The sequence below is a fragment of the Mesocricetus auratus genome, unplaced genomic scaffold (assembly GCF_017639785.1).
Source record: "Mesocricetus auratus isolate SY011 unplaced genomic scaffold, BCM_Maur_2.0 Super-Scaffold_100023, whole genome shotgun sequence".
Taxonomy (NCBI): Eukaryota; Metazoa; Chordata; class Mammalia; order Rodentia; family Cricetidae; genus Mesocricetus; species Mesocricetus auratus.
In genome coordinates this window covers 13,098,050-13,242,228 of record NW_024429204.1, presented here as the reverse complement: position 1 = coordinate 13,242,228, position 144,179 = coordinate 13,098,050, and the positions used below count along the sequence as shown (strand labels likewise).

Here is a 144,179-nt window from a genome sequence, read left to right as displayed (position 1 = left end):
ACCCTTGCTTGATGTCTGAGGAAGCCTTCGCTCTTCATTGTGTGACTGCTTTGCTATATTTATGACGCAAAAACCTGATCTCAGAGATGGTCCATGAGAGCAAAGTAGAATTCCTAACGTGCTCCGTAACCTACCTTTGGAATTTGCCCACAGTAATGTCTTCTAGATAATGTGGATTGTATAGGTCAGCAGTATGTCATGCATAAGGGAACGTCGCAAATACACGAGTCTCAGGGGAAGGCTCCTTCTGGAAACCATCACAAAAACTCTCACAGAAACAAAGCTGAAAAGTCCCTGCTGAGGCACAAAATAGTTTCTTATGAATAAGCTGCCTTTGGGAATGCCTCACCAGACACAGGCTTCCTCTTCTGTAGACAACAAATAGGAATAGATTAAGGGAATGTTTTTCGGTTTTGTTTCTTCATGGCGAAAACAATTGAGTACCAATTGGCTATGGTTTGTATTTCGAATATTCTTCAACGTTCCAGATCTTAAGGGTTGGTTTCAAGCTTAGTGTGGCTACATGATTTTATGGGGGAACTTTATGGGGGAACCTAAGGGAACCTTTTAGATCCCTGGGATCTGACCACAAGAGAGATAATGTGTCTTGATTCTTAGTGCTTTGGTTCATTCACGTCCTGTCCGTTACACAATTAGCTTTCTTATACTCTGCCCTGTGGCCCTGCTCAGCTGTTGTTAGCTGATATACTTGATACTGACAAAAAATAATATATATTATTATTTTTCCCATGTGTTTTTATGCCGTGGTCCCCAGTATGTAGAACGTTCATCTAGCTTCAGAAAAGATGAAAATCATACTGTCAACTGAAGAAGGGAAGAAACCCAGAATGCATTTTGAATGTCACTTGTACAGGAAAAGTGTGAGTTCCTTTCCATTGAACAACAGGAAACTCTCACTCCCACGTCAGTTCTCCATCGGTGATGCTTGAGTTTGGCCTGGACATTTGGCATTTTAGTCTAACTTATAGCAAACACACCGACAGCGTAATAGTCTCGTGGTACAGAGAAATCACATATGTAAATTGTGGTTTTAAACCTTACTGTAATAGGTCAATATTGAAAGTTATTAGGTTTGATTTGTTTGGGGCAATAATTACAAGGCTTTGCTTCCATCACATTGTGTATCTGTTTCATGATTTGTATACATTTAGGAAGACAAAAATATTTCTTCATCTGGTCCATTTTGTAAAAAAATATGAGAAGGAATACAAGAGAATTTCTTAACATTTACTTTATATAAAGTTTGTTCTTGCAATGAATATAACAGTGGAATACAAATTTCACTGAATGACCACAAAGTAATTTTTCCATCTTTTTCATTTAAATTTGCTTTTTATAGTCATGGTTCCTTGTGGTGAAACCATTTTTTTTTGCATTTTCAGAAACCAGATAACAACATTAACTGCATCTGGATGTTTTCATTTTTCCATATGTGACATATAGAACTGTTGTTTCTTCACTGAACAAACACAGTCACGGTCAATTTACTTCATATATTTATAAGTGTTTATAAAAGTTCCCAAATCAATGGACCTGCATTCAACCACAATTACTTACCGTATGATGTTCCTTTAAAAATCCTGTAATTATGAAATATAATTTAGCCAGGATTGTAAATTTTCTTGGCAAAGAGAAGTCACAGAGTGAAACTCCTTCCTTTAATACATTTTTTTCTGAATATAAAAATCTAGGAAAAATACTGATTTGTTTCATTGTTCAGCCCAAGTCAGCTTTTACTACTGTGTAAAGGTTAATCATTTTCATGTACAACTTTCTCATTATAATATTTTATTTTAACACAGAAACACTTTTACTTAGAAACTGTGGCATCTGTGAAATATATACTTCCCATTACCAGTGTAGTAAAGATGTAAGAAAATGTATTGTGGTGGATAAGGGTTATTTTCCAATACATAAATATGTTTTTTGGAGCTTAAATAGGTAAGAAAAATTAAACATTCATAATTAATGATATTATTAATATGATTTGAAATAGGCAAATATTATTCTGGCTTCTAAAAGTTTTACAATAATTTGATATTAATTTATGAATTGTTGAAGCATAGAACTGAAAACAATCCAGAAAGAAGTACTTCATTTGTTATCTACAATTTAAAAAATTCTCATGTTTGAAAATGATGAAAACTATGGAACCATATGAGTTTGGAACAAGTTTAAAGAACGTCTGAAATCTTTAACACAATGTTTGGAAAGCAAGTGAAGCAAGTGTAAGTCAGGGATACAGAAGAAAATACCTTTAGTCTTTGAAACATGTAGGCAACTTCCGGATGTATGCTCACACAGAGACAGGCTATAAATGGATTGCTGTCACTCCCCTGAGTAGTTTCATTTTCAGATAAATTTAGAAAAATCCTGTATCTCTTCCCAAGTGAGCGTCAGTGAAGTTGGGACTCTTTCCAAAGGATCATAGAGGATTTACCTAGCATTTGCATTTCTGTTGTTCTAGGAAAGTCGGAGAAGTGCTTTGATGGGAGACATTACTTCAGGTTTTCTGTTTGTTTTCTGTAAATTCTGCATGCATGAGTTATGTGTGAAACTTTATGACATCAGAGTTCCTGATTCTAATAAGCAGTATGAAAAATATGGCTTTGCTAGGCCTTCTACGGTTTAAAGAACCCAACTGCTGTTTTCTGTATCAACAAACAGGATGGAAAAACTGACCATTGTGTAAAGTGTAGAATGTACATTTAAGTAAATAAATAAAGCAAAGCAAAACAAACCAACAGGAGGAAAAGAGCCCCAGGAACAGGAAAAAGAGTCAGAGACACACCACCCACTTCCAGTTAGGAATCCCACAAAAAACACCAAACAGCCACAACATACACATGGAGGACCTGGAGCTTGCAGCTTCAGATTCTGTGAGTCCGTATGCAACTTAATTAATTGATTCAGTGGGTCATGCTCTCCTGGTGCCCTCCACACCCTCTGATTCCTGCACTCCACCTTGCCCTTCCTCTGAATTCCTCGAACTCAGAGGTAAGAGACTCTATGGAGGCCTCCAATTTAGATTCTCACTCCCTGTAATGTCTGATTGTGGGTTTCTGCTGCTGGGTAACTGAACAAGACACCAATCTCTTAATATAGCAGAATATCATTAGGAATCATTTCATTGATACATCTTTTTTTATCAGTTATGATTGGTCCCATCCTATGTATCTGGGCTATTCAGTCTTCAGTTCCTAGCCATTCAAGCAATGTTGGGCATGGGTTCCATTTGGTGGAGTTGACCTCAAGTTAAAGAAGACATTGGTTAACCATGCCTACAAGTATGATATCACCATGGCCCCAACATGTCTTTCAGGTAGGGTAGATTGTTGGTCACAAGTTTTACAGCTCTGCTGGGGTTCCGTTTTCTCTTTTGGTAGCCTGTGTAGTACCTTCCCACATCAGAGTCTAGCACGTAGGGGTGGAGGTTACACGTAGGCACCAGCTCTAGTGCTCCCTGTTCAATGAACTCTGAGGATGCCAATGGGTCACCACAGTCAGTTTGTAGAGAGCAACCCTTTGTCCTAGCATCAGCCTTGAGTGTTTGTAAATCTCCATGTTACCCCCTTTGACCAAAACTCAGCCAAATGCAACACAGTCAAGCACAGGAAGCCTTATCTGGCTGTGAAAGAAGATGGACCTTGAGACACATTGCCTTTACTAGGAGTCCTCAATGTGATTACCCTCATATAATCCAGGAAGTTTCTACTGCAGTAGGTTTCCACAGTTCCCTGGCTCAAGTTCCAGCCATTTCTCCCAAAACTCTCTCTTTCCATCCACACCTCAACATAAATCTAGCCATACTGAACATCTGAGAAGATAAAGTGGGAGGTACCCCTGAATAAATTGGTACAGGAGACACCTTCCTGAACATAACACCAGTAACCCAGACACTGAGATCAAAAATAAATAAATGGGACCTCCTGAAACTTAGAAGCTTCTGTAAGACAAAGGACACAATCAACAAGATGAAACAGCAGCCCACAGAACTGGAAAAGATCTTCACATCTGACAGAGGGCTGATTTCCAAAATATACATATACAAAGAACTCATGAAGTTAGTCACCAAGACACCAAACAATCCAATTAAAAAGTGGTGTACACAACTAAACAAAGAATTCTCAATAGAAGAATCCCAAAGGGCTGAAAGACACTTAAGAAAGTGTTCAACATCCCTAGCCATCAGGGAAATGCAAATCAAAACAACTCTGAGATACCATCTTGCTCCTGTCAGAATGGCTAAAATCAAAAACATCAGTTACAGTTTATGCTGGAGAGGATGTGGAGAAAAGGGAACACTCCTCCATTGCTGGTGGGAGTGGAAACTTGTACAGCCACTTTGGAAGTGGCTGTATGGAAGTTCCTAAGGATATTGGGAATCAGTCTATCTCAAGATCCAGCAATTCCACTCTTAGGCATATACCCAAAAGATGCACATTCAAACAACAAGGACATCTGTTCAACTATGTTCATAGCAGCATTATCTATTTAGATTTTTATCCCATTTTATAATTGTATTATTTGTTTAGGGGTATCTAATTTCTTGAGTTCTTTGTATATTTTGGATATTTGTCCTCTATCAGATGTGCAGTTGGTAGAACTTTTTACATTCTCTAGGCTGCTGCCTTGTCCAATTGACAGTATCCATTGCCTTATAGAAACTTTTCAGTTTCATGTGGTTCTATTTATTAATTGTTGGTATTAGTGCCTTTACTACTGTTTTTCTATTCAGTAAATCATTTCCTGTGCCAGTATTTTCAAAGTTACTCCATACTTTTTCTTCCATCAGACCCTCTGCTTCTGGTTTCATGTTGAGGTCTTTGATCCATTTTTACTTGAGTTTTATGTGGGGTGGTAAATGTGGATATGTTTACATTCTTCTACATACAAGCATCCAGTTTAACCAACACTGTTTGTTGAAGATGTTTTCTTTTTTTCACTGTGTATTTCTGACTTCTTTATAAAAAATCAGTTGTCTGCAAGTGTGCAGAATTATGCCTGTGTTTTCAATTTGATTCCATTTATAAACATGTCTGATTTTTATGCCAATACCATGTTTTTTTAACTTTTATTCTACTTGCTTTATCATTTTCCTGCTGTCCCTTTGTTTTTTATTTTTTTGTTTTTTATTTAAGTTAGAAACAAGCTTGTTTCACATGTCAATCCCAGCTGCCTCTCTCTCCACTCCTCCCCTGCCCTCCCCACCAGAACCCCCGATCCCCCACCCAGTCTCACTCTGATCCCTAGGGAGGGTAAGGCCCTCCATGGTGGATCTCCAGAGTCTGTCATTTCATCCATGGCAGGGCCTAGAAGTTGAGAATTGTCCTTTCAAGTTCTGTAAAGAATGGTGTTGGAATTTTCATGGGAATTGCTTTGAATGTGTAGATTGTTTTTGGTAAGGTGGCCATTTTAGTATGTTAATACTACTGATCTGTGAACATAGGAGATCTTTCAATCTTCTGATATCTTCTTCAAAGACTTGACGTTTTTATTATAGAAGTCTTTCACTTGCTTGGTTAGAGTTTCCCTGAGACATTTTATATTATTTGAGCCTATTTGTGAAAACTGTTGTTCCTTTGATTTCTTTCCCAGTTCCTTTGTTATTCATGTATTAGAGGGCTAATGGGCTTTAAAAAAGTTATTCTTGTGTCTAGCCACATCATCGAAATTGCTTTTCGACTGTAAATGTTCTCTAGTGGAATTTTTCAGGTTGCTTATGTGTATTATTATCTTATCTGTGAATATTCTTCAAGTGATATTTTTCAGTTGTCTTATTGCTCTAACTAGAACTTTGAAAACTACATTGAATAGATACTGAGAGAGAGGACCACTTGGTCTTGTTCCTGATTTTAGTGGAATTTCTTTGAGTTTCTTTCCATTAATTTGATTTGGCTATGGGCTTGCTGTAAATTACCTTTATTATACTAAAGTGTGTGCCTAGTATTTCCAATCTCTCCATAACTTTTATCATGAAGGGGTGTTGGAATTTTTCAAACATCTTTTCTGCATTTAATGATATCATCATTTTTCCCAGTTTCTTCATATGGTGGATTACATTTACTGATTTTCAAATATTGAATCATTCCTGTATCTCTGGGATGAACCCTATTTGAAAATGGTGGATGATCTTTTTGATGTTTTCTTGGATTTTGTTTGCTAGTAATCTATTGAGTATATTTGCATATATATTCTTAAGAAAATATATCTGTTTTTCTTCTTTTTTGCATCTATGTGGTTTGTGTATCAGGGTACTTGTGGGGTCATAAAATAAATTGGTCAATGTTCCTTCTGTTACTTTTTGTACAATAATTTCAGGAGCGTTGGTTTTAATTCTAATCTTGTTTTAGCTTTGACACACATTACCTATGGAGAAAATTATCCATTTCTTTTAGATTTTTCTATTTTGTGGTGTACCAGTTTTTAAGTATGTCTTCATTATTCTCTGGATTTCCTTGGTATCTGTTGCTATGTCCCTCTTTTCATTTCTGATACCTTTAATATGAATATTCTCTCTATGCTTTTTACTTTGTTTGGGTAAGCGTTTGTCTATCTTGTTGATTTTCTCAAAGAACTAACCCCTTGTTTCATTGATTCTTTGTCTTGTTCTTTGTTTCTATATTATTGATTTCAGCTCTCAGTTTGGTTATTTCTCAGTGTTTGTTCTCCTTGGGTATATTTATTTATTTATTTTTGTCCTAGAGCTTTTAGGTGTGCTTTAAAATTGCTAGTGTGAGATCTCTCCATTTTTTTATGTAGGCACTTAATATCATGAACTTTCCTCTCTGCGCCATTGCTTTCATTATGTCCCATATGTTTGGTATGTTGTGTATTTGTTTTCATTGAATTCTAGGAAGTCTCTAATTTGTTTATTTCTGTCTTGAAGCATTTTCTATCAGTGGAGAATTGTTTAGTTTCAATTGTTTTTTATATACAATTATATTCATAGCGTTCTGATAGGATGTAGGAAGGTACTTCAATTTTCTAATATCTATTGAGACTTGTTTCAGAGTATTGGTCAGTTTTGGAGAAAGATCCTTGAGGTTCTGAGAAAAATGTATATTTTCTTGTGTTTAGGTGGAATGTTTTGTAAATAACTTTTACGTTCATTTGGTTTATAACATAAGTTAGCTTGAGCATATCCTTGTTCAGATTTTTGTCTGGATGACTTGTCCATTGGTGAAAGTGAGGTATTGAAGTCTCCAGTATCACTGTGTAAGGACTGATACGTGATTGAAGCTGTAAAATTGTGTGAAGCATAGATGTTAAGAATTGAAATGTTATCGTAGTGGATTTTCTATTTGATGAGTATGTAGTTTCCTTTCCCATCTATTTTGATTAGTTTTGGTTTGCTATCTCTTTTTTGTAAATATTAAAATGGCTATACCACCTTGAATCGTACATCTATTTGTTTGGGATACACTTTTGCAACCTTTTACTATCCTGGATATTGATGTATACTTCTTAGATGCAGCATAAGTTTGGATCATCTTTTCATATCCATTCTCATAGTCTGTGTTTTGGGTAGGAGTGGAGAGAATTGAGGGCATTGATATTGAGAGATGTCAATGACCAGTGATTGTTAATTCCTCTTGTCTTGGTGGTGGGGGTGGTTATGGTGGTGGTGGTGGTGTGTGTGTGTGTGTGTGTGTGTGTATGTGTGTGTGTGTGTGTGTTTGTGTGTGTGCTCCTTCTTTTGGTTTTGCTGATGTGAAATTATTTCTTGTGTTTTCATAGGTGTAGTTAGCCTCCTAATATCTTCTGCAGGGTTGGATTTATAGTTAGATATTGTTTACATTTTAATTCATCATCTTACGTCTCCATCTATGATGATTGAAAGTTGGCATCTGTGGTGTCTTAGAATCCACATCCCATCTGTCTAGGTCATTCTAGATTTTAGTGTCTCCATTGAGAAATCAGGTATAATTCAAATAGGCCCATCTTTATATATTACTTGTGTTTTTCCCTGGTAGGTTTTAATATTCTTTTTTTTCTAAGTAGTATTTTGATTATTATTTAGTAAGAGGACTTTGTTTCATGGCCCAATCTATTGGTGTTTGGTATGTTTCTTGCGCTTTTATAGATATCTCCTTCTTTAGGTTAGGAATGTTTACTTCTATGATTTTGTTGAAAATATTTTCTAATCCTTTGTTCTGTATTCTTCCCTTTCCTCTATTCCTACTCTTCTAAGGCTTGGTATTTGGTCTTTGCATAGTGTCCCATATTTCCAGGATGGTGAGGGAACCTTTAGATTTTCTTTGACTAATGTGTCTGTTACTTGTGGTGTGCCTGAGATTTTCTCCTTTATCTCTCATATTCTGTTGGTGAAGCTTTCTTTTCAGCTCCTGTGCAAGTTCCTAAGTTTTCCATTTGCAGAATCTCCTTAAACTGTGTTTTCTTTATTTTTTCTATTTCTATTTTCAGATCCTGAACAGTTTTACTTGTTTCTTTCAACTGTTTCCCACCCACCTTGGTTTCTTTTAGGGATTTATTCATTTCCTCCAGTTGTTTTGCATTTTGCTTGATTTGTTTCTGGGGTGTATTCATATCCTCTTTAAGGACCTCTATCATCTTCATATAGTTGGTTTTAAAGTCTTTCTCTTGTTCCTCAGCTGTGATAGAATATTCATGACCTCTGTGGTATGATAATGTGGTATGGTAAAGACATATTGTCCTGCCAGTTATTGACTCTGTTCTTACATAAGCATCTAGGCATTTGGGTTTGGGGTGATAATACGTCTGGGTACTGATTTCTGGGTTTGTCTTTCTGGTTGAGTATTTTGTTCCTTGATTTCTGTTTTTTCTCTTGATTTTCAGAAACTGTGATGGTGGTGTGCTGCCTGTCTGTTCACGGGGAATGTCTGCCGATGTTAGAGGCTGAGATGTAGTGACAAGGAGAGGGTGGGCGATAAGGAGTGAGTTAACCATGGGATCCATGGACAGTGTGGGCAGGGAGGAGGGGAGCCTCTTGCTGGTGCTCTGTTGTAGCACTAGGGAAAAGCTTGAGGGATTGGGTCTGGGGGAACAGAAAGAGTAAAGGAGGTCTGTGGGCAGGGTACTTTGTCTTCTTTAAAGAAAACAGAAGCCTAGAAAGATTCCTTAGTGTTTTGAGGTACATACTGCTCTTCCAGAGGGCCGGTACTCACAAAGTGCAGCTCACAACATCCTGTATTGTAGCTCCTAGGCATCTAATAACTCTGGCCTTGGTGAGCATTCATGCTCACAGCACATACCCACCCACAGACATGCATGCACCGACACCCAGCTAAAAATAATAAATCTTTTTTAAAAAATGAAATATTTCTCAATTTAGATGAACTAAAAATGCTATATTTTAAAAAAGTACTTAAATATTTATATATGAAGTGAAAATGCCACATTTTAAAGAGTAAGCATTTATGTATGTAGTGTCTTGTTTCTCTGTGGTAAACTTAAAATATTAAAGAAAGCTTCCATCTTCATTCTCCTGTGATTAAATTTTTTTTTAAAATTCTAAGCATTATCCAAATCGATTAACGAGCTTTAGCATTTTGTCTGGTTTCGTCTGAATCAAACTGGATAGAAACAGTAATTTTCCATTCATTGGTTAAGTTCTCTGTGAATATTTCCTTTCATAATGAAACTATTTCAACTTAATGAAGTGTTAGTTACTGGAACAAAAATTATAGCCTCATATGAATGAATAGTTCCACCAAATTGTGCCTGTCTCACCACAAAGCTGTTGGTAGAGCAGGGGCTAGGGAAAATTTACACAGGCCAAAACTAAGGCTGGGGAAGGGGAGTAGAGCCTCAGAACTGTGGAAAATCATGGCAAATATAGAGTTTAAAATTGATGCATCAAAAAGCAAAATTTTTAAAATTAATTTTCATTTCAGAAGGCAAGAAAGCCAATTATTTTTATAAAACCAAAAAATTCCTCTCTAGGTGAATAAACTAACAGTAAAAGTTATAAAGGAATGGCTTATATTTACTTTTAACACCACAGAGTTTCAGATAAAAATATCTGCACTGAGACATGCACTGATGGTTAAGGCAAACACCCAAATCCTTAGTTCTATTTTACTTTCTATTATAATTGGTTTGAGATTGATTTTTTTTTCATTTTTGGTGAAGAAAGCAGTGTCTTCACCTATTGATCTGCTAAGTAAACTTGAACACACCTTTGTTTTCTACATCGGTGAAAAACATGAAAATCCTAGCTTCAATACTGAGAAACAATCTGTAGTTTTCTGCAGTAAATCCTGAAATTAGTGCTCAGAGAGAAGCGTTTATACTATATAACAATGGACACATAAGCTCCTCTAGCTTTTAACAATTAAACTGGAAGATACGAAGAAACTAAAGGGATTCATGAAATTGTTTTCCAAATTTAAATTTATTTCTTATAGAATGAAATACTTTCCTAGAGATAGATAAATAGAGGTGATACAAGCCAAGAAAATATAAGGTATTTTTTGGGGGATGATAGGGTGGGAATGGAGGGTATTTAGAAGACCCCCATTAAAGAACTTTAAATTTAAATACATATTTATTTTTCTCTTCTCTTTCCTCCCTCCTGACTCCCATATGTTCTCTTCCCTTTGTTCTTACCTTGCTCTCCCCCAAATCAAATTCATGATCTTTTTCTTAATTGTTATTATTTCTTACACACACACACACACACACACACACACACACACACTTGGCACTTGGCTCTGTCTGTTTAGTGTCTTGTGTTTGTGTGATTTTAGGGCATATGACTTCATATTGTATAACCAATAATTGGGTAGGGATTTCATCTCTGTGACAAACTGTTTCTTTTCTCAGCTTTTCTTTGTTACCTGGGATGGGGCCCAGCGAAATTTTCTCCTTCCATGTTAGCAAGTCTGTTGGAATTGTTTGTTTAGATCTATGGGCAGTTGTATTGTTGAAGTAGCATGGGTTTTAAGGAGTTCTTTTTTAATAGTTGAGACTTATTTAAAAGATGATGTAATCTGTGTAAGAGTTTTATATTAGTTACTTTTCTTGTCATGGCAACCAAATTCCCAACAAGATGTAACTTAAGGGAAGAATGGTTGGGTTAGGGTTGTGGTTCATCATGGCGGGGGAAGACATGACAGAGTCCGTGGAGCCAGAGGCTTGCATCTGAGACTCATTGCATCTCCACTGCTCAAGAAAACAGAGAAAGCTAATGTTGGAACACAACTGCCGTCTCCCCTTTTCCTTGCTGTGTAGTTGGGATGCCAGTTCACATTTATGGAGGTATCTTTTCCTCAGTTAACCTTCAGTTTAAACGACCACACCCCTCAAGACCATTTCCAGATCTCTTTCCTAGGTCATTCTAAAGGCAGTCAAATTGATAATAAAGATTTACCATCACTGGGATGCAGGTTAACTGGAGAGTACTGTCTATCATGTACTTATCCTTAGTGGCCCTTTTCCTTGCATAGGAGGCGGGAGGGTTGTAAGCTTATCTAGAGGATGGGTACAACTTTACCTAGACATGTGACAGTTAATATGACAATGACCTGTAACTGCTCAGATTCCATTCATGGAAGAAGTATTTTGGTCATAGTTTTGCCTAAAGTATCATGTGAATAACTGCTATTTTAAATGTTGGACTCATATTTTTTATTTCATCATATCAACCTGGATTAGAGTCATTTTAAGTTTATATCCATTTCATTATGCATTTTTTGTTCTAGAATAGAAAATTAAAATATGCCTCATTCCTGTTTTTCATTTGCCTTTCTCTTCAAGGATGCTGATTATACATTTAATTATCACAGTAATGCCTCTGCCTGCATTTTAGTGATTCTGACAGAAACGAAATCTTCTTATAACTTATCATTGCTTTCTTTCTTCTTTGTTTATGCTGTGAAGTTCTGCAAACATATTTTTATTAAAATTTCTCTGAAGTTGATTGTGTTTATACCTGAGTATATGAAGCTTACCTCTAAGTTTTTGTCATGAGCATTATATGATTCGATTGATCTGGGGATAGTCCTAGTTTATAATTGTTGCCTCAACAGTGTTGATAACAGTGTTCTTTCCTTCTTCTAAGAGCCCCATTTTAAACCCTGAATATAGTCCATCTAATGTTCCCATCCTAAAAGATTCAGGTTTTCCTAGACATAATTATCCATTAGTCCTTTTCTTTCCTCTGAAATTTTTTATCTTTACCAGTAGATGTTCCAGTTTTGCATAGCTTATTTGCATAATCTAAAAAATCACAATTTTCTTTTCAGTAAGTTACAGGACTATTTGGAACTTAGCTGGTTTCTAATTGGCTTAAGGCTTTTAAGGTTTTGAATCTTCTGATGTTTCGGGGGACTTGGTTAGAGGCCCATTTACTTTTGGTACTGATAACAAACCTTCAAAATGCCCAGAACACCCTTAGGAAGCTACTGTTTTACTTCCCCATTATTCCTTTCTATTGGTTTTGATTTTGGCAAGGTGTACCAACTTGCCAGTTTGAGGATGGGAATGAATAATACTTTTTTATTTAAAAATTTATTTTATTTTTTTTCGAGACAGAGTTTCTCTGTGGCTTTGGAGGCTGTTCTGGTCCTAGGTCTTGTAGATCAGGCTGGTCTTGAACTCACAGAGACCTGTCTCTGTCTCCCAAGTGCTGGGATTAAAGGAATACACCTCCATCACCTGGCTAAAAATTTGTTTTTTATTGTACATACCAATCCCAGCTCCCCCTGAATCCCCTTCTCCTGCCCCCCCGACTTCTCCCCTTTCTCACCCACCATCCACTCCTCAGAGGGCCTAATACTTTCTTTGGGGAGTCAACACATTGTGGCATACTAAGTTGAGGCAGGACCAAGCCCGTGCCCCTGTATCATGGCTGAGCAAGGTATCCCACTATAGAGAGTGGTCTCCAAAATCCAGTTCATGAACCTGAGATAGGTCCTGGTACCAGTGCCAAGGTCCCTAGAGCAGATCAGGCCACACGACTGTCGCTCACATTCAGAGAGTCTCATTTAATCCCATGCAGGTCCCCAGCTGTCAGTCCATAGTCAGTGAGCTCCCACTAGCTCAGGACAGTTGTCTGTGGTTTTCCCATCGTGTTTGCCATCCCCTTTGTTCATATGATCCCTCCTCCCTCTCTTCAACTGACCTCCAGGAGCTCTACCCAGTGCATCTGTTTCCATCAGTTACTGGATGTAGGGTCTATGATGACAATTAGGGTAGTCACTAATCTGATTAAAGGGGAAGGCCATTTCAGGCACCCTCTCCACTATTGCTATGAGTCTTAGCTGGGATCATCCTTGTGGATTCCTGGGAATTTCTCTAGCACCAGGTTTCTCCCTAACCCCATAATGGCTCACCTCTTTCATGTACATGGGTATCATGCTGGTGTGCATATTTGTACATCATGTGTCTGTGTAATTTCCATAGAGACCAAATGGGGGCACCAGATCCTCTGGAACTGGAGTTACAGATGGTTGGAAACACCATGTGGGTTCTGAGAATCCAATCCGAGTCCTCTGGAAGAGCAGCAAGTGCTCTTCGCTGTTGATCCATTTTCTAGCCCTGAATAATAATCTTCATGAGAAATGAACTATAATAATTTGTGTGGAATAAGAGTGAAATATGTGGTGATATATTGTTTATGATTTAATAAAGCCACTGGAGATCAGTTTGCAAAGCCAGCCACACTAGTTAGGTACAGAAGCAATGCAGTGGTTGGTGCACACCTTTAATCCCAGCACTCAGGAGAAAGGCACATGGATCTGAGTCCAAGAACACTCTGGACTACCAGAGAGTGCATCAGTTTATGCCCTTAATCCCAGGATTTGGTCTGAGCTGAGGTAAAGGTAACAGCTAGTGGCTTTGCTTTTCTGATCTTCAGCTTGGAGCATGAACCCCATTATCAGTCTTTGTGTCTTTTGTTTTTCATGCTTCAAGTTATTAAGAGGATGTCAAAAGTAATAATAAAATATAAAGAAAATAAAGGTTAAAATAGAAAAAATGTGCTCTGAACCAGGCATTGGGGGTGCACGCCTTTAATTCCAGTACTCAGGAGGCAGAAGCATGGAAATCTCTGTGAGTTCGAGGCCAGCCTGGTCTACAGAGTGAGTTTCAGGACAGGCTCCAAAACAATACAGAGAAACCCTGTCTCGAAAAACCAAAAATAAATAAATAAATAAATAAATAAAATAAAAATGAACCCTGGGTTTGTCCAAGACAAATTACTTGTGACTTCCCTCAAGTTTCATATGATTAAAGCAATACAACTCCAAGAAACTTTATATATATAGTAAGTTTTTATATGAGCATACACAAAGTACATATATTGTGCATGCAGTATTTAAAGGATGCTTTAACAAAATTATAAAATAAAGTTAGAAGTAACATAATTTATAGGTATAAAATGTGAAAATCATAAGTGAAGATTATCATTAGAATGAAAAGAATAACTGGGATTTATAGCCATCTACATTTTGCCCAAATTCTCAGACCAAAAGGGGAGACTAACTGAGCACTGGAAGCAAGTTATGAGTGTGATTGTGAAGTCCCAGGAAGATATAAGAAGGTGTAAATCACTTGTTCTTTAATGGGAACTATTGTAGCAAAAATCTCAGAGGAGCTTAACAGTCTATCATTTAGACATAGCAGGCCAAACACTGAAGACACACTTGGCAAAGCTAAAGCTTCATTTGGTAAAAATGAGAAAAAATAGCTTCATTCCTTTTTCAAAGCATTTTTCCAGCCCCTTGATGTTCCCCTGCCAAGAAGGAATCTAGCCTTGGGAGATTTCACCTTTTGTATTAAAACTTTGGCAAGGATTATTGACAAAAGGATTGAGTGGGTGTTCACTCAGAATTGAAATTACAACCGGGTGCTAGATCTAGGAGGTCAGCTTTCTTTCTACTGAAAATGTTTTAAAATGTTGAGTACCAAAAACCATGTAGTAGACAAGGGTAAGTGTTCAGTGGATGAGTGAGGAGAAAGCTTTGTGATCGGGAAAATGCCACTGCATATCCCTAGGTCATTTTATCATTCAGTGGGACATGGTTGATATGCATTAGGAGGGTAGACAACATTGTAGTCCAGCATTAACTACAGACTCGAGTTTATCCCTTGTAAAATAAATCTACCCACTAAAACACTGCCTAGACATCTTCTTCTCTAAGGAAAAAATTAATATATACCCTACCACTTTTTTGTCCAGTTTTCTTTCCAATAAAGTTGGAGACTTTTAATCCATTTTTCTATAACTTGGCTTCAATAAAAGAGAAGTAAAATAGACTGTATGCAAAAATTGAAGCAATAAAGTAAATATTTGCTCCAAGTTTGATGGCTCAGCAAAGAAAATCATTTGATGCCTAGCATAATGACCTAAATTAGGCTCCCCAAACCAACATGGCAGAAAGTGATATCCCACAGGCATTTCTCTCTCTGTCTCTCTCTCATCTCTCTGTCTGTCTCTGTCTCTGTCTCTGTCTCTCATGAATGTGTGCATGCACACACACACACACACATACTGATTCGATTGTACATGTGTATATGTGTTTAAGGCTAGGCATTTGGAATTGAATGTCAACAGCCATCGATTACACATCACTCTTCTTCTAGGGCAGGGCCATGGGAATGCCTTGTATTTTTCTTTTGTGTTCTTCCTTTTGTGTTTGTGTTGTTATCTGGTTTGGTTATTAAAGCAACACTGGTTTGTAGAAAGTGTTTGAAACTGACCCTTCTTCCTATTTGCTCTATAGATATAGAGAAAAGTGAAAACATGAAACGTAAGGATAACAGATGGAATTCAAAATATTATAGCAAGTGTGGCACAACCTCTCTTTTGTAATTGACATATTGCCATCTGACTGAGGAACAACCCATAATCAAGATTGACTTGCCCTCCTGGACTTGATTAGTTGTTGATATTGTACACATTCAAATATCCACATTTACACTGACTGTACTTTTCCAGGTATTATAATTAAGCTGTGTTTATGACTAAATTTATATACCTATTTTTGTAAACTCTCACTGTGTAATCCCCTCTATGTATGTTATCTTCTCTAAGTACTAAACTCAACTGAATAATTTGTTGATTATGTAAGCATGATATGAGAATAAGAAATACAAGTATATTTATCAAATGTTTGATGTTATAATGAACTTCAACTACTAATGAACACTATTTTGTGTTTGTCCCAAAATGGATGAAACTGGGGAGGATTCTGTTGTGTGAAATAAGCTACACTCAGACAAGTATTTCATGTATTGTCTCGTACATTAAGTCAAGATTTTATATAAAACATATACAAATGAGAAAGTAGAAGGTAGTTATTTAGAAAGAGGAAGTGATCAAGCAAGAGGAGGTAGAGATGGACAAGAGAGGTAATAAGAGATGAATATGGCCATAGAACGTAATACAACTGTATGAAAATGTTTTAAAGAAGGTTATCATTTTGTAGAGTAAATGTAAAATTTAAAATAAAGTTGGTACTTGAAAGAACTAGTGTAGTTCTCATTGTAATTGACGAAAACCTGTTGTCTTAGTTCCTTCCATCCCCAGGCTATTACTGCAGTATGTTTGCTCAGTTACTTAGGGACTAAGTGTAAACATTGCAGATGGTTTGAGGAAGGTCGGTCCATGCCCAAGAATAGAAAGAGAAAGGATCTGAGACTGGCAGACTAGACTGAATTAGTCACCATGTAGTACCATTGTGTAAATAAGCCTACTTGAGCTAGTATAGAGAAAAGAATGCAACACATAAAAGGCTACGAAGCAATATTTAAACTTCAATATATTTTCCCACGTATATAGAAAGTGTACAAAGTGGAAAATTGCAAGATAGTCAAAGGTGAAACACAGTCTATAGAGAATGACTGCTGGTATTGGGTAATAATTTCAGGGAAGTTGAAGGGATGATCTTCTCATGGTCTTCATCTCTACAAATATTACTAACTTAGGATGGGGAAATGCTAGTTGCATTCTTGGAAATAGATTGTAGCAAAGTGTGTTGGTTGTGTTAACATTTAACTTGACTGAATCTAGAATTATCTGGGAGATAGGGCCCTGGCCATGCCTGTTACATGCATTCTTCCCTACAGCTGCCTGGGTCCCACCACTGTCTCAGCCCCCAAATAACACACGAGTCACTGTATTAATTATGAAGCTGTTGGCCATTTTCTATGGCTTCTTGATGGCTAGCTCTGACTTAATTATTAACCCATAATTACTAATATATATTTTTATATTTTATATTTTGTGTTCTCTCCTTCTGGGATCACATGAAGACTCTCCACTCTTGACTACATTTCCCAGAATCCTCCTGGATTCCTAGTCCCACCTATCTTGCATTCCTATTGGCCAACAGTGTTTTATTCATCAACCAATAAGAGAGGCATATTTACAGAATGACATCTCCCATCATATGCCTTTAGGGGGTTGTCTTTTTTATCTTTAATTTAGAAACAATCTTGTTTTACATACCAGTCCCAGTTCCCTCTCCCTCACATCTTCCCATGCTCCCCTACCCTACCCCCATCCACTTCCCAGAGATGGTGAGGCCTTCCGTGAGGGATCATCTTGTGGAGAAAAGGGAACACCCCTCCGTGGCTGGTGGGAATGCAAACTTGTACAGCCTCTTTTGAAATCAGTATGGAAGTTTTTCAGGAAAATGGGAATGAGTCGACCTCAAGATCTAGTAATTCCACTCTTAGGCATATACCCCAAAGATGCACATTCATACTACAAGGCATCAATTCAGCTATGTTCATAGCAGCACTATTTATAATAGCCAGAATCTGAAAGCAACCTAGATGGCCCTCATCTGAAGAATGGATAAAGAAAATATGGCACATTTATACAATGGAGTACTACTCAGTAGGAGAAAAAACAATGAAATCTTAAAATTCACAGGCAAATGAATGGAACTAGAAGAAACCATCCTGACTGAGGTAACCCAGACACAGAAAGACAAACATGGTATATACTCACTCGTATACAGATATTAGAAATAGGGCAAAGATAAACAGCTTACAATCCACACCTCTAGGGGATTGTCTGATTTGGGCAAATTGTTGTGAGAAAACCCTACTATTGCAGGTGGTGTCTATTCCCTCATTGGGATCCTTGGGAAGGGCAATGAAGAAGAAAAATGCATTTCCCTTTTTTCTTCTTTCTATTGAAAATAAATTCCTTACATACATTATATTTAGATCCTGCTTTCCCCTCCCTTATTTCCTTCTAGATGCTCCCTAACTGGCAACTACTCTTTAGTATTTGACTCTGGAAACTTCAAGCTCCTGCTGCTTTGAATGCTCTGCTCTGCCATGATGGATGACTGGATCTTATCTATGAAAAATAATCCCTTTCTTCTTCAAGCTTCTTTTTCCATGGTATTTTGATATAACAACAGGAAAAGAAATAAAGGAAGAAAACATTAGCCACAGAGAAGTGAATTTTTTATGTGAAAGTAATAGTTTTTTGATATTAGGAGACAAGGCAAAGGTTAAATTTACAAATATTAATTGTTAATAAATATTTCTCTCTTTTCTGTCTCTCTACTTTCTGAAGTCTTGAAGAATATTAAGTGAAGGGAGAAATACTGCAAGGAAGGAAGTTAGAAACAGCAGTCAACTCAGTACTCAGTAGTAACATGTGTCCACTCTTGGGACCCTGCAATTAACATGCCTTGTGAAGCACACAGTTTCCTATGGTGATTCCCACTTTGAATCACTTCACAGCCACAGGATTACCACCAAAATTTTCCTTCATGCTTACTTTAATACAGTAATTATGCACAATAATCTTGTTAGTTGCTCCTCTCATTGCTGTGACCAGATACCTTACAAGAAGCAGCTTCTGGTTCCATTAATTTAACTGAGAATTTCAAGATTTCATTGTGATATATATATATATATATATTCAATTTAAATTTAAATTAGAAACAAGGTTGCTTCACATGTCAATTCCAGGTCCCTCTCCCTTACCCTCCCCTCCTCCCACGCCCTCCCACCAACCCCCCAAATATCACCTCATTTCCCCAGGGAGGGTGAGGCCCTCCATTGGGGTGTCCATAGTCTGTCATTTCATCCAAGGCAGGGCCTAGACCATCCCCCAAGAGTTCAGGGTGAGAGTGCATCTCTCATTGTTGGATGGGAGCCCAAAGTCCATTTGTATACCCAGGATAAATTCTGATCTACTACCCAAGGCTCAACAGATTACTTAGGCCTCCTCACTGACACCCACATTCAGGGGGTCTTGATCAGTCCCATGCTGGATTCCTAGGCATCAGTCTGGGATACAAGAGCTAACCCTTGTCAGGTCAGCTGTTTCTGGGGCTCAAACCAGCCCAGTCTTAATCCCTTTGGTCATCAGTCCTCCCTCTCTGTCACTGGATTTCTTGAGTTCAGGTCAGTGCTTAGCCGTGGGAGTCTGCCTCTTCTTCCATCAGCCACTGAATGAAGTTTCTGTTTCCCAGACTCTCTGGCCATGGGATTGTAGGCTGGCACTCCTCAGTTGTATGTCTAAAATCCACATATGAGAGAGTACATGCCATGTTTCTCTTTTTGTGATTGGGTTACTTCACTCAGGATGGTTTCTTCTAGTGCCATCCATTTGCCTGCAAATTTCAGGATTCCATTGTTTTTTTCTGCTGAGTAGTACTCCATTGTGTAAATATACCACATTTTCTCTATCCACTCTTCGGTTGAGGGGCATCTAAGTTGCTTCCAAGTTATTATAAGTAATGCTGCTATGAACATAGTGGAACAGACATGCTTGTTGTATCATGGGCATCTTTTGGATATACATCTAAGAGTGGAGTTGCTGGGTCTTGTGGTAGGTTTATTCCCATTTTACTGAGGAATCTCCATGCTGATTTCCAAAGTGGCTGTACAAGTTGGCACTCCCACCAGCAGTGGAGGAGTCTTACCCTTTCACCACAACCTCTCCTGCATAAATTGTCATTGGTGTTTTTGATTTTAGCCATTCTGATAGGAGTAACATGGTATCTCAGAGTTGTTTTGATTTGCATTTCCCTGATGGCTAAGGATGTTGAGCACTTTCTCAAGTGCTTCTCAGCCATTTTAGACTCCTCTTTTGGGAATTCTCTATTTAGTTCTGTAACCCCATTCATTAATTGCATTATTTGGTGTTTTGCAGACTAGATTCTTGAGTTCTTTGTAAATTTTGGAGATCAGCCTTCTGTCAGATGTGGGGTTAGTGAATATTTTTCCCATTCTGTGGGCTGCCTTTTAGTTTTGCTGACTGTGTCCTTTGCCTTACAGAAGCTTCTCAGTTTCAGGAGGTCCCATTTATTATTTGTTGATCTCACTGTCTGTACTACTGGTGTTATGTTCAGGAAGCTGTCTCCTGTACCAAATCGTTCAAGAGTACCACTCACTTTCTCTTCTAAGAGGTTCAGTGTGGGTGGATTTATGTTGAGATTCTTGATTCATTTGAACTTAAATTTTGTGCATGGTGATATACATGGGTCTATTCGCATTCTTCTACATGCCAGCATCCAGTTATGCCAGCACTATTTGTTAAAGATGCTTTCTTTTTTCCATTGTATATTTTTAGCTTCTTTGTTGAAGATAAGGGTGTTCAATTCGATTCCATTAGTTTACCTGTCTATTTTTGTGCCAATACCAAACTGTTTTTAGGACTACAGCTCTATAAAGGAGCTTGAGATCAGGAATGATAATGCCTCCAGATGTTGCTTTGTTGAGTAAGGTTGTTTTGCCTATCCTGGGCCTAATTTCCATACAAAATTGATTATTGTTCTTTCAAGGTCTGTGAAGAATTGTGCTGGTATTTTAATGGGTTGTGCATTGAATCAGTAGAAAGGTATGAGAGAGTGGTCAGCATTGTCTTCTTCCTGATTTTAGTGGAATTATGTTGAGTTTCTGTCCATTTAGTTTGATGTTGGCTGTTGGTTTGCTGTACATAGCTTTTATTATGTTTAGGTATGTTCTTGTTATCCCAGATCTCTCCAAGACCTTTATTATGAAGGGGTGTTGGATTTTGTCAAAGGCTTTTTCTGCATCTAGTGAGATGATAATGTGATTTTTGTTTCTCAGCTTGTTTACATGGTGGATTACATTGATGGAGTTTCATATGTTGAACCATCCCTGCATCCCTGGGATGAAACCTACGTGATCGTGGTGAATGATTGTTTTTATGTGTTCTTGGATCTGATTTGCTAGTATTTCATTGAGTATTTTTGCATCAATGTTCATGAGGTATATTGGTCTGAAGTGTGGCTTGGGGATCAAGGTTATTGAAGCCTCATAAAAAATTTAGCAAAGACTCTTCTACTTCTATTACGTGGAATACTTTGAGAAGAATTGGTATAAACTGTTCTTTGAATTTCTGGTAGAATTCTGCACTGAGGCCATTTGGACCTGGGCTTTTTTTGTTTGGAAAACTTGATGACTGCTTCTATTTCCATAGGGGTTATATTTATGGTTCTATTCAAATTGCTTATCTGTTCTTGATTTAATTTTGGCAAGTGATAGCTATCCAGGAAGTCGTCCATTTCCTTTAAATTTTCGAATTTTTGGAGTACAGGTTTTCAAAGTATGACCTGATGATTTTCTGAATTTCCTCAGAGTCCTTTGTTATGTCCCCCTTTTCATTTCTGATTTTGTTAATTTCCATGTTCACACTCTGCTCTTTGGTAAGTTTGGACAAAGTTTTGTCTATCTTGTTGATTTTCTCAAAGAACCAACTCTTCATTACATTGATTCTTTGTATTGTTTTCCTAGTTTCTACTTTATTGATTTCAGCCCTCAGTTTGATTATTTCCTGGCATCTTTTCTCCTGTGGGAGTTTGTTTCTTTGTGTTCTAGAGATTTCAGCTGTGCTGTTAATTCTCTAGTATAACTATTCTCCAGTTTCTTCATGTGGGCACTTAGTGCTATGAACTTCCCCCCGTAGCACTGCTTTCCAAGTGTCCCATAGGTTTGGGTATGTTGTGTCTTCATTCTCATTGAATTCTAAGAAGTCTTCAATTTCTGTTTTTATTTCTTCTTTGACCCATGAATGGTGCAGTTGTGCATTATTCAATTTCCATGAGTTCGTAGGGTTTCTGCAATTTGTGTTGTTGTTGAATTCTAATTTTAACGCATGGTGGTCTGATAAGATGCATGGAGTTATTCCATTTTTTTTTTGTAGCTGCTGAGGTTTGATATGTTGCCAAGTATGTGGCTGATTTTTGAGAAGGTTCCATGTGGTGGTGAGAAGCAGGTATATTCTTTTTTATGTGGATGGAATGTTCTATAGATATGTTAATCCCAATTGGGTCAAAACTTCTGTTAGAACCTTTGCTTCTTTGTTGAGTTTCTGTCTGGTATTCCTGTCTAGTGGTGAGAGTGGGGTGTTGAAGTCTCCCACTATAAGTGTGTGGGGCTTTATATGTGCTTTGAGTATTAGTTATGTTTCTTTTACGAATGTGGATGCCTTTGTATTTGGGGCATAGATGTTCAGAATTGAAACTTCATCTTTTTGCATTTCGCCTGTGATGAATATGTAATGACCTCCTTCATCTCTTTTGATTGATTATATTTTAAAGTCTAATTTGGTAGATATTAGGATTGCTACCCCTGCTTGTTGCTTGGATCCATTTGACTGGAACATCTTTTCCCAACCTTTAACTCTCAGTTAATATCTGTCTTTGAGGGTGAGGTGTGTTTCTTGTATGCAGCAGAACGATGGGCTCTGTCTTTGAATCCATTCTCTTAGCCTGTTTATTTTTATGGGTGAATTAAGGCCATTAATATTGAGGGACATTAATGACCATTGATTTCTCATTCTTCTTTGATTTGGAATGGTTGTTGGTGGTGGAATTATGTGTGGAATTCCACCCCTTTTTTCTTTTGGCTGTTGGTAAAGTGGGATTCTCTAATGCCTATGTTTTTCTGGTTGTAGTTAATTTCCTTGGTTTGGAGTTTTTCTTCCAGAACTTTCTGTATGGTTGGGTTAGTGGATATGCATTGCTTGAATCTAGTTTTGTCATGGAATATCTTGTTTTCTCCATCTATAGTTATTGAGAGCTTTGTTGGATATAGTAGTCTGGGCTGGCATCCCTGGTCTCTTAGTGTTGGTAGAATATCTATCCAGGGCCTTCTGGCTTTCAGAGTTTCCATGGAGAAGTCAGGTGTAATTCTGATAGGTTTGTCTTTATATGTTACTTGGCCTTTTTCCTTAGCTGCTCTTAATATTCTTTCCTTATTCTGTATATTTGGGATCTTGATTATTATGTGGCGATGGGACTTTTTTTTGTGATCCACTCTATTTGGTGTTCTGTAAGCTTCTTGTACCTTCATTGGCATGTCTTTCTTAAGGTTGGGAAAGTTTTCTTCTATGATTTTGTTGAATATGCTTTCTGCCCCTTTGAGGTAGTTTTCTTCACCTTCTTCTATACCTATTATTCTTAGGTTTGGTCTTTTCATGGTGTCCCATATTTCTTGGATGTTTTGCATTAAGGATGTGTTGGACTTAAGATTTTCTTTGGTTGATGAATCCATTTCTCCTAGTGTATCTTCAACACCTAAGATTCTCTCTTCCATCTCTTGTATTCTGTTGGTAATGCTTGTATCTGTAGTACCTGACCATTTGGCCAGCTTTTCTATTTCCAGGCTTCCTTCAGATTGTGTTTTTTTATTGTCTCTATTTCAGTTTTCAACCCTTGCACTGTTTGAATTGTTTCTTGCAATTTTTGGTTTATCTTTTCATCCATTTGCTGCATTTTATGAATTTTTCGGTTTGCTTTTTCTTCCATTTCTTGCATTTTTTGGTTTGTTTTTTCTTCCATTTCTTTGAGTGATTTTCCTATATCCTCTTTTAGTGCCTCTATCATTTTCATGAAGTTGTTTTTTAAGGTCATTGTCTTTTGCTTCATTTGCGTTGGAATGTTGGAATCTTGCTTGTGTGGAGTCTCTAGAATCTGGTGGCGTCATATTTGTTTTTCTGTTGCTGGGTGTATTTTTATATTGTCTTTTTTTTCCCATCTCTTCTTCTACTGGGTGCAGAAAGAGTCCCTTACTGGTCTAATGGTTAGGGGACCAGAGTTCCATTTTGGTGGGTGCAAGCAAGTCCAATACTCTGGTAGTTCTTCTATTCCTCATCCTAGTTCTGGTCCCGTGGATGGAGAAGAAGCCCAGGAATCTGGGGTGCACAGTCTCCCACCTGGTCCCCTGGTCCCTTTGGTGGAAGAGAAGACCTGGGATCTGAGTTGTGTGGCTCCTGCCTGGATTGGAGGCTCTGTGACAGTCCCCAGGCACTGGTCCCCTGGACCTGCTGGTCCCTCTGGTCCCCTGGATGTGCTGGTTCCCTGGTCTGGACCTGCTGGTTCCCTGGTCTCGTTGGTGGAAGAAAAGACCTGGGATCTGGGGTGCTTGACTCCTGCTGGAATGGGAGGCTCTGTGGGAGTCCCCAGGCACTGGAAGGCATGCAAAGATGCAGGGCCTTTTTTTTACCTGGACCCGCTGGTTTCCTCTGGTCTCTTTTGTGGAAGAAAAGACCTGGCATCTGGGGTGCTTGGCTCCCACTGGGATGGGAACTTCTGTGGGAGTCCCCAGGCACTGGAATGCAGGCCTGGGTTGTAGGGCCTGTTTTCCCTGGTCCGGCCCCACCAGACCCACTGGTCTCCTGGTCTTGTTAGTGGAAGAGAAGACCTGGGGCATTGTGTTGTTTTTCCCTGCTGAATAGTACTCCATTGTGTAAATGTACCACATTAGAGAAACAGCTGACCAGAGTAAGTGAAAACTCACAGACCCTATACTTATAGCTGGGGAATGTCCATAGGACTTAACTGGGCCCCCTGAAAGTGGGTGTCAGTTGGGAAGCCTAGGCAGTCTATGGGGCCTCTGGCAGTGGAACCAGTATTTATCCCTAGTGCATGAATTGAGGTTAGGAGCCCATTCCCTATGGACAGATATTCCCTCAGCCTAGATACATACATAGCTGGGGAACAAATATTCTAGTACGTTTATTTATGGAAGATATGTTAAACTAAAACCAAACATATTATTCAAAGCTTCCTATTTTTCCCAAAATATGTTGGGCAAGATCAAGTTCTTACTGAAGGAGGTATCTCCCCAACATACTATTTGATTCTGCAAAGACAGGCCTTAAATCATCCCCTTTACAGACACTACTACCATCAATACACCTTTTCTTGTTTGTTGACTTGGGGAAAATGTAACACACCATATTTTTTTATTATGTGAACTCATTAATCTTATGGGACCTTTATGTTTTTCTTTCTAAAAGGCAAAGTTGGCGGAAGGCATAAGCAGGAAGGTAAAAAGTACTAATTTGTATTTCCTTGTCTTTCTAATAGGCATAAAAAAGGAATACAGCTGAAATAAAAACACACCAGGAATTACAGGGTGCTGTAGCCTATGTTTCTGGTACCTTTTTAGAGTCATATTTCTTACATTAAGACACTTAATATGGTCATGGTTAAGTTTGTGACATGAGACAAAATAAGATTTGTGAGGGCATGAAGGAAGGTAAGACTTCTTACATGGTAATTTCCTCCCATGACTCCAAGACCCAGCTGTATATCTTTTGGAGGTAAGATAAACATCAATGTTTGAAATTCTCAGGCAATTTCAGAATGTGAGGTTATTCATTCTCATTTCTCTTTATTATTGTGCATTGTGCTGAATAGAATCAGACTTAATTTTGATCCACTATGGATTCCTAAGTTTTTGAGCCAGGGATAGTTTAGCATACATGTTCCCAACATGCTGCTACCATTGCTTATTCTTTCCAGACTAGCAACATAAATTATACTATGTAAATGATTGGACATTTGCATTTCTTTGAGAGGTTAATATAGAATGTAAATAATATTTGCAATGAAAGTTTCTTTTGTCTTAAATCTTTACTATTCTACTAGCTGAAGCCTGAAGAATAAACCTTAAAAATTCCCTCCTCTTTTTTCCAGTTTTTAATATACTTATTTATTTAAAGTAACAACTTTGTAAATAAATGTTAATGATACACACTTGATAGTGGCATATAAAATAATCCCATGTTTAAAAAACATATTAAAATAATCCGTTAAAAAATTGAACACTTATTCACTCAGTTCTAGATGTTCGTCTCATTTTAAGAGTGTAGACATAAAACCAAAAATAGGGGAAATGGAAATAGGTCTTTACTAATCAACCATGTCACTAAATCATAAAGATCAAATTAAGGCTCTTCTCTTCTCTGCAGAGACACTGTGAACAGATGTGATGTAGACCTCCAACGGAGTAAGAAGTCTAGCATTCCCGAACCTGGAAGCAACCTAGATGCCCCTCAACTGAAGAGTGGATAGGGAAAATGTGGTACATTTACACAATGGAGTACTACTCATCAGAAAAAAAATAGAATCTTGAAATTCACAGGCAAACGGATGGCACTAGAAGAAACTATCCTGAGTGAGGTAACCCAGTCACAAAAAGGCAAACATGAACCTTCATTCAGTGGCTGATGGAAGCAGAGGCAGACACCCACAGCTAAACCCTGAACGGAACTCTTGGAGCCCAGTTGCAGAGAGGGAGGAGTGATGAGGAAAGGGGTCAAGACAGTATGGATGAAACCCACAGAATCAGTGGTCCTGAACAAGGAGGAGATCATAGGCCCCAGACCGATGGCTGAGAGACCAGCATGGAACTAATCCAGACCCCCTAAATTTAGGTGTCAGCAAGGAGGCCTTGGAACTCTATGGGGCAATCTAATAGTATGTATCCTGCTAGGGATGATATGACAGATTTTGGAGATCCCCCATGGAAAACCTCACCCTCCCTGGGGAGAAGAGTAGGGTTTGGGTAGGGGGTTGTGGGCAGGTGCTGGTGCAGAGTGGGGAAGGAGGGGAGGGATAGGGAGTGGGGATTAGCATATGAAGCAAGCTTGTTTCTAAATCAAATAAAAAAATGTAAAAAGAAAATAAAGATCAAATCAAGGGTGCTGTATCTGAACCATTGTGCTTTTGGATAGTAAAGAGGCAAGCCTAGTGGGTAAGGGTAATTTTTTTCTGCTTCCACACAAAAAAATGAATGTGAATAAAATACTCTCTTTGCTCGTGGCTTCCCCAAATCTTCGCAGACAAGTAGCTTGCACTATTTCATATCTCGGTAGCTAATATTTCCTTTTCACTACCTTAAAATACAGATAATAAAATTATGAGCACCGCCCCCACAGACTCATTTTAAATAGGGTTGGCACTTAAGTGGTCTTTATTTCTGACCTATCTGTTGCTACATATTCTTTTACTCTGTGTCCCTTCCCCCTGTACTCTTTCTCCTTCCCCTCCTCTCTTACATCATTTTAAAACAGCAGCATGAAGAGTTTACTGACCTTTGTGTCATTTGCTTTATAAATGCTTGATTGTATGCTCTACAACTTCATTTAGTGTTTTCACCTACCATACATGACCTATCTAGAACCAGTGGCTCTCTGAAGTGCTTTGGACTTTGTCTACTTTGCTCATGGTGCATAGTTTGACTACATGATACACACTTATCACACTGTCATGTCAGTTTGTACCTAGGTGGACTTGATCAGTGTGCCAATAACATTTCACTGAATACCTGAAGATAAAGAAAAGAGGAGAAAATGAAATGACAATGACACTTCCCTTCTCTGGATCCCACCTCTTGTTCCCATAGGTGGTCTGCATATCCATGGCTGAAGCTCTCACTTAGCTGCTGCTGTGGTTTGGATGGCCCCACAACAGCGTACACTGTGAGAGCATCACAGAGTGTTGGACCTTTAAGAACTAATTGTCTAATAAGGGCTTTGCTCTTAAAAATGGGAGAAAATTCCACGTTTACTGGAGCGGTGAGCTGCAGCAGAAGTTGGTTCCTGACAAACAGATGTAGGCCTTCTGTGGTATTATACACATAGGAAGCACAGGAGCCGTTCATCTCCCAGGGTTCTAAATTCTCATAGATGATTCTGGTACCTTTGTCTTCCAATAATGGTGTAACTTCCTATTGTTGGTAATATTGGGATACTTCTGAATTCTTTGTTTACTTCATGATTCCCCTTTCCCACTTCAGTATACCTTGTACTAAATTCCTTCTGTTACTTTCAATATTTGTATTATAATAGTGTGTGTGTGTGTGTGCATGTGCATGTGCGTGTGCGCCTCTATGTGTGCTGTGTACACATGCCATGGCATGCATGTGGCAGTCAAAGAAAACTTTGTGGAGCCCGTCTTCTCTATTTTTATGTGGTTCTTCAACAGTGGGATCCCGTTGCATGATTTTCTAGTAAGCACTTTTACCCACGACAATCTTACCTACTCCATGTTGTTCTTTATAAGAACTCTAATTTACTGGTTATATTCTGATAAAGAAGTATGTATATGATGTGTTGTTGAGCTTCTTTACATACCTACTGTATCCTGTTAGCCTCTGAGTTACCCAAAAGAGTACTGAGCTCTGCCTGATACCTCGTTTGACTGATGAATCTTTTCCTCCTGTGTATTGAGTAGTCATGATTTGTTCTTATATTTCGACACACTTATTAGCTACATGTATGTGAACACTATGCACATTCTCACAGTGTAGTGAATTCCTTCAGGTCTGTCTGGTGTTGTAATTATTGCAAATTTTTATGCTTAACATCTTAACACATGTTCATAAACACAAATTTTACTGAGAGTCATAAATAAATGGAAAAGAAAAGAATAAAAAAAAACCCCAAAACCTCTGACTTTCAGTTTCTGTTGTCTATTTTTCCTTAGGAAATTCATTAGCTCGACTTAAACCTTGAGCCCTAATAATCCCTTCTTTTTCATGATTTCCTATTTCTAAAAATTCTTACATTAACTCACTTCTGTTTCTAAGGATTTCCAATAATGTATTTAACAAGAAGACACACTTAAACTATATTTTCACTTTGATTTGATTCATTTGTCTGTCAAAGACTTCCTTTAGTAGGAGGAATAACTAGAATGCATATTGGAATATATTAGTTGGCTGCCCACCATTAATCATACACAAGAGTACCAGAAGAGAGCAAAACATCTATCTGAGCGAGGATTTCTCTTGAAGGCTAAAACAATTAAAGTGGAAGAAAAACTTAGCCCTGGGAATAGTTGAACAAAAAATATTGAATTGGGGTACAATGTCTCCTGAGAACACAGAGCAAATCCAATTTAGAGAATTTTAACTAAACATCACCCTTCCTTCATTTGTTTTCTGTAACTAAAGACAACAACATATCTAAGCATTAACATGTAGGAACACAAAACTGAGCCACTTGTTTCTAATACTAAATTATATAGTATATTAAGTGTTGCAGAAGGCAAGTTGGAAGAGACTGACCAAGCCCTTGAGCTCATTATCTGCCCCCTTGAAAGAGAGGTTATCTATGAAAACTATATTTTAAGTTGTATATGCACACATAAGCACACACATGAGTACATGCACATGCAAACAATTCAAAGCAAAAATTAAGTTGATCTGAGGAACAGAACCTGTGTTCTTGGAGGAAGGATATGTAGGGGAACTCATCATGTATTCTACCACTTTCCTACTATAATTTTAAGTACAATAAAAAGAACCAAAATAAGTGCTTGGACTATAACAAGTATCCTGCAAGAAGCCTGATAAATGCTCATATAAATTTCCAAGACCCAGACTCTCTTTGTAATGGCATGTTCATTTCTCAGGATCAACTCTATTCTAGAAGAGGTGGTTTTCACAGGGATGAACGCTTGTCTTTACTCCCTGGGTTATGGCTATATACCTGTGCTTACCTAACCACAAACAAGTAAATCCTCTCTCTATTAAATCACACAAAACCTCAGAACTTTCATGAGGAAGGTAAACGAGGAATGAATTAATTCCATCCACAACCCAGAGGTGGTTACTGGGAATATTTGTAAATGGGAAAAGTAGTAAAATGTGTTGTTAGGGTGATACCCATCTACTACAGAACTGATTTAAACAGTACAGTAGCTTGATAATCTACTATGGGGTAGAGATATTGTTGCGACTACCCTCGACCAGCAAGAATGACGTGGCAACGAGGAGTCTTCTCACAGTTTATTCGGGAAACTTGCTTGCAGAGAGTGGCCCCGACCCCAGGAAGCCGGGGCTTTATATACTCAGCAATAGCTAATCAACTACACCCAGGTGGCATGCTAGGATAGGTTGTCACCAAGCAGATCTAGAAGGGTACTTGGCCTTACTCCTAATAAGGAGTTGTTTACTTATTGAGAGCACTCACCTTAGGGCTGGTGGAATGCGGAAACTGGCGCCATCTATAGGCACGGTACTCTGCAGCTCCCAACAAGATATGGCTCAGTGGTTGAAAAAACATTTCTGCTTTGACAGAAGACCCAGGTTTGGTCCCCAGCACCCACAACAGGGCTCATAACTATTGGTAACTCAAGTTCTAGTGGATCTGATACCCTCTTCTGACTTTTATTGTTATCCAACATACACAAACATACATTCAAGGAAATCCTTCATACATAACTAAAAATAAATAAATCCTATGAAAAGAATAGATGTGGAGCTAGCCATGACAGAATACCCCTATATTCCCAAAACTTGTGAGACCAGGGGAAAGACACGAAGAGTTTAAGGTCATTCTGGCCACCTAGTGCAGTTCTTTTGTAAAAACAAAGCATAACTAAATCAAGAATGTAGATTGTTGTGTAATAGCCTTGGGATCACAGTGTACTGATTATGGCTGCTGTCCAGCTTCAATCTTACTGTCATTGTGGTTTTATAATGTTGAAAATTTTAGAGTGGCAGCCATGCAATTTTAGGGTTTTCAGCTATCACAAGTGGGCAAGATAAACACAGTACACAGTTGTGGGGGATGTATACAGAAAGCAAACATATGTTAAGAAATAGTCCTCCAATTCAGCAGATTTGGAGTCTGGTATCAGAAAGAGTCAGATAATATGTTTTCATGAGGGTTCTGTAGAGGGGTGTGGCGGTTCTGAATCACTAAGTCTTGAAGACCAGTAGGCTCATAGATGGATCGAAAGTGGAGACTGCTTTTTGGTAGACAGAAGAATACATGGGTAAAATACATGTATTTTATTATAAACTACATGATTATACACCATCATTATAATTTGTGCAGATTATTATTTTAAAATACATGCACTCGTATTATCTTATATTTTACTGTATTCATAGCATATTATAATAAACACATGTAGTTATAACAAAATAAGATAAAATACATGGTATCATGGAAAAAATTAAAAATTGGTATAAGTTTAATAAGGACAGAACTTACAAATTTAGCCACTGATACATAAGAACTAATGAAGTCAGAAAAGTAGAGATATTCTTTTCTAGGTTTTTGTCCACTGCAAACTTTGGAGCCACTTTTTAGGTTTCATTATGGTATTTTAAATAACTGACAGTAATTGGGAAGTAGCAACACAGTAGAGGATGTACTTAGCATAATCCAGGCCCTGAGTTCAGGCCCCAGCACATCCAAAATAGTTTTGTGTTGATTGTTTTTCCTTCTTCATCTTAACCAATTTTGTAAACCCCCATTCACCATGCCTATGGCATCCTCTCCGCTTCCATGTCTCATGTAACTTCTTCCGGTCCCCCACTTCCTCTACACCTTCTTTTCCCTCTGATGGCCTTATTTTTTCACCACATACATACATAAATGAAAAAAAATATAAACTGGCATCTGCGTAGGAAAGAGAGAGTCTACAATATTTGAGAGAGCCTACTTAGTGTGTCTGAGTTACTTCACTCAATATAGTACTATCTAGTTCCATGTATTTTCCTGAGTTTGTTTTCCTTTACAGCTGAATATAATTTCAATATTTATATGCATCCAAACTGTTGATGGGCCAGGTGTTGTTGGTGCATTCTTTAATACCAGCACTCGGGAGGCAGAGGCAGGTGGATCTCTGCGAGTTCGAGACCAGCCTAGTCTATAGAGCGAGTTCCAGGACAGCCTCCAAAACAAATATAGAGAAACCCTGTCTCGAAAAACAAAACAAAAAAAAACCAAACTGTTGATGGACACCCAGGCTGACTCTGTTTCTTTGCTGCTGTGAATAATGCAGCAATAATTATGGTTGTACAAACATCTCCATTGTAGGATGTAGAGACGGCTGGATAGATCCATAGGAGACATTTAGGTGGGCCATGTGTAGTTCTATTCTGCATTTCTTGAAAGCCTCCATGCTGATTTCTGAAATGGCTGTCCTTCATTATCCTTGTGTCTTCTTCTTCCACATCCCCACCTAAGATTGTCATAACCTTTAAGGACAAAGGAATAACAGCCCAAGAACTGTCTTTGAACAACTTCAAGGCTGTCTAATGGCTGCTGATTGAGAGGGAACCAGACCATGAACACACTGAGGTTGCTTCAGGGGCTGTTGCAGAAGTGAAGCCTGGAACTTGTCCATGTCTGAGCTGGGTCAGCAACAGCGTCATAAAGAGGGGGTGACATCACACTTTGACACAAGCAGCACCTACCCTGCCATGCTCTTGCTCATGGCATTCATGCTTCACTGCATGTGTGTCAGACTGCGCAGAGTAGATTTCTTTAGGGAATTCGATTGTCTCTTTGGTGCAGACAATTCACATGTGTTTTCAGACCTGATGGTATGTGATAGGAAAGACAACTTCCATGTCAAGTTTTTCTTGGAACGACTTAATGAGATCAAATGACAAGACTGATAAGTTGTTCTATGGAAGTAATCAGAACTGATGTTAAATTTTGTGGCATGAAACCAGTGGTAGACATGGGATACAGATCTCTCGTGACTATATTGTGAGTTGACTCTGTTTGATGTACAGTGTTTCCTGAGAGATATAGCTTAAAAACAAAACAAAACCCAAGCGCTGACTCATGCCACCTACAGCATATATGGGATTACAGATATGATGACTGATATATCACTGATATATTGCAATAATCACTAAGATAAGATACTACCAATGGACTCCGGGACTCTATGTCTTTTTAAAGAAGGCATGCCTATTATGGAGTGTTGTCAATCTTTTTAAGACATTCTAATTATAGGTAAAATATCAGATGGAAGAAGTGATACATCTGAAACTTGAAAATCACCATTCTGGTTTTGGAATATCAATACTGAATTCAGAATAGTACATAGTTATTATGAAGAAGCTTCTTCTGGCAAAGCAGCTAGATGCTATATTTTGTAGCTGGGAAATTATGATCAAGTGGGGAATACAAATGTTTATTTCTGTTACTGGTCATGAATTGAAAAGGAATGGGAACACTTGAAGAGAACCCATTTTCAGCCACCATCTGCTTGTTATAACATAGCTACATGTTGTCATTTTTTCCTCTTTTTTATTACTGTTATTAACACACTATAAAAACTACATTTAAATAGCATTAGGCTTGTAGCACTAACCAACAAAATGGAATCACTGAGTGTTTCACGTGTTCTATGGAAATTGCCTTATCCCTTTTAGACATTCTTTGGAATCATGTAGCATCCTGATGTTCAGTTACAGTGAAAACAGGTGTCTGGGAGAGGCAATTGCCAACTGTAAGTTAGGGGTTTCATCTTATTTTGTCTTTTCTGTTAACTTATCTTCTAACTCCTAGTACTGTTAAATTTGTGTATGAAAGGATGTCTCATATTAAAATAACCATATTTAGGCTTTAAACATCAATAGGAGAAATGACAATGTGGTAATAAAATGAAATTAACTTATATGCTGAAAAATACTAATTTAATAAATATTTATTATGCTTATAATTGAGATAATTTACATTAATTTGAAGTATGACTGAATTGGCCCTGATACTACTTCCATGTTATGTCTGATTAATAAAATAAATCAAATTAATATGAAACAATAATATTTATATGCACAGAAATATTATAATGTTATTTTTGAAATAAAAATGGCTTTATCAAATGATGAAAGTGATAAGCTTTGAATAAAAAGTGAAAATAAGCCCATTATTACTGCTCACCATGAAGTAATGGTTTGTTAGTGTTCTGGACATCAGTGTGTCTACATGCATCTACCATCATAAATTAAAAGAATGATTCTGTGTGTGTGAAATTGCAATATACATACATGCAGAATCAGGTAAAATTCACATTCTTGTATAAAGGGATACTGTTAATGACTTCCAGCACTCTTGATAAGGAGTGAGAAGTTGGATTCACAGAAAGGCACAGAAACAAATTCATGGAAGAGAAACATAAAACACTGCATCTTGAAAAGAAAATTTAACATATGGCATTGGTAAACAAATACTGAAAGCGTTGAGGAAGTAAAGGGAAAGTGAGGCAATGTAGAGAGAATACCACTAGAGCAGGACACTAGAGCAGGGTATAAAAAGATCAGTGGTCGGAACTAAACTGAGATTGCAGAGAAATCCCTGTGGCAAAGCAGAGGCTCTGCTCTCTTCTAGAACTGTTCCAACACACACACACACACACACACACACACACACAAACACACACACACACACACACACACACACTAACACACCACATGTTCTAATTAGACCCTCTACTTGTGATAATTTGCCAGGTAACCACTCCACACATAAAAATAGAGACATAGGACATTTTCTACAATCTTAGTGCCAGCATCATAGGGTAAATATATACATATATATATAATAAACATCAGCACACACACACCTGACAGCAACAATGAGTAATCACTCCATACACAGAAACACAGAGTGATGTGTGTGACTTACACTCCTTATTAAAATAGTTTTTAATATTCCATGATAATATTTTAATAGTTTAATTTTCATGTTTGTTTTAATTAAAAAACTAATTTTCTTATTCTATTGAATTAGCCATCCTTTCTTCAAAGAAAACTTTAGTAAGTTGGATTATTTCTTTTAGTTAATAGGAATCAGATTTTCCTGTGCAAATGCAAAGAATTGAAGGTTAATTTATATAGTAAGATCCTGTCTCCTAAAAGAATACTAATGTTATTCTTTTAAAATACTTACGCGTGACTTTTATAACCAAGGCACAATGTACACTAGAAACATAATGTGTTACCAATGTTGCAAAAGATGACAATTCACACGAGAACATATACTTAGCTTGACTGATGAATGTAGACAGGACTAAAACATTAACTTCTGCTATTTCTCTATTTTCCATGCTATTTTAATTTCTAATTTGACCATCACAATGAAGGATATATAATTTTCCCTTGCCTATTTTTATTAGCTAGATTAAATATAACGTCAAAACCAGAAAACATAAAGCTAAAACATATATATGTATAAGGGAATAGATTTTTCATACTTCTTTTTAAAATTTACTTTGCAAATGATGCTCAAATACCACAAAATTGTATACATTAACAGAGATTCATGTAAAACGTTACACAGAGTTTATTTCACTTTTAATGGTTGCAGGCACTACAACAGAGGAGGTTGAAGCAGAGTATACTCCTCCAAGAAGAAGCCAGACTGATCTGACATCTGGAACAGATGAGGAATTGCAAACGCCCTGCTTGCTTGCACATTTGGGATTGGGCCAGCAGTCTGTACCCTCCAAAGCTACATGCCCATCGGGCTTCATAGGCAAAGTCCTTTAGAATATGACCAACTGCTGAGTGGTACAGCAGGGTATGATGGCACTGCCTTGGTAATGCCAGTGGAATGTAATAACCATTTACAGAAACCTGAAAACAACACAGACTTTACTTTTCAGTGTCTTAGAAACTTGGACAAAAGGTATTTGTCTTTTAAAGAAATTTCTCTCCTTGCTCTCTCTCTCTGATATACTCACAATTCCATGAGACTGGCCATGGGCAAAATGGTGGCCTCTGAATACTTTTAACCCAAACGGCATTTTAAGTCATTTGATTCATCAGTTACTGTCCAACTGGTTTCAATGTATTCATGAAGTGGGGATTTTCTATATCCAAACAGAATCCCACGGCACTGAATCAAGTGGATTTCTTGCCATTATTTTATGTTAGTCTTCTAGACAGGTAATTGACAAAATTAGAGCAAATGTTTGATTTATGATCGAGTCTGCAAGTGTATTCTTCATGAAAAATTATTTTACTACGTGATTAAAACTATAAAGAGAAATACGTTCTGTCCTTCAGAATGGAAATCATATAAACTGTTGAATATGATGCCCAGGTTGAAGAGAGAATCCCTGAGAATTTTGAACCATCAATGAGAATAAATTTGGCCAGCAGTATTAGAGAATAGTGAGTAATATTCTTAGACATAAATGGTAGATATGGACTAGGTCATTTGTCTTAACAGAACTAATGTACTTGGTCAGGAAACATTTTTGTTTTTTTTATTTCTGATCTTTTAAATCCCCACTGAAGTTTCACCTTCACCCTCTTTCCACCCCACCACCTCCTCTCCACACCACAATCCCATGTAGCCTCCTCCAATTCCATTCACAAAACGGGAAGTCTTCCCATGGATATCAACCAAATATGGTATGTCAAATTGCAGTAAGACTAATAGCCTCCTCTTGTATTAGGGCTGGGCAAGGCAACCCAGTATGAGGAACAGGGTCCCAAAAGGCAGCAAAAGAGTCAGAGACAACTCCTTCTCTCTCACTGTTCGGGGACCCACAAGAAGACCAAGCTACACAACTGTCACATGTATGCAGATGACCTAGGTCTGTCTTATGTAGGCTTCCAGGTTGTCAGTTCAATCTCTGTAAGCTCTAATGGGGCCAGGTTAGTTGATTCTGTGGGTTTTCTTATGCTGTCATTGACCCCTCAAGATCCTACAATCCTCCCTCCCTGTCTTCCACAGGATTCCCCAGCTATGTCTAATGTTTGGCTGTGGGTCTGCATCTGTTTCCATCAGTTGCTGGACCCCTTGCTCTACATCCTCTCTAGCATAAATTGTCATTTATGTTTTTGATCCTAGCCTTTTGGCATTTCCTCATTTTGATTTGCTATTTCCCTCATGACTAAGAATGTTGAACATTTCTTTAAATGTTTCTCAGTTTCTTCTGGTGATAATTCTCTGTTTGGATCTGTACCCCATTTTTAAATTGGATTGCTTGCTTTTTTGATGTCTAGTTTCTTAAGGATTTTATATATTTTGGAAATTACCACTATGTCAGATGTGGGGTTGGTGAATATCTTTTACCATCTGTATGCTGTCATTTTGTCCTATTTCTAGTGTCCTTTGTCTTACAGAAGATTTTCAGTTTTAGGAGGTCCTGTTTATTAATTCCTGTGCTGTTGATATTCTGTTCAGGAAGTTGTCTCCTGTACCAATGAGTTCAAAGTTATTTCCCACTTCCTCTTCCAAGAGGTTCTCTGTGTCTGGTTTTATGTTGAGGTCTTGGATTCACTTGGGCTTGAGTTTTGTGCAGGGTGAAATGTAGGGATATGTTTGAATTCTGTTACATGCTGACATCCATTTATACCAGCACCTTTTGTTGATTCCTTTTCTTTCCATTGCTTAATTTTCCTCATCAAAAGTCAGGTGTCCATAAGTGTGTGTATTTACTTCTGGGTCTTCTATTCAATTTCATGGATCCACTGGTCTGGTTTTTTATGCCAGTACCATGCGGTTTTTATTACTATATCTTTGTAGTACAGCTTGAAATAATGGATGCTGATATTTCCACAACCTTGTTTATTATATAAGATTGTTTTAGCTTTCCTGAGTTATTTGTGTTTCCATATGAAGTTATTGTTCTTTGAATAACTGTAAAGAATCCTGTTTGGATTTTAATGGGGATTTCTTTGAATCTGTAGATTGATTTTGTAATATTGTCACTTTTTCTATATTAATCCTACCTATCCATGGGCATGGGGAATCTTTCCATCTGGTATTTTCTCCAACTTTTTTCTTCAAAAACTAGAAGTTCTGGTCATACAGGTCTTTCACTTGTGTGGTAAGAGTTAAAACAAGATATTTTATATTATTTGTGTCTATTCTGAACAGTGTTGTTTCTCTTAATTCTCAGCATGTTTATTCTCTGGTTTTTGTTTATTTTTGTTGTTAATCTTGTATTCCACCATTTCACTGAAGGTGTTTAGTAACTGTAAGAGCTCCTGGTAGAAATTTTGGAATCACTTGCATATACTACTACATCATCTGCAAATAACACACTTTGGTTCCTTTCTTTACATTTTTTATCCCTTTGATCTCCTTCAGGTGTCTTATTGTTGTAGTACTATATTGAATACATATAGAGAGGTCTTATTCCTGATTTTAATGGAATTGCTTTTGAGTTTCTCTCCATTTAATTTGATATTGGTTATCAACTTGTTGTATATAGCCTTTATTGTGTTTAGGTGTGCCCCTTGTATCTCTGACATATCCAAGATTTTATCCAGAAGGAGTATCAAATTGTGTGTTTTGTGTGTGTGTGTGTGAGAGAGAGAGAGAGACAGAGAGACAGAGAGAGAGAGAGAGAGAGAGAGAGAGAGAGAGAGAGAGGTTTATTGGAAGAGGTTGGAGGCAGTGGGGACATGAGAACGGAGAACGGCAGGCTTACAGACAGACAGAGAGAACAGGGAAATGACTAGAGGAAGAAAAGGGGTAAGAATAGGAGGAGGGGAGGGAGAGGGAACTGGGATTGACATGTAAAACAAGCCATTTAAAATTAAAATAAAAAATGATAAAAAAACAAAACAAACAAACAAACAAAAGAATAGGAAGAGAAGTAAGAGAGAAGCAAGAGGCAAGAAGAGAGTGAGCTTTGCCTGACAGACACCTTTAAGGGGTCCATATGCTGCTTAGTCAACAGTGGACAGGCTCCTGGTGATAGCTGGTGATGGAACTGAACTGTTTTAGTGATAGTGGTAGGCTGCCGCCAAGGCAGCTTGTGTTTGTCAAAGACTTTTTCAGTATCTAATGGTATGTTGTGTTGTGTTTTGTATTGATTTTGTTTTTTCTCAATTTGCTTATATGGTGGATTACACGGATGCATTTTCACAAGCTGAACTATCCCTGCATATCTGGAAGGAAGCATACTTGATCATGGTGGATGAACTCTTTGATGAATTCTTGGATTCAGTTACCAAGTATTTTATTGAGTAATTTTGCATCAGTGTTCACAAAGAGTATTGGTCTGTAATTCTATTTCTTTTTTTTTGAGACTTCGTGTGGTTTGGGCATAAGGGTGACTGTGGTCTCATATAATGAATTTGGTAATGTTCCTTCTGTTTCTATTTTTTAGAATGATATTCTGACTCACCACAATGGAAGCAGCAGACAATGACCTGAAACCATGAGACCAAATAGTCTTTCTTTATAAGTTATTCATATTAGACCTATTTCTATCATATAACTGTGATAACAATACATTTTCTCTTATGTATTTCCTTCACTTGCTGACAGATAAGTCGATATAAACACCAGATGATTAGAGATTGATCACTATATAGTACTCTTAATTTGTAAAACAGAAAATTTAGAATTTAGAGAAAAATAATCAAAATAACTCCCTTATTGGGAGCATATGGTAAGAAAACACTATTCCATGTGCCTTAGTAAAATTGTTGTTGTTGCTGAGATTTTTATCTTTGAGATTTTTTTCCTATCTTTTTTATTTTTAAATCAATCTGGTTTAACACACCAAGCCCATTTCTCTCTCCCTCCGTCCAATCCTCCCAGTCTCTCTACGTTCTCCCCCCACAAAACAAAAAGCAAAGAACTATATTTAACAAGGACAGATTTAACTATATGTATGAATCTGTAATAGAGGGGAAAGTACAACATGAACCAAACTCAACTTCAGTTTCTACAAAGATAGCTGCAATAAAATAAAAATGTGGGATAGAAGATAGGAATGAGTGGGGAAAACTGAGTGCTATTAAGAAAGTGAGAAATTACAAGAGCTGGAAGGGGTGTTTGTTCTAGTAGTCATCTATCCTTGACAAGATGAGGTGATTTAAGATAGAGTCCCATTCTCTGACAAAACTGGAAGTTATGAGGGGCTTTCTTGAGATTTATCTGTCAGTCATGGTGTTTTCAACTATACATCTTACTATGGATAGGATCACATAGCCTTGAGTTATTGAAAGTCATGTTAGGATATGTTGAAATCTTTATAGACCATGATTATGGTTTCAATACGAGCGGAGTAAAATGAGCCTGGTTGGGATTTTGCCAAAGAAGGATATTTGTTATTAGTTAATTCTTAGATATAGCAGAGAAGTCACCTAAAAACATTTTAGTGCAAACTGGCCTGTCTAGATACTTACTTTCTCTATTGGTCTGTACAACTCATTGGGCTAGATATCTCTTTATTATCACTTCAGGACAAGGCAGAAATGAGGATGAGAACCAGTGATAGAGCCATGATACTGTTGACAATTCTACAGCATTGATTTTACTCTACCTTGTATTTCCTGAGACATTTCATTAAAGGCTAAGGTCAAAAGTCGCCTAGACCTTGCCATTTTAATCTTGCTGGACAATATGTCTTTCCCATGAAACATCTGTGAAATGTGTATCACCTCTGTGTGAGCTATGAGTACAGTATATGTTTTTCCTTCCATTGTCATTCTCATTGGTTGCTGGATTGCTCCTCTTTCTCTGTATACAAACCAACATTTATTTTTCATCAGTGTTTTGTGCTTTCTGAGATATATTACCCCTAAAAAACTTAGGATGGCTTCAAACTGGAGATCCCTAGCCTTTTGCATCAAAGGGATTGCAAGTGACCTTTCCAGGTTCCAGGCCACCATTAAGAATTTTAGAATGTGAAGGACTCCTTATTTTACTCCTCTTTGGGGAGTCTGGCTTGATTGTTCTATTTGAACTGTTTTAATCCTATCTGAAGCTGTCTTTTTTGTTTGTTTGTTTGTTTGTTTGTTTGTTTACTAATGCCTGGGTTGCAGCAAATTATGTTTTTTTTTTAATTTAAATTAGAAACATTCTGGGCAGTGGTAGTGCACGCCTTTAATCCCAGCACTCAGGAGGCAGACACAGGCAGTTCTCTGTGAGTTTGAGACCAGACTGGTCTACAAGAGCTAGTTCCAGGACAGCCTCCAAACCCACAGAGACTAAATAAATAAATAAATACATACATAAATAAGAAACAAGCTTGTTTTACATGTCAATCCCAGTTCCCTTTCCCTTCCCTCCTCCACTGCCACCTACTAACCAACCACCTATCTCATCTCCTTTCTGCCCCCCAGAGAGGGTGAGGCCTTCCATGGGGGATTTTCAAGTCTGTCATATCATTCGGAGCAGGGCCTAGACCCCTCACCCCGTGTGTCTAGGCTGAGAGAGAGTATCTCTCCAAAGTCCATTCCTATACTAGGGATAAATATTGATTCACTGCTTGGCAGCTTCTTCACAGCTATGATCCTTGGTGCTGCTGGATCATTGCAAATATGACTTGTCAGACTACATAACTCTCCATAGTTTTGTTGTTTTTGCCACAAACCCTGAAACTAGACCCCCAACACTAGAAATTTGATTCTCATTACTCTTACATCTTCACCTTCTATGCTGCCTGGCATGAAGATTAGTTTTCTATCATTCCAAGATGATTATCTCAGATTGTCAACCCCTTTCCACATATACAATTCATAACTGAGGTTGTACTGTTATTCCTAGGCTAGTGTCTTTCATCTATTACAGGAATGTCTACTAAGTACTCTAGTCACTTAACCTGCTCCTTGGGTGTCACCTCTCCTGTAAGTTTCCCAAGACTGAGTCACAAGGTTTGGGTTTTGTATAGTCATACATTTATTTATTATATACCTTGTTCTTCCAAGGCCTGTTTAACAATTTGAATGTATAGTTTTTGCCTTACTAGTCTTTGTATTCTGAGGCTGGCTCACAGGTAATTAACAGCATTTAAATAAGTCTGCAACATCTTCCAAACAAATTTGCTTTCAAATTTATTATCAATTGTTTTCTGTTGGGGGGGTGAGATAACTACTAATAATAAAAGAGACAAACTGAGGTAAAATTAGTAGACTGATGCTGTTGTTCTTAGCAATGTAGCAATCTCATGCTGGCTTTCTTCAGTCATATCTCATGCTCATCAATGACTGAAGTATATGAAGGGAAAGCAAAAGTCCCTCCATGAAAGTTTAAACATGTAACAATAATTGTGTTTCAAAGCAGTAAATAGTTGCAATTGAAAAATGCTATATTTGAAGCATCCTACTTATATGTTTAATTTCTATGTTTAATGAAAGAAAATATGTGTTATAATCATTTATATACATACACAGGTAGAGACACAGAGAGATATGCTACTATACCTGTATTTCTGTTGTGTTGCAGATCAAATTTGGAATTTTCCACCTGCTAGGCAAGCAAACTAGAATTGAGATACATCCCTAGTTCTTTAAAACTATTTTGGGCATCTATCACCAATACTAGATTTTTCTTTTCTTTTCTTTTTCTAGCTTTCTTTCTCTGATGTAGTTGGGCTATGCTCCTTTCATAAAGTTTCTCATTTAACTATCATTTTAAGAGAAAGCAAGTAGATTGGAGTCTACAAGAAACTACATTGTACAAGAGACTATAATGTAACAATGCTGAGGAAACTTGCTGAGGGATACACAGCAAATAGAGAACAGGACTAGAATTTTAATGGAAGTTTTTATCCAAAGTCTGTGATTGTAACCACTGCAGGAGTCTGCCAGGAGAAGGGTTTCTGGTAAAACGACACTTAACAACGACTAAACAAAAACCACAAAAATCATAGTACACCCGGATATCTTCCTTTAATCCTTTCCCCTACTTGCGTTCAATGGAAAGATAGTATTGATTTTACCCGATCATGGATTCTGTGGGGAAGCTTTTGTTTCTCAATAAACTATTTGCAGTCCTAGATCCAGGCCTGCAGAAATAAAAATGAATGAAAGAGGGTTTTGAGAGACAGTGGAAATTCCCGTGGCAAAGATGAGTCATCCCTAGGGGAACATTGGGAGGGGGCTATAAAACACAGAACACTTCCATCTGGCCGAGTTCGTTCCTCAGGACAATAGGTAGAAAGCTCGCCAGACAAAGCCTCCTTGGCTGCAAACCACAGAAGTTCTGGTTCGAATCTTTGTGCTAAGAACGTAAGGGAAGCATAAACAAGGAGTTCAGCTACCAGATGGGGACCCTCCTAATTAGTTAAGTCTGCTCTAATTTTTGGGCACCAGTTGGCAGATGCAGCAGATGCCAAGAGAGTAAACAGAATATATTGGCAGTTTTGAATGTTAAACCAGTATATCACAAATAGATTCAATTTAGAAATATTTTCCCCTGGTTGGTTAAACTCTGTAACTTAATTTTGTCAAATGCCAAGAAGTTAGAGGTGGATTATGAGACATTTCTTTTGAGACATTTTCTGTATTTTTGTCTGTAAATTGATGAGAATATATGATGTGTGTTTGAGCACATTACCTCAGCATTTAGGACATCGCAGCGCTCTCATAAGAGTCTTATTTTATAAAATGCACATGTTAATGTGATATTTGTGATTCAGAAACTCTGGAAGTTGTAAAAACTTTGGAGGCGGGGTAGGAGAGTGTGAATACATCTTTAAATGACTAAAGCTGTTGAGAAATTAAGAGATATAGTAACCATCCTTCCACTCTGTAGTCTGTATACAATGGTGGCAGTTCACGTGTTATAGACTCACTTTGTTATGCAAGACACAGGCTCTAGTGATTTATCACACACAGAGACACAAACCATAATGATTGCAACAAAATGTGGCACTTACTGCATTGAAGGCAGGAAGGAACATAACGCCAAATGAGTAATTCTGGCTTATTTGATGGGATAAGTGTTACAATGATCTTCCTTTTAAATGTTTGTCTATTGATTTATTTAGTATGTGTTCCTTATTAGGATGTGCATGTGTGTTATGGCATGCATACAGAGTTCAGAGGACAGCAATGTGGGAGCAGTGCTTTCCTGAAGCTGTTATCTGTATTCCAGGAATCAAACTCAGATTTCCAGACTTTTGTGGTAAATGTCATTTGCTGATTCACCTCCCCATGTCATACCTGGCTTTTATATAGGTACTGGGGATCTGAACTCATTTCTCTTTGGTTACCTGGCAAGCATTTCACCTGCTGAATCATCTCTTAAGCTTATATATACAATCTTTCTAACAGTTATAATATTTAACCAGATTTTCCATAAAGCAGGTGTATATCAGCAAAATACACACCACATGAGCATGAATAAAGCACAGTGAATGGTGTCTTGACAAGAACCATGTTGTTCAGGTGAGTGTGTGGTACAAAAAATACTTGTCCGTGAACATACTTCACAGGTATTTTAGTTAAAAAATCAGTGTATTATGCTTCCTTTTATCAAAGTAAAAATGCGAGGGGCCTATTGGACTTGAGGGACTTAAGAGGTCTAATTGCTTTATATAAAATTGATACTAATATTGTTATCAAGATCATTACATATTGTACTGATTATGATGGTGATGACAACGGAACATTTCTTTGTTATAAACTTTTATGGAAGATATTATACCAAGGGGTTGCATGTACAAACAATATCAGCAGCTTCAGAACATAAGTACTTAGACATAACTACTATGAAGAATCATAGGGACTGTAAGTCACAAGCTTATGATTCGAGGAGAAGTATCTGATACCTTAACTTCTTCATGCAGTTGGAACCAGCTCACATGAAGGCAAGACAGTTTATGATCTAAAAGGTCTAACATATTTCAGTGAATCTCAGGATATCTAGGACAGACTTTACCATCACAGGTTCAGCAATCATCACTGGTTAGGGTACAGTTTATAAAAGTAGGTCCTTTCTCCTTCTCTTTCCCTCCTTCTTCTCATCCTTTTAATTTTCCAGGGCACATTGCATAAGACATATTCTGTGCAGACAGTTGGATTTCAAACTCAGGTTATCATGCTTGCATGGAAAGTACTTGATCAAAGTAGTCATCATCCCTGCCTAAAACAGGCTTCATTTCTCAGTTATATTTTGGAACCTCAATGTTTCTTTACTGAGTTGTGTTCATTCAAAAGAATTAAACGCCTAGGCATTCTGTTTCTTCCCTTATTTGAAATATATGCAAATGATAATTTTGGGATGAGTCACAGTTTTGTATGTACCTTTAATGCTGTGTTTAAGGCTTGTTGGAAATCTGTTTTAACAACTTTAGGAATTTCCCAGATAAAGTAACATGGTAATGTATTGAGTTACACTCATCAGTAAAACAAAAACAAAGGCAAAATAAGAACAAAGAGTAATTTGCTTTGAAGTTGTGAAAATACCCTGAAGATAAACTTGTAATTTTAACTGAATGAATCAGGATAAGAATCACAAATGCTTATACCTGAAAACACAATGAAAATGTGTTCTTTTCACCCTTAGTTAGTATCTGCAATTTACATACAGTTGTAGCCTCAGAGCATAGAGATCTCTTTTGCCATAATTATATGATCATCAGGAAAAGACTAGTGGCAATAGGAAGATCCTTCTTCTTGTCAAAACCCAGCCCCACATTGATTAATGTTGAATGAAGTGATACAAAGATGAGGAAGTGTGATGGGAAAATTCTAAAGCCAGCATGTTCAAACACATTGCTTCTGCGGTACCAAAGACACAAGTCTAACAATGGGATTCTTCATAGAAGGGCTACTGTATTTATTCTTGAGAAACCTTTGGCATTATAATGTGTGTATTGAAGATGTTTCTAGGTCCTTTACTGTTGTCTAAATGCACGCAATCAACTTTTCTTTCTTCCACAGAAGATCAAATGATCATAACCTTTCTTAACTCATGGCTTTGCCACCTACTACTAGAAAGCTTAGAAGCTGAAGTGCTTCTTTGGCTGAATATTTAAGAAACAGTTACTGGCTCTTTTAGCTAGGATAGAGGTAAATCTATAAATTCCTAATTCCTGTTATAACTTCACATAAAAAGATATGGAAAATTCTTTGTGGTTTCTTTGCTTCCTAATGACAGAGCCATTTGTGCCAAGCCAAAATATTCTTCAAGTGTTTTAAAAATTAAGTTTACATAATTTATGAATAACAGCTTACTCCCTTTAGCTTCTGTTATGCAGAGCCTTTCTTAGACAAGTGGCATTTCATGAACAGCATATAGGCATTATTGTTCATTTGTACTATATGGGGCCTTGAAGTAAACAGTTTGAATAGCAAATTCTACAGCTTCTTAGATGTGTAACTTTGGACAAGTTGTTAAACTGCCTATATGTGTTAGTTATGCATTATTGAAATGGGAAAGATAGTAGAGCTATCTCAAAAAATGATGTGTATTGTGATCCTTCGCTGGGTCAATGCATACACTTTTCTGACATTTATTGGCAGGTGGACTACTTGTTTCCTCTAGTTTATGACATAATAAAGTTTTCAGAATCTGGTCAGGGAAAGCGAAAATTTCAGATACTTTAAAATTTACTTTATTATAATTTATGTCTGTATGCGCGCGTGTGTGTGTGTGTGTGTGTGTGTGTGTGTGTGTGTGTGTGGTGATGTGTGTGCATGCCACAGATAAATTGAAGGAGTTAGTACTCTCCTTCAACAGTGGGTTCTACAGGTTGAACGCTGACTGTCAGGCTTACATGGCTGCAATTTTTACCTGAGGGGCCATTCTGAGAGCCCAAATTTCAAAAATGTTTAACTAACTCTTTTTATATTTTAGTATCTTATAATCATGTGAAAATTAATTAATAAAAAATAGAATCATAGATAAATATTTGTATCTCACTTTGCTTTTTAAAAACATGAGTAGTACCATTCTATGGCTTTCTTCATACCCTTTTTCATTCAGGTATACACAATTATCCCACACAAATACCTTTACGTAGTAAATCACTGATTTTATGTTGTTTGAAACTTCTTTAAAAGTAACCCAATGCATGCACATAAGTGATAGGACATTTTAAAAGTAACCCAATGCATGCACATAAGTGATAGGACATTTTAAAAGTAACCCAATGCATGCACATACGTGATAGGACATTTTAAAAGTAACCCAATGCATGCACATACGTGATAGGACATTTTCCGTTTATGTGAACATCTGCCGTCTACTTACTTTGAAAGCGTACTTTATTTTAAATTATGTGCTCTTCCAGTTGACTTTCTACAGAAGTAACCCAAGGAGAGAAGAGTTTGTTGGCTTACATGTTCTCATCATACTCCATCTTGAAGTGAAGTCAGAGTAGAATCCTAGAGGCAGGAATTTAAGCAGAGGCCATGGAGAAACACTGTTGATAGGCTAGTTTCCCATTAAGTCGCTCAGTTTGCATTTTTATACAACATGCAACCTGCCCACAGATGGCATTCCCGCCTTTTTTAAATGGGCCTGCCCATATCAATCATTAATCAAGAGAGTGACCCATAGGTTTTCTTATAGGCAATCTGGTAGTGGAAATTCTTGATAGAAGTTTTGTGTTTCTAGTTGACTCAAATTATGTCATGTTTTCGATGTATGGAAATGCACACATATGAGGGCAAGTGTTACAGAGTTATGATGAGGGCATTGGGTTCCCTGTTATATAAAGTTGTAAGTCACTTGAATTGAATGTTGGGAGTTGAGATTATGGCCTCTACAAGACACAAGTATATGCTTAACCATTTCTGTAGCTAGTTCTGTGCCTTTACTTTTAACTGGGGGTATTAAGTTTATCTTATGAGTATTATTAAGCTTTTCTCTATATGTTTCCTATTTCAGGCAGTGCCACAATAATAGACTTGAACATTAATAAAAGGTTAAACCTGGCCCTTTATGGCCAGATCAAAGCTGTGGTTCATCATTTCTCATCCCCTGGGCTAGCATCAAATGTAATATTTGGTTTTATCAGTTTAATATCTATGTGTTCTCTATCTGAGGAAAATATATTAAATTAATCTTTAGAGATAGAGAGAATGGAAGTCTTCTCTATAAAGTCAGGCATTGGCTTTGTGTTGTAATACTGTCAGAAACTGGGTTTAATCAATGAAAAAATAAAAAAGGAGAAGCTGCAAATTTTGAATCTGTATCATTAAAAGTAATAAGGAAATCCCAAGAGCCAACGTTGTATAATCAAGATCACTGAAGTTAATTCCTGTGGTTTGACTTTTACAAATAAATAAATTAATGATTTCTTGTGCAGGTTTTGAATTTCAGTGTCACTTTTATAGTACACAACCTCAGCATTTACAGACATACCTCTACCTGACTTCCTCCTACCTCTCTCCCTCTTATAGAGTGCTTGACTGGCCTTATTAATTTTTAATGTCTTCTTTTGTCATCTGAGGTCTTTTTTGTGTTCCCTAAGAGGTAAGATTATGTGAAATTATTTCATTTCTATCAAATACACATAATGTCTTTTTTTCTTTTACCCCTCTAATAGGCTGAAATTGAATAAAAATAATGTGGGGAGGAAACAAAAATAACGAAATGTATTTTTAAATTACAGAAAGTTATTGTAAAGGGTTAGAAATTGATAAATGCTCAACATGGATCCTGGTTGGAAACAGAAAATATATTCACTTGAGACTGTAAATAAAATTCATTTGAGATCTATTTTTAAAAAGTTTGAATGAGTTTCACGGAACCAGAGAGAGTTGCAGAGGTCTACAGAATACACTGGTAAATTAAATGTGACAGGATGGAGGGGAGACCATTGGTTTTTCTGTGACTCTGTGGGTTTGACTCACAAGGGGTATGAGTCTTGAGGGCTATGACCACTACTAAACCTTTGCTGTCTGAGGTACTATTGGAATAGGAATCAGCATTCTTCAGTCATTGCACCCTTTCACACCATGTCCTGGTGCTTCCAGTTTCACAAAGCTGTCTGGCTTCCAGATACAGGAACCCTGTGTTCAAAACACCTGACAAAAGCAATTTAAAGAAGCAGGGTTTATGTTGGATCATAGTGTCAGAGAACAGTCCACCATGGTTGGGGAAGCATGGTTGCCGGAATATGAGGTATCTGTCTAGTCATATCCAATCCATTGTCAAGGAGAGGGTGAGAGAGGGAAAGAGGGAGAAGGAAGGTATATGCATGGGAATGGGGACAGGATGATGTTCCTGTTCTATCCTCTTTCCCCGTTGCATCCAATCAGAGTGGCTTTTCCCACCTTGGCTAGGCCTTGTAAGCAAAGCCTGACAGCCGCAATTGATGTGTGATAGGAGGCTCTATATCCTTAACAAGACAGAGCACTCATAGCAGACAGATTTGCTGAAGTGGTTCCTGAAGTCAAAGCGGAAGGATGGAGGTTATAAGAAGGCTGGGAAATATAATACAAATGCACTGTATTATCCCTTCGAGGACCATTGCATACTTTTTCCAAAAATAGTATGAAGTAACTGAATGATAAAAGATATATAGTTTATAAACATTAATTACATGAGGGAGTTTAAATGAGTAACGTACAGGAGGGAAAAAAACCCACATGACCATAAAAAGAATGTACTAGAGCCACCATCAATTTGGACACTATTTAAATATTTTAAAGCACCTATGCAGTTGGATAAACTTTCAGCATCACCTCCTGTGGGTCTCCCATCCCCAGCTGGCCTTCGTGCACTGGCAGTTTGAGGAGAGGTGAGCACCAGAGGCAGAAACGCCTCTGGAGTCTGTGTCAGGGGACAGCTCGATTATTGAAGTAATGGACTGGCTTTACACAGCTTGAGTCACAGGGTGGGGCACAAAAAGACCAAGGGGATGCACCTGATTTGTATGTTGTGACCTGATTGAAGTCAGGCAAACGTTAATAATGCACCAATTTAAATACCAAAGGAGCGGGGGAGGGAGTGCAGGGAGAGAGCTCTGTGGTGGAGGCAGACACTTTCCAGGCATATATGTTGGCAGACTGATGGTCATATGATTTCTGCAGAGCTAATTTTCTGGCAGGGAGACAGAAGCTTAACCGACTCTAACATGACATCACTTGTGTTTCTATGGAGTTGAGTGAGCCCAGGCTTGATTTGTGTAGGGGGCACTCCTCCTCCTGCTGTGCTCTGAGAGCCATCCCAAGTATGGACAATAACACTCTACCTTTCCTCATCTGGCTTGGGGGCTCACAACCAACAATAGGATTTTTTAAAAAAGTAGTTGACATTTTTATGTCCTTGGCACCAAGATATCCCAGTGATTTATTTTTATGGGAATGGAGGGGAAATCAAGACCCTAAGTCGTAAATTTGAATAGACAAGTATCTGAGTTTTCAACATCTTTGATGAGTTCAGGAATTCTACTGATGATTTTCTTGACAATACAGCAATTGCATGTAGCCAAATTGGTCAATACCTTTCCCTTGCTTCTGTAAAACAGACCAACTGAAGCTCCCAGCCAGCTTGTCATTCTGCTTCTTCAACTTATATGATTTATACTGAGTTGGTTGTTACTTTTTAAAATCCTGATTAAGCAAATTTACTAATTTACATGATTCATAAAATCATTAATATTCAGTTAAATATTTGTTGTTCAGCTGAAATTTATTTTAAATCAAAATCTAAGCTAAATTTAGACCTTAATATTAAACTAGATATCCTAAACCTGATCCACGAGAAGGTGGGAAATAGCTTTGAACACATTGACACGAGAAAACACTTTCTGAACAAAACACTGATAGTGCAGGAATTAATATAAACAATTAATAAATGGGACCTCATGAAACCCTAAAACCTCTGTAAGGCAAAAGACACCATCAGTAAGGGAAAAGGTTTATAGCAACTCCACATTCAACAGAGGACTAATATCCAAAATATATAAAGACAACAAGAGAAAAGATTTCAAAACCCCTTCCCCAAATAATCCAATTAAAATGTAGTACAGACCTAAACAAAGTGAAACATCTCAAATGGTTGAAAAATACCTAAAGAAATGCTCAACATCCTTGTCCATCAGAGAATGTAAATCAAAACTACTTTGAGATCCCATCATACACCCATCAGAGAGACTAAGAACAATGACACAAGTATCAACTCATGCTGGCAAGGGAAAAATTCCTCCATTGATAGTGGGAATATAAACTCCTACAGACACTAGGGAAAACAATATTTCAGCTATTCAGAAAGTTTTAAATTGATCCATCTCATGATCTAGCTATACCACTCTTGGACGTGTACCCAAAAGATGCTCTACCCTATCACAAGGGGACAATTGGTCAGTTATGTTCATTGCAGCTTTATTAATAATATCCCAACATCAGAAACAACTTAGATGCCCCACAACAGAGTGATAGGTAAAGATAAAGAAAATGTGGCACCTTTATACATGGAATATTACTTAGTTATTAAAAAAGTGACATCATGAAATCTGCAGACAAATAGATGGAACTTGAAAAAATCATCCTGAATAAGGTAATCTAGACATAGAAAGAGATATATTGCATGTACTTATTTATAAGTGCTTATAAGCCATTAATTTAATGATACTCAAGTTACAGTTTGCAGACCCAGAGAGCTAAGGTAAAGAGAAGGGGTATTGGTGTATGCATATATCTCCTTGAGAGGGTAAAATAGAATAGATTTTATGGGCTGACCGGGGGCTAGTGGAGACGAGAGTAGGGAAGATCAGGTATGTAGTGGCAGAGATGAGAGGGATGTAAAGAATTCAGGCTTAGATGGATGGAATTGTGATATTTTAGGAAGGAGTGGCGCCTAAACACAAGGGAAACTACCTGAAATCTATTAAGGCGATCTTGATGAATATTCCCAGGAATGGGTGATACAGTCACAACTGGCCATCTCCTGTTTCCAGGTAAGGTTCTCAGTGGCAGGACTGGCTTGTATTCAGATGAGCTGTTGGCCAAGGGGTTCCCAAGAAAATACCAGACAACCCAGGCTGTTGCCAAGACAATGGATTGCTCTCTGCAAAATGAGAGGCTGGAAACTATTACTGAGTGAAACACCCACACAGCTCACTGAACATGGATAAGTTCAGCCATTGCCTACATGGAGCCAAAACCATATATTTTCGTGTCTTTGGTGTGAGAAGGTACTCTTTGGGCTAGTAAAAGGGTAACATGGACATTGACCCAGCCACAAAACCTTTGGCTTACAATGTGTCCTCTGTAAAATACGCTACGGCAAGGGTAGCCAACTAAGGTCTGTAGCATGTTATTAGACTGGCACCAAATCAAGACACAAAGTCTTACAATTGTTTAGTCTTAGCTTATGTTCATTTCTTACCTGCTCTTATAACTTATTTTAGCCTGTTTCTTCTTTTCATCTGGTTTTGCCTTGAGTCCATTTACCTTTCTTTATTTCTGTGTGTCCTACTTCCCTGCTTACTCTGTGTCTGGATGGCTGGTAACTGCTACCTGGCTGGCTGGACCTGGGCATCTCCTCTTTCTTTCTTGGTCTCTTCTTCTCTCTTCTCTGCCCACTAGCCAGTCCTGCCTATCATTCTATTGCCTAACTACTGGTTATCCAGCTTTTTATTAGACCAATCAGGTGCCTTGGACAGACAAGGTGAAACATCAACACATCTTTACATAACTAAACAAATGCATCACAAACAAATTAACACATCTTTGTCTAGTTAAACAAATATTCCAAACATATGTCTGATTTTACTGAAGGCCCATTCCACAAAACAAACTCATACATGACACTACTAGAGTAACCATGAACCAGAGAATAGATAACCCAGAGACCTAGGGTAAATCCAAACACTACTGGTCAAAAACAACAACAACAAAAAGTACCAATACAATGACCCCTAACAATATTCTGCCATATTATTGGAATAGTGCCTAATCCAATCATCATCAGAGAGGCTTCCTCTGGCAGCAGATGGGGTAGAGGCAGAGATAAAGAGCCAGACAGTATGCAGAGATAGAGTCTAAATGGGAGGTCTCTGTCAAATTCCTCCTCTTAGAGCTCAGATAATCACATGGAGAATGTAAAAATCAGAGATGATGGTAAACTCCAGGGGAACGAGGCCCTTTGAATCAATGATGCAAGGCACATATGAACTCCCAGAGACTGGAGCAGCAAACACAGGTCCTGCATGGATCTGCAGGTATATTACAGCTATTAGCTTATAATTTTTTATGGACCCCCTAACTGTGATAACAAGTGGATCTCTGACTCTTGAGCTTGCTCTTGGGACTCTTATCCTCCCATTGGGTTGCCTGTCCAACTTCAATATGATAGCTTTGCCTTATTATATTTTATTTTTTCACTTTATATGTCATTTACATTTTAATTATATTGTATTTTTGGTGGTTATCTCTTAGAAGCCTACTCTTTTCTTATGAGAGACAGAAAGAGAGTGGATCTGGAGGGGAGGGGTTGTTGGTATGAACTGGGAGGAGTAGAGGCAGAGGAAACTATATACATGACATGTTCTATAAGAAAAGAATCTACTTTCAGTAAAATCAAAAATAATTATGTAAGTTACTAAGGAAAATACAACTATGATATTATCAGAAATTTTAAAATGTTAAAAATTTGTGATACTACATTTGGGACTGTACCATAATTTTGAGCATACTATTCCTTCTTAAGAACAAGAAACAGGTCACATATATTATGAACTATGGGTGTGGTTTATACAAAAGAGAAGGAGGTTGAACTATTATGGATGGGTCCATATTCTAGGAAAAGTCAGAAATTCTTACCTAAAGCTTTAAAACTTTTGAGTGGATTTCAAGATGCATAAATACTAAATATATAAACATCATATAAAAATTTGTAGCCATAAGTTTTTTGATTAGCTCATTAGAAATTCTGAATAAATTAGATCAGCAGGCTTCATCTAATTTCAGCCATGAAGATAAGTTATACTTCCTGAAGAAAGAATGTCTCTACAAGGGCCTTTGTTAGATATTCTATTACTAGTCTTATTTACTTAAGGAAGCAAACTCGTCCTAAGTGGGTAAATCAATTACATTGAACAAACAGTTATCGAATTTCCATTGCCTTCAGGATAAAAGATACGTTACAGATCACGACATGGCAGTGTGTTTATGATCTGTTTTGTACCTTTTTTTTTTCAGCTTTGGTACCTGTCCCACCAAATCTCCCCTCGTTCAACTTAAATTTGTAGAGTAGTAAGGTTATTTGCTTCTGGATATTGAATCTATAAATGTATGAAAATATTCACTGAATTCAGACATTTTCAGGGGACTAAAATACTTAGCCTGACATGACAGGATGCTGATTATTCAGTAGACATCATTCTATTAGAAAAACAAATCTTCTCTCATTTGTACACAAACTTCATTTAAAGAGCAGAGAAAGATGGATGGCGACACATGTTCACTAAGTAGGGTCAGTACTATTCATGTGATGCATCTGTGAGGGTTCACAGCCATAGCCTCTCTGAATTAGAAAGGGCGTCTGTATTTTGGGAAGATATTGAATGTGATGATTCCATAAATATGTTTGGAAAACACTTAAGGTTCGCTTAAAGTATTTTAATTTTGGAACGACTTAAAAATAGTCACTCAATAACCCAGAGATAGTAAAAATGCAAAAATTCTAAAATTTTAGCCTATGTAACTCTAGGTGGTGGTATTATACTATAGGGATTATTTTGTTCTATGTATTATAATGTTTCAATAATTAAAATGTGTTCACTTTGGTTTTGAGTAAAGAAACTTTAAAACCCGTATCAAGACTTTGCTCAGGGTTCCTGGGTCTTCTTAAAACACTTTCATGAACTATTGATCTTTTTTATCCATCATTCTTTCTAACCCATTATTTCTTTATTATTTATAGAAGGAAGCCTGTGGAAGCTATGGATTCATTTATTTATCTATCTTCCTGATCAGACAGAAAACTCTAGAATGAGAGGGGCTGCTTCATATTTTCTCTCTATGATTAACATATGTTCTCGTGTCACCCAATACAGGTTTGGAGTTTGACCAAGGCAGTATCAACAGAATTATCTTCAGCAATGTTGGCAGTGTTCTCCGGTGCCTTGCAGAAGGAAACAGGACACTCTATGTATGATGGCTTATTGGTGACATAGCCCCACTCTAGAAGAGAGACCTTGTGTTCACATCTTAGCTAAAGAGAGTGATACATTTTCTTCAGCATTGTTAGTCTGTTAATGTTATGCACAAAGACAGCAATTCCCTGAACTTTATGAGAGTTATCTTACATATTTAACATTACATATTTTTAACCAAAGCCCAAGGGAATGGCCATATTTTTCAGTTTAAATTATAAGTACAAGTTTAATTTTTCATGGTAGCCACCAATACTTTTTAATCATTTATTTCCCCCATCTTCAAGTGGAGTACATATATCTTCATCCCCACCCCAAAGGATTATGATATTATACTTGGTCCAATAATTTTTGCATTGAGATTTAAATTAATTTCTTAAAAGCTCTGCTGATTTGTTGAAAGAAAGACTGGAGTTCTTCACTTTTAATTTTCAGACTAAAGAAACAGTGTCTTATTTTCCAGTGTTTCATCTCTATGCTGGATAATAACGTACATATAAATTAAGATTTCTTTAGAAAAGCCTGTTTTAGTCTCAGATTTGTAACAAATTACAGATGAGACATAGGAGTTCAGAATCTAAAAAGCAAAGGATAGTGGAAGAATCCCTGGAATTAAAAAAAAACATGGAGGAAGTCAACCATTTGTCAACGACATTGGAAGCGTGGGCACTCTGGGATGCAAAGGTTAATTTTCCACCAAACTGACTAGAACAAGGCATGTCCACTCATTTGGTTGAACATTTTTCTTGGTATGTCCATGGAAGTAAACTCCAAAGCGTTGGGACTGGTGAACGGAATAAAGCAATTTGTTCTTCCCACTGTATGTAGGGCATATCCAGTCTGAAGAGGACATGGACAGAGTGAAAGGGAGACTGGGAGCTGCTCTCTTTCCTTTAGTTCTCCTGGACCATTGGCCTTCAGATCGGAGCTGTAGTCCGTACTCCTGGTTTTCCAACTCATAGGTTTTCCATTAGCTTTCATGGGCTTGCTCCATGTGAACTGGCAGGAATTCTTGGGATATCTAACCCTCATATGTATATTATATCACATAATTATGTATTGTGAAATTCATTGTATTTTAAGAAAAATCTATTTTTAGAAATAAATATACTGCACATATGCAAGTGATATGGGTGATACACTTAATAGAACAATAAATCAATCACATTCTTTTGCTTTTCTGAAGAAACTGAATTCAGCATTGAGAGCCGAGTCTGAGCAAAATAACAACGGGAGTAATTTTTACTACACATTGCCCTTGTGGAAAAGAAGTATTCAATGTGTGTATGTGTGTGTGTGTGTGTGTGTGTGTATGTGTGTGTGTGTGTGTGTGTATTAAAATCTTATAGTGTTGAATATAATAATCTACATTATTAAGAAAGGAGTTGTGTGCAAAGTGGAGTTCAGGGTAGCTATCCACGAAATCCTATTTACCCCTGCAGCACACATTGTGGCAACCATTCTGTTTGGTTCCGGTTTTCCTCCTCATGGTGCCTGGTTTCAACTAAAAGGAATCCTGTGATACTTATGTTATTATTGCTTCCCCTTTCATACATAAAGAAACTGGGATCCTGGAAGATTTAGAAAGTATCTGCGTGTGTGTGTGTGTGTGTGTGTGTGTGTGTGTGTGTGTGTGTGTGTGTGTAGGACATATGCTTGTGTGTCTGTGGACATATATGTGTAGAGGTGTATGCAAGCTGGGATTGATCTCAGATGTAAGATGTAATCCTCAATTACTTTCTACTTTACTTACTGGATCGGAGTCTCTTCTGAACCCATGGTATGTTGATTCCGGCTATCATAGCAAGACAGCTTGCCCAGGAGAACCCCCGCACTTTTCCCGGGAAGCAGGTAATCATGGCATACAGCTTTCCAATAAGTGTCAGGATCTAAATTCCCATCCTCAGAGTTGTGTAGTAAGGGCTTTATCCACTAAGCCAGCTCAACAGTCCCAACTAGGCTAAGACCATTGGGATGTAATGAAGAGATTAATCCATGCAATCACAATTTCCTGGGAATCTTAAAAAGCAGTCTTGTTAATGACCACAGCCCTCACACCCTGGTTTACTTGCCTGTTGCTGAATAGTTTGATTGCTTCTGAGATCCACTCAATTATTTTTTTATTCTGTTCTAGATTTTGGTGTTCATTCTCCACAACCCTCTAACCAAGTACTTACCTTTTACATTTTCATTATTAGCTTTATTTTAAAAACTCCCTTCTTTACTTCTTTACTCTCTCTTTCATTTTTTTTTTTTGGTTTTTTGAGACAGGGTTTCTCTGTATTGTTTTGAAGGCTGTCCTGGAACTCACTTTGTAGACCAGGCTGGCTTCGAACTCACAGAGATCTGCCTGCCTCTGCCTCCAGAGTGCTGGGATTAAAGGCGTGCATCACCAACACCCGGCTCTTTCCCTCCTTATATACTTCATTTTCTCTCCCTTCCCACTCATCTACCAAGCAGCCAAGCTTTTGTCTATTTATACTGCTGGTGGGGAAGACAGTGATTAAGTACATTCTATCTTGATGAGTCTAAAACTTGAGCAGCAGAAATGTTGACTTGGGCTTATATAGAGACAACTGGAGAGCAAGAGAATCCCAGGGGACCACAGAGTAGAGAAAAAGTGAATGAAGCTAATTACATGCCTAGATGTAAGGAAGGGTATTCTTAAGAATTTATGTCTAAACACAGAGATGATGAGTCTGAAATGAATGTCAGGAACAATTAAGGAATAGTCAAGGAGCATTATTCGGGGCCCTTGTTTCAGTGGAAATGGCATGACCAGACTTGAAAAATGACTTTTATATGCTTATGAGATTCTTAGAAATGTATAGCACGTATGTAGGTATATGGTTCTGAATGTCCAAACAGACCAGACTAGGCTGCAGATAAAGAAAGGAGTGAGAATTTAGCGACGAGCTATGTAAGGTGAGAGAAGCATGAGTTTCTGCGAATCAGTTTTCACTGCTAGGGACCAGGCAGACAGGGAGGAGCCAACAAAGAAATCTGTGTAGAACAGCTAACAGGTAGATAGAACCGCCAAAGAATTAGGTAGCAAGACAGGGGTTTTTTGGAACTAAGATTACAATTTTATGTTTGAAAGGAAATAATCAACGGGCTCAAAGGCTCTTCTCAGATCAAGCAAGGTAAAACCCAAGCAGATAGTTACTCTTGAAGAAATAGGTGAAGATGTCCCAGTGCTTCAGGGAGAATGCTTCCATGGAACAGAACCCTTTGTGAAGGAGTTACAGAGAAAAAGCTAGTGAACATGTGGGGCATGAATTGTAGATAACTATTTTGAGATTTGTAATGTTCAAGAAGATGAAAGAGATAGCCTAGAGAATGGTTTAATGCATGACATCCCCTCCCACTTTGGTAAGTGATGCCCCTCATAAACTTTACCTACAGAAATGCAAGAGCCAGCATGGAAGTTCAAGATAATTAAATGTCAGAGAAGTACAGCAGGTAAGAAGGGATAGGGCTTACTACATTTATTACCCAGGGTTAGCGATAGCTAGAAAGAGGAAATATTCTTCTATTTAAGACAGAATGATTTATGAAAATAAAAGAATGGAGAAAGTGATGAAGGTGTGCATGTAGGTTTGGTTACAGGGGGCCTATGCAGTGGCCTTGTCATAGAAGACTTAAGATCTCAGTCAAGATACCTACAAAGAGAAGAGAGCATCTGGAAACCTATATGTCTGGGATAAGGATACACGACTTAGAGATTGTTTGAGATAAGTATTTCTATTCCTTCAGATTTCTGTGTTGGCACCTATTCCCCCAAAGTGGGACTATTAAATGGTGCAGAATTCAAGGCATTATGCAGACTTGAAGGCAACATCACTCATAAATCCAATCATGAAATAAGCCGGAGCCAGCTTCATTGCTATTTTCCTTACAAGAACACACAGCATGAAGATTCCACCAGTCAGGAAGAGGGTTCTCAGTTGAGCTCATATCTACTGGTGCCTGGATCTTATGATTTCTAACTACCAGAATTGTGAGAGATCAATATTTGCAGTTAATTTTTCATTGAAAATATCATTTATGTGTTCTGTGGGAGAGAATGCATCTTGGTGAAGGTCTTGGGATAGTCTGTAGCAGTTGGTGTCTCCTTCAATTATAAGGGTGTCTGGGACTGAACTCAAGTGATCAGGTTGGTGGCAAGTACCTTTACCCACTGAACCATCTTTCAAGCCCTAAGCACGTATAGGTTATAGACTACCCAGTTTATGGTATTTTTTTGATAGTAGTCAGAACAGACTAAGACAAAACCCACAATTATAACCTTAAATTATAGAGTTTTTAAATTAATTTTTATTTAAATTAAAAACAATCTTATTTTACATACCAATCCCAGTTCCCTCCTGCCCTTCCATTCCCCCCACCATCCCTCCATCCCACCTCCCACCCACTCCTCAGGGAGGGTGAGGTCTCCCATGGTGGATCATCAAAGTCTGTCACATCATTTGGGGCAAGACCTATGCCCTCCCCCATGTATCTAGGCTGGGAGAATATCCATCCATAGGGAATGGGCTCCCAAAGCCCATTTGTGCACTATGGATAAACAGGGGTTCCACTGCCAGAGGCCCCATAGACCGCACAGGTCGCCCAACTGACACCCACATTCAGGGGGCCTGGTTCAGTCCTATGCAGGTTCCCCAGTTGTCGGTCTGGGATCCATGAGCTGCCACTTGTGTAGAAATTTATCATAATTGCATTTCATAATGCTTTTAGTTTAGAGTTCAGTAGCATTGTTTCTTATTTTTGTCAATGAGACTCCTAAAGTGAAAACAGTTTCAAGAAAAGAGTGAAAAAGCCTTTTCATTGTCATTGGCTCTTCTTGTCTTAGTTCCAAGGTTGTGGCAGCCTCTTTGATTCTCGGGTAGCTATCACTACTCTTGCTCCTGGCTCCCACAGTGGTTTCCTTTAAGTGACACAGCAGTTGCTGCATAAGGATTGATGCTGTCCCTCCTGATACAGATGTCTCAGGAGAACGAAAGCTTACAAACATCCTGTGTCACGAAATCTTGTCTGCGAGTGAAGATATGTGGAAGCAAACTACAGCTGACAGCATCCAGGTTTTGCAAGAGATTTGGGGAGATGATTTGATGCTCTTTATGTCCTTTAGTCGTTTGGATTTAACTTTGTTTTCTCTTTGCTTGGTACACAGTTGTCGTCATGAGAACGCTGCCACCTGTCATAGACTGTTTCAATTGGTTTATAGTGATCTCATTCCATCCTTAGGATACTGCTGTAAGGATAACTTTGCAAGTGCATTGGGCTTATAGATTTAAAAATCAGAGACGCATATAGTATTATCATCTGGCTCCAAGTCACATAGTTAAAGTCAATGATGTTAATAGGCCACAAGCAATGTATATTTAGAGCTGGGTCTTAAAGTTGCTATGTACATGGCAAATTGATGAATGCATAACTTCCTGCCTTTGTCCTTCTGATGTAATCTAGTATTCCCACTGTTCAGCTGAGGTTCAAAGTCCTATACAAGATGGGTCTATGTCGTACCAAAAGTGAGAGAGCTGGCATTTCTCTTAGGCTCTTTTGACTCCTTGTCTTGTTCCTTTTCCAATATGCTGGAAGAACGTCTGTGCCTGATTCATTCCATGGCGATGCCTTTTGCTTCGAGTTTTGTTTTCTCCTCCAGCCTGTACACCTCTAGGTCCGTAGTGATCTAATACTTACTGTGTGGGCTTTAGAGTTTATTTGATTTGGAGCAACCTAAGGAGCCTGCTGGCTGGGTCTAAATATAAGATTGTGAATGCAGGGATGAGGGCACATATTTTAGGCCTGAGGGAGTTTTATAGGCTGTGGCAAAACACTGCAAATGATTGGTAACTCTTGGCAGAACTACAATGAATTGTCTAATGCTAAATGTTGTATGACATGCAAATTAACATAAAGGGAGGGCTGATTCGTGGCAGTGCGGGTTAATATTTCTAATGCATTATACCACATTAGGAAACACCATAGTTTCAAAAGTGAATTGATTTTACAGACCTCTTGGTTTGACAGCTGTATGCAGGGTCATTGTTTTGCACAAAGCAGACACCTTGACTTGCACAGAAAACACTGCGTTGGCTGCCCCACCTCCCTTATTTCCACGCAGTATTCTGTGATGTGAGGGGCCAGTCCATCTTGCTGAATTGATTGGACTGAGGGAGAAACCACAGTGTGGTGTGGTTTAAATGACTCATTCAGCCTCATGAAAGTGGTCTGTGTTAGGGCCAGAGTCAGGATTTGGATCTTCCATCTTGAAAGCCAGGCTTTGTATTATACCCCGTGGTGTTCCAATATATCATTTGGCTCATTTAAACCACATGGATAATTCATTTTTCAACACCCCGGTTATATGTCATCTTAGCTGTCACTTCCATTAGCTGCTCACACACCTGCATGTGGCTTACACCAGGCTCCTTTCCAGGGCTTCATTGACACCAGGATTGCTCATTAAGCATGAGAAAAATACAGACAACGACAAAATAAAGTCCACCACGACAACCACACAACTCTTCTTTGTTCTGCCTACTCTGGTTCTAGGGCACTCAGGTCCACTTCGACTAAACGGTGCCTGCCTGGTGGTCTCCGTTTATGTAGACTTTTAGAGGCTTTTCCACAGCACAATAGAGCCTATGTGTTTATGTTTACTGGTGCCTTGGAGATACTGGAGAAGTACAGCGCTTTTACTGAGTTACCAAGAAGCTAGTCTGCTGTGAGACCAAAAGTATGCCTCCGTCTTCCTCATGACAGATTGTCTACTTTCAACTTGTGTTCACAACCATCACGTTCTTAGGCAAAGGGAAAGAAGGAAACACATTCCCGGGGTCTCTTTCCATATGGTTCCTGTTTAGTGTCTTCCAATGGGAGATATTCTCATGAGATTTGGAAGGAAACAGGAAGGGAAAATAGAACACGGGAAAGACTGATCTTAGCTTCAAACATTTCTGTATTCAACAACTATTTATTAAGATCGATGTGTGACGGCATTGTTCTGTATTCTAGGGATACAAGCCCCATGCTTATGCATTTATTATATTCTTTAAGTGAATGAGCATGAGAACAATTCAGAAAATGAGGAGCTACAGGGTTAAAATCTCTTTTAAGTGTATTCTAAAACGCTAGAGCATATGCCAAAACTTATTTTCTTTCCTTGAAAATTCTAATTCTCTAAAATGTTGTTGTCTTTTTTTATAGTTTTAAGTTAAAATATAATTGCATAATTTTCCCACCTCCTTCTTGTCTCTCCAGTCCCTTCTATGTACAGCTCTCTTGTTCTCGTTCAAATTCTTGGCCTGTCTTTAATTATTGTTACATATGTCTCATTGCTACTATGATTTTATCTGTTGTCAATAGTTCCATCTCCTGCTTCTGTGTGTTATGTTTGTAGGTTAGAGAGCACTTGTGGTCAGAGTAAAAACACTGATGCCAGTATTTGCTTTCTGTATTGCTTGAGACAAGGTCTTTTTAGTTTTCCCTGCTGCATACTCCATGCTAGCTGGCCACAAATTTCTGGATATTCTCTTGTCCCCAGTTCCCATTTCACTGTAGGCTCTCTGAGATTACAGATGCAAGCTAACACTCCACTCTAAGAGGGTTCTGGAGCTTTGAACTCATGCTTGAGTGGCAGTGTCCTACTCTCTGAGCCAATCTCTCCTCTCCTCTCCTCTCCTCTCCTCTCCAGTGCCCTTCCCTCCCCTCTCCTCTGGTCCCCTCCCCTCCCCTCTGATCCTTTTCCTCACAGCCACTCAACTAGGATTTCAGCATACCAGCATTTGTTGTGTTCTGAGACACAAAGGACATGTACTTCCGAGGGACCCACTACAGGCTACCACTGGAATGGCAATTACATTCAATAGAGTGCTTCATCAGTTACATATGTATTAAGCGGTATGATTTCTTCCAATTAAACGCTGGATTTATCCTGTACCCAGTAAGATTCCTTGGCAGTATGAGACAGTAAGTATATATTTGAATGTATCAAGAGGCCATTCTGGATTCAGCTGAATATAAGCATATTTTAATCCAGAGTCTTTTCTTCACTCTTATTAGGAAGAAGTGAACAGGTATGAGTTTTCCTCCTACAGAGCAATTCTCTTGGGAGACTGGCTGTGATTTATGAAGAAGTGCACAAAGTGTATCCTAAGGGTATCAAGCTTTAATTGCTTTCCTTCAGTGTGTACCTTCATGCCTTCTGCATTTACTTAACAGTGTCTTATTTCTTTTGAGGGTATGTTCCCTGTTACAGTATTTATATCAGTGGGGATATGTAATTAATGCATGCAGAATCCTGTCTTAAGAGGCTATGTTTCCAGTTAATTCTTTTTATCTCTGAAATCATGTTAAATGTTTTTATTTACTCTTTTGTAATATGATGTATATATCTAATGTATTTGACCATATCTAAGCTCCAATGTCCTAGCCAATCCCACCTTCCAGTAGGTGCCCATTTATTCACTTGAGAAGCTTTCAATACACACACACACACACATACACCCCCCCACACACACAGAGTTATAGAGAAAATCAACTGTTGGTAAGTCTCAGTGGAAGTAGCATGTTGAGCAAACACTGGTACTTATTTTGATGATCTGTATTTAAATAAATAGATGAAAAGTTATGAAAATATTCACACTAAAGATTACTTTTGAATTTTTCTTTGGAAGAATATTAGACTCATACAATATGTTTATTGTAATGACTAACTGTTGATATTATATTTGATGTTATAAAAATCTACCCATAGCTAAGGTTGCTCCATAAAGATGGATAGAAATCTTCTAAAGAGAAATTTTATGGCTATAGTATTTTGAGAAAATAGAAAGCATGTCAGGAATAGTATTAGCCTCATGTTAAACAACATTCAAGTGTGTCTTCACAAAATTTTACCATAGTTCCACCATATATGTTTAAGAAAAATATCAGAAATAGAATTTCAAAGTCATTTAAAATCCCTTCACATTTGTTTCAGTGTACTTTAAGGCAGAAAAACAAAAAATGTTGCACACATATGGATTTGGAAGATTTTTCATTAATATTTGAGAAGAGAGAATTTTACAAGGGTAATTAAACAGAACACTATTGATTATCTGTAGGTGGAAATTAAAAATGCTGTAAGAGTACTTCTCATATTGGAATGTGCATACCCTCAGAACATCTGTTTTATAGTTATGTTAGATGTTAAAGTTAATTATCAACTCAAATCACTCTGTCCATTTGAAGATTCTTTTTATTGTGAATTTTATTCTTGTTATTAAGACATGACTAGTGTATCAGTAATATACTACAATAAAATTACTCACAAATATTTTGAATTTATTTTGCTTTGCTTTCTTTTGATATAGTATTTTTTATAATGTATAATATGTTGTCCAAATCACTTAGTTGTATGGTGGTTTGTCTATAGAACACAAACCAAACAGCCAACCAATACATAAAGTGTGAATTAAAATTATTCTAGTCATGTGGCATACAAAGAACTATGTTTGGGTAGCAGCAGACTGCATTTGTGCCATAGATGTGTGAATCTTTTTGTTAATATAGAAGGGAAATATGGTTTTAAAATATTCACATATGGACTAACACTGGAAAATTCATATATTTATTTTTCAGAGGTTCAATGATACCTGATTCCTGAGACTGTCTCACAGGCTCAGTGGGACTTGCACCAGTTATCACAGATTTAGCAAACTATAGCACATCGCTGACTGATGTTACAGTTAGTAATTTGCTAGCATTTATCATCCATCTTTTTGTGCAAACTTCCATCTACTTAGTGATTTGCATAACTATAGAGAATCAAAATCTCAGTATCAGGAAAGAAAGTTAGGGCATATAAAGGCATACTTGTGTTTAGTTTTTGCCGTTCTACAGGACTGATAATAAATGCTGTGTTAACCTTGCAGTTACATTCACCAAGCATTTGCTGACTTTGTAATGAGGAAAACGTGCAACCAATGGGATTTGCTGCTGTCCAGAAAAGAGTGTGTGTGTATGTGTGTGTGAGTGTGTGCGTGTCTGTTTATCTAGGGATAATTCAATGATAATTTAAAATGTGTATAGAAATATAACGGATGACTGTTAAAATCTCAAAGTTTGTTTCTTCTGCCACCTGGAGATGTAGTAAGTTCCAATTACTTTTCCACAGTGATATTTAGTTTAAGCCATCTAGAGTATTTTGGTCCCATGACAGTTCTTTATTTTTTAATCCCAGTTGACTGAAACTGAAAAATTACGCACACACAGTGGAATTTGAAGCTTTTCAATAACTCCTACCTTGTAAACAAATTGTACTTCATCATGGATGGCCTAAAACCCACCTGCATGAAGCAAAATCTGCATGAGATTCAACCTCATAATAGCAACTAACAGTAAACTTTTAATTTGGTTTATTTTGTGTGTACATATATGTATGAAGACAGATTATGTAATCATGTAACAATTTGTGACTGAACACATGGAGGCCAAAGGAGTACACTAAGTGTCCTGCTACATTTTTCTCTGACTTATTCCCTTGAAGTAGGGTCTCTCACAAAATCTCTAACTAGAATGATAGCCGTAAAAACTCAGAGATTCTTGTTTCTCCCCTGATAGGGCTAGATTTGCAGGCACATGTGAGGTTTTGTCTAGTGGTTTTTCTTTTTCTTCTTTTTATCTTTATTGATTCTTTGTGGGTTTCATGTCTTGCATTCTGATCCCACTTACCTCCCCAGTCTTCTTGCATCTGCCCTCTTCCCTTGAAACCTCCCCCAAATCAAAACCAACTTTAAAAGCAATAAAACAGAAACAAAAACAAAAATAGATTAAAGAGGAAGAATCTTGTTGTGGAAACTAGGCTATGGCTTGATGAGCCACACAGTTTACCCTTGAGTCCATTGATACTTACTTGTAAGTGTCATTGCCAGAAGTCACTGGTCTAACTTGGCTGTCTGGGGTCTAAAATAGGCTACCATGATGGCATAGCTAGAGCTATTAAGCACTGAGCCATCTCTCCTATCCATAAACAGCTTAAAATCTTCAATGTATATCCCAGACTCTGTCTACATTTATTATAAAGCCATTTACGATTTGTTGCAAGGAACAGCCCCTCAAATGTAGGGATTCTGATATGGTTCATGCTTTACTAGTTTCATAGGCAAGGAGATTGTGAAGTGATTGGTTCCCATTAGGAGATAAAATCCCTCTACTTGGTTTCAAGTAGAGAGCAGTGGTGTTTACAGACATGTAATGAGCTTTTCTCACTTTCAGTAACTAACTGTTACATATGAAGGATTCTATATTAGCTATCAAATAAATGAAAACCAACCTACAATCCATAGACTCGGAGAGGTTGCATACAGAGGAAAGAAGAAAGTGGGATGCATGTGTCTCCCTGGGAAGGGGATATCAGATTTTATGAGTGGACTGAGGGCTGGGGAGGATGGGGAGAACAGGAACCAGAAGACCTGGTGAGAGGACGAGGGGAGATAATGTGTAAGGAGGAGTTGTTTGGAGAGATAGCTGGGATTTAGAGGCCTTTGAGGGATGGTATGGAAACCTGGTGCAGTGGAAATTTTGTAAAATATGTGAAGTCATAATCACCTATTAAGCCTCAGATATATGAGATGACTAGCTTAGAACCATACTTACTTTGCAGACTAGAGCAAAATCCTGGCTCACTCAAAGAACCAAGATTTAGCTGATAGAATTCTGGGTCCCCTAGCCTGACAGCTCTTCCTTGAGTACCTGCAGAGATAGGAATTTTCTAGTTAAATTCCTTCTTTCAATTTTAGATGTCATGTGGATTCAAGTTCTAGCTGGTTTCTGTTTTGTATTCAGCTGAAAGCTACATCTCTTCTATCTATACCCATTTTCACAATCCACTACCCCAGCATGTCATGACTCTCAGGAATTATTCACCTTATAATCTAGCCTTCTTTTTTTAAGGACAAACCATATTCAAGCCCACTAACTATTACTTTCATCTGTGAAGCAGTAGGACTTTGGTTTCTATTCCCAAAATACCTTTGTTTCCAAAGGGATTTTTAAGATTTTAATCAATATACCAATGTGTTTCTGTTTGGGCTTCTACACACACACACACACACACACACACACACACACACACACACACGTATACGCGTACCTAAAAAGGCCAAAGAGGGGATGATGAGATGACTCAGAGGTTAGGAACACTGGCTGTTCCTCTAAAGGTCCTGAGTTCAATTCCCAGCAGCCACATGGTGGTTCACAACCAATTCGTAATGAGATCTTGCGCCCTCATCTGGCATGCAGGCAGACACACAGAGCCAACCCTGTGTACATAATAAATAAATAAATATTTTTTTTCAAAAAAGCCAAAGAGATGCCAAGAATAAATCCCAGATACTGTGTTTACATTTATAATCCAAAGATAAATCAAATAAGCAACGAAACAAGATACCTGTGATGTGTGAAAGACAAGTGTCCCTCGGTGGTTTTTTTGCCTTAGAGTATGTTTAGATTTCTGGACAAACTCTCTGCTAACTTATAAAGTCCCCTCAGAAGCTCAGCCAGTTCTATCCGCCTTTTCACAGCAGGAGAGCATTAAGCCATAAGACTATGATGGATGCTCAGGTCTGGTCTTCTCCATCCCTCTGTCCTTTTGTCATATATTTTCCTACATTCTAAACTTTCGAATTCTTGACATACCTTAATGCTGAATTCAGGGGAAACTGTCAAGGGCTTGGGATTAGTAGTCAAGGGTAAGTCCTAGCTCTTGGCTTCACTAGTAGAAATTAGTTTAAGAATGTTCTCTTATTTCCTACAGAGAATTTCCTGCTTGTCTTCTATCTCAGTAGCCTCTTTGCATGTAATTCTGTTTGTCAGCACTCTTCTCAAAATGGGACACTTATAATTGAACCCAATATTCCAGATGTGACCTGATTAGGTCGATGAACAATAGCTTAGTTATTGCCATTCTTCAAAATCAAATCTAGTCAAAATAGCTTCCTGCTGACAGTACTCATCTGATTCCCTTTCTTAGTCCTCACCAATCACGCTAAATGTATATCAGTTCCACTCGTTTCATACTGACCTCACTTTCCCCCCTGTAATATTCTTCACTTCTACACACACATCCACACCCACATACCCACACACACACACACACACTCCTGTCATCTTACTTTGAGTTTTTCCTTTATTTGAGTTAGGAGGCACTTTCTCATGAACACTGAAATATTCTCACTAATTGCCTGTTTTTACTATTGCCCATAAATCTCTGCCAACCTAACTGTTAGCATTTTTAACATATTGAGGGTAGAAAACAAATATTATCCTTTGTCTGTTTCACTGGCTTTAATTCTCTGCCAAGTACATTTAGGTGTTGCATTTTTAAATTAAGTTAATTAACTATTGTGGCATTAATTTTATTAGCTAATTTAAATAAGTGCTGTATTTCCATTACTCTATAACATACTATATATGAATTGCGCTTACTTTGTAAAAATGTCATTACTCAGCTTTTTGAGTAATCAATGAACACAATACACATGTCCTTGCTGATCTATAGAAAACCACCACGGCACCACAGAAACCCGTCTTTTCCAATTTCTGTGGCGTGTTTTCTAATTATCTGCTACTTCATGGTCAGTTATAGTCTTGGAATGTATTTATCATCTTTTTCATTCATGCAGATGAGACAACTTAGACCTAAATGTACATCATGACTGATAATGTTATTTCAGGTAGATAATGGAAAGGCGGGATCAAAAACAATGTTTCCTTGTTTCCTTCCCATTGCCACTCTTTAAAAACTGCCTGATTAACTCCCACTAATAAACTCAGATCACCACGCTCCTTGGAAGAAGGTTTGACAGGATGGTCTTGAAACTGTAGATTACAGGTATGCATTGTGCTTCAAGTATCCACTTTCTCATGTTGATTTGGAGTTTCATAATGGCTACTCTTTGTGTCCCTTTGGCTCTGGTGAATCACTCCTCCCTATTGTCATAATAAACCCTAATAAAGGTCATTGGTTCAACAAATAATGTATTTGATTTTATTTATGAGGATGACTTTGGTTTGCATGTGGAAAACACATGTACAAATACCACTGGGTGGGAACTTCAAATCATCTGGATGTGGCATTGTAGATAGTTATGAGCCACCAAATATGACTACTGTAAACTGAACCTGGCTTCCTTACAACTATCTTAACCACTCAGTGTCTCTCCAGTGCCGGGCTTTTGAATGTATGTCCATGACTCTACTTGGCAGCATTGTTTCAGCTTCACACTCATATACATGCTTTCTGCCTCCTCTCACTCTTACTCTTAGCCCAGCTCGCCTTAGTTGAAATGTGGTGACTGCTATCAGAACACTAGTGACAACTAAACTGCGGTCATGAAGACCACTTTGCATCTTGCCAATTTTGAGATTGCAAGAAGAGCTCTAGTAATTAAGATTGTCTATTGAATGGATACAGATAAGTCCTGCCTTATGAGCACTGAGAGGACAAATTACTTTTCAAGTGATCAATATGCCAACTGTAACCTCACGATCACTCACTCATCTGCATTTCTGTACAGATCACTCACCTATATGGACCATTCCTTAGTACAGCTGTTGTCCCTATATTCCAGTGAGCTAGTGTCTTACAGTTTTTCCTTAGTATTTGTCATTGCATTTTTATTTTCAATTTTAGTGGTCTTCTTTTTCTTCTCTTCAGGGTCTCACATAACATGGACTGGCCTCTAACTCTCTGTAAGATCTCTGCTGTCCTTGAACCCTTGGTCCTCCTGACTCCATTTCTCAAGTACTGGGACACTTAAATGCAGCCACATACCCAATTACGATGCATTTTGTAGTTTTGAAAACTGTAGACTTTCAAAAACATTGTGAAGATCAGGAATTGCTGTTTGACCTCCCCATACATTCTTGCAATGTTAACGTGACACACACAGTTGTCCGTTTTTTTTCAAAATAAAGAAATTAATATTGCTACAACGTTGATTAGAACACACCACTGAATTTTCATCAGGGTTTTCATTAATAACCATTTCCCTTTTTGGGATTCAATTCAAGTGCTGACACGGCTTTTGGTGGTACTTTTTTTTTTAATCGAATGCTCTTTTTAAAATGGGCTCCCATGATTTGCCTTGAGAGCGCTAATATGGGCAATTTCATCCAGCATAGAGCCACCATTACTTATTTCCTAACCAGGCCACTGCACTTCAATGACACCCAGCCCAGGCCCCTGAAAGGGACCAAAGTGCACTGCCAGAGGAGCTAATCGGTTTTCCTTATTGAAGGTTGCGCTTCGGCAGGTAGGCAGTGCATGAGAATAAATAGAGAGAGAGTAATGCAGTCACTGAACAAAATATCTTGAGAGGCCTCTGTATTTTGGTCTAGGTTGATGGTTTGTACTAAAAAAATCAAGCAAGCTGGAAATATTCTAGTCTGTACTGTCTGGAGTAAATACCATAAAGACATAATTGTTCAATTATTTCATTGTTTGTTGAGCACTTACTATGGCTAGACATTATCTCTGCTGCCAAATATTGTTTTGAATGAATAAAAACAATTCGTGCTTTTTCATTTCCTTACAGCCATATAAACAATAAATTTTAATTGAAACACACCACTAGATTTTGCAATCACTTCTGTTACTTAAGTACATTTAATATGCCCTGTTTTTTCTTTGCAACATTCCCTTATGCTGCTTCTCAGTTTTATCTTTACAAATTGTGTTAATAGCAGTAGTGAGAGCATAATGTAATAAGTTATAAAAGTTAAATACCACATTCTAAACCTTTTCTGTATAGGAGACCATGCTAAGATTATCCCATATTGCCAGATTTAGTAACCACAGTTATCTTCAAAAGTAGAGATTTGTTTTTCATTTATTGTGGTGCTTATAGTAAAATTAAGGTGTGCTAGATCTATACATGATCTCCTGACTGCTGGGCACAGCCAGAATTTAGTACCACCCTCACTGAAAAGCCACGTGTCCAGGTATGGGTGGTGCATTTTGTGAAGTCCGAGTTTGGGGTGGCCTTGGCCTAGCACATTAGCGTAAAGTGCAGTGACTTATTATTCCAGATTCAAACCAAATCTAAGTTTAAGTCTGGTCTTTTATAAGGAGAGCATGGAGAACAAAATGCGGTTTTGTTTATGTGGTTCTGAGTGAGAAGTTATTGAAAGATTAAGGGAGTTTGAGGCGAGGGTTATAAAACAAAAGTTTAGAGAAGAGAGTGGATTTTCTAGAGGAAAAATAAATAGATCAGTCGCAGTCAGTAAATCTTAAGACTTCTCTGTGGTGGTAAGTAATGGAAACCAAACACAACAGCAGAAGAAAGCCAAGAAACGGCACTGATCTGTGGGCGACAGAAGGCTAGCCAGGCAGCCTTCCTGGGCTAGTCTTGTCCCTGCTAGTACTCAACTCAACCCCTCACTAAAAGCAGCCTGCAGAGGTCAGAGGTCCTGTAGACACAAGCAGAGACAAGGACAAGAAGCCACTCAGAGCGCTGTTACCTTCGCTGGACTCTTGAGTTTTCCACCGTTAATAAAACAATACTAAAGCTCGCATGACCTATCTAGGTCGCGCTGTCACTTCCTCCCTCCGGCCCCCTGGGGTTTCTAACATCTCAGAGCAAAGCTGTGATAGGGGTGATCTAATCCATAGAGCCCTGCCACACTGATGAAGGCATTGTGTCACATCTTGCGTGTGGATCTCAACAAAATGAAAGTTTGAACTTCCCTTTCTCTCTCTAACGGGGGGGGGACTTATGCCTTTGTTTGTATTAGTTTGAACTATACCTGTGTGTATATAATTGCATGTGGGTATGGTATTTGAGTGCATGAGGCCACACAGGCCAGAAGTATCAGATCCTTCAGGTGCAGGAGTTACAGGGGGTTGGAGCCTGACACTCATGGGTGCTGAGAACTGTATTCCAGACATCAGTAAGAGCAGCAGGCACTCCGACCTACTGAGCTTTTACTACCGACCCTTGTGTTTCTTATATCAAAAAATATCAGTTTTGAAAGACATCTGGGAATTACTAAGTCTAAACTTACCAAACCATATTTTAATACTCCCCTTGTATATGAGTAGGGTTTAGAAGAAGATTCTAGAATGTAGAGGTTACTCACGATAAAATTGAATTTTCTTTTTTTTTTCTGAAGAGGATTAGGATGTAACAAAAGTGGTATGCCTACAGTGGAATAAATTTGGATACTATCTGATGTGTAGATGAAAAGATTCAATGCCTTCTGAAAGGTAAAATTGTCTGAGAGTATAGCTGTGACCTAAGGTGAATTAAACTTAATTCCTAATTTCCAAGTCAATGTTCTTTACACCTTGGCCCTGAAAGGAAAGAGGATAAAAGATCAGGAAGTACACTTAGCATGATGCAAAAATTTAAAAAAATGGCTATGACAACTCTGAATAACCTAAAGTCTTTAGAAAAAAATTGTAGAGGCAAATATCATTTTCCATTTTCTTTGAAAGCATTTTCAGAGTGAACAGAGGATTGACCATTTAAAATTCAGGCTATAATTTCTCTAAGTCTGTAGTAATTCTGTAAGCAATTCAAAACAATACTATGGATTTTATTGTATTGTGGATTCTGTTTGTCCACAGAGACTGTGGCAATACAGGCACACGAATTACAGAGGCTCTAGACTCAGCATATAATGGAAGCAGAACAAAGCATCTGCTTCAGACTCCTCCCCAACAAGCTGTATGATATGGGAAGACAGATACTAGTGAAATAGCAATTAGGCGGCCAGCATGCGCTAAGTGCAAGGCGGGAATGTTGGAGAAGGAAGGCACAGCCTTCTCGCCCTGTTCCCCAGCCATTTCAGAATTAGAGGGGTCATTATGACTTTGTCCCACCATTCAGTAGTTCCCCTTAGTGAGAGAAGTTACGGCATGGAGCTCGGCTCTCATGCGCTGTTTAGTTGTTGATGAATTGTTCTTATATAATGTCAGTGGCTACTTTTTAACAATAAAGAACTCTGCTATCTACAGTAGATATTTTAAAATCGTCATCCTAGTCCTGTTGTGCAAGAGGGTGAGGAAGCAGTGACTACTTTTCAGTGAGACCTGACATGGCACAGATACCTTTGGGGCATGAAGAAGAACCTTCTAAGCGTTGGGATTCCAAAATGAGAATACCAAGCTATATTAGCTTGAAAGCACTTTCTAACTACTCAACTGCAAGATGTACAACAAAAGAACAGATAATCATTGTTTCCCTCGTGATGATGAATAGATATTTAAATTTGATGAGAATAAGGAATAGCACATATACAGACTGTTTTATATCTTTCTTTCACACACACACACACACACTCACACACACACACTCACACACAAACACTCACACACACACGAGCATTAGTTCTCTAGCTCCATATCACATACCAAAACCCTCTTTTTTTAAAGATAATGTAAAGTGTCTTATTCTGCCTTTGTAGTGACATGCATATATTAGTACTCATTTTAGAATGAACGAAGTTGAAAATAAATATTTGACACAACTCCAAATAACATAGGGTCAATATAATGGTATATAAACTAGTAGGAATGTTATAAATCCAACCATGCTGCCTTCATCTCAAATCTATATTTGATCCCTCTTTAATGGAAAATTGTGCTTATATATTGTTTATAAATTATTAAACGCCCTGGAGATCAAAATAGCAAAGTAGCCACTCTGGCTAGTAATAGAAGGTAGGTGGCGGTGGTACACACCTTTAATCCCACAAATTGGGAGGCAGAAACACACTGATCTCTGATAGTTCAAGGCCACAATGACTACAGGAAATATATCCAGTCGTAAAGAGAATCATCTCACAAAGGTGATCTCAGCACTTGGGATCACATGCCTTTAAATCCAGGACTCATGGGTTTGTATTTAATACAAGAACAGGGTCTCAGAGTTGGCGTTCCTTCTCCAGCAACAATGAGAATAGGAAAGCATATATTCCCCAGCCACACTGAGGAGAGGCAACAGTCTGAGGCTTGATGAGCGCTCCTGGAGACAGGATCAGCCCTTTCAGGCTGAGGTAGGGGTGAGAGCTAGTAGCTTGGCTGCTTTGATTTTCTGATCTTCGTCTTGAAGCTTGAACCTCAGTATCAGTCTCTGGGTTCTTTGTTTTTCATGCTATAGAAAATATTTTCTGCATATTTTCTACCTATAGGTTTTATACCTATACTGCCTGCCTTCTTTCCTTTCATCCATCTTCTCTTCCTCCTTTCCTCTTTTTCCTTCTTTCTTGGTTTCATTCTTCTTTCTCTCTACTCTCTTCCTTCTTCTGCTCTCTCTCTGTCACTCATTCTCTCTCAATGTTTTACCTGTTCTCTTAATTCATCGCTCTCTGATTCCAATATGAAAGCCATCCGTGTTTGCTATCCTCTTGTTTTGTTATTTTATTATCTCTAGACATGATAGAGGAAGCACATGATAAGGTAGGAAGAGTGTAAGTTGAGATTACTAGTTTTATTTTTCTTTGCAATTTCAGAGCAAGTCATCCCCTATATTTTATACTCAGTGATACTGTCCAAGTATTTCATCCAGAAAAAAATATGTACTTCAAAGAAGGTACAGTTTTTTTTTCTTTCATGCTTGTTGTTTGTTCTCTTAGTGTTGATGAACATAGAAGGAGAAATTTTAAGAAAAAGTAAAAAGGAATATTACTCCCTGCTTATACTGTTGAAATGCCAGTTTCCATTTACAGAAAGTCTTGGCCTTAATAGAAACTGGAATCTCCAAAGGGAGGTAGGAAAGCCTGCACAGCTGCAGCAAGGCTCTGAAAACCCTTCAGCTGGTGCGCTTGTGACTAAAGCCCTCCTGGTTAAGCAAATGTTAAACTAAGGGGGATCTCCTGGCCTAATTTTATCCATTATCCAATTCTTTCTATTCATAATGAGTTTGAATACTACGAAACGCTAACCTTCAATAAGAAAGTATGAGTAGACTTTGAAGCATAGAACCATGCTAATAAGGATTTGGAGGCTATACCAGCTCCGTTTCTCTCCATGTACTGCTTTAATCTTCCCCCATTACTCACCCAGTATTTACTGATACAATTGCTGGCCAGGTACTATGGCAGAAATAATTGCGTCATAATTGCAATGATGATGACAACGGCTATTCATCATTCCCATGCCATCCTTTTCATGTTTATGGCACTTTGTTTTTTAATAATTTCATCCTCAGAACAATGTTGGGGGATAGACACTGCTATTATCACTGCCTTATAAGTGGGGGCAATATTAAGAATATTAAGAGCAAAACAGATTAGTGGAGGTTCCTGGAATATTTTCTACAACCAAGTGCCAAAACAGAAAAAAAAAAACAATAGCTATTTTGCTGGACTGAAAGCTGTATGCAGGGCGCTGTAGCTATGAGGCAGAGATGTTGCTGAGCATGGTGATAGAGATGGCATTGAAAAGAATGGGACTAAGCACAGAGCATCTACTGTAGGATCTTTTGAGATGGACTTTGAATCTAGAAAATCCAAAATCAGTGTAGCAACATTAAGAAGAGAACCACAGCAAGTTCCACTTCATCCAAGCTTCTGACAGTCACTGTTACTGAAGAAGCCTTTATTTCTCACTGTATATGAGCCTAGCTTAGGAATCTGCTGCGGTACTATATCAGTACATAACTAGGCCCTCTGAATGTGGGTGACACTTGTATGGCTTCGGCAGTCTGTGAGGTCACTGGCAGTGGGACTAGGATTTATCCCTAGTGCTTGAATTGGTCTTTTTGGAATCCATTTCTCCCTTTGGAGGCATACCATGTTTGGCCTAGATACAGGGGGAAGGGCCTTGGTCTGCTCAGAGAGGTGTGCCAGACTTCATTGACTCCCCAACCACCCCCCATGGGAAGCCTTACCCTCTCTGAGGAGTAGATGAGGTGGGGGTAGGAGAAGGTAGGGAGAGGGAGTGGTGACTGGGATTGGTATGTAAAATGAGAAAATATTGTTTTAAAATAAAAACAATGTCAAATACAACAACAACAACAAAGAATCATGTTCTCTAAAGGTTTCCAAGAAAAAAACTGGTAGCCTGAGTTAAATGGTGGCTTTTAGGTCAGCCTGGGCTGCATGACACACTGTCTCAAAAGACAAACAAACAAAGAAAAAACAGATAACAACAGAAACAAAAGGAAATTGTCCAGTTTCAAAACAATAATCAAAATAATTATGTTAGGAAATGTCATGAGATACAAAATAATGTAAGTGAACAATTAAACAAAATTAGGAAGAAACATGATTTGAATGAATAGTTCATCAAAGAAACACAAATATATAGGCAAAGAACTCAATACGTGGAATAAAAAAACAAAAGACTACTATGAAAGCACAGAGTTTATGGGGCCACTGACAGTGGATCCAGTATTTATCTATAGTGCATGAACTGGCTTTTTGCAGGGATACCTTACTGAGCCTAGCTACAGGAGAAAAGGCCTTGATCCTGTCCCAAATGATGTGATAGACTTTGGTGATTCCCCATGGAGGCCTTACCCTCTCTGAGGAATTGATGGGGCTTGGAGTTGGGATTACGAGGGCTGGAGGGAGAGGGGACTGGGGTTGGTATGTAAAACAAGATTTTTTTTTAAAGAAAGCAAACAGTGCAGAGTAGAACAAACAGAAGACTGGAAGATAAGACACAACTGTGGGAGATGACTCATCATCTAGAGGGTCAGGAGAAGTGTAATCAGTCTGGACAGGAGCTGAACTGCCGGAGAATGCCTGGTAGGCTGCTGAGCTCTTACAGAGATAAAGACGCTTTGTAGACTGAAAGAGGAGAAAAGTCGTCAAATCTTACCTAGCTGTGGTCTCTATACATTATAATAATTACCTGTCAGGTAAGACAGGCTCACTGGTGCAAGTGTGCCATGGATATTATGAATTTGAAACCCACTCTACTGGAGTGGACAATCATGTCCAGCGATACAAACCTCCATCTCATAGTAAGATCATAGAACCTAGAGGGGAACGGGCTACCGTTATTTTTTCCTAAATGGACATGTTGTCAAACTACATGTTTGTATTCATACTCATAGATCAATGAGAAGTTTCTTCATTCAAATGGTAACTGAATGCAGAAATATATAACTGGGCAAAAATTATGAGATTTATTGCCTGCTGATTGGTAAGTCCTAAGCAGGACATGTCTCTCACTCCTTCTTCAGGAAACATTGTAGAAGAAAGAAATCAAAGAATGTGTAGGGATGCTAAGAATTGCTGTCTTTGGGACATGATATGCTTCTTCTACACAGGAACTCACAGTATTAGTAGTCATTGGGATGAGAACCGTTGACTATTCTCCAATCTTGGGTTTGTATTCTCTATGCCAGTGATGAGAACCATTGTAGCCTTACCAGAGGGGATGCATAAGGCAATTTGCATTTTAAATGGAGAAAGGAATGAGAGTGAGGGCAGAGGAATGACTTATGAGGAACTTTTATCAATCTGGGTAAGAGATAATTAAGAACAGATTGGTGGTTGTTGAATTGAGAAAAGAAAAGAAGAGGCACATTTCATAGATATTTAACAATTAAATTCTCCCCAGTCAGTAAATGGGATGTAAAATCTAGAGGATAGAGAGAGGCAGAGTCAAAAATATGTTTAATTTTGGTTTCTAATTGAAGAGACTTATCTCCACACTTCCTTACAGACTTAACTCTAGGAATCCCCATTATTTGCTTTTATTTTGCTTACACTTAGCTTAGATTTCTATTTTGGCTTTGGCAGCAAAATTATTTTTTAACTAATTGACCCAGGAACCATGCACATTTGGGTTTTAGGAAGCAAAACAGGCAATTCAATCCAAGACCTGATTTCTGTGGTGTGATGGTTGCAGTTGACTGCTCAATGAACAGATGATTCTCCTTTCAAGGTACAGAAACATGATCCCTGTGGTCATATCAGAGACGTCTGAGGATAAGGATCCTCAATCAAAACTTGGTTCCCTCGCACTGAAGAAGAGAGAAACTTCATAAGTGGGGAAATTCCCACTGTGCGTTGAAGTATTGTAACTCATCCTGCAAGAGACAGAATGAAAAGGTGGGCTCAATGTGGGACGTATGCATAAACTCGACATTATTGGGCGTAAAGAAAAGGGGACTCGAGCATACAGTTCTGTCTTGAGTTATCCAAGCTACTCTGCATTGGAGATTCATGGCAAATGTCTGTTTCTCTCCACCTAGGACGGAAGAGGAAATGGGTTTAAGTTGAAGCCGGATCTATTTAGGTGAATTATACTAGAATGCTTCCTGACCTTGAAAGTTATTTGGCTTAGAAATGGATTGTTAAGCTGGGTCAAGGAATCTGTTTCTCCAGAGAGAGAATCAGAAGGATGAAGGGGATTTAGCCAGTCATTTAAGCAGATGAAAATCGATCTTTTTTAAAGACCAAGGCCCCTGAGTAAGAAACTCCATGACTTCATAGGGTGTCTAACAACCCTCACTTTATACTGATGTCTAGCCTGGCATGATAACTTCAAATTATTTCCGTAGTTTTCTCAGCTGAATTAGAAAACAGTTACAGGGACTCTGAACTCCTTTGTCATTTTAAAGGTCAGTCTTAAACCACCAAATAATTCCCTTTGTGTGGCCTTTTCTCATAAGCATTAGAATCTAATCTTCTGTCATAGGGATTTCTGCAGTGAAAAGTCTTCAAAATTTCTTATCTGTCTGCAGTTTTGGAGCCTAAAGTTGGACAGCCTAATCTAGTAAGAATTCCAAATGATGAACACAGTGAATAAAATGCTTGTGAATTTGTTAATAATTTCCTCTTGTTTATGTCATTCAATAGAATATCCTGTTTCATTTTGTGAAAGCAGTTCTGTGTTGAACTGTGTGTGTTCTTCCAATGAGCTTGCTGCATTTATTTCTACTTTTATCTAATTTTCCTTTGATTCTGTAATGTAATTCAATGGCTACAGTAAAATATTCAATAATATCTTGAATGAATCACAATCAATGTTCTAATGAACAAATTTTATGTACCTGTTTGTGAAGAGCTGTTTTGGTCACTTAGGGTATAACATTGTATAGCTTCGCCTTATTTTTTCCATAAGGAAAAACTTCTGCATACTTTAAATATACCACTATATATTCCAACTTGTAGTTTATCATCCTCTCTAATTTTTCTGGAGAATATGTTTGTTCAAGGGTCACATTTTTCTAGTATCTTCACTATTGGGTGTTCAAAGTTATAGAAGTTTATGTTGAAAGATAAAGAAAATTTATTTGATAGATGAAATCTAAGTGTAATTTTATATTCTGCCTCCTACCCGAAAGTTCAGGACTAGCTGTTGGCAAACTCGTTTTTATTTTCTTTTTTCCTATATACACTAGCAGTCATCTGTTTTGTATATATCTCTCTATGTGTGCAATACCTTAAAGCATATAGAACAGCTGAAGTCTTCTAATCTTCTTGGGCCAATATCTCATCCTAAGGACCCATTATCTCTTCTACTTATTATAAGTCATTTTCTAATTTACCTTCTGTTTAACATTTTGACTTTTGCCCCATTTTTTTTCTCCTCTTGATAAACAGAAGGTCTTTAAAAAAAAAAACGTAAGGCAGTGTCTGACATTCTCTTGCTTTTTGTTCTCCTCACTTACGTTCTGGTGACTCCTTGATGGTAAGATGGCTTTAAGGACTGAAGGCTATCCGCTTCTATGGCATTGTCTTCCTATCTGTGTCCCTGGGTTCCAGGTGATTTATGCAAGCCTTGAGTGTTCCATAACAAGACACGGTGTCTAATTCCCACAAACCGATGCCCACAGATGTCTACAGATTGTACTCTCCTGATGTCTTCCTTAGCATGAAGGACAGTAGCTAGCTGGCTCTAGATCCAGAACACTGTGGAGACACACTTATGGTCCATGTTGCATGTTTTCTTCAGTCTTGGTGTAGAGCTGATACTGCGTTGGGGGCAGGGTGATAACTGAATCTCCTTTCCATCTGGGATCCAGCAGAGTCGGTGCATCCTCCTTCGGTCCTAAGTACAAATGTAAAGGGATGCATGATTAGACTGAAGTGTCTCTGTGATAGCCCCTCTGCCTTTCTGAGCACCAGAAGAAGACTGCAGAGGGGTGAAATCTCCTGCCATGTATACACAGGGCTGTAATTCACTATTGGAGGTGACCAGTTTGAGTGGCCAGCAACATGCATATAGCAAAGTCTCAGAGTTTGAGTGATTTTTACCACAGCATTTACTACTTTATCTTGCACTCTAATTTTTCTTCAGAAGAATGTGTATCCACCTTCCACATCAGCTTTTATGTGTATATGTTTCTATGGGAAAATGTTTGGTTTTTTGTTCACACTACTTAGAAAATCAGTGAGAATGTAGTAGATATTAAATGATTATTTAATAATTAATGAATAATGTCATGATATTAAAATGATTATTTCACAGCAGCTCAAATATTTTTTATCTTATTCCCAATCATATGCTTGGCTGTGGGACCAGGCAGGACAGAAACTCTATCTACAAGACTTATCAAAGGTTCCAATGGTTATATGTAGATCATTATAGTGTGTTTTTTATATTTTGTCTTCTACTAAATATTTTTGCGATAAAAGATTTTAAATTATTTTTCTACTAGTATGCAGCAAATTCTTTAGGATGAATAACAGGAGTATAAGTCAACTTGAAATAAAATGTTCCGTTATATTACCAAATTGCTATGTAGAGACTGTGACATACTAGATGCTATGAATGTATGAATAGAAAGTATTAGATTGAGTAGACACAGAGAGCAAAGTTTGTGAAACTTTTCAGGAGAACTTGATATTGAAAGGTGACACTAAACTTGTGTCTTTGTGTGACAGAGAGAGACAAAGACAAGCAGAAAGAGACCGAGAGACAGAGGAGGGCGGGAGAAGACAGAGAGAGACAAAGAGCCGGAGGGAGGAGGAGGTGGGTGAGAGAGAGAGAGATTCTCGTATCACGTAGAGGTAATACCTTTCAAAGCACATGTCAAATACTGTTTGTTAGTGATATGATCAGTGTTTGCCAAGCACGACTCTTTCAGAAGTGGTTTGCAAGGATCTCCATGTTGAGAAAAGCTGAGCTAACTAATCATTCAGAAAGTAGGTTATTACACTTGATACGTAAAGTTCAGCAATATGAATATTCTTTGCATCACTTGGACTTAGAAGATATCTCTGAATTAGTCATTCTGAGAAACAATAACACCCTGATATGTAACAGAGCAAGCAGTAAATGATTTGCCTAAACCCACGCAGGAAGTCACAGTATACAGGAATAGAATTAAAATTTCCTGATTTCCTTCCCTCTACTGATGCCACTAAATCATGTGTCAAACATTTCAGGTTTTCTTTCAAAGTCAATTGCAAATGTCTTGTAAAAGACTGGGCTTCTAAAATTTACCTTTTAAAGGAAGACTATTTTAAAACATTGCCACCATCGCATACCAAATTTACCCTAGATATTACATTGTCTTTCTCCCTATTTTATTTAAGAGCATGTTGCTAGAAAACAAACAACTCAGTTTTGTGTCATAAGCAGTGCTTTTACAAGTGCCTGCTTTTTTCCCCTCTCTGTGTGTCTCCTGCTTACTAACCTACCCTTGGAGCAAGAGAGGGAGGGCATTATGGGAAGGAGGGGCCTGATGTGTCACTTTTGAACAGCACAGAATGCTCTCTCCTATCCCAGTGTCAAGAAAAGAAACACTTCCATTTAGCCAATGAATGAGGGGAATAAAAGAGGCACACTTATAAATAATCCTGGGAAGAGTAAAAGACTGGAGAATAATTGAGGAATGATGGAGTGAATGGCTTCAACTTTGGCACAGTGAAGGTCTGTAGGTCAGTACTGCTCGCACAGAAAATTTGTAGTGTATTTAGTGCAGTCAAATTATACACCTTAAATTATTGCGGTGTTTAATATATATTATATATTGTAAATATACATGTATATATACATTGCAATAAAATACTGCAAGAGATTTATTTTCGAGTAAAGACATTGAAATACTAAATCAATTAAACCAATGATTACTGTTTTTCCCTTTAAGACAGTGTATTCCTGGACACCACACAACACACTTTAGCTTAAAACACAGTTGCAGCCAGGCGTTGGTGGTGCACGCCTTTAATCCCAGCACTTGGGAGGCAGAGGCAGGCAGATCTCTGTGAATTTGAGGCCTACAAAGCGAGTTCCAGGACAGCCTCCAAAACAATACAGAGAAACCCTGTCTCGAAAAACCAAAAAAAGAAAAAAAAAAGCACAATTGCAATCACAATTAGTTGTTTACGGAACCTTTTTTCATGACTAAAAAAGCACTGCCACCACAGCTTTAATGACCTTATTATAAAAATGGCATGACTGGAATCTTTTGCCTCAGCGATGAAATTAGTGATAAAATGTCGGCCTTAGCCATTGATGCATAAATTATTTCTGCCAGAGATTGGCAGAACATACAGAGACGTGTATTTAGTAGCATGACATGAATCTCACTGACAGTGATAGATGTAAAATGGATTCCTATTTGGCTTTGTGACCTATGGAACTGCGTATGAAATTAGCACTTCTGGCTGGGGCCGTAGCTCAGTGGTATCCCATTTGCCTCGTTGACACAGGCTCCTTGCTTAGATCCCTACCACCAGAGGAGATGTGACTTCACAGTCACATGCACTCGGCTCCCCTGAAGTCAGCAACAGCTCCCATTTCCATCAAGCTTTTGAGGAATGAAACAAAAATCATATACAGGAGGCAGATCCTCTCCCTTTGCCCATTTCAAACTTATGCACCTGGTTTCAATGATGGGTACCACATTTTGTCTCTGGACACTTTTCCTGTTGCTTGCTTAAGTGTGTGAGGCACTGTCTCCTTTAAGAACAACAGAAGCATTTGACAGGAGACTGCAATCTCTATTTTTCAGATGAACTCACAGCCACAAGGAGAGCTGACAAAAATGAGAGCTGGGGCTGAGCAGCTATGTTTCAAGCTTCCTCTCAGGCACTTCAAGTTTACTTGAAATGACCTGATGCAAACATATGATTTAGATCTGTAAGTCAGGACTACGGAAGCTCTGCCAGGCTGCATTATTTAGTCTTGAAAGTTCCATTATTTCCAGACATCCCAAAGGAAGAGGCTGCCAAAAAATGGGAGGAACAGGAGGCCCTCTCAAGAGGTATCCTGCCAGGGGATGACAAGACAGATATAATTTCAACACCATTCTAATTTGCTATGCTGACCAGAAGGGGGGGGGGGGGGGGAAGCCCAGCTTTCTCCAGCAACAGAATGCTTCACTACTGAGAACTCTATTTTAAGTCCTGTCAGACGCTGAACCCCCTCCCCTACAAACTTACATTTTCCAGGAGCCAAACACTACTGAAATTCTGAAAAGGTTTTGAGTGAGAAGACAGACAAGAAAGGGAAGACTGTCACACCAAGGATGTCTTTGAGAAAAAAAAAAACTTCTACTCTCATCTAAGAAAGTCATTTGTGAATTCACTTTTGTAATAAAATGAATATAAAATATTACCAGGGTAAACTTGAACCGATGGGAGGATACCAGAATGGTTTCTTAAGGGATTGTAAAATATTTCTGCTTCCCGGATTACTTTAAAACTTGTCTAAATTTCTTTTGTCTGCATTTGGGATGCTATAAATGATGACGAGACACCGGATTAGATAACCCACTCCCATGTGACTGCATTTTGTAAATCCACTTCGATGAAATAATTTACTCACCTTTTTGCTAAGTAATTAATTAGCACATAAGCTTAAATTACTTTCTGCCACAGTTATAGTTAATTTATAAAATTTTGGGCTTGTACATCAATATTGTAAAAATTATTTATTCATTTTAGCTTTTTCCACTTTTATTATTGTATATTGTTGGAGCTGACCCATGGGCTTCTTTGATTCATTTAATTATGTTTTTTGAACTTAAAATTTGAAATGTTCTGTGATTTTCATACATGGGTATTGTATTTACATCATTTCTGCTCCTTCTCCCTCCCCTCTTCCAATGTCTCCCAATTCCTTCTCACACTCATAGCCTCATATATAGAGATAGGAATATATATGTACATATATAATAACATACATAAAATCCTGCTGAGCTCCTTAACTTTGAAAGGAATGTTTCATTATGACATTTCCATACACATGTGCACAAATGCTTTGTTTTTTTCTTATGTCCTCTTTCTCTGGCCTCCACATCTTCCTCTTCGCCTCTTGTTAGTTCCCTGTCTCTCTCCAGACAGCAGTATTCCTTCTGGTCTCACGCCACGCACCCTTCCTCTAACGGTTTCTGCTTGTGCGAATGTTTCTGTCTCTGAGGCTGTGTGCGTTCCTTGTGTTTTATCCTTGGCTCTTTTCTTCTGTTTGTTGGTTTTGTTCTATTGTGGTTTGTTTGTTTTTAGATGATGATGATGATGATGGTGATGATGGTGATAATGATGCCTCTTTGGATATATTTAAGGAGCATGGGGGTTGTAGTGAAAAATCCCATTTAAGGGGTATCAAGGATTTATTAAGGTATGAAAAGGGGAAAATATGCTCACAAATACAGGATATGGTAAATCCAGTTTCAGCGTCCTTGGAAAGCTAGGGACTGATCCCACTCTGCTGCACATCACCTGACCTTGTCTTCACCACCCAAGAGAGTGGGAGCCCCTGCTCCCACATTGGCAGACTAGATGCATGACCTCATTCCTGTCAGAAAGCCCAAGGTCATGGGTGGAGTGAATACCCACTACAGAGGGTTATGAATTTGAGTGAGTGGCAAACTGGAGAGGTTCCGGGAGGACCAGTAGAAGGGGAAAAACCATAATCAAAATAGATTGTATTAAAAATCAACTTTTAATAAAAAAGATAAAGGCGAATTTGTAGTTCAATAAATATCAGTATGCTATATTGTTCTTTAAGAGACCACTTGATAGACATTTTACATCTCATGGAGTTTTTGTATTTTGTGAATTTTAAGGTTAATCATTAAAAAGATCACTAGGCACTCAAGGACATTTTCTCTCTCTTTTCTGCCTGTGTCATTCACTTAATAACTAGTTACTGCACATCTACCAACAACTACATCTTTCTGTGAGAGAATCCTTCCTAGCCCTCTAGAAATAGTCTTTTTAAAGTTTATTAGTGCATTATTTGAAGATACACAATGACCACTTTGATCTTAAGATGGCAATATGCTGTGAATGCTACAAGGCTGTATGTACTTTTACAAAGCATAAAACAATCATCCTGTTCCAATTAAGCTAGAGGGGACACATTTTTGCTCCTTCTAGGTGAGAAGTGAAAATCACAGAAACAGCTCAAAGTGTATATTTCAGTAGACACTCATGAACTTGTGTTCTGCTTACATATTATAGTCTCATGCTATCATTATTTATTTTATTACTCAAGTTTTCCAAGGTCTAGCCTTTTGGGCTGTGCCTTGAAGTTTCCTTATATGGTCTTTTAATAAGCTCTCATCATGCCATGAACTCTTTTTAACTTTCTGCTGTTACAAACTTAATACAAGATAATGCACTAATGCCTACTGCAGCTCTGGTATCAAACAATTTTCTGTGGAATCTTAGTTCTTTTCACTGTGAATAGAATTTTGAAATCAAGAAATGAAAGTAATGAGATGTACTCACTGCAATAGAGATATAACTGATTCTTGATCCTTTCAAAGGCAAAGCAGACAGACAGGCAGGCAAACAGACAGACAGACAGACACACACACACACACGCGCGTGTGTGCGCGTACACACACAGACACCTTCTCTGTTTCTGTTTTAATCAGTACATATATTAAAAACCATGAGTTTTCCTCGATAGTGGGGTCCACTGTCAGTTTCTGGAGAACAATCCTGTTTTCATAGCATCAACCCGGGTTGTTTTAGATTTTCAAGAATATAGTAACATGTTGATATTGTTACTATGGTAAAGTGAGTATTCATTCTACTGACTATTTTGTGGTTTCTTTTAATTTTATGTTATATCCTTATGACGTGGCTCATTGCAGGGCTAGATTCATGAAACGATTTGGGGATATATTTACTTTAATATCATTGGTCTACTACCTCTATGCTATCTAAAATCCTGGCAGTTTCTTTTATCCCCTATCTTTTCCTTTCCTATAACTTACATTTTAAGCATATCACATTGCCACAGTGAATTAATTGTATAGTTATTCTAGACTGGAATATTTGCGTAGCAACGAAGAGCAATTGGAATTTACCTTTGTCAGTGGAAAAAGTGGTTGCAGACATACTCTTACAACTAATTCTGCTTCAAGAACCTAAATCTTAGAATGGGACCTTAGCTTTTGGTAAATGACTTGGAAAACTGTATTCTATTAAATTTGCAATTACATTCCAAATTTCTTCTTTGTCTAAAGAAGTTACACTTTTCTCAAAATAAACTTGTAGAATACAGATGATAGAAAATTTATAAAACACACTACAGAGAAATTCTTGTTTAACTCAAGCCCAGCTGCCTCTCCATGATTCACAACTTATATTTCTATGGTACATTTGTTAAACTTAAGCGCCGGGCTTTAAGATGTTGCTGTAGGGCAAATTTCAGATTTTATAGGTTCTACCAACTAGTTTTTCTATAGATATATACTATTTGTTATAGCATGCAGTGAGGTGATCATATTGTATTTAATTGCCATACCTCTCCAGTAGCTGCTGACCTGTGAATATTGTTAGTTTCTCTTATCTGTGACTTTACCCATCTTATGGAGTACATGTCAGGTATTCCACAGAACATACAGACATAGAGTGTATCATGTTTCTTGTGATTATATTGAGAATGTGAAAAGAGAATATTCATTCCTAAAAAGGAAAATGACTGTCCTTCCCTAGCAATCATCTAAACTCAGAGTGCGGCTTCCAAACTCACTCTTCTCTCTACAATGAAATTTTTTTCCTGACTTGGTGTGAGTTAATATGTGTAGCAGATGTGCCTTGTCTAGAGTACAACATGTAATAGCACTCTTTCTTATCATCCATGCCTTACATTCTTTGTACACTCTCATTTATGATGCGCCCTAAAATTGGGGTAATGTCATTGATCACTACAATACAGACTTGAAGGTCAAAGAAGATACATGAATTAACACAAACAAATAAAAAGACCTAAGCCAGGTAAAGTGCAGTGTGCCTGTAAACTTACCTATTTGGCAAACAGAGAGAAGGGTCACAGGACAAAGATCAGTATTGGACAGCAAAGGGGAAACATAATTGTAAAAGCAAACAAATACTAAGACAATAAAATAGAGAGCATGGAATGCTCTGAATTTCAGTAGGACCTAGACTTTCACTTTGTAAATATTTATAACTAGCCAATGCAGGGATACTGATGGCTTTGTACAATGTAGCCTTTGTTCCCATGTGACATTATGTAATCCCAGGTTCTTGCAGCATATGACTTTCTGAAAACTTCTTGGATTGCCAGTGGTTGCCTTTGGTTTTTCTGGCATGATGCTGCGGTTTGCTATCATCTAAAAACATGACCAGTGTCTCCCTTCTTCAGTCCAACACTGTCATATTCTTTTTTCTTTTGTTACAGTGAGAGATGTCAACCAACATGATCCCAAAGTTTCAGAGAATCATAGAACTTTTTTTTAAAGATACGTGAACCTCTTTATTCCCATAAACCACAGAAGAACAAAAATTAAAAATATTTAGTCATGCGTCTTTGGTTAAATGTAACTGAAATAAACAATTTCTATAAGCTTCTATAAGCACTGAGCAGTAATAAAATGAGATACCAAAATATCCTGCATTGTAAAGTATCTGGTGGCATTTGAGAAGAAATGTGCACACAAAATAGTCTCCACTGTTCTTACTTCAATTCCTCCTGTGGTTTCAATTTGGCTACAATACAATTTTGCCTCAATAACCACTTTCTCAATCTGTACTGAAGCAAATAGATTTAAAGTTTAAAGAATATCTCTACATGTTAGGAAAGCAATAATTCTTTTTCTTTTCTTGATTATGTTAAATTAAATGCTCTATTTTCTTCGTCTGAAGTATACTGAGCCAACTTAATTGTTGCGATAGGCCTGGGTTTTGTCTAAACAGTATCACTTACTGGTTCTCATCTGGTGAAGGGGAGGCTGGGGAGCATCACAGAGCATATCAACATCAATTGGCTTAACTGCCCTTTAAAGTAGAGGAATTACATTAGTGTCCCTTCCTGCTTCTAGATGCAGCCTGACATATCAGCCTTATGAATAGCAAGTCTTTTCCCATCTAAATGTAGAACCTGTTTGAACAGGTGGATAAAGAGAATCCACACTGGTTTTTCACAAAATGGAATCTACACGTTTTTTTGATAAAATGTATAATTAGTCATTGTTTATGACTCCGTTGAAGATAGAATATTATTCCATGGAAATTCTAGGAGTGTCCCTTGAAATTTTCACACTTTAGTGGGTGCTGTACTTATTTCTTACGTGGATTATTAATATATTTATTGTATTTTGGCTATTAAAATGATCGGACAACAAGATTTTAAATACTGCAGAAGTGTTTTTTCATTTCATGTGGTAAATTTTCTGGATACAGATTTTTATGTCTGGCTGAGCTTTAGTGTTAGGGTTTTAGGTCCTTCTGTAACACATAGTAGAATTTTAGCACACAGCCTTCTTTCTCATTATCCTGGAAGAGGTCTTATCGTCATATTAAAGTTCAAGTTTTAGAGAAGGCAAATGCATCTGAAAAGCCTATTTTTTCTCTTTAACTTGGTATTGTAGAGCTCTCACATTGTGCTTCTACTTACATTGTTATCTAGAATCTAATTCTAGAAACATCTAGTCACAGGACTAGGCTTAGAACATAGCCTTCTCATTTTGATAGCATTTGTCAAGTTAAAATGCTATTTCTTAACATAGACAAATAACCATCTTATTAAACAACTTAAAAAAAGATGATGGCTTTTATTTGTAAATGTGCAAGTGTCAGGTCATCTAAGAAAATGTGAATTTAAGGAAACTTGCAAATGCATTGTAGCTTTGACTATGGTTTCTAACCTCTGGATTTAAGGCAAAGTAAAAAGACGCTATCCTGATACCAAACAACTGACTGAGGCTCTGTCTTTAACTCCAAGTCAAAATTTGTCTGCATGCCAAATGGCACTGAAGTCCAATAGAGATTTTCAATTACCATGCAAGGTCAATGCTGATGTTAGATACTCTATTTAAGTCATTTCTAAAAGAAAGTGTTCTCTGATTATATCAATTGGACCATATCTTATTGCAATTTTCAAAAAGTCAACTCAAGCTGTGATGAATAATTAGCATTATCAATTCACTTAGAAACACAGAAAGATAATGACAGTTGAGGCTGACAAAATTCTACAACTTTAAAATATATACTTTTCAGCCTTTCTCTATGTGTCCTGTGTTACCTTTATGCTGTATTTTGCCTGACATCTATCACTCTAGGGAGCATGGGGCTCCATTCTCCTATGTTTATATCAAAACTGAAAGAGAAAGTTACTTTCAAAAAAGAAAGAAATCTCTCAGACATGGTGGCAATCACCTTTCTGAGGGGAAAAGAAAAGAGCCATCTCATAGTTTATTGGCTAAAATTAGATTTTATGAATATTCTATAACCAGTAACTGTCGAAAGATATCATAGTATGTGCTGTAATGGCTGAAATACAATAGTGGTGTCAAAACATAAGGCTACAACTAGGTAGAGTACACAATTCAAGGAAAACTGAAGGGCCATGAAAGGATAATGAACAATGCTTCTGTTAACACCAGAGTTGAGAGGTAGGAATGTTTCTCTCTCCACTTCCCTATCATGATCTCTCTCTCTTTCTCTCTCTCTCTCTCTCTCTCTCTCTCTCTCTCTCTCTCTCTCTCTCTCTCTCTCTCTCTCTCTCTCTGTGTGTGTGTGCATACAGGGTGAAAGAGACAGAGTTAGGGGGCCAGAGAGATGACAGACACAACACACACACACACACACACACAGAGAGAGAAAGAGAGAGAGAGAGAGAGAGAAGAGAGAGAGAGAGAGAGAGAGAGAGAGAGAGAGAGCTGGTTTATCAAGATAAAAGATTATAGTAACAGAAGGGAAGACCCTGAACAATCTGGAACTCTAGGAATAAAGGTCATGTATTTAAACTCCGAGAAGTTTAAAAACTGTCCTCTTTCTTGATGATCGTCTTACTGTAAAATAAATAAGTGCAGTAGAAACTTAATCCAGAGCTATATATTTTGTTATCACAAAAGAAGAATGAATTACATCAATTTCTTATGATGATCATTTTGCACTTCTAACAACATTGCTGCAGAAGGAAAATGTTGACAGTGATATATATATATATATATATATATATATATATATATATATATATATATAAAATTAGTTCTTCTTTGTCTTCCACAAACATCAAAGCCCTTACCCCTGGTACTCACTCTTGGGACTTTCTTTGAGAATAAGGTTTTGCAGGTATAATAAATTTAAGCTAAAGATAGTGAGTAACCTAGTACGGCTGATGCTTTGGCAAGAACAGAAAAGGGCTGCATGCTATGGAAAACTTCAACATGTGAGAGGAGTATAAAATGTCTGCACATGCAAATCCATCTAGAAAGATGAAAATGTTATGTCTTCTTCATGACTACAAAGAAAATCTTTGTGAGTCTTGGCCCTCCTATTTTATTTTGAATTATGTGTACATCTGTGTGTCTAGGTAGTGGGATATTCACATGTGTGCACTTGCCCATGGAAACCAGAAGAGACCTTAAGGTGCTTGGAACTGTAATTACAGATGGTTTAATCCACTCAGCGTGGGTGATGGAAACGAAAGTTGGGTCCTCAGTAGTAGCATTAAATGATCTTAACCACTGAGCCTTCTCTCCAGCTCCATCTACTGACTTTTTATATATCAAGTATTGAGTAACTCACTTAAACTGTTGGGCCATTGTCTTGAACCAACTTGTTGATGCTGTATCATGGGACTCTACTAGAATCACTTATGTTAAACTTCATAAGCTGCACAGTGATATAGATACTTAGCATTCTATTCTTTAGAACAACAAAGAAGTGTTACTTAATAAATTTCTCACTTCAGTATTGAAATAAATGAACCACTATGATATGAATTCAGTTGTCTGTTAGTTGACATCATTGAGTTTGTCCCATTAACAAAATTTACAGGCAGTTAGTCCCTTTGTTGTTTTAGTCTTTTTCTTGGTGATCCATTTGTTTTGTAATCAATATAAGTTATGTATTCAAAAAGGGAGAGTTCAGTCTTAGGGTGGGGGAGGGGAGTATCATGGCAATAATCCTTCTAACTCTAAGGCTTAGCTAGTTCTTGATGAGGTCCAACAAACCTGACACTCTTGTATAAAACAAGGTTGCATCGTTTTATTGAGTGCCTGTAGTGATATTTGGTTTGTAATCCAACAAATAAAACTTGCTTGAAGATCAGAGTGCAGAGTTAAGCCACTAGTTAGCCACACACATTAAGCCACAAACTAACCATAGAGTACAGGCAGTGGTGGCCACACCTTTAATGCCAGCTCTGGGGAGACAGAGGCAGATGGTTCTCTATGAGTTCCAGGTCACCCTGGGCTACATGAAAGTGAATCAATCTAAAAGAGAAACAGGGCTCACCTTTTTGATCCAAGCACTTTGAATGGCATGCTTTAGTCCCAGCACTTCTGGTCTCTGTACCTGCCATGGTGGCCACACACCTTTGGGTGTGGCTTCAGGTGGACAGAAGCAGAAAGAGAGGAGATTGAGGTTTGGCTTCCTTTGCATGCTCTTTCTGGTGGGTCAGTGGATCAGGCAGGAAGCACAGGGAAATGCTCCCACAGTTCATTGTATTTTTCTGTGTAATTGTTCCTAGTAAACACCCATTTATCATTTATCTTGGGTCTAGTGAAATAATTACATCCTTGCCTTCAGAAAGGAATATAAGGCAGGATCTCAGTGCAGTCTGGGGTAGCCTGAAATTATATGAATTCATGGGTTATCTCTGATCTTTTTACTAAAGTACAACACTTGTTGAAATCTAGAGTTTCTTTAAAAACAATTAACTTTCAAACTTTGTAATTACCCCTTTGGTATATAAATTTTATTTTTTTCATTCATTTCACATACCAACCACAGTTCCCCGACTCCTCTTTCCCTGTTTCTTCTACTTACCTCCCACCTACCCCCTTCCCATACAGTCCTCAGCCATTTTGAAAGAAACAGACCTCCCATGGGAACCAACAAAGAATGGCACATCAATTTGAGGCAATACCAAGCACTTCCCCCTGCAACAAGACTGGAGGAAGTATTCCAGCATGAGGAATAGATTCTTTAAACTCAGGTCAAGTGCTAGGGACAGGTCCTGATCCCACTGTTAGGCACCCCACAAACAGACCACTCTCCACAACTGTCATCCATATGCAGAGAGCCTAGGTCTGACCCATGCTGGCTCCCTAGGAGTTGATCCAGAGTCCATGAGCTCCAATGAGTTCAGTTCTACTCTTTCTGTGGGTTTCCTTTCATGATCTGGACCCCACCTGGCTCATAAAACCCACCATCCTCTCTTCAACAGGACTCCAATAGCTCTTTCCAGTGCTTGACTGTGAATCTCTGCATCTGTTTCCTTCAGTTACTGGATGAAGGCTTTCTGATAGCAATTAGGGTAGTCACCAATCTGATTACAGGAGAAGGCTAGTTCAGGAACCCTCTCCACTCTTGCTAAGAGTCTTAGCTGGGGTCATCCCTGTGGATTTCTGGAACTTCCCCTGGTATCAGGTTTTTCCCTATTCCCAAATGTTCCTCTTGTCAAGATATTTCTTTCATTACTCTCCCCAAAGAGGATGGAGGCTTGGGAATATGAAGGATCAGGTTGGTACATAGATTTTAAACATCTCATTTATCTACCTTCAGCAAAGCATGTTTGAACAAGTTATACCCTCATGGTAGGAATACTTTTATTTCACCCGAGATGCTCCAGGCCAGCTCCAATGCCTCATTGTCATTTTGTAGGCACATTTTTTAACAGCTTGATTTTATGTGGCCACATCACACAGTCAAGAAGAAAATTTCTCAAATATATTGCCATTTTATGCCAGTATCCAATCAGTGCTTTCTAGTGACTTTCTTGATAACTGGCTGCAAATCAATGTGCAGTTGTAAGCAACACTCTTTCCCAGATGCAGGAACACAGTGAAATTCTGAAAAATCACTGCAAAAATCTTTGTCAGAGTCCCAATCTAGACCCCAGTAAGAAAGCTCAAGTTAGATAAGGACTGTGTTCCCAGCTGAGGTTCACAACACAAGAGCTACGAACTTAAAGTGTGTGAAGCAAAGAGGCCAGAAGCAAGCTTTGTTAGATCAACGTGAAAAGTGTTGGATGTGCCTTGAAATCTCAAAATTGACTTGAGGATGGTTTGATGCTGGTGACAGTGAACAAGGGTTTATGCCTTGGAAATCATAGTGGTACAAACTCAGATGGCAGAATATTTTTGATGGTTGAGTTTGGGAGATGAAAATATTGGGAAAAATGAAATACTCACGACATCTATTTAGATGTTATGAATAAATACAAGCTCTCAGGTAAATGCATACAAATTCCTTTCATGTTTTCACAGTAGTAGCATAAAATGATTACATATTCAGGCATATAATTAGAAATAAAATTTGTAATTTTTTATGTTCAGAGAGGAGACTAGAAAGAAGTACTACTCGTATTTTATTAGTAACTGAATGATGTCAAGAAATTCCACCAGTATTCATAAGGGTTATCCTCTACCTGGCAACTGGATATTGTATTGTGGGTGGAATCTGAATATTAGTTTTATTTTTCTTCCATTCTCATGTATCACTTGTACCAATGAGGCAGCCTATATAGGTCCCTGGTGCCTTGCATACATCCTGAAGTCTGCTGATACATATCATCAAATATAGCCACATAACTCTCATTTCTTTCTTTGACATAGTAACAACTCAGACCTATTAACAGTAAAAAGGGATTATATAAATCAAATAGGGAAATGCTGAAATCCCAGACCCTAACAGAAACAAATTGCCAGTAGTTTGTAGGGAATTCCTCCAGGACTCTGTCTTCCCCATAGCTCACCTCCACTACATTTTGCCTCTACATCTTTTTCTTCAAGAACAGAATGCCCCAGAGATACTGGAAGATGGAAGGAAGAAAGAAAGAAGGAAGGGATGGAGAGGAAGAAGGAAGAAGAGGAAGAAGGAAGGAGAGGGAGAGAGAAGTTTGGGTAACAGTCTATGGGTCTAGGGGCATTTGATTGTTCTGCATATCACACTGGATAACAGCAGAGTGAACCTCACAACCACAGGCCATAAAAAGAGCGATAGAATCACCATCGGAAAAGTTAACATCCTCAATGTTATGCTACTGCATCTCCAAGCATCATTTGGATGCTTGAAATCAAGCCTAGCTTAAAGCATCAATCTGAAAAGGTGCAAGGATGCTAAGATGATATAATGATGCTTAACATTCATTGCTTAAGAGGTCTACTAAAAATGTTGAGAATGGTCTGTCTGGGACCTCATATAGTTACAGGATAGATGGGAGTTTTAAAGTGCTGTGCTTATTTTTAATGTTTGTGATTTAAAGAAAAAGTGCAATGAAATAAGAATAGAGAGTCAAGATAAGGGTTGTGGAATTATGATCAAATAGGTGTAGATGTTGGTCCTGTTGCTTCCTTGCAGGCCACAGAGCAAATCTCTCAATCTCTTTATAGTTCAATTTTTAAATTATAAACATAATTACTTCTTCACTTAATTTTTTAGCCTTAAATTGCCAATAGTATTTGTAAAGTGCCCGCAGTGAATAAATGACAGAAAACACAGTGCCATTAGTATTTTTAAGAATGTTGACCAAGATAATGTGAAGACCCAGAGGTATTTATATTAAAGGATACAATAAAAAATAGCACGAACTGAAATACACAGAAATTTATAATCTCAGTTCTAGAGGTATGGTTTCTAAAATGTAGGAGTGAGTTCTTTGGACACAGGGGATTTGTGACATGTATTTTTTATTGGCATGGATATAGACTCCTCCCTAGGTCTTATTACATTTTCTCTTCATCAGTATGTCCATGTTTACAATTCCTACTTTTATAAATATTAGGAGGATACTAAAGACCTTACTTTAAAAGTATCTTCAATCATAAGCCACCATTCCAGGCTTGCCCCTCTACCCTCCATTAGAGAGGTGAGTCCCAGGGATACATGTAGCCCACCTCACCCTCTTCAAGTCCCCTGACCCATGACTGCAAGACACTTCCTGCCACCGGACCCCACAAAGGGACCTTGAAGCAGAAAGAGAGAGAGACAGACAGACAGACAGAGCGAAAGAGAGAGAGAGAGAGAGAGAGAGAGAGAGAGAGAGAGAGAGAGAGAGAGAGAGAATAGAATGTTGAACCCATACCGACCAGGAGAGGGAGAGACCATCCCCCCATAACCACTGGAAGAAGAGGTAGGAAGATGACAATTTAAGAAGGCATCCAACAACAGAAAGACTTATGTGACACCACCAGAATCTATACCAGCAAGACTGGAACATTCCAATGCAGAAGAAACAGAAGAGAGTGATCTTAAAAACAACCTCATGAAAATGATAGAGTCCCTCAAAGAGGATATAAGAAAATCCCTTAAAGAAATGGAAGAAAAAACAAACCAAAAAAAACCTGCAAGAAATCAAAAAAATCTCTTAGAAAAAGCATGGAAAGTCAAGAAAAAACAATGAAACATATGAAGAAAATAATTCAAACAGTCCAAGACTGGAAAAATGAAATAGAGACAATAAAGTAAACACAAACTGAGGGAATGTTGGAAAGAGAATAGCTGAATAAATGATTAGGAACTACAGATGCAAGCATAATAAAATACAAGAGATGAAAGACAGAATCTCAGGTGCTAAACATAAACTAAAGGAAATAGATTCATCAACCAAAGAAAATCTTAAATCCCATAAATCCTTAACAAAAAATATTCAGGAAATATGGGACACTGTGAAAAGACCAAACCTAAGAATAACAGGTTTAGAAGAAGGAGAATAAACTGAGCTCAAAGGTGCAGAAAACATATTCAACAAAATCATAGAAGAAAACTTTCCCAACCTGAAGAAGGACATGCCTATAAAAGTACAAGAAGTTTATCAAACACCAAATAGACTGGACCAAAAGAAAAGTTCCCTTACCACATAATAATCAAAGCATCAAACATACAGAATACAGAAAGAATATTAAGAGCAGCAAAGGAAAAAGTCCTAGAAATGTATGAAAGCAAACCTATCAGAATTACATCTGACTTCTCCATGGAATCTCTGAAAGCCAGAAGGTCCTAGATAGATGTTATACAAACACAAAGAGACCACAAATTCCAGCCTAGAGTACTATACCCAGCAAAACTCTCAATCACTATAGATGGAGAAAACAAGATATTCCATGACAAAACCAGATTTGCACAATACATATTCACAAATCCAGTCCTACAGAAAGTTCTGGAAGGAAAACTGCAACCCAAGAAAGTTAACTACATTCACAATAATATATGCAATAGATAATCCCACTTACCAAAAGCCAGAAATAGGAGAAAAACTCACACAAAATATTACCACCAAAAACTAATCCAAAACAAACAAAATTAACAATCAATGGTCATTAATATCCCTCAATATCAATGGTCTTAACTCACCTATAAAAAGACGCAGGCTAACAGAATGGAATTGAAGACAGAATCTATCCTTCTGATGCATACAAGAAACACACCTCAACTTCAAAGACAGAAGTTACCTCAGAGTTAAGGGTTGAGAAAAGATTTTCCAATCAAATTGACCTAAGAAGCAAGCAGATGTAGCTATCCTTGTATCTAACAAATTAGACTTCAAACTAAAATTAATCAAAAGAGATGAAAGAGGGCACTTCATACTCATCACAGGAGAAATACACCAAGATGAACATTCCACCCAAACATAAAAGAATATGCCTTCATTTCAGCACCACAAGGAACCTTCTCTGAAATCGACCACATACTTGGCAATAAAGCAAACCTCAAAAGATAAAAAATTGGAATAACCCCCTGTATCTTATCAGACCACCATGGCTTAAAATTAGAACTAAGCAACAACGCAAATTGCAGAACCCTCACAAACTCATGGAAATTGAAAAATTGCATCACTCCTGGGTAAAGGAAGTAATAAAGAAATCAGTGAAAATGAAGGCCCAACATACCCATACCTATGGGACACACTGAAAGCAGTTCTAAGAGGAAAGTTCATAGCACTAAGTGCCTACATGAAGAAACTGGAGAGGAGCCACACTAGACAATTAACAGAATACCTGAAAATTCTAGAACAAAAAGAAGCAAACTCACCCAGGAGGAATAGATGCTACGAAATAATCAAACTGACAGATGAAATCAATAAAGTAGAAACAAAGGTAACAATACAAAGAACCAATGAAACAAAGAGTAGATTCTTGAGAAAATCAACAAGATAGACAAACCTTTATCCAATCTCACCAAAAGACGGAGAGAGAAAATGATAATTAACAAAATCAGAAATGAAAAGGGAGACATAACAACAGACATTAGGGAAATCCAGAGAATTACCAGGTCACACTTTGAAAACCTGTACTCCACAAAATTGGAAAATTTAAAGGAAATGGACAATTTCTGGACAGATACCACTTACTAAAATTAAATAAAGAACAGATAAACAATTTAAATAGACCTAGTGAAATAGAATCAGCCATCAAAAGTCTTCTAATGAAAAAAAGTCAAGGACCAGATGGTTTCAGTGCAGAAGTCTACCAGAAATTCAAAGAAGAGATAATACTAATACTCTTCAAATTGCTCCATGCAATAGAAGCAGAAGGATCACTGCTATACTTTTTTTTACGAGGCTACAATTACTTTAGTACCCAAACCACACAAAAACACAACTAAAACAGGAAACTACAGACCAATCTCCTTCATGAACATTGATGCAAAAATACTCAATAAAATACTGGCAAGTTGGATCCAAGAACACATCAGAAAACGCATACACCTTGATCAAATATGCTTCATTCCAGGGATGCAGGGAATGGCTGATTCAACATATGGAAATTCATCAATGTAATCCTGCATAAAAACAATATGAAAAAGAAAAACCACATGATCATCTCACTAGATGCTAAAAAAGCCTTTGACAAAGTCCAACACCCCTTTATGATAAAGGTCTTGGAGAGATCAGGGATAACAGAAACCTACCCAAACATAATAAAAGCTATATACAGTAAAACAACAGCTAACCTCAAATTAAATAGAGAGAAACTCAACAGAATTCCTCTAAAATCAGGAATATGACAAGGCTGTCCGCTCTCTCCATATCTCTATATCTCTTCTTGAAGTTCTAGCTAGCGCAATAAGAAAACAAAAGGAGATCATGGGGATACAAATTAAGTCCAACTTTCAGTATTTGCAGATGATATGACAGTTTGTATAAGTGATCTGGAGAATTCTACATGGGAACTCCTACAGCTGATAAACAAAGTGGCAGGATACAAGATTAACTAAAAAAGTATCATTACCTCTACTATATGTAGACAATGAAGGGGCTGACAAAGAAATCAGAGAAACATCACTCTTTACAATAGGCACAAACAACATAAAATATCTTATGCTAACTCTCACCAAAGAGGTGAAAGACCTGTATGACAAGAACTTTGCATCTTTAAAGAAAGAAATTAAAGAAGATAACAGAAAATGGAAAGATCTCCCATGCTCTTGGATAGGTAGAATCAACATAGCAAAAATGGCAATCTTACCAAAAGCAATCTACAGATTCAATGCAATCCCTATCAAAATACCAGCACAATTCTTCACAGACCTTGAAAGGAAAATTCTCAACTTTATATGGAAAAACAAAAGACCCAGGATAGCCAAAACAATCCTGAACAATAAAGGAATCTCAGGAGGCATCACAATCCCTGACTTCAAGCTGTATTATAGAGCTATAGTCCTGAAAACAGCTTTGTATTGGTACAAAAATAGACAGGTAGACCAATGAATCGAATTGAAGACCCTGATATTAACCCACACACCTATGAACATCTGATCATTGACAAAGATGCTAAACCTTTACAATGGAAAAAAGAAAGCACCTTCAACAAATGATTCTGGCATGACTGGATGCTGGCATATAGAAGACTGCAGATAGATCCATGTCTATTACCATGCACAAAATGTAAGTCCAAATGGATCAAAGACCTCAACATAAATCCAGCCACACTGAACCTGTTAGAAGAGAAAGCGGGAGGTACCCTTGAATGAATTGGTACAGGAGACCTCTTCCTGAACATAACACCAGTAGCACAGACAGTGAGATGGACAATTAATAAATGGGATCTCCCGAAACTCAGAAACTTCTGTAAGGCAAAGGACACAGTCATCAAGACAAAACGGCAGTGCACAGAATGGGAAAAGATATTCACTAACCCCACATGTGACAGAGAGTTGATCTCCAAAATTTGCAAAGAACTCAATAATCTAGTCTCCAAAACAATTTATGCTGGAGAGGTTGTGGTGAAAGGGGAATGAACATTCCTCCACTGCTGGTGGAAGTGCCAACTTGTACAGCCACTTTGGAAATCAGTATGGAGATTCCTCAGAAAAATGGGAATAAACCTACCACAAGACCCAGCAACTCCACTCTTAGGCATATATCCAAAAGATGCCCATTCATACAGCAAGGATGTCTATTCCACTATGTTCATAGCATAAAGCAACCTAGATGAGCCTCAGCTGAAGAGTGGATAGAGAAAATGTGGTACATTTACACAATGGAGTATTACTCAGCAGAAAAAAACAATGGAATCCTGAAATTTGCAGGCAAATGGGTGGCACTAGAAGAAACCATCCTGAGTGAGGTAACCCAGTCACAAAAAGAGAAACATGGCATGTACTCTCTCATATAAGGATTTTAGACATAGATCTGGGGAGTGCCAGCCTACAATCCCATGGCCAGAGAGACTGGGAAACAGAACCTTCATTCAATGGCTGATGGAAGCAGAGACAGACTCCCACGGCTAAACACTGAGCTGAACTCAAGGAATCCAGTGACTGACAGGGAGGACTGATGAACATAAGGGGTTAAGACTGGACTGGTTTAACCCTCAGAAACAGCTGACCTGACAAGGGGTAACTCTTGAATCCCAGGCTGATGCCTGGGAATCCAGCGTGGGACTGATCTAGACCCCCTGAATGTGGGTGTCAGTGAGGAGGCCTAGGTAATCTGTTGAGCTTTGGGTAGTAGATCAGTATTTACAAATGGACTCTGGGTACCCATCCAACAATGAGAGATGCACTCTCAGCCTCGACTCTTGGGGGAGGGTCTAGGCCCTGCCCTGGATGAAATGACAGACTATGGACACCCCCCATGGAGGTCCTCACCATCCCTGGGGAAATGAGGGAATATTGGGGGGAGTTGGTGGGAGGGTGTGGGAGGAGGGGAGGGAAAGGAAGAGGGACCTGGAATTGACATGTGAAGCAACCTTGTTTCTAATTTAAATTTAAAAATAAAAAAATTGTTTCTTATTTAAATAAAATTAAGAGAGAGAGAGAGAGAGAGAGAGAGAGAGAGAGAGAGAGAGAGAGAGAGAGAGAGATGTGCATGGTACCTTTCAGAAGGGGAATGGGACAGGATCTCCTGAGAGGATTGAGAGCATGGTGGGAGGGGAGGGGAGAGGGAGCAGGAGAGGGGCAGAAGAGAAGAGGAGACGAGGACATGGGGGAGCACAAATGTCGAGTCAGACGAAGAACAGAGGAGAGCACAATGAGAGTTACCATAATAGAGGGAGCCATTATAGGATTGAGGAGGGATCTGGCCCCAGTGAGATTTTCAAACATCTACAAGGATGACAAAAACTGGTTCGAGGCCACCTTAAATGCCCTTCCCCAATAATGAGATTGATGACTACCTTGTAAGCCATCCTAGAACCCTCATCCAGTGGCTGATGGAAATAGCGGCAGACACCCACAGCTAAACACTGAACCGAACTCCTGGAACCCAGTTGCAAAGAGGGAGGAGTGATGAGCAAAGGAATCAAGACCAGGCTGGTGAAATCCACCAAGGCAGCTGACCTGAACAAGCAGGAGATCATGGACCCCAGACTGATGGCTGAGAGGGCAGCATGGGATGATTCAGACCCCTTGAATGTTGGTGTCAGTGAGGAGGTCTCAGCAATGTGTGGATCCTCAGATAGTAGATCAGTATTTATCCCTGGTGTACAAATGGACTTTGGGAGCCCATTCCACATGGAGGGATGCTCTCTTAGTCTGGACACATGGGGGAGGGCATAGGCCCTGCCCATGATGATATGACAGATTTTGACTATCTCCCATGGAATGCCTTACCCTCCCTGGGTAGTGAAGTGGGAGTTGAGGTGTTGGTGGGGCAGTGGAGGAGGGGAGAGGGAGGGAGCTGGGTTTGACATGTGAAGCAAGCTTGTTTCTAATTTAAATTAAAAATTGAATACAAAAACAAAAAGATCTTCATGAAAGGTCAAAATCTGAGGTGCTTAGGGACATGATTTCAACTTGTGAATCCATAGATATGCAATCTAGTCTAGTGGTTACTTGGAGTGGTTGAAAGACCATCTGATGAGATGGAAATGTTGAAAGAAGGAGAGATGAAAGTTGATACTTCATCACAAGAGATAATTTAGAGAAGTTACCAGACAGACTGTCCATATAGTTATTCAAATTGTAAACATTCATTGATTCCCTCTCTGTCTTTCTGGGTTTCTCTTTCTCTCCACCTCTCTCTTAGAGCTTTCTCCTTCCATCTTTTATTGTGTACTATGAACATATCAGCCACTAGTCTAGATGCTGAAGTTGTAGTGATGAATGCAGAAGACATTTAAGAGTAGATTAGATGTGCTTTGTTTAGCCCTTGGACTAGTTTTTCAATTAATGTGTCCCAATTGCATGTGGGGTAGTATTTTTCATCATCACAGGAACAAACTGTTTAAAGGGCAACACTAGTCAAAGACATACTGCCTATGGGATGTATAACCTCTTTTATATGTTGAAACATATTCTACAACATAAACACAATAGCCTCTAGTTAGAGCAATCAAAGAGCTAAAGGATAATCAAGCTAAGAAAGTAATTGTCAGAATCCTTCCCTCTCTGAGTTTCATTACTTCATGAATCATTTTTAAAGGGGCTGACATAAGTGTAACAAGAAAACTTAAGAGAGCCAGTACACAGTATTAGCTTGAAAACAAAGCACTCCAATCCTCTCACATGGAGATAAATGTCTAACTCCAGGGAATGACACAGGGGAATCATCATTGCCAATGCATTCTCTAGTCCTCCAACTCTGAATTTCAAAAATATGATAGTGCTGAATGGAACATCACCTAATTGACACAGCCTCAGTCTAATTGCTTAAACAGACTTGGAAAAGTTGCATATTAAGTCATGGCTCTGAAAATAGTAGGTTTCTTCCAAACAGGGAATAACTTTGGAGACTATGAAATATGGACCAAGTATCTGCTTCTTGGAGCCATGTAATATCTTATTAAAGTACATTATACCATCCAAATTTACAGGTCAAAGTGAAAGTAATTCACATTAAAATTTTAAAATAGAACTCAAGAATAGACATGACATTACAAGATGTTTTAGCATGCTTGGGAAAAATAAATTCCCATTAGTAACATAGCAGTCATCATTTTTAATATTGGCTTGTAAGATAGGGTACTATTAAAGAAAATATCTCTGTTTTCAGCTGCACTGATCAAAAATGTGTTTGTATCAAGGATGATGCAGACTCAGAACTTGGATTCTTGTTGTTGTTTGTCTTGGTATTATTTGAAACAAGGTCTCACTCTATAGCCCATGTGAACCTTGAACCCTTCTAGTCTTCCTATCTCAACTTTCTGAATACTGGGATAACATTTATGAACTACCATACTAGGTTTGTCTTTTAGTAAACAACCAGACAATGTTAAATTTGAAAAGTTAATTCATTTACTTCCAAAGGCCATGACTTCCAATACCAAGACCTTGGGTTTTGTAGTCCTTTCCATAATGGCTTTGACCTTTATCACATAATTTTCTGTGGCCTATGGGATATCAGCAAGTCTGAAGGAAATGAAGGCTTAACAGAGCCCTGGATCAGTGTGGTTGAGTTCTTGAATGGTGAGGGAATGAGTGCATGAAGTATGCAGGCCATCTTGGATGTCTTAGCTACAGTTGAATTTGAACGAATCTCTGGCTAACACCCATAAACTTCTACAACTGTGAAAAATAGTAAATTGTTGTTGGAAGTCATTCAGATTGGGATTAATAAAGAGAAACATCTACCATTTGGAGTATGTATTCATAATACTTGTTTTATATGTCTTTTGATAGCTTTAGAAGCGGAATCATTTGAAGAGGCAATGATCTAGTAAATATTCATTGTGATGATTTGGTGTTCTTCAAAATTCTAATGGTGAGTTTCTAGGTAACTTAATGAGCACTACCTAAATAGCTCTCCAAGAAGAAAGGATTTTTATGAAGATCTATAACATTTTAAAAGCTTTTAGGAGTGCTTTTAGTAGCTTGTAACAATTGGAAAAACTGCTGTGTTTAGTCATATATTTTAAACTTATGAAGCAGATAATCATCTTTGTGTTTATTGCTTATCATGAACCAAACAAGTAAAGAAACAAAATAGAAATTATGACTTGTGTGTTGACAAAATATTCAAATTTTAAAATAATTTTGTTTAGGATTCCTAAACTCGTGGTTCTCTGATACTACTAAGCTAAAGAAACATATATTCAAAACAAGAAACAGGTATTCATTAAAAGTATTAGAAGCTCCAGCAATTTTACTCTTAGGCATATACCCAGAAGATACACATTCATACAACAAGGACATCTGTTCAACCGTGTTCATTGCAGCATTATTTATAATAGCCAGAAACTGGAAGCAACTTAGATGCCCCTCAACTGATGGATGGAAAAAATGCAGTACATTTACACAATGGAGTACTATGTGGAAAAAAAATGGAACCTTGAAATCTGCGGGCAAATGGATGGAACTAGAAGAAACCATTGTGAGTGAGGTAACCCAGTCACAAAAAGACAAACACGTTATGTACTCACTCATAGATGGATTTTAGACACAGGGCAAAGGATTACCAGCCTACCATCCACACCACCAGAGAAGCTAGGAAACAAAGAGGACCCTAAGAGGGACATACATGGTCCCCCAGAGAAGGGGAAAGGGATGACATCTCCTGAGCTAATTGGGAGCATGGGGAAGAGGGAAGGAGTTAGGAGAAAGAGAAGGGGAGAAGAGGAGAGGAGGACATGAGGGAGCAGGAAGGTTGATTCGGGGAAGAATAGAGGAGAACAAGAAAAGAGATACCATAATAGAGGGAGCCATTATAGGTTTAAAGAGAAATCTGGCACTTGGGAAATATTCAGAGATTTACAAGGTTGACCCTAACTAACAATCTAAGTAATGGTGGAGAGGCTACTTTAAATGCCCTTCTCTGATAATGAGATTGATGACTACCTTATATGCCATCCTACTGGCTTCATCCAGTAGCTGATGGAAGCACAAGCAGACACCCACAGCTAAACACTGAGCTGAACTCCTGGAATCCAGTTGCAGAAAGGGATGAGTGATGAGCAAAGGGGTCAAGACCAGGCTGGAGAAACCCACAGAAACAGCTGACCTGAACAATCATGAGCTCATCGACCCCAGACTGATAGCTGGGAAATCAGCACAGGACTGTTCCAGATCCCCTGAATGTGCATGCCAGTTTCGAGGTCTGGTTAATCTATGGAACCTCTGGTAGTGGATCAGTATTTATCCCTAGTGTACGAATGGACTTTGGGAGTCCACTCCATATAGAGGGATGCTCTCTCAGCCTAGACACATGGGGGAGGGTCTAGGCCCTGCTCCAAATGATGTGTCAGACTTTGAAGATCCTCCATAGAAGGCCTTGTCCTCCTTGGGGAGCAGAAAGGGGTGGGATAGGGGGTCAGTGGGGAAGTAGGGTAGGAGGGGATGGAGAGGGAATTGGAATAGACACGTAAAACAAGATAGTTTCTAATTTAAATTAAAAGAAAGGAAAAAAGTATCAGAAGCTGTTCATTACATTATCAATTACACCACCTGTTTTTGTTTTTCATTTGGTTTTTCGAGACAGGGTTTCTCTGTGGCTTTGGAACTAGCTCTTGTAGACCAGGCTTGTCTTGACTCACAGAAATCTGCCTGCCTCTGCCTCCTGAGTTCCGGGATTAAGGGCTCACACTGCCACCCCCCTGGCTGGATAATCCATCATTTTAAGACTGACTTAAAAATCATATTTATGTCTTTTCAAATGTGTAGATTCTGTCTATTTTGTATAAATATATATAATTAAATATGTTTGTATATTTATTATGTATTGTATATCAGCAAATTAAAAGGAGAAAAAAGGTCATTTGTGCTATAGCCATTCATAAATTAAGAATTTGCCCTTTCTAAAACATAAGGAAAATATAAATTGTATTTAAACAGGCACACAATATATAGATTTTCTATATTATTACCTTATTGTAATTTTGTTAAGACAATTACTTCAATTATGCTAGAACTTCTACAGTACTTTCACCATACCTTTGAACTGGTCAAACATTAGGTGCCAAGCACTCCAAAAAGTTTGAGACAGTCAACTGAATCTCAGCTGGTATAATTCCACAAAGTGTAATTGCTGTGAGTAGAAAGTGCCTTAGGAAGACACCCACAGCTAAACTCTGAACTGAACTCCTGGAATCCAGCGTCAGAAAGAGAGAACTGATGGGCAAAGGAGTTAAGAGTGGGCTGGTTTAACCCACAGAAAAAGTTGACCTGAACAAGGGGGAGCCCTTGGACCCCAGATTGAAGGCTGCTTGGAAAGCGTGGGGGCAGAACCAGACCCCTTGAATGTGGGTGTCAGTGTGGAGGCCTAGGTAATCTATGGGCCCTTGGGTAGTATTTATCCCTGGCGTACAAATAGACTTTGAGTGCCTATCCCACAATGAGGGACGCTCTCTTAGCCTGGACTCTTGTGGGAGGGCCTAGGCCCTGCCCTGGATAAAATGACAGACACTGGAGATCCACCATGGATGGCCTCACCCTCCCTGAGGATCTGAGTGGAGATTGGGTAGAGGACCTGGCCTGGTGGGGAGGGCAGGGGAGGAGGAGAGGGAGAGGGAGCTGGGATTGACATGTGAAACAAGCTTGTTTCTAACTTAAAAAATAAAAAATAAAAAAGAAAGTGCCTTAAACAGAGGAACAGTAAATGGATTTCATGATACAGAAAACTGGCCTATTTAGGGATTCTAAAAGACTGCTTAGGAATAGTATTGAATATGGAAATGGAGGGATAGATGATATGGCAAACACAATAATGGTTTGTATGGATGGGCAGGTGTTTCAAATTTTTTGGCACGAATTCTACAGGAGAATTGTGGTAAAGAAGAAGAGAGGATGGATGAGTTCTCTTCAGTTCAAAATTAACTTTAAAGTCAAACTTAACCTGAGCATGTATTGATCCTTTCCTAAGGAAATGGGAAAATAATAAATTGGGAGTTGCTATAAGGTCTCAAGAAAGGAAGAGATGATCAAATGCCACTTAGAAATATTAGGCTGGGAAGTAATGTTTGCAAAAATTTCCATGAGAGATAGCAAATAACATGCCAGCCACATTCAACGATGTGCTCATTTACAGTGGGCTGGAGAGAGGGCAGTGCTGAGGTTAGCGGTACAGAGGAGAATGTATACTTGTCATCCATCCATACTTTCCCCTGCCACAGACCGGGCAAAGCATAATCCAAGATAAAACAAGAAGTCCTGAAGTAATGCAACGTCTTTGATTAAGACTGAATGTCAAGAAACAGTTCTGCAGCCTTAGGCAGAGAGGAATAGAAAGAGCGAGAGAGAAAAAAAAAAGTACATCAGCTTCTAGGCAGAAAACACTTCAGAAGACGGTCCTAAGAGGGAAGAAAAACATATCTGTAGCGAAGAGAGTATGGAAATGAGCGTCATGGAGGGTCAGTAAATTTGATCAGGAAAGAAAGACAAGACAACAATGACTGCATGAAGGGATCGAGTGACTAGAAGTAAGGCTAGCACAGGTGTGAGTTCTATACCACTAGCTTCTTTCTGTCCTTCCGTCCCTGGCCCTGCCTCTGGCCTGCCATACTGTAATAACAGGAATGCAAGCAGCTTATGGAAACTCTACCAATATTTCAAGGTTATAATGACTGCAAAATTTCACAAATGAAATATATTAGATCCGAAGTCCAAACCCTACTCTTCTGAGAGCTTAATCCAGAATTCATTTTTTTCTGTAGACGGCATGGTTGAGAAATAATTAATGTAGGCTATTTATTAATGCCCTTTAACTGACAAAGTGAGTCAGTCCACTAAGGTAATCAGTCACAGCTAGAGTCAGAATTAGATTTTCATTTTGAGTCTAAATTTTTAATAAGGTAATGTTCCTGTGCTCCAGGTCAGAGTGGGGCCACCTGAATTGTTTGATTTCAGAAAATATTAATCATATGTGGATCAATTGTGTTTAATGATTTTAAAGGGTACAGATTTCAATTCTTGTAGTATTTGACATACGCTAGAATCACCGTTTGGATTTTAATTCTATCCTATGTAATTCGGAATATTTTTAGTGTTTGATATGTGGTGAGACTGAAGCTGGGTGTTCATGAATTAGGGGGCCACTGGACCAATAAGCTACATTTTTTGTCTACTTTATGGTGCCAAGGTAGGATTTCCTTACTGTAACAGTTACATAGGTGAATGACTAGAAATATTGTAGGTAGAAAGAGACAATCAGTTGACTTCTTTTTTTCTCTATAGGTTTTACCACACTATCCCTTTTATTTTGATAAGTATATTACTAGACACAAGAGTTTTACTCTGGTATTAACTTTGTATTAATAGATATTTAGTGCTTTTTATTTTAGACTTCTAAGTTGTATAGGATATGCATTATTCATGGAGACAAAATGTGGCACTGTGAACACTTGCATAAACATCATATGTAGAGTATTTAAAATTTAGAAGTAGTATTTGGCCTTATGCTTCAGAAAGCAGACTACTAAATTACACAAGGACTAAAGCTTTTGATAGACATTTATCAATCCACCATAGCATGCCTGCTGTGACAAGCTGTCTCCAGAAAGTGAGGATTTGTGAAGATAAAACTATCCTGGGTCTGCTCTATAAAAGGAAAGTCAAGTGTAAACGCGGTTGCACTGTAACCTACCAGTGTAGGTCACGGACTTGTGAGAGCAGTCTCCAGTTTAAATGTCTAACCTCTGACAGGTTTGTATGAAACTACATATCCCAAGTTTTGCTTAGGAAAATGGAGTCACAGTTGTGCCTATGCTCATTGTTACCAGCACATCTGGAATCTCTCCTGAATTAATTTTTCTTCCTGAAATTTCTTCCCCACATATGAACTTATAGGGCCCAAGATATTGCTGGTATTATGTTATGTTCAATATCTGTTTCTCATTCCTCTTTGTACTGGGTCATTCTCCTTCGTCAGACATTCTTCACTGGCATTTTACATTTGTTATCTTTTATTCCTATCTAACTATCTAAGGGCTAAGTTCTCACAGTTTCATATCTTCCACAGGGTATCTCATCTACAACCCAAAATTGTGTAGTCATTACTTGAATATATCACAAATTAATAGTTTCCAAAATAAAATGATATTTACCCTCATTTCTCGTCTCATAACCTGTCTACTCTGGATTATTTGAAATGTCTCTCAAAGGCTCCAGCATCAAAGGTTTGGTCAGCAGGACAGCAAAATTTAGAGGTAGGGGAGAATCTCAATATGATACTTGGAAAGGGAGTCTCACTGAGAGATTGTATCAGATTGGAATGTGGGCATGACTTTGGAGGATTGTCTTGATAATGTTATCTGATATGGAAATATCCACTTCTCTGTAGGCACCACAGTTTCTTAGGCAGGAGATGGGGGATGATGTAAGTGTAGGGAATGAAGTAAGCACTAAGAAACATGACTGTAAATATTCCGTCTTCTCTGGACTGTGAAGGTGGCTAGCTGCTTCAAGTTCATGTGCTGACATCCCTGAGCTAAAGCAAACCCTGCATCCACTAAGTTGATTTTTGTCAGTAGTTTATCACAGTAAAAGAAATGACACCCTGCAGAAGTTATTGCATCTGATTCCATAAGAACCCACTGATAAACATGTACATAATTTAATGGGATACTGGGAAATTATGTCAAAGATGAAAGACGACACTAGTTAAAGGGAGAGCACTCTGAGGGCATGTTGTTGGAGTCTATACTTATATTGTGAGCCTGTTCTCTGTCTGTCTGTCTGTCTGTCTGTATGTATGTATGTATGTATGTATGTCTCTCCCCCACCTCTGTCTCTGCCTCTGTCTCTCACTTTCTCTCTGTGTATGTACGTGTTTCTGTCTCTCTGTGTATTTCTCTGTCTCTCTATATATGTCTTAGAAGCTATGTGAATAACAGTATTGTCTAACTGTATACACACTCTTTAGTCATAATAAAGGCAAGTGGAAGCACGAAAAAGCATAACCCAAAATGCAACTATCCTCCATCAATATAATTTTCTTAGTTATGTTGTCACAGAGGTGGAAAACTAACATACTGTGATACTCAAAATATGAAAAATCCATTCTTTTAAGGAACCCAAATCAATACCACAGTTACTTTAGATTTGTCTATTATACCTTAAATTCCATCTTTCATTATGTTTCTAATTTTGTAATGAGATAAATCATCAGAGTGTGTTTCAACAATACCCACTGCTTTGGCAATACAATTTACTCACTGTGCAATGCAATTCTTCTTCTTCTTCTTCTTCTTCTTCTTCTTCTTCTTCTTCTTCTTCTTCTTCTTCTTCTTCTTCTTCTTCTTCTTCTTCTTCTTCTTCTTCTTCTTCTTCTCCTTCTCCTGCTCCTTCTTGTCCCTCATGATCACCACAATTTTTGTGTTTTTATTTTGAGATTTTTTTCCTTCCCCCCAAATCTGTTATATACTAGTCATTAATTCTCTTTCAAATTCATGGCTCATTTCTTCATTAATTGTTGTCGTGTGTGTGTGTGTGTGTGTGTGTGTGTGTGTGTGTGGTGTTGTATGTGTGTATTGTTACTTGTATGTATAGGTTTTCAGGGTTTACTCACCCAAAAATGAGTACATATATTTTATATAATACAACAATCTTCCAATTGTTGTTTTCATTATAAATAAACCTAACAATATGACCTCAATTCATATATATATGACTTTCATCTAAAGAATATAGTACTGGGTTCAGGCAGTCACTGACAATGCAGATTCTAAGTCTTAGGAAATAGGGATCTTGCAGGTCTAATTCTAAGAACAGTTAAAGGGGAGGTCTGTGTTAGAATGATCTAGGATGTGGTGGTAAAGGAGATAGGGAATGAGGGAGAAAGATGACAGAAAGGGGAAAGGAATATTTGAAACTTCGATTCTTACTTTGCAAATGGAACAATTTACCACTGATAGATCAAAACAAACACAGAAAGAGGCAAAAGGCAATGGCACCATGGATTAGTATAGGCTTTGGTCTTTCCACAGTAGTTTCAAACACTGAGGTTTAATGATCTTGACTGTATAATGGCAATAGTAGCATCAGTCACATAGGGCGTCTTTTGGGATTAAAGGAGGCAATGAAAGAAAAGCACTTAGGCAACCCCCAGTGGGCCTCCTGAGGCTGATTTTACTGATGTCATGCTCCCTGTTATAGATTCAACCTGACTGAGTTAAATATCCTTCCTATAAAGGAATTCATTTTCCAGATAAAGGGGCAGTTGAGAAAAGAGACCAGGTTATTAGGAAACAAGTCATTATCTTGGTTTGAGAATAGTGTGCTCGTCAAATTCTAAGAAGTTAAATAAATTGTTGGCCTTTGTTACCTGAAAGGCATACACAACTGTTTTTTCTTTCCATGAGACAAAAGAAAAATAGAAATAAAAATTCAATTTAGAAACATTTTGAAAACTTGAAAAAGCTATGTTTTTTATGTCATGTGCTCTTCACAAATAACTGAAAACTTTCTTCCAAGATGCACAATTTCAAGAAATTAGGAATCAAAGTACCCATATGACACATGGACGTTTTCATTATGCATCTCATCCATTTCACCTCTAAACCTTATTTCTAGGAGTAAAGTGGAAGTATGAGGGTTTTTCCTTAATTGGAAGGAAACTTGTGTAGGGAAATTCACAGCATTTGGTTTTGTGCCATTGAGTTCTTGGCTGGGTTTAATTTTAGTATTTCAGTATTTTCATTATTTTGTGAAAACTACAATTAGAATTTTATTAAAAATAAAGAAAATAGTATATATTAACAACTGACCTGATTAATCTAGGTCCTTTCTTATGTGCAAAAGATAAGGAATTGCTTGAGAAAAAATATTTTATTCATAAAAGTCACTTCAGGGGTTAGAGAGAGATGGCTTGCCTGTTAAGATCATTTGTTGCTCTCAAAGAAGACTGGGTTAGATACAGTCATCCAAACAGTATCTAACAACCACTCATCATCACAGTTCCAGAGCATCTGACACCATCTTCTGACCTCCAAGAGGTACCAGGCATGTATGCGGCCCATATACATATGTCATGCCCTCTGGATCCCCAAATTACTACCTGTAACGTGTAGTCTTCCCACTAGCCGCTTGGGTCCTGCCAAATTGTCCGAGGCCCCAGATAACACACAAGACACTATATTAATTATGAAACTGTTGTCCATTTGCTTGGTTTCTTATCGGCTAGCTCTGACTTGATTATTGACCTATAATTGCTAATATATATTTTATAAGGACTTACCTTTTTAAGGATGCACTCCTGAGCGCCCATTGCTCCCGAGAGAACACATGGTGAATTGTATCTTCACTACATTTGCCAGAATCCTCCTAGCCTCCTAGTCCCACCTATCTTGCTTCCCTATTGGCCAACAGTGCTTTATTGGCATATATACAGAACGACTTCCAGCATCAATTACCAAGAGACTGAATCTGATGCAAAAGCAAAGAGTCTTTATTATGAGTTGACCAGGGTCCTGCGATCTATCCAGAAGAGCAGCAATAACATCAGAAGTCCCAGCAATAGCAACAACAGAAGCAGAACAAGGGAGACTTTGAGTGACACGGGGAGGGGGTTTATATAGTGGGAAGGCTTGGGGAATTCCAAGCCTATAGGCTTGTGATTGGCTGCCCCCAACTCAGTATGGTGAAGGGAATTTCCAAGTCTACAGGTTTGGGTTTGATTTCCCCCTTTGGGATAAGTTTCAGAAAAAGTCAAGGTAAGAATCTTTAATCTAGGAGTTTCTACTTCTCTATGCTTAAGGTCTATGGGGAATCGTTCTTCTCTAGACTAGAGGTTATGATTTCCCTAGGCTGAGGTCTGAAAAAGGTCATGCCTCTAGACTAGAGGCTACTCCTTCCCTATTCAGGGTTTAATCTGTTTTTTCTGCTCAGGGATTGGTTGGTTTTTTGTCAGGGACAGATGGCTGTGATTTCAGGACCAAACTCTGTTTCTTTCTCTGGTCCTTTTTAGTTTTAGGGTCTAATTTTAAGCCAGGGCATATTTCTTTAACTGACTTTGATTCTACAGGCAAAGTAGTAGGTTATCTTTGTGCTGGTTTTAGGCTCAGGATGTTTTTCTGTGGCTCTGGGTTCAGGGATTAAAGTGTTTCTTTCACTGGCTTTGGGCTCAGAGCTGGGATGCTCAGGTATTGTGATGTGGCTGCAGATCACAGACATGCTGGTGCCTGAGTCTCTCACATACATGCAGGTAACATACTCATACACATATTTTTAAATAAAATATTTAAAAAGAAAGGTAACTGTTACTATAGATGGGAATATTAATCCTGGAACTAAAAATCCAACAAATATCTGCTAACTTTTTAACCAAACGTTTCTTACGTGTGCATTTAGTACTAAATGCTATAGATATTGAACACATTGTTTAGATTGCTGTTTGTATCTTCTGTCATGGGAATTCTAGGATGTTTATTCACAAAATAAATTCATCTTCAATATTGCTTTTCTGGTATCATTAAATCTAGAAGGAATCTATCTGTATAAATGATGATGCAATAGATTATGACAGGAATAAAACAAATTTGTTGTATAATTTGTGTTCTCTAATAATAATAGCAATTATAAGATTCAACTGTATGTAATGAAAACATCTATCTGCCCCTACTTAATAGTGTGACTTAAGATTTAGAAGACACAAAACAGTATATGATCTTCCTAAAATGTTAATAATGATGACAACTATAATACTCAATTATAATTTATGTTTTCTGACATTTTGAATATAAATCTGTGCTGGTTAATTTCATGCCAGTGTGACAAAGGCTAGAACCATTGGAGAATAGAGAGCTTCAAGTGTGAACATGTCTACGTAAGATTGGCTGTAGGCAAGCCTATAGGGTATTTTCTTAATTAATTATTGGTGTGGTCATCTAGGACACTGTGGGTATGGCCATCCTTGGGCTGGTTTTCATGGGTTCTATAAGAAAGCAGTTTAAAGAAGTCACTAGGAACAAGCCAGTAAGCAGCACTCTTCCATGACATCTGTATAAGCAATTCACCATAGGTTCATGTTATGTTTGATTTCCTGTCCTGACTTCCTTTAATGTTGAACAGTGATGTGGATGTGTAATCCAAATAAACCCTTCCCTCTCCAAGTTAATTTTGATCATGGTGTTTCATCACAGCAATAGTAACTCTAAAGAGGGCAAAAATCTAAGCATGCACTAAAAATTTTCTGGCTTCTTTTTATTATATGCAACTGAATTCAGAATTATTTTAGAGTTTACAGTAATGAAAGCATTAATTTCTGTTCTCCTTCTATCATGCCATTCTATTGGTTCTATATAGAACAGAAGTATATTGCCATATTCTCATATTGACTTTCTATTTACAGAAATTGCAAGAATCAAGAGAGAGTTCAGTGAGTTTGTCTGTTTAGTTATCTCATTTTCCTTTGAAACAAGGCATGAATATTTTTGTTTTTCTAATTAAGTCAATTTCCTACCTCATCTTTTATTTCTTTTTAACTTTACCCCATGGGCCATTCTTGAAGATCACTGGTGTCTACCAAATTAAACCCTTCACCTTATTTCTTTCAATCCCATAGGTCAACATATTTTCAGTTCAAAGCAAATTAGTCAATTTCCTTCCTGTTCTCTGACACTGACCATTGAGAAGTCCTGATAGGAATGCTGATGTCCCTGGTTTAGTTTCCTAGATCAGTACTCGAAAGTACTGATATTAGTCCTTGTGAATCCCATTCAATTCCTCCATTCAGAATGTAGCAAATGACCATTTGTTCCTGCCACCTGAAAGTAACATTTTTACTATCAGGCAAATTCTCCTTTCTGACAAACTATTTGGTTGCCTGGCTTCTGCAGAGATCATTTAAAATGTGGCTATTGTTATACAATTAGAACAAAATTTCCAAGGATTCCTAAAACTTCTAACCTCCATTTCTAAAACAGGTATAAGAAGCGATCCTCTTTGTGACCCTACTAAAAGTTAATTCCACAACCTGGTCCATAATATGAAATCTGCCAACCAAACAAATGCAGAGAGTGAGTTAGACCATCCTAAAGTAGTGACGAAAAATCTAGTCCTTTGTCTAGTCTAAAACACTAGCCCTAGAAGTAGTGACAAAGTCAAGCTAAAGATCATATGAGCATATTTAACTCACCATATTTTATGTTGATGACTGTTAACTGAGAAGCAAAGAAAATGTCTTTCTGACTTAATATATACATGCCAAGCAAAAAAATATATTTCCCTCCAAAAGGTCCTCCTTATTACTTATAAGCAAATTAGGTAATAATGAATCAATTGCAGAACAAAGCATTTAGTTTCTTTAGTTGTCTTTGATTTATAGGTGACTTTCTGTTTCTTGGAATAAAAGAACATACACACAAGGAACTGGTATCAGAAAAGCGAGAATACTTATTGCAATGGATAGTCTGTGGTAGTTAAATTGTCAGCTGTAAATAGGAAAATTAAAGAGGAAAGCTTTTTGGTGTCAGCCAGATATCTTAGGTCTCCATAGACAGCTGTATTTGAGCACCCTAATGTTTATATCTTAATTCTGAACTTTTACAGGTTTTGTAAAGGTTCGGATGAGTGAGCTCTCCTCTCGTTTCTCAATAGGTTTTCTTCCTTTAATATTTCTATGCCTTGGACTAGTGCTATTGTCATAAGGTAGAAACAGACAGAAGGGACACTCATTACAACACAAAAGCTTCATCATTAAAGTGAAGACTTACTCTAACTTGCTCAGAGGGGAAAATCATTTTGTGAAACTAGAATGAAGTTTAGAACATGCCCAATTATATTTTTGGTGATGTTCCAAAATAAGATGTCAGTTATTTCTGCACATACACATAATTTATCATATTAAATATCCAGCTCTATAACTGTGAGCTCTCAGACATTCTGGGTCTATATAGTATACTGCAAGGAAATACACAGAATGGATAACATCTTTTGATCTATTTTGTGTTTTTCTCAAGCACTTGTCTTTCCTTTTTAATAATTCTTTTTGATTCTGATAAAATTTAGTGACGAGGCCAAGTGAAATAAGGAGTAAATAATTTTTAGTTGACAGACATTGTTATGAACTGGAATTTATGTTTTCTAAAATTATCAGTGTTAATTTAATTTTATCTTAGTAATCCACTTTGTACAATTATCATGTGCATAGGATATGAATGCAGGTTTATTTACTGGGGAATTTTTTCATCAAGATTTCTTGGAAGATTCCTTAATTTGGAATATTCAGCTATTATTTTACTTGTGCTACTCAGGAGTGAATATCTCCATTAGCTCTCTTCTTAAGAGCAATGGACTCAAGTAACCATAACCACCTTACTGCTGACCGTTCCTTTAAATGGGTCTAAGTAATGCAACTTTGCTTTAATGTGTTGGTACCATAGTCCCATTATTCAAGTCGTGAAAATTTATATAATTTACTTATTGGTGTCAGATACGTTCTGCTCTCAACTGTATGAGAAGAGTAACGTTCCATAAATGTGATTTTTTTATTGTCTTCATAGCTACACAAAGACAAAAATGTTACAAAACCAACACTGGAAAAATGCACTTCATCATTATGAAATTGGAGTTAATAAAGATATAAATTATGAAATTACGTAGAGTTTTCAGTGTAAATACTCTAGTAAAACAATAGTACCTATTTCTGTAGTGTTCTCTGTATGTTGCAAATAGAAGTTTCTTTGATGATAATTGAGGCTTGCACTTACCTGTGGATATAAGAACACATATTTAGAATGTAGTTAGAGATTATGCTAATTTAGTAAAGAGGAAGTTTTAAGTTCTTCTCCATGATTTCATTAGCCCTGGGTAGTATATTTTTTTATAATAAGATGTAAAAGAAGTACAAATAATTGAAAGTTTTAGCTGTGAGGGTCCAGATGAGTTGTGTGATATCTTTTGGGGAAACAGCAGAAATAAGTATTTGCCACATAGGGCAAGAATAGAAAAAATAAATGATTAAGTCCAAATTTGGCCTGTGACCAGGATATTTATTGGGGAGCTGCACCAATGGAAAGCCTATTCCAGCAGGGGTGAGGACTCTACAACCACATCACTGGACCTCCTGCACTACCTGAAGACAAGTGGTAACTGCCTGTGGTCACTGCCTGCATAACTGCTAGGAGAAATCTCTTAATGTCTCCAATTTCTTTATCTTCGTGAGTCTCTTAAGTCTCCTGAGTCTCCCTCTAGGAGTCCATGTTTCAACAGCTGAGAAAACAGCTCCAGGTCATTTGTAGGCTGCTAATGAACTGTCAACTCATTGTAATATCTAGGAGAGCAAAACTAAAAAAAAAGTAAAAGTATATGGTAAACTGACGTAAAAATTTGAATGACAGTTACTTTGAGAGAGGCTGTTTAGTTATTGAGGAAGAAGTAAACAGAGTAGGAACTTTGAATATGGGTAAGCATGGAGTTCATCTCAAGCCATTTTCAGCCCATTGCCTCTGAGAACAAATCCTTGTCCTAATAAATTCAGCATCTTCTTTATCCAGGCTCCATTCACCGATCTCTTTAGGTTGTGCTTTGGGTTGAAGTCAGCTTTATCAGAGAAAAGATAATGCTGCTAGCCAAAATCTCCAAAAGAGCTCCCTGGATGATACTTTGAAGCACAGAAGTTTCATTCAGTACAAAGAACAGATTCTATCAGTACAGTCTGTATCAGGCAGTGTACTAGAAAATGATGAAACAAAAATATAGACATGACCTCTTCTGTTTAGGACATTGATCTATGGGCAAGACAGAAAAGTCAATTGTAGTTCCCCTAACAGACTTGAAGAAAAGACATCACAGGACAGAATGTTACATTTTAAACCCTATCAGGTCAATTCTACCTGAATGATACCCTTTGGAGTTGAGTAATATAATGATTTGGGGAAAAAGTTGATTTTTAAAAAGTGTTATAGTTTTCTACAATATTTTAAAAACTTCAGTTTCCAAGTTATACCACTCTTGATTAGACTTATTTCAGAAACAATGAAAAGGAAAGATATTGACACTAGAGATATGAATTGACTTGTAATTATTTCTATTTCCTATTGAACTAATGACTGCTAAAATACACTTATAAAATCTTATGACACTAGTTGGCTAATTCCATGGAAAGAATATTGATTCAACAAAGTCCTTCTGTGAAAGAAGAAAAACACACCACCAACAGAATTGCATCTGATGAAATTCTCTCAAACTTATGTCTTAGCCTTAGAAAATATAAGACAAATATTTCCTATGTGAATTGAATTAAATATATATTAGTAAGAAAACAGTTGGCTGCTAATTTAAATTCAGCTGATACTTGGTGAAAATGGAATTGGAAATTTTAAGTATTTGGATCTTGAGAATACTATTGTAGCTATCTTGTTTAATAAACACAGATAAGAAGATTAGCTATTTGCTGTTGTTTATTGAAAAATTCCCAGAGAGATTAACTTTGTATGCCTCATTTTGATTTATTTCTGTCTGTCAAATCTACTACTTGGAAGATAATACTTCAGTTTTCTAAGAAAGGATAGCATAATTTCTGTGATTTCACAATTGGACAAATATCAGTAAGGGACACTTATATTTAATCTGTTAGTGTGACATAGAAAAGATAAAATTTTCAAACACAATACAAATATTGATTGGCTAGTGTAAGACTCTAGTTTAATGATTGGTTTGGTTGTAATGAGAAAAAAAATCCTGGTAAGAGTCTATAGCACACTCCGTATTATTCACCCCAACAGTTGAGGTACATAGTGGAAGACTTATTGTCCAGTTAATGAAAATGCAAGAAATGTATACTTAGATGACTTAGCCTGCTTTAAAAATTAATGATAAAATATTTGTTAGAGACAAAAAATATTTGTTAAACAAAATGGTTATCATTATCATCGTTGTTACATATTTCATTGTCTGCTACAATGTAAAATCTGATTCCTTCTCTTGGAAACATTTTGGTTTTGGAGATTTTGTTTTATTTTGTTTTGTTTTTGTTTTTCTGTATATTCCAAAGTGTGTAACATCTTATGCAATTGCAATGATCATTTGGAGAGAAGAAAAGACAAAAACGAGGCAATATGTTTGGTAGATTCAATGAGATTAACTTTAATCATTTATGTTGAGTTATTTGGTAAGAATAAAATAAAGGCTAAGAATTTCTGTCTTGAGAACTGGTTGGATGACAGTATCCTTTACAGAGGAAACATACCTTGGAACAGGAAATGTGAAAATAGTGGTCAATGTAAAGGGGAGGATGGGATTTCAGACAACCTGAACTCATCATGGTGCAAAGCTAATATGCTTCAGTAGGAACCACTTCATGAATTCTGAGTTTTGATCTTTTTCAGGCTAGCAAGATTGACCACAGTACTCTTTTTATATAGTTTGCATTTTTTTAACATTTAAAGATTTTTTACATATGGTATGTTTTGGTCAAAATCTTTTGAGATTTGGAGCAGCAGCAACAAAAGTCTGAGCTTCAGGGGAAGCAATCTTTACACTACAGATTTCTGATACAATCCTTGCTTAGTTTGGCATATTAAATCATGTTTGAATTGTAATATTTTCCACTTGAGGTAATCTCATTATATGCTGAAGAATACCCCCTTTTAAATATACTGGATTTTATTTACTCCTGAAGAATCTATGTATATTTTGGTACATTAGCTAATATCCCAGAATATAGTCTTAAAGCTAAAATGTAAAGTGTGTAATTGACATTGGAGCTAAAAATGTTTAATCCATATGAACTCCATAGATAGTAATTTGAAGAGCCTGAAACTTCAGATTATTTGTATAAGTTACTTTAAAAACAAAGGAGAAGTTGATTTGGTGTTTATAAGTAAAAAATCAAGGAGAAGTTGTTATAAGTTTAGTCACCATTGTAATAAACGGACTTAGACAAGTTTCCATTTCTTCTCATTGATTATGAAAAATGTGGGAAATTTCAAATGTGGGTCAATATCATTTCCCTGCTCAGAAATAAGATCCTAAGCACTTAAATAAAGAGATGCCATGTCTTATTTTCAGACCAAGACAGGACTTTTGATGGGGTCAGTCCTGCTGTATATATGTTTCTCTTATTGGTTGATGAATAAAACACTGTGTGGCTAGTAGCCAGGCCGGAAGGATAGGTGGGGATACCAAATGGCAGAGAATTCTGGGAAGTATAGGCAGACAGGAGTTATGATGTAAGCCAGGGAAAAGAGGACTCGCCAGGGTTAGGCATTCTCTGGTAAGCCAAGACCACGTGGAAATACATAGATTAACAGAAATGGGTTAAAAATTAAGACAGAGCTAGCCCATAAGAAGGCCTAGATACTGGTCAACTGTTTAATAATTGATGTAGCATCTGTGTGTTTATTTCGGGCAAGATGGCTGTGGAATCGGGTGGGAAATCCAGCAACAGACTTTGTATTCAAAGCCTGGAGCTAGAGCTCAGGTATTGTGCAGTGGTGAAGTCCAGAAGGGACACAGGAGAAAGCAGTAAAGTTGAAGAGGAGATATTAAATGGAAAGAGCACAGGAGATGGGAAGGAGTGATGCCTTAGTGAAATCATGATTATTTGAATTACTTGCTGTTTAACCTTGGACAATATATGTATCTTTAAATTTTCTTATACGTTAAAGGAGAGAAACAATATACAGAAGTGAAATGTAGCAACTGCAATTCTTTGCATAGTTATTTTTTCTTTCATGTATGGGAATAATAACAAAACCCCCAGTTACTATCTCCTGGGATTAAAGGCATGCGCCACCAACGCCCGGCTGAATTACTTGCTGTTTAACCTTGGACAATATATGTATCTTTAAATTTTCTCATATGTTAAAGGAGAGAAACAATATACAGAAGTGAAATGTAGCAACTGCAATTCTTTGCATAGTTATTTTTCTTTCATGTATGGGAATAATAACAAAACCCCCAGTTACTATCAATAGTAGTAGCTTTTATGAAAGAGATTATACTGATAAAATACTTTTCTAATGTCAGGATGTTGGAGAGAAAAAAAAACTTGTATCGAAGCCCAAGAGGTGCACTTTAGGTATTTATGTATGGACATGTGTGTATGTGTGCTATCATATTTGAAAATAAAATATGAACATGTGGAAACAATAAGGTTTGTACTAAAGTTTTTTGGTTATCTGATGCTAAAGCATTTGCAAAAAGATTGCATTTATTTATTTTTCTTCCTTAATATGATTTGCATAAGTGATGAGAACATCAATTTTGGATACTAGCTGAGAATAAAAATAACTCCTTTATGGTGGATGACAAAACATTTAGCTATCTCTAATTCCTGGGCTGGAACTGATTTCTGTGGCAGTGCTTTACTTTAAACGAGTTAAATAAGGACCAAACCCACACATCAAACCACAGTTTCTACTATTAAGGGTACCTTGCATCAATTCACTCTGTCAGGACAGGGATGCAATTCTAAGCCTACACCCACACCTTTTCGGTGGACAGATGCAGATATCAAAGTTAGAAGACATCTGATGCGTGTCAAACACTCCCTTCTTCATCCTAGCTCTCTCAAAACCCTGTGTTCTTCCTGTGAAAGGGCTGCAACCTGTAGCATCACTAAAAATATCGCATCAATCAACACAAAGACAGAAGTTCTTTTGTATTCTTTTCTTTCTTTTTCTGGATTTCAGAATGAGTGCTGGCTATTACACATGCTGGGCAAGCATTCTCTCACTGAACTATATATAGCTGCCATCTCTTTAGATTTTAAAAGTAGAGTAAGCATATTAGGAAAAATGCAGATTAAATATAACTGCCTTTCATCCTCTCCTCTTTGGTCTAAACCAGTTACTCAGTGAACACATTTTGGTGACTGCATATGTCTATCGATCTACACCAATCCACATGTTTTCTGGGGTTGCTGTTCCAAGACTGTGGCTTGGCTTGTCATGGTTAGATCTGTTGTGTTATTTTGAATTTTCCCAGATCTGAAGCTTGTTCCTGTTTTGAGCTTTCGGTGGTAAGTGATACTACCTCTGCACCTGAAATCCATTTACATTCTCAGCTGCCCATGGGGGTACAGATCAGTCTCTGCATTGTTTTGAAATGACCAGCTCCAAATCCCAGGACACCAGGCCATGGAGATATCTGGTGAATAGTAGCTGATTATCTCACAGATGTTCCAACAGACACTTCCCAGCTGCAGGGCAGGAAATGGTATTTTCAAATGGAGATCCCACTCTCAGATATAGATGCCCTCGCTGATACTGCGTCTCAGATAGTCAGACAAAAGCATCATCTAAAAACAAAATCCCTTCATGGAAACCATTCACACAAGCAAGAAGTAAACCCAGATATTGAAAACTCATGAAAGGTTTCCTGTCTTTCAAAGATTGTCTAAAATCTTAGAAAAATTAAAAAAAATTCCACTTGGTTTTTCAATTTTGTTTAGGACTTGAGATTAATACTTTCTTTTGTTGTACAAACATACATATTTTTATAAAGTTTTATGTTACATTCTCTCTCTTTAATTATTATTTCCAAAACTTATATAAAATCTCATTCAGTAATTTAAGTTCATTTTATATGGAGGGACACTACTAACACTCCTCTGGAATACATAGGGTACTTAATCCAAGGGGGAAAATGTATAGAATTGTGTATATGCTACAACTTCTACATGCCAAGTTTAAAATTTCCCTAGTTAAACCCATTCATGAATTTTTAGGAGTTGAAAACTGACAATACAGAATCAGTTTAGAAGCTTTTCCAATAGTTTATGGAAGAAATAACAAAACTTGTGACAATGTCCAGATGATAGGCTGAGCAATAATTTGTACAGATTTCCATAGATGCTTCCAAACTCAATTCACTTTCTGAAACCCTTCTCTGGCCTTACAAATCTTTATCTTGCTTTCAATATTTAATCAGGCTTCACTGTAGCACCTATTGGAAAATTCATCTTTTTCAGAATAGCACTGGGAGGCAATGCCAGGAGGATTACCAGTGAGTCAAGCCTTGGCTACATAGAGATTTTTAAAGCCAACCTAGGATAAAAAAGGTACTTCAAAATTTTCTATTTTATAAATTTAGTACAAATTCCTTGAAATTAAATGTGTTTTTTACATTCCATATATCTCATGATGCTAACACTTTGTTATTTAAAGTGAAATGAAATGCTACCATAAATAAAGTCATAGTACGTAAAGAAAAATGTTACATTAGTTTTAAAATTTGGATTGATTTTTGGAATGGGGCCCAGTGCTTGGCTGTTGATATTTGCAAATGTTGCCACCATTTACTGGATGAAGGCTCTACAATGAGAACTAGGGTAGTCATCAAACTGATTACAGGAGAAGGCCAGTTCAACTACCCTCTCCAATATTGCTAGGAGTCTTAGCTAGGGTCATCCTTGTCGATTGCTGGAATTTTCTCTGGCACCAGGTTTCTTCCTAATCCCGAGATGCCTGATCCCATCAAGACATCTCTTTCATTGCTCTCCTAATCCTTCCAATCCAATCCCTCACGTTCCCTTGTTAACATCTTTCACATGTGTTGTACTCTCTTTGTCATCTAACCAACAGAGAGGCAAGAGTAAGCTTGGAGAGGTGTGTTACGAGAAGCTTTTCCTTGCTAGCCGCTTTGGTTTATCCCCCGCCAGTCGCCTGGGCTCTGCTGCTTTGTAGTCCCCAAATAAACACACAAGACGCTATATTAATTATGAAGCTGTTGGCCTTGCTCATTTCTTACTGGCTAGCTCTGATTTAAGTAATTACCCCATAGTTGTTAATCCAAGTATGTCTCTTACCGGAGAGGTTTCCGGGCTTCCTACCCCAATGGCGTTACATCTTGACTCTCTGTGTTCTCCTGTGTTTCTCCTTCCCAGAATCCTCCTGGACTCCTAGCCCCACCTATCTAGATTCCTATTGGCCAGCAGTAATTTATTGACATATACACAGGACTTCCCCAACAGAGGTGTCTTGTCCAAACTTACTTATCTAAACTTAGGAAAGGAAAACAACAACCACCACAAAAACAAACAACAAAACTTAATTGGGAAATTTTACCATATTTTCACCCTCCAATGCATGGATCTATTCACACTTGCATCCTTTCTTTTTTCATTTTTAACTCTGTTACACCAGAAAAAATCCCAAACAAAAATAAAATGCATCACATTTCAATATCACAACATCTGCTTTGTTCTATGACAGCAGCACTTCTCACTTTATGATGATATGCTTACTGGTAGAGTTTGGTGTCACTTGGCAAACAGAAGAAACTTTGGAAATGCTTTGCTACATCATTTCCTACCACCATTCTGCCCCCTCCTCATCTCTTCTTTTATAAGCTTCAAAAACGTGCCCAAATATAATACTATTTTAAAAAATGGCATAACCAATTAAAAATAAAGTATTGAAAAAATAGAAGAATATCTTACCCAAGACCATTGAGCACACCAAAGAAAAATGAGGACAAATGCATAGACCATAATATTCATGGTTTAGTGCTCTTTCAATCTGTAATAGTTTTCTGTTTTAAAGGTTCGTCATGAAAAAGCAATCTGTCCTCCTCAATGTCCATGTCTAGCAATATCTTTCTGAACATACTATTTAAAAAGTCTTGAAGATTAAAGTATTATTAAAATCATACAAATAGGCATGTGCATCTGTACTTTTTAATTGAAGGCAAGACCAATACTTGCAAGCCTTAGAATATAATTATGGCAACAAACATAGGTAGAAGGGGTGATGTATGTATCATGTGATTTTTTAATTCCATTGGCAATAAAGAATCCTTGAAATTCTTCCAGAAACTAAAACCTGATGAATATATCATGGTGTCTCTCTCCATTTCCTGTCAGAAAGGAATTAAAATGAATTGACACAGTGAATACGGAAATATTAATATTGCAGTCTACTTCTTAGAACCACTATATAGCATATTAAGAATTAAGCTATAGCTCTCTAAACAAGAGTAACATAGAAAACAAGTGCTAAAGCGAGTTTCAGAGATGTTTAATCAGCATTTCTACCTTGTGAATTTTTTTCAAAGTCAATGTTCTTCTAATTGACTAGGAATAAAGTAAGAGTGGAGTACAGTGGTTTTACATACACATATTTTCAGATAATTTTTATTACACAAATGCAGTATTATATTTTGATGAATAGTACTTTTTAAAGGTTTTCAAGTGATTCATTTAAGAGTTTGTCTTGATGGTTAATTTCGAATCAGATTTGCTACTTGGAGTTATTTAGAATATTATAACAATTCTTTGGCTGAAATGTCACGGCTTCTATGGGGAGATGAAGCTTTTGCTACCCTATGGAATTGAACTGGTCTAGAACTCTCAATGTTTCAACATTTGCAGATGTTGCTATTCTATAATTCTTACCAAGTTAGGAACCTAAACACCCTTTCATTTCCATTCGTCCCTGCACTGCACTGGGTAGAAACATCACCTCCTGATGGCCATGCATAGAATTGTGCTGTTCACATATATCACTATGTTCATTTGCTGGGAAATCCAGGGGTGTCATGAGCAGCAACACTAAAGCACCGGCTACTGTTTTGCTGTGTGGTTTCATCCTCATTTACGCTGTTTGCAGAGAAATATTTATTCAGCCTGTGGCATGACACCACCTGGAGAGGAGGACAAACCAGTTCAGCAGCTCTTTCCATAGGGACTTGCTTCATATCACCTACAATGGGTTTCCTTGTCAACAATTTCCCTACTCCTCTCTTTCCCCAACTGCCCAGCCTTCTGATGAAAAATATGTAATTTTACTAATCAAATCTTATGATCAAACCACTATTCATAACCTTTACCTGGGGATTGAGAGAAGGCTCTAGGTAGGGAGCATGTACTACTTTTGCGGGATGACTGAGTTTGGTTCAGAACACCCAGGCCAGGAGTCTCACTATTACCTCTAGCTCCAGATTCAGGGAGATTACTCTGGCCTCCAAGTGCACCTGCCCACATGTGCACATATGTGAACACAGAACCAAAACTATCATTAGCATAAAATCAGCTATTAAATATATATTCTTCCTACATCTTCTGAGACGGGTAGATGACATGCTGGAAAACTGTATCCCATTCTACTAGGTTGTCCTTTGACCATGGCACATACACTCTGTGTCCCCCCCCCCCCACATACACACACAAAGAAAATACAAATTAAAAAATCCTTTCTAGTTCAATCTCATTCTTACTTTCCTTTTTTTTTAAGTCTATTGGCTAGTTAGTTACAAAACACACACACACACACACACACACACACACACACACACACGCACAAGTATTCCTCTCTCTTTTTCTTTCCTTCTCTGATCTCTCTCTAACTCTCTGTGTGAGTCTTTCTGCCACTCTCTGTTCCTGTCTCTGTCTCTCTTTCTGACACACATACACATACACACACACATACATGCACACTTACACATACACACACATACACACAGAGACAAAGAGACAAAGACAGAGACAAAGAGACAGAGAGAGATGGGGTAATTTGCGTACAAAAGAACAAAAGTGGTGGAAGGAAGGAGGAGAGAAGGTAGGATGGAGGGAAGGAGAAAGAGAAAGAGACAGACAGACAAACACACATACACAACTACTTAGTGCACGCAATTACATGCACACACACACACAGAGGAGAAATAGAGACAGGAACAGAGAGAAAAGTATTTCCTTTCCTTGAATTTTTTAAATTTTATTTTCATGAACATTCAAAATATACTTACAAACAACCCAGTCTATTTTGCGTCAGCTACCGTGTGATGTAATTCAACATCATAAGCTAAGGAAGCCAGCTATTTCCTGAATGTTAGCTGCACAGTACAGGGTCATTATTTTTTGTGCACACATTTATTTGGAATCATCTATATGCCAGCCTTTGACTTGTTCTGTGTTGAGTTGGAAACATGGAATAGCACAATGAAAATATATGCCTTATTACCTTGGTGAAACATTTAAATTCAGTCATTCTACTTTTCCAACATCAGCATGTCATTAGGCAGAGCATCGTTCTCTCACTTTAGAGCACACAGTCGTGGGTTTATACTTCAATTGCTGCTTTTATTTCTTTTTGATGTACTTCACATTCTTATTTTTTATGCATTATTTTGTTGTTTTTCTACACATGGTCTCTTTGTATAGCCCCAGTTGTTCCGGAACTAACTCTGTAGAACAAGCTAGTCTTGAAATTACAGAGATCCATCTGCCTCTACCTCCCAGTGCTGGGAATAAAAGCACGCATTGTATGCATTGTATGCATGCACTGTAACCATCTTGCCTTTATACAACCCTTAATGGCAACCACCAGGGACTTTTGCCTTCAACATTGTAGAACCTTCTAGAACGTCCTCGTTTACAAGGCACCACACCTGCATCTGAGCTAGTGAGTTCTTGCCTTCGTTTGCAGCCATCTTTGTAGTTCATGTCTTATCTCTGTGCCATTGAGCAGACTGTGTTATTTCACCTCCTGTAGTATGTAGTTTCGTGGACAAGGTGATATTTTAATGCACCCATAAAACAGTCTAGAAAGCTTTTTTTTTATTCATCTTCATGTTAGCAGGGAGCAAATTCATAACATGGAGGAGGGAGGATTTTCCAGTGTTTTTCTGTGAGATATGGTGGCGACAGTGCTGGGGAAACCACACAGGCCATAAGACACTGGTCAGCAGAGAAACACCAATCAGAGGACATCTGGAAGCATAAGAGCAAAAGCCGTCCTCAGAAAAGGGATAGGAGGTAGCCTGCTGCTGGCTCTCCTGAATGATTTTGTAAACTCCTCCTCTGATGTGGGCTTCAACCAGAGAAGTCCTTTCTTTCAAGTGTCCACACACAGAGCCTTACTGAATACCCCCACGAGAAGACCCTGTTCTAACTACTAAAATCAACGGTTTCTCCCCTGCCCTGTAAGAAACATGTGTTGTACACTTTGGTTTCCCTTCAGATTGTCTTTTTGCCGTTGGCTAAAATCTGTGCTCTATTTTCCAGCTCAAAAATGGAAAGCATTCGAAAGCTGAGCGATGCCAACAGGACCTGAAGACAGTCCCCATGAGTCAACTAAAGACTCCCTCAGAGAGAAGAGTGTCCTGCATAATGCCAGATACTCAAAGGTAAATGTAACCTGCTTTTACATCTGATGGAACTGCTTGCTGGAATGGGACACTTCTGTCAGCTCTCAGACTTTTGATATTTTATCTACCTTATCTTTAAAGGAGAAAAACCATCTGTATAACTGGCAGGGTTAAGGAAGAAAATTACTCTAAAGTGCTTTAAACCCAGAACCAAAAGAAGGTAGTAATTTTGCATCCACTTTAGAGCAAATATTGAAAAGTTTTGAAAAAGAACAGATTGGCCTGGGAAGGCAGAGTGGTCCTTATAAGTGCCCGGCAGACAAGCAAGAGGATTTCAATTCAAATCCCCAGCAGCCATGAAAACAATGCACACATGTTTCATTGCCTGTAACCAGGCATAGAATACAGGTGGCATAGAGACAGATTTATGGAACTTACTAGTCAGCCCTTATAGCCAAAGATAAATGCTGAATTTAGTGCACTCCTATCTCAAAGATAAGATGGAGAGTGATCAAGGAGGAAACTCATGAGAATATATGTGTGCATGCACACATATACTAATACACTTACATATATACACACATGTATATTGTATATTGTATGTTGTCTATATTATTATTTCACAGAGTTGGTATTCCTTCAAAGCAAGTGAGTGTACTTCTTGCACGTCTGCAACAGTCATCATATTCTTGCTTCTCAAGATGAGAGGCATAAGCTCTGTGCATCTTTCACCGACGCTGAGGTAGTCCTGATGGAAGATACAGCTCTGTGTCTTTATCACATTTGAAAACGATTGATGAATATAGACATGGCAATGTACCTACGTAACGCTTATTTTGAGTTTTAATTCCTTAACTTACATCTCTGCGCAAGGAACTAAAAACTCTTTACAGTTTCTTAGCTAGTAGCACCCCAGTAAAAGCCTACGTGTATATTTGTGCTCCTCTTCATTTGTCAGGGTGAGAACACGGCAACTGCATTGTGTGTAAGCAGGAGGATTGTAACATGCTATGGCACTGAACCTTCTGGGAGACACTTTAAACTAGAAATTGGAGGGAGTGTAGATTGCCTAGCTCCATGTCATTTATGGGCATATGAACGGTGATCTCACTTTATTGTTATAAACAGCAGTTTCTTATCTAGAATATGGATATGATTTAATGCTGAAATCATAATCCATGCTTTTATAGCAGCAGTCACTAAGTATACCACTTAATACACGTTTAATGCATGTTACCTACAGTTGTTTTGCTACACAAAGCTAGTTTAAACATTAGGCTGTTGACATTCCATCCAGAATATGATAGAACTTCCGAAACGTTTCCACTTATTAAATATTTACTGTTTCTTCACATTGCTGAACGCACAGTCTAATCACAACTAATCATTGCTGTCTCTTCTCACTTCTTCCCTGATGTATACCATTCATCATCAGCTGTGTCTAAACTGTCTAATAAGTTAGTTCACATCTTTTCGTTTTCCTTACTATGACTAAAATGTAAGCAAATCTTTACCCCTTTCTCACATTTTTATTCCTTTGGTTCATGTATGATGTGTGTAAAGGTAATTGTGTGTATTGTGTGTGTGTGTGTGTGTATAATATATACACACACATGGGCAAGCATGCTCTCACTCATGCATACTCAGGTGTCAGTCCTTGTCCCCCAATTGCTTGCAACATGCACTCCTGCTCCTGGCTGCTTGCTGCTGCATGCAAAGGTGGCCGGGCACAAAAATCTTGGGAAATCATTCTGTCCCCGCCTCCTTTCACGCTCCATGGAAGCACTAGTGTTACAAACGTATTGCCAATATTTGTGGGTTCCAAAGATCCAAACTCAGGACTTCCTGGTTGTGTGACAAGGACTTTATCGACTGAGCCTTCTCTCCAGATCTCTGTCTCCCTCCTAGAAGGTACATCCATCCATTTGTCATCCAAAATGATCTTTTCAAAAGAAAAATATACTTATTTTCTTATTCTTTTTTTTTTGGTGAAAATGTGTTCGAGCACCTGAGGGTTTGCTTGTGAGCAGATGTGTCAATGTGTACATGCTTTGACACACATGTGGATGTCTGAGGACCCCTTGGGGGTGTCACTTCCCTCCCTCCTTCCCGTGGATCACATGGAAAAGTCCCAGATTCGCAGGCTTGGATGCATAGGCACTCATCTGTTCAATCATGACACAGCTCCCAAGGTGGTTTCTAACACATAACTCTTACTTAATTGTTCCTTTGGAAATCTTTAAGCACCTTAAGTGCTTTCTCTACTCAAGTTACTAGACCCTCAGTGGCTCAGTCCTTACCACAGATGGACTCCTCTTAATACCTGGATCTTCTTCAGATTCATTAGATACAATGGGCTCTTCTGGGGCTTCAAATGGTCACTTTTGTTCCTCCTTGAGTCTGCAGGGAGTTAATTCTTACCTGTCCTTTGAATCTGATCCTTCATGGCAATCTTACCTAACCTCTCCCCTTTGTTCACACTCTTAGCTGACTGAATGAATGAAAGCACAGGGAAATATTTAGTTACTTTTTTCGATATCACCTGCATTCAAATCTACCAGCAAAGTCGTATTTCATGTTTTCTCTTTGTTAGGTTTGGGAATATGAGTCAAGTTACATTTCTTGGCCCTCTCTGTTTGCATAGTGTGTCCACACAAATCATTTCATTTGGTTTCCCCATTGTCACATGAAGTAGGCACTAGATTTATCATGGTTTTGTAGCCAGGATATCTCCAGGAAGTTATTACATCCACTATCCACTGAATCGAATCATACATACTGATAACAACAGTTGTCCTCTCAACAGGAAGAATCTCATATAGTGGGGCAATCAGCTCTTGGAGGGCCCATGAATGCACTACAGAGAACTGAAAGAAAAAATGAAATAGTGTATTTACCAAAATTAGTCTTATAAAGCAGTGTTTGGCATGTCTAATATTGTCTTTTTATGTTTCAAGACACTTCATCAGTAATAATATTGGTAATAGAACCAAAACAAATGAACTACTTTTAAAAGCAGGGATCAAAGTGATTTAGAGCCCAACTACTCTGAATAATTGAGCCAATTATTTGCTTTCCTTGAGTGGAAAAGCTAGTTTCAGTTTGAAAATAAAACTCCCTTTAATATATAGTTTCCAACTTTCATACTTCAAAGAAAATCAAAGGCAAATATCAGAAAAGCCTTTAAGGGACAAAAGTTACATAGTGGCTGTGACAGTTTGAATGTGGTAGGTCCCACACAGTCTTCAATGCTGAATATTTCATTCCTGCTGGTGACACTAAGTTGGAAAATATTGGATGTATTAGAAGTAGGGCTAGTAATGGTGAGTAGGTCATATGGGTGGTGACTTTGGAGAGTATATCTTGTTCCTCATCTCTCCCTGCCTCTCTGATTCCTTCAACTAGAATGTCCACAGCTTGCCATCCCACATACTCCTGAGGTCATCATTCCCAATACCAGGGAAGAAAGAACATGGGCTATGAATTGAGTGCTTGAAACTTTGAATCCAGATCGATCCTTTTTCATTTAACTTATGCTCTCACGCCTTTTGACCATAGCTACATAAAAGTAACTTAATACAGTGACAATAGTTTTTAAAGTTATCATTTTGTTTTCTTTATATTCTTCTGCAAAAAAAATCCACACACTTAGATGCAGCATCAAAAAAGAGAGAAAATGTGTTCTAAATATTGTACTCAAATTTTGATTTCTTTGTTTGTTTGGTTTTGGGTTTTTCGAGACGGGGTTTCTCTGTGTAACAGCTCTGGCCATTCTGGGACTCATTCTATCGACCAGGCTAGCCTTGTACTCACAGAGATCTGCCTGCTTCTAAACTTTTGATTTCTTAATGTAATTATAGCAATAAGAAATCCATTCATAAGTGTACTGATATCTTGTTTGTTCTCTAACAAATAAAAATTTCATGAAGATCAGAGGGCAGAGCTAGCTACTAGTTAACCATAGAGGTCTGAAAGTCTGTAGAGACAGACAGGAAGTGGGACATGACTGGGAGGAGAGGGGATTATAAGGTGGGAGGAGACAGGAGCTCACTCTTTTATGGGTGGAAAGTTGGGGAGGCAAGGTGTGGCTGTGGCTTGCTTCTTGGTCTCTCTGATCTCTCAGCATTTTCCCCTGTATCTGACTCCGGGTGTTTATGTTACAACCAGTTAGAACTCAGGCAACACAGAACAACTGAAAATTCAGATGTTAGAGTTCCATTCTGAACACCAGTGGTGCTCTGAAAAGTTGTTTGGTTTCAGTAAGAAACTTTGTTAACCTCACTAACATCAGTGTCACTTGTGTATAACTGTGACACGCTGTTTTTCCTAGAGGAGTGTGCACGACTCTGGACAGAGATTTACTTGAAAGGCAAAAGTATGCAAATATAGGTGACATGAGGCATAGGGACTGGAGGTAGACAGAGATGGTTCAATAGCCTAGCTGAAACAAGATGTTTTTATTTTCTTGTTGCTTTTGTTTTTGTTTTCCAAACAATCTGTTGTAAATTATTGTTCAAATAAGTTTGTGGAATTAAAGATAAAAACCTTATATACTGAGTTTTTATGTTTCTGCTTCGCTTAAAACCATAGATCATGTATCTTGTCTTATAAAAGACCGTAGTACTCTATTTACATAAAATTGTTGCATTAAAAAGAGTGGATTATGGATGTGTTTAGGGGTAGCCATCATTTGAAATGAAGTTGATTTTAGTCTTAAGTTTTTTATTACTTTTTCCTCTCAATTTAGCTTAATATACTTTGAATGACCTGCTAAGAATAAGCAATAAATCCATGATTTCTGTTGGCATTTACATTCTTTTGCCATTTTTAAAATACAAAATATAGAAAACCAATTGAGCACATTTCTCTGTTTTTATTCTTATATTTGTATATGGGGTTTATTTTTAGAAACCAAATATCAGATTAGTTGGACATATTTTGATAGGTTTAAATGTCTCTACTGCAAAGGAAATGTCTGAGTCTTTTTAATTTGAGTAAAGTCTTAAGGAAAAGCTGGCTGGCATGAGGCAATCAGATAATCTTTTTTCCAGTGGAGACCTGTAATAAGGTCAAAGGAACAAAGTACTTAAGAAATGTAACTATAGACAGAAGAGGAGGTGGGGGGCTGAGAGCTCTCAGCTGTCTGCTCAGGATGCTTCCATCCACTGGGGGTCACTGCTGATATGAGTCTGTGCCAAGGGAAGGATATTCCTGTGGCAATATGATTCCTGAGAGGACAGAGACTATCTAGATGGCCAAATGTCATCTCCTGGACATGCTACACACTGGAAACACATTAACTGTGTCAGGATGGTGAGCATCTGAAAGAGGGTAAGAGTAGTATAATAAAAAAGAATGGAATGTTAGAATTCCTCTCAGTGGCTGAATAAACCCTGGAATTAATTATATTCTTAAATGGATTAAGTTTGTTTTAATCGTATGTGTCTGCTTCTCTCAGTTAAACAAATCAAAATATAAAATAAGTAAAATAACTACTACGACAAACATTTGTGGAAGTAGGATTCTACTGAAGACTTCGATTTTGGAACATACTGGAGCTTTGTTGTTGGGTTTGGAGTCCTTGGAGTAGATGGTGATCATGTCACTACTGGAGAGCTTTTCCCATTCATTTTAACACCACTAGCAATGTTTCTTAAAACTGAGTCTATGTGCAATACAACTCTGTTTTCTCTCTGTTTGTTTGTTTGGTTTTTGTTTTGCTTTGTTGCTGTGTTTTTCATGTGTTAATTTTTAAAAGCATTAGCTTTGGAAAAAAATAGAGGTTAGAGCATCGATAGAAACAGAGACACTTTTCTGTTAAGAGTGCGCCAGAACTCATTTGTGAAGTAAAACTACCAGACTTACATATACAAGAATAGAGAGTACATTTCATACTTGGGAATGAACTAGGAGACAGTGATGGCTTTTCAAATCAAGAAACGAATGTGGACACTGAAAAACTATAAATAGAATTTTTGGAGTGGAATAAGAAGTCAGTGTGAAGCAATAAGGTATTGAAAAAAGTATGAGGAAGAGGAGGGAAAGACAGGGGAAGACATGAGAAGAGGAAAGAGAAGGAACACTTTCCTTGTCCTTTAATTTAAGGCTCACATCATACATCACATTTAAGATATAAGGCGGAGTGATGATTGACTCACATTAACTGTGACATAAGTCAGTTATTAGAGTGTGCAGCAATGTAGATTTGAGACCAATAGAGAAAAGAGGGAAATGTTTGGGGAGAAGTAATACAAGGATTATTGACTCTTTTCAAGACAAGGCATGGGAGGCAATTTAAACACTAAGCTTTGGAACTGAAACTGCTACGAAGTAAGGCAGCTTCTTGCTTCTTTCATTCATATTACCAGCACAGCTACAGTAGTTTTTAAACTGGCCAGTCTAAAAGTTATTGCATGAACTGTTCCTTTGCTAGTGTTCTGGCATTTTTTAATTCATCAGCGATGGCCATGGTTATTTGTGGGATGTTTAATACTCTATATGTCTAGCCTGTTTCTTGCCTCTTAGGTCCTTCCCACACAGCATGCAGCAAGCATCCTATCCATTTTATTCAAAGATTTAATTGGCAGATCTCTCATGATATGCATGAGTTTAGCACCTAGCACTCCCCTAAGTTCTTTAGTTTCCATTTATTAGTGTTTGCCTTTGACCACAAAGTGGACACAGCATATATAATTCAGATACATACTTCTCAGTGATGCCCAGATGCAAGATGGCTAAATCACTCTTTAGTAGAGGCTTTGAAACTTCTTCTGCTAATTAGGTCTTCACAATGTACAGGGGCGATTGAAAAGAAAACTAGAGTGCAGTCTAAAGTAACCCAAGGTTGCCTGACAAGCATTTTAATTAACGAGGAAATCTTGGTCAATGAACAGTATCTCAGACACAGTGCTTGCTCAAAACTAATGTTTTCACTTTCGGGAACAGAAGTCGATATGATCGTTATGCTTGCCGGATCCCCCATATCTGAGAAAATTAGCATATCCCTGATCTTAGACCTTATCTTGAAGTGGCATGGCCAGCAAGACCTGCGGACTGTCACTGCTTTTCAAAGTAATGGTTCCGTAAGTGCATGACTTCAGAGAATATAACTTCTTCTTCTCCCCAATGCATTAAGTCATGGTGGGACATATATTTAAATGATTTTTCTTTTCTACACTAAACCTGTGATTCTTGCTTAATTTTTGGTCTTGGAGACTCGGATGACAGCATACTGCCATCTATTTTGTACTCAGTTTTCCCCATGTGAGGACAGAATTATCATAGTTCTACATCTTAAATGGAAAAATTCCAGAGAGGAAAAAATTATTTTCTCCTGCATACCCTCAACCATGAATAATGTTGCAAACTTAATTGATGTTAAAACTCTTTCTGGTTGGCAAATGTGTAGGCCTGGCGCTGGTATTGGTTGGGGACTTTTTTCTCTAAAATGATGTGTATTTGACTAATATTATATAATATACTCATGGTCAATTCATGGATGTAGATTTGACTAAAGATCGTCTGAGGAGTGGTAAGGTCACAAAAATGTGAAAGCTGTAAGAAACAATAAAGGAAGCATTCTTACCCACGACCAGGGGACTTAGACCAACGTAGTTAAAGAAAGTCTTCTGATACCAGTTACCAGATTAGGAAGTAATCTAGAGACAGGAGTATGAGGTATATCACTAGAGATGTTTATAAAGTGAATTGCTAGAAGCAAATACATAACTATCTTCTTAAAATAGTTCTTTGTTGGTGGGGAATTCTGTTAAACAATGTCTTTGCTTTCTATCTTTACAAAGTTTGCAACTGTTCCATTTCAATTTCATGTTGTTTCTATAATTGCTAGGAAATACTACAAGAAGCTAGTGTTCCTCTTTTTTTGCCTACTCTGCAATTTTCGTTAAGTGCATACACATTATTATCACAATGATTAAATGTGTATGATAAAATCAACAAGATTAAAAATTAATAAGGAAAATATTTCTAAGACCTTGTTTAAAATTTTATGTGTTGATTATACATCTGGGTAATTTTTTCACATAATTTCAGGGACAGAATATGAGCAGATACTCATGTGTTTGAGTTTTCACTGGTGAATAAATCTACAGTTGTGAAATGGAACCATGCCTCAGTGGTGGCAACCACAAAGAAAAGTAGTTGGCACACTGAGGTGTCCTACACACAGGGTGAGAGGGGCCCTGTAAGTGCAATCAGATTTTCTGTAGAGCTCTTTTAGAACTGGTATACCAAAGGGAAGAATGAAGAATTACTCTAATGTCCCTTAATGAGACTTCTTGTTTCGTTTCTTTTCTTTTTTTTTAAAACGAGGCTGTATTGCTGGGGCAAAACCAACAACTTTTGGACTGTAATGTGAATATACAAGAGGCTTCATTGATATTTCATGGCAATTTAATGCATGCATAACTTGCGATCTGTAGTGGAATAGTGCCCAGCACATAATTTTCATTGACTTACTAACATTTAAACCAGACACAATTTAAATCTTTTTAAGTAGGTCAGCAGAAATGAACAGCCTTATTGCTTGTAAGTAGTAGCTTAGTGGGGATAAACTTTAATTGCTTCTCTGTCAGTGAATAATTAGTACTTTTTGTGAAAAAGAAAATTATAACCAGTGGTATTATAACACATAGCTGCTTGCTGAAGGGAGTTATAATAATTTCATTGTTTTACCTTATTTGATTAATTACTATCTGGAGCTCTCAAATTTATTATATAGATACCATAAAGAAAAAAAGTTTTACACATATTAATGCTGGCTGTATCTTTCCCCTTATTGGGGGTTCCCAGTCCATAAAAGAATTAATAAACTATCACAGCAGTTGAATTTCTTCTCTCCTCCCCTACATTCTTTCCCTTCCCTCCCCTTCCCTTCCTTCATTTCCCCTCTCTTTTTCTCTCCTCTGCTGTTGGGATCTCTTTCCCTCCACTACCCTGTCCTGCTTCTGTCGCCTGTCCTATTTGTTGAGGTACAGGCACCTTACATATCTAATGTCGGCTTGATTTTTACTATGCAGCTGGAACTCAGGATCCTAGGGGATTAGGCTGGGATTTCAGGCATGTGCCTCTATGCCCCTTACCAAATGGACGTGTCCTATGCATTGCTATCTAAAAAGACAATGTCACATTGTCAATAGGTCATGGTTCTTCCAGCTGACTTCTTCTCATCTACCTAAGGATTTCCCATTGAGATTTTTAAACGAGATAATGAAAACAACTACATCTTTAACACATTGAATTTGGTTGCGTTTCTGGATATTTGTCTGTTAACAGCTATTCTGTGTAGTATATGAAATCCAGGATCTTCTGGATTTGGAGATGCGGTCTCCAGGTGGTAGTGTTTTTCCGAGAGGTCACAAAACGTTTAGGAAGTGGAGCCTGCCTAGAAGAAGTGGGCTATAGGGTAGGGCGTCAATGCTGTAGCTCAGCCCTTCTTCCTGCCTCCTGATCGCTTCTTGATTTGCCGAGTTTTATATAAGCTACCAGGGCCCACACCACTTCCATCACCATGGAAGCCCCACTATGATGGACTTATCCCCTAAACCGGGAAGCAAAACAGATCTTTTCTCTCTTCAGTTGCTTCTTGTCGGGCCATTGGTAGTGGTGATGAGGAAATTACCTGGCTATTGGACTATACAACAGTTGTGTTTCTTCCTTCTCTGGGAACAGCCTTAGTCTTTTCTGCTATTACTATACTAACCCATATAGCCATCAACACCATGCAAAGGCTCATTCGCTCATCAGCACTTGTTTCTAGATTATTATTATTATTATTTGGTAGTAGTCACTTTTACCACTGTTTGGTGGGAGTCACTTTTACCACAATGTGTGTTATATATCAGTATATTGGCTTTATTTTTAACATGGGCAAACACGCTGATCTTTTTATTCCACCATTTCGTGTCTGTGTGTGTGTGTGTGTCTCTGTGTGTGTGTGTGTGTGTGTGTTGGAGTATCTCTCCATCTGTCTGTCTATAAGTTTAATCTGTGAGTGTGTCTTGCAGGTAACTTTGATTGCAGGTCCCTTTGAGCCCATAGAAGACAGCTACTCCTTGACCATTTTAGAAGTGGGAGTGGGTGTGTCTCTGATTCTTTTGCCTGCTTTGGGTGCTCTTTTTCTCCTACTGGGTTACCTCATTCAGCTTTGAGATGGCTGTTTATAGATATCCTTATTATAACTTGTTATGTCATATTTGGGAGGCCTGCACTTTTCAGATGGGAAATGCAGGAGGAGGGGCTATGGTGGAAAGTGGATGCAGGGTTAACATGGAGAAGTGGAAACTGTGGTAATAATGTAATGTATGAGAAAAGAATAAATTAAAAAAGAAGTAGGCATTGAATGTAAAGTTTTGATAAAATAGACTAGTAGAATAGCTAGGCAGATTGATGAGGCAATATTATTTAAGGACATGAAAATAATGCCAATTAAAGCATAACTAGATTTAAAATACAATAAAATTTATTGATAGATTTTAAAAAGTATTATTTTATTATGTTAAATAGTAAAATAACATATTTCATGTAATCATCATGTATATCAATATTTAAGGACCAAGGTTGCTACACGTATTAGGACAATGATATTCTGATAGCTATGCGTGTTAGTCAGGGTACTTTAGGAGAACAGAACCAACAGAATGAATATATGATGGGGGAAGTCCTATGTATATGTCAGTAAAGCACTGTTGGCCAATAGGGAACAAAGATAGGTGGGACTAGGAGTCCAGGAGGACTCTGAGAAGGAGGAACACAGAGAGTCGAGATGTAACTGCCATGGGGTAGAAGCCCGGAAATTTCTCCGGTAAGAGAAATACTTAGATTAACAATTATGGGATAAATACTTAAGTTAGAGCTAGCCAGTAAGAAACAAGTAAGGCCAACAGCTTCATAAATAATATAGCCTCCTGTGTGTTTATTTGGGACTGATGCAGCTCTGGAACCAGGCTGGCGGGAAGGCTTTCCCTTTACAAATATATGCTATTAATAGTTGGCTTAAATGATTTGGTAATCCAACACTACACACCTTCGTGGTAGAGTGGTCAAGAACCCAATACCCAATCAGTTCATAGAGGAAGATTTCTCAGAAGTTCCAGTCTATTGATAAAGGATCTGATGGATCCCTACAGAGCTGAAACACATCATTCTGTTGCTTGCAACTGAAGAATCTGGGTTTCCATGTAAGCAACGATGGAGATGGACTCTTTAACATAAAGCAGTGGTGGGCAGGACAGCAAACGCTGTATCTCCCCCCTTGGAACCCCTTACATCTGGCTGGAAGGCACCACTCTTCTTTGATGAGTCTTTGTTTTGCAGTTAATCCATCTGTGACAAACTCTGACAGTGCCATCAGGGTGAATGACTATTAAATGATCTTGGGTTTAATCAAGCTGACAACCGAGTTTAACTACCATATAGCCAATATCATTTCTCAGATGACAACCTAAAGTCAAGGGTTAGCGGATGTTTTTAAGACACCACGACTTCTCATGCATATCACTTCTCTATTACAAGGTCGAAATTAATCCGCAGATGTGAAAACCCACACAAAATGGACTGAACATCCAATCATTTGACATGGAACTTGTTGCTTGGTTAGAGCTCTTGTAATGGGAAAACAGATGATGTTGTCTGACTTATAGTCCACGCCCATTCAATACACCACAGTGAGTTTCTAGGAAGAAGTTGACAGTAGATTATCCAAGGATAAAATGACTGCCTGTTGGTATATGAAATGAGTTGTCATTGGGTTTGTAGAAATTCTTCCCCTAATGAAATTTAGCAGATGATCAGAGCAAGCAGCTTCTGAAGAGTGAATTCCAAGCAGTTGATTATATTAATAATCAAACCGTTATCTGAATATTTGTTATTAATTATATAGCTATAACAATGATATATAAGTAATTTAATTAAGTAATATCTGCTGCACACAGTGGATGAATTCATTAATGTGTATTGAGTGAGCTGTAATGACATCCTAGAAGCATTGTGTTTCCAAGGAGTGATAAATGCTCTAGTATATAAAACAAGATGATACTGATCACGTCTCTGCTCAGTTTTTCCCAACAGAAAGCAGACTTGACAAGAGCGGTGGCTGAAAACTGCACTACAAATGATACAAAAGAAAAGTATTTATACATTATCAGTTTACCAAGAACATTGATTTGGTAAGAATAAAAATGTAGTTATATCTCATTAAGCTCATTAATCTCTTGAGACACTCTATTTGGGTTATCCTTCCCCCATTATCATTTATACCCTAAGCTTTGTTGTCAGCTCTACGATTCTTAGTTTTCCCTTTCCAAACATCAGAGATTAATGAAAAACAATCTGATCAGGGATATTGTGAACACAAAACTATTTCAGTCTCCTGATATGAAATTCAGCTTACTTCTGGTTGATCAGATTACCAGGGACAAAACGAGAGCGCTTGATGACTAAATCCAGCATATTTGACTAGTGAAATTGGTCTGGAAGACGTTGCTAAAAATAATAATAAACAGCAAGTTACAACTCACATTGCATTTGTATGTACTTTGAGATGATTGGCGTGAAGGCAATTTGAACAACAGTAATTTAGTTCTCTGCTGTGTACTAGGCATCCTGAACTATAGAGGCTCGGAATCACAAATTATTACCTTTTCCCTCCATCTGTTGTTTCACTTGCCTCATCTGGCTTTCTTCCCTTACCATCTTTCAAGAGGTTTTTCTTTTGGGCCACCAAGCTGTAAATTTAGGGAAGATGATTCCCTCCCTAGCCGGAACCTCATCTAGGTCAGCTGGAACCTTGAGGCCTCCCCTGGCATCAAACTCATCTTTCTAAGTGTCTGCCCAGGGTACCTCAGTTGGACCTCCTTTGAGAATGAAGTTTATGAGAGTAGAATTATTTATATGATGGCTGTTTTTCCCCTGAGGTGAGCATGCTAGAAACCCAAGACAAACACAGTAAAAGCTTGTGCCACCTAGCTTCAGAAATCAAGCAATCTTTTGAGAATTCTTTTATAAGGTGTCAGACAAAATTAATTGTGGGAGGAGACTGAAAAAAGTCAACAAATGACCCAAGTGGTACACGAGACACATTTGTTAAATGTAATCATTACTTTGTATCTTTATGACAAAAATATATCATATAAAGAGCTTAAACGGGGGAAATACTTTTTTGGATCACACAGTTAAATAGGGGCTCCACCCTCCATCAAGTGGAAGGCACAGTAGTAGAGCACAAATTACTGACACGGGGATGTAAGGCAGGTGATGTTCCCATCATGGCTGACCAGAAAGCAGATATTGTATATGGGAGTAACAGGTCAGCTATAACCTTCAAATATGTACTTCTAGGTACATCCTCTATCCAGCAAGGCTGTGTTTCTTCTGGGTTTTAAAAATCTTCCAATAAAGTGGCACCATCGTGGTTTGGAGGGATGTACTCAAAACATGTTTTAAACTGTAACATTTAGGTAATGTAGTTTCATTACCTTAATCACTTTTGGGGCCCTCTTTGAAGGATGATTAGTGACAATCGCTTGTCCCATCTATATAAGGAAATGCATGAAAAATGCAGATTCCTATTGATTATTCATTCTTGCATACTTCATGTGAATTCTTATTGTTCTGTAACTTTTTGTTCTCTCTGAAGCATATCTGCCTCATGCTTCCTGTATCACTCCCAATATAGAAATATGCCACTTATAAACCCCCAAAGTACACTTAGAAACTTCTCTGACTGTCCAAAAAGAAAACTCTACAACTTTCAAGTATAAGCATGTATGCACACACACACACACACACAGCACTAACTCTAAAGATGTTAACAGTACCACTGCTTATCATGTCTGCTCATTTATTGGTTTCTGAATGATTTATAAGACAATCAAAATGTTCTAAGAAATCTGCAAATCAAATCAAACATGGCAAGGCTTCTGTTGTGAAATTAATGTTTTGTGGAACCATTTTCCATATCTGTAATTCTCAAGCTTATTCCAACCATTCGGAAGGCTGGCCTTACCCTGTGAGTGTGGGATATATTAGGTATGTGACTGAAACTGAGGATTCACTTGTGTGACATGACTAGGGAGTGCTGTTGCTGCTAATCTGGGAACTAGGCTTTAAGAACCATTGCCTTAGACAATAATCTATCTCTTAATGGTTTGTTTCTTGCTTGATTCAGGATGAAACAGCTACACAGAGTCCTGAGCTTGCATCTGAAATGGAGCCTTGAGGTGGAAGATAATAGCTGGTTTTAGTGTTTTCCACGACTAAACCTAGACTAACCCAAAGGGATTTATAATCCCACAGAATCTGAGTCAGGAATGACTGAGAAATCAATTGGCCAAATTCAATATTCAACCAGTAGAAAATTCATTGTGCTTCATCAAAATTTATTTATAAAGACAAGGCCTTAGAGACAAACTAATTTCCAGACAAGCTGTAATTAATCGTATGACCCTGGAGCCTCATATCAGAACCCAGGATGAGTGTTCGATTGTATCATTTATTGGCTAATTATTTCCTGTGTGTTTGTTCTCTCTGTCTTTCTGAAGATTTTGGTATCTTACCTATGAAGTAAGCAATATAATAGTAAAATCAACATTACGTAAGTGTTACAAAAGCTAGATGAGGCAATCTATGGAAAACTCTTTATATAGTTGCTGTCCAGATGGGCTAGATATTTGAGGTCATTATGCATCAATATTTCAATCACTGGTATCTTTGTTCTGCTGATAAAGGCAATCTACATAAATCTCAGTCTTAACCGTCTACAGATAACTAGGAGACAGCTCCAAAGTTTCAGCTGAGCTGGGCTCCAGAACTGGGAGATATAAGATCACGGAATGTCTAACCGTCTCTCCTACAAATCATGCACCAAGCCCCTTCAGTTCACAAGTCCTGATCTTAAGGAGAAAAAAAAACACCCAAGATCCCAGCTATACAAAAATATTCCAGATTTCCCTTCTTGCAATTGCAAGTTTATGGTCTCCTTTAGTACCTGCTTTCATGCAAGCAAGGGGTCATGTAAGTTAAACTCAAATAAATAATGCTATGAATTGTCTACCACCTCCCTAAAATACAGCATCTACTTTGTTCTCTCTCACCTCTGTGGTCCCTATCAATCTGTGTATCCTAATGTCTGTGTAATGTTTCCCCAGTGTTCTGCCACTTTGGATCCTGATCATGGTCCCCATGGCTGCAAGTTTTTATTTTCTAAAGGAGCTCTTTTTGTTTGTTTGATTTTTCCAGACAGAGTTTCTCTGTGACTTTGAAGGTTGTCTTGGAACTAGCTCTGGTAGACCAGGATGGTCTTGAACTCACAGAGATCTGCGGCCTCTGCCTCTCGAGTGCTGGGATTAAAGGTGTGCAGCACCACCATCAGGCTAAAGGAGCTCATTCCATAGTTTAGTTTTGTCTTAGCCCCTTCCCAAAACAGCTAACAACATCCCACTTGATGCTTTTTATTATAGCAGGAGGCTGAGTAATTTACCCTGAATCAAATGTTGGTACACTCATGTTCTAGGCTCTTTGCTCTACTCCAGAGAACTTTATAACTCATTATATATTCCCAGATGCCATATAGTACCTACTCTTTCTTATCTTCTCCATTAATGACTAATACTCCCACGTAAAACAGCCAATTGGACTAGAGCAATGGTTCTCAACCTCCCTTATGTTGCAACTCTTTATTACAATTTCTCATGTGCTGATTCCAATCATAAAATTATTTCTCTTGTTACTTCATGACTATAATTTTGCTATTGTTATCGAGTGTAATGTAAATATCTGATATGTAGATGGTCAAAGGTGACTTCTCTGAAAGAGTTGTCTATCCGCAAAGGGATGACAACCCACAGGCTGAGAGCAGCTCTACCAGAGGAGTGAAAGGATTCAGGATTAGACCATACAGCAGTTCATAAAATCAAGAGCTGAAATTGGAGGGATTTTAATTTGTGCTCAAAAGTATATTCTATCTCAGTCATATATCTGGCCCTAGGTAGACTGAGAGCTAAATTACTCCAAAATGCATGTTATGATTACTGTCTACCTACAGGTTTTCTCATAAAGAACAAAGACATATCGTTGTCCTTCCATGAAGAATTAATCCAAATGGAAATGTCAATCAATTGTACAGGAAACTTCAAGACACTTTGTTTCATAAATTTTAAGAAACAGTTTAAATACTAACTGGAAATGTAAGTCGTGAAAATGGTCTCTGGCCATTGTCTACTCTCGCTCCGGGAGAATATTTTCCTCAGCAGTGGTCTCTGACCTCTCACTAGTATCGAGGGCACCTCATACTATTTTATGAGACACCACAGTTCTTCTACACGACTCTGCTTGTCTTATCCGAATATTTTGGTGAGGACCGCAAGGGCAAGATGGTTGCAGGAAGGCAGAGTGAAATCCTGTAGCACTCCTTTTTGTCTACTTGATCAAGATCCAGAGACTTTCCCCATGTTGAACACCTCAGTCATCATTTCATGTGGTGGACATAGGAAGACATAACCAAATGGACTGAAGATGTTGCTGGCGACAGGACTATTCAGAAAGTTATAAATATTTATGAGACCCCTCATTTGCTGGAGATGAGAAAAAAAGAGAGATGAAACATAAAGAGTCTGAAATATCATGGTCTGCATTAAATGCAGGCTTCCTTCATTCTATCTCGGGTATATGAGAACTACTACTTCCCTA

At 37.9% G+C, this 144,179-nt stretch overlaps 1 long non-coding RNA gene and 1 pseudogene across 1 annotated transcript; one reads left to right on the top strand and one right to left on the bottom strand.

Moving 5' to 3' along the window:
* Positions 1-47,668: 47,668 nt before the first annotated feature.
* LOC121133746 lies at positions 47,669-47,827 on the top strand (annotated as a pseudogene).
* A 29,618-nt stretch (positions 47,828-77,445) lies between these two features.
* LOC121133744 lies at positions 77,446-123,239 on the bottom strand. Its single transcript, XR_005870722.1, has 5 exons — positions 123,199-123,239; positions 116,086-116,155; positions 79,433-79,812; positions 77,939-78,006; positions 77,446-77,845 (listed from the first exon to the last, which is right to left on the bottom strand). It is a non-coding gene; the product is annotated as an uncharacterized LOC121133744 (long non-coding RNA).
* Between the last annotated feature and the right edge of the window lie 20,940 nt (positions 123,240-144,179).